The sequence below is a fragment of the Lepidochelys kempii genome, chromosome 14, assembly GCF_965140265.1.
Source record: "Lepidochelys kempii isolate rLepKem1 chromosome 14, rLepKem1.hap2, whole genome shotgun sequence".
In the NCBI taxonomy this organism is placed as follows: Eukaryota; Metazoa; Chordata; order Testudines; family Cheloniidae; genus Lepidochelys; species Lepidochelys kempii.
The window spans coordinates 3,993,271-4,095,246 of record NC_133269.1 but is presented as its reverse complement, the minus strand read 5'-3'; the positions used below and the strand labels follow the sequence as shown (position 1 = coordinate 4,095,246).

General features: G+C 51.8%; 6 protein-coding genes across 17 annotated transcripts; 3 read left to right on the top strand and 3 right to left on the bottom strand.

Moving 5' to 3' along the window:
* Positions 1-2,294: 2,294 nt before the first annotated feature.
* On the top strand, positions 2,295-18,193 carry SSTR2 (somatostatin receptor 2). Of its 4 annotated transcripts, XR_012154744.1 has the most exons (3): positions 2,295-2,589; positions 4,238-7,027; positions 18,083-18,193. XR_012154744.1 is itself a non-coding variant. In XM_073310325.1 (2 exons), the coding sequence occupies exon 2, from the start codon at positions 4,321-4,323 to the stop codon at positions 5,440-5,442; it is 1,122 nt and encodes a 373-aa protein (XP_073166426.1). In that variant the 5' UTR covers positions 2,295-2,589; positions 4,238-4,320; the 3' UTR covers positions 5,443-7,044. The 4 variants fall into 4 exon arrangements, 3 of the variants coding, with proteins under 3 accessions (XP_073166426.1, XP_073166427.1, XP_073166428.1); XM_073310325.1 differs by lacking the exon at positions 18,083-18,193 and having other exon boundaries at positions 4,238-7,044; XM_073310326.1 differs by lacking the exons at positions 2,295-2,589; positions 18,083-18,193 and adding an exon at positions 2,771-2,825 and having other exon boundaries at positions 4,238-7,044.
* Positions 18,194-25,097: 6,904 nt separating this feature from the next.
* Positions 25,098-39,963, top strand: COG1 (component of oligomeric golgi complex 1). Of its 3 annotated transcripts, XM_073310966.1 has the most exons (15): positions 25,098-25,541; positions 26,183-26,469; positions 27,587-27,768; positions 28,257-28,427; positions 28,565-28,721; positions 29,950-30,160; positions 30,617-31,405; positions 31,782-31,928; positions 34,051-34,212; positions 35,116-35,243; positions 36,618-36,726; positions 37,855-37,964; positions 38,059-38,137; positions 38,676-38,714; positions 39,798-39,963. In XM_073310966.1, exons 1-14 carry the CDS (start codon positions 25,113-25,115, stop codon positions 38,697-38,699), a joined length of 2,985 nt encoding a protein of 994 aa, XP_073167067.1. In that variant the 5' UTR covers positions 25,098-25,112; the 3' UTR covers positions 38,700-38,714; positions 39,798-39,963. The 3 variants fall into 3 exon arrangements, with proteins under 3 accessions (XP_073167067.1, XP_073167066.1, XP_073167065.1); XM_073310965.1 differs by lacking the exon at positions 38,676-38,714 and having other exon boundaries at positions 26,225-26,469; XM_073310964.1 differs by lacking the exon at positions 38,676-38,714.
* A 651-nt stretch (positions 39,964-40,614) lies between these two features.
* Positions 40,615-53,138, bottom strand: VCF1 (VCP nuclear cofactor family member 1). 3 transcript variants are annotated; one of them, XM_073310969.1, is made up of 4 exons: positions 52,879-53,138; positions 49,751-49,847; positions 43,378-43,437; positions 40,615-41,258 (listed from the first exon to the last, which is right to left on the bottom strand). In XM_073310969.1, the coding sequence occupies exons 1-4, from the start codon at positions 52,923-52,925 to the stop codon at positions 41,022-41,024; spliced, it is 441 nt and encodes a 146-aa protein (XP_073167070.1). In that variant the 5' UTR covers positions 52,926-53,138; the 3' UTR covers positions 40,615-41,021. The 3 variants fall into 3 exon arrangements, with proteins under 3 accessions (XP_073167070.1, XP_073167069.1, XP_073167071.1); XM_073310968.1 differs by having other exon boundaries at positions 43,378-43,440; positions 52,879-53,136; XM_073310970.1 differs by lacking the exon at positions 43,378-43,437 and having other exon boundaries at positions 52,879-53,137.
* Positions 53,139-53,303: 165 nt separating this feature from the next.
* On the top strand, positions 53,304-63,613 carry MTNAP1 (mitochondrial nucleoid associated protein 1). Of its 4 annotated transcripts, none has more exons than XM_073310651.1 (5): positions 53,304-53,409; positions 58,327-59,908; positions 60,368-60,475; positions 60,708-60,824; positions 62,103-63,613. In XM_073310651.1, exons 2-5 carry the CDS (start codon positions 58,333-58,335, stop codon positions 62,129-62,131), a joined length of 1,830 nt encoding a protein of 609 aa, XP_073166752.1. In that variant the 5' UTR covers positions 53,304-53,409; positions 58,327-58,332; the 3' UTR covers positions 62,132-63,613. The 4 variants fall into 4 exon arrangements, with proteins under 4 accessions (XP_073166752.1, XP_073166750.1, XP_073166753.1 ...); XM_073310649.1 differs by lacking the exon at positions 53,304-53,409 and adding an exon at positions 53,451-53,513; XM_073310652.1 differs by lacking the exon at positions 53,304-53,409 and adding an exon at positions 54,636-54,763.
* Positions 63,614-64,247: 634 nt separating this feature from the next.
* Positions 64,248-71,501, bottom strand: CPSF4L (cleavage and polyadenylation specific factor 4 like). Its single transcript, XM_073310723.1, has 8 exons — positions 71,057-71,501; positions 70,444-70,494; positions 69,272-69,424; positions 67,975-68,070; positions 67,755-67,848; positions 66,922-66,964; positions 65,905-66,081; positions 64,248-64,388 (listed from the first exon to the last, which is right to left on the bottom strand). The coding sequence occupies exons 1-8, from the start codon at positions 71,499-71,501 to the stop codon at positions 64,320-64,322; spliced, it is 1,128 nt and encodes a 375-aa protein (XP_073166824.1). The 3' UTR covers positions 64,248-64,319.
* Positions 71,502-80,511: 9,010 nt separating this feature from the next.
* Positions 80,512-98,973, bottom strand: CDC42EP4 (CDC42 effector protein 4). Of its 2 annotated transcripts, none has more exons than XM_073310794.1 (2): positions 98,756-98,973; positions 80,512-83,453 (listed from the first exon to the last, which is right to left on the bottom strand). In XM_073310794.1, the coding sequence occupies exons 1-2, from the start codon at positions 98,918-98,920 to the stop codon at positions 82,377-82,379; spliced, it is 1,242 nt and encodes a 413-aa protein (XP_073166895.1). In that variant the 5' UTR covers positions 98,921-98,973; the 3' UTR covers positions 80,512-82,376. The 2 variants fall into 2 exon arrangements, with proteins under 2 accessions (XP_073166895.1, XP_073166896.1); XM_073310795.1 differs by lacking the exon at positions 98,756-98,973 and adding an exon at positions 97,830-98,024.
* Between the last annotated feature and the right edge of the window lie 3,003 nt (positions 98,974-101,976).

Here is a 101,976-nt window from a genome sequence, read left to right as displayed (position 1 = left end):
ATCGCCTTCTTTTAAGTCCAAGGAAACGTCAGCACCCGGCCTTGGCTTCCCCACAAGCCTGGATCAAGGACAGCATCTAAAGCGCCACACACAGGACTCAGCAAGGTTCAAATAACCCTCTCACTAGGATGCTGACAGCTGCACCATCTGCTCTCTCAGATCCCTGTTGCCCTGCGCTCCTTTATGAGCCTAACTGGGATATTTATTTCCCGGCTGTTTATTTCAGGGAATGGATTTTTCCATCCTCCTTGGCATTTATGAGACGGTTAATGATTTTTCTTTGCGCCCCAAGGTCTTCAGCTCTGCCTTGGGAAGTGAACTTCCAACCACAAATGGGAATTTCAGCCCCTCTCTGGGTTAATAGCCCAGCTCTTTGGTCCAAGCTGCTCTTCATTTCCTGCATTCTCTTGTCTCTTTGATAAGTGATGAAGGAGGGTGCAGGGAAATCGCTAATATTTCATTGCATCCAAGCTCTCCAACAAACCAGCGCAGTGGTTAACTCCCTCAACCCTGTCTTTTGGCTTTCCTGGTCAAGTCATTGTTACTTGGTAACTAACTCCTGGTGAAGGACAGGCTGCCCATCCATAGCGCTCTGCACTTCACACAGTCCAGGCAGAGATCTCAAAGCACTTTGCAAAGGTTGCATCCCAATCCCCACCTCTCCCTGTGCCCTTGCCAGGACAGCTGGGACCTGGAACCCCTTGTTAGCCCTAGGAGTTGAACTCCTGGCACCAGGGTGCTGTCTGTGCACTTTCCCAGCTGGGATTACTTCCCATTTCAGGGCCATCAGGACTTTTTACATGACATGTTGGTCTGATCGGTCCTGCTGCAGCAAGCGGTTCCGGCGGTAGCAGGAGCATCAGTGTGTGCTCCCCCGCACGTCTGGGTTTACTGTCTTAAACATGGGGCCAAGGAGAGTCATGGCGCCAGCCTCAAATAAATCTGGAGGCAATAATTAAAATAAATGAAGTCTCACAACACCCACTTCAAGAGAGAGAACTGGACAGAGGTGAAAGTCGAGGCACAAGGAGGGTAAGTGACTCAGAGCCAGCTCCTGCATCCTCTGCTCCCACAAAGCGTCTTGCCGAAGTCAGCATGTCTGCTGCAGAGAGCATGTGAGCATGTGTGCAAGGCTGGGCCCTTTCCTTGTGTCTCCTGGAAAAATCTTGCCCTCTGTCATTCGTGGTTTTTCCACCGTCACCCAACCGCATTGCCTTGCTCCACACGCCAGCCTGGTGCTCACCTGTCTATGGGTTTTGCTAGTTCCAGTTTCCAGCGTGAAATTGATGCTAAATTCTCTTTTTTCACTCCCCGTTGACTCAGCTTTATTAATAAACCGTGTGTGCTGCAGGATGCTCCTGGGAACAGAAGTCCTTGAGAATGGGATACACACGACAGTGATGAGTTGGCAAGACGGGCCAGCTCTGCCGGGGGAGGTGAAGATAAATGGACAAACCCAATGGTGCCATCATCTGCTGCGCTCTGAACAGAGCCTGCTTGGGAAACCCAACCTGCGCTGGCTATAATCTTCTTTCCCATCCCCTGTTGCAGGGGAAACCTAGATCCCTACTTGGGTGTGCCTCTCGTTTGAGGCCCTCCCACCCCATCCTTCCCCTGTCTTTGGTGCATGTGTATCTCACTGCCTATCTTCCCTTTCTGCAGCTCTGAAACTCCCTTAGCCCCCTCACACACACACCCGCCCCCGATAAAACCAACCACGTCTGCTCCTCCACTGCTTGCCGGGTGCTCTTGTCTTTCAGCGATTGCTTGGAACAAATTCCTTCTTTGGGGACAAAACAATTGTGTAGATTAAACCATGGCCCAGAGGACGGCGTCTCATTCATTGCACGCTGGGCTTGCTGTGGGGGCGACAACGCTCTTGGAGAGAAAATCGGATTTCCCTTAGATTTTAAAAGAGGTTTGAATTTTAGACAAAGGAGCCAGAGCTGCATTTCCCTCCCCCTCTCTTTGTGTTATGGACACATGGGGAGGGGGGGCCAACCCTTTAGTTCCCCAGCTCCAGATCAACTCACCCTGCATCGATCCCCCCCCCTCCCCCTCAGTTGTGGTCCTCCTCCCACGAATGCAGCTGCGTCTGGGCACGAGCACACCGCCGGCTGTGAGATGCACACGCGGCACGGCAGCTGAATTAGCACCAATGCATGCCACTTTGGCATCACCCCCCCCACACACACACCCGTTGCAGCGACATGCCAGCCCTGCCTCTGTTAAATCCCTGTGCAGAGCCGAGGGATTTTCCCACGTCTTATTCCCTCTGCGTCCTGCAAGGCGAACTTGCCCCCTTCCCTTCTTGCATCGGGGGAGGGGGCTGCTTGCTTTAGCTCAGCCCCCTGATCAGAAAAGCTCCCCCCCCCCCGGCACAGAACCTGTCCACCGGTGCAAGGAGAGCCGCTGCTTTGCATGACGCAGCCGCTGTGCGTGGGGAAGGGGCAGGGGGAGGAGAGGGTCCCTCTTCGCCTCTGCTGCCGGAGGAGCACTTCGGAGATGCTCCTGCGGCGCTGAGCGAGCCTGAAGCCCGCGGCGGGCGCCTGCCTGGGACCGCACCCCAGCACGAGAGACTTGCAGCAGGTGAAAACTTCTGGAGGGGGAAGGCAGCTCTGGGAGAGGCTGCAAGGCAGGGCTGCCCGCGGGAGCGGAGATCTGGCCAGGCTGGGGCTCCTGCCCACTTGGCTGCTGCTTCTGGGGGGCTCCGAAGAAACAGCCCCCCCCCCCCGGCTTGTTTGGAGCCAGGGACAGCCTGGCTTGGTGCAAAGGGGGAGAGGGTGCCTTGCCGGCTGGGATGCTCTTTCCCTGCTCAGGAGCCTGTGAGTAGCTGCGGGAGGGGGGCTCAGGTTTGGGGGAATAGCCAGCTCAGGGAGAAGGGGGGGCTTTTTAGGGAATGGGTCTCAGTTTGCTACCAGGAGCTGGGGGAGTTTGCAGAGTCCTTCACTTGCTCCTGGTAGGGGTGGGGGTGGAGGGGAAACTGTGCCTGTGTGTATGGGGGGGGCTTTTGATTTTTTTCTGGGCCCTCTCCCACCTTTTCCATTCTTCTCCCTCCCCATCTTTACTGAATCCTTTGCGGCTTTTTGCACCCATTGAGGCTTTCCCCCTCCTCTGGTCTCAGCAGCGGCTCTGGCAAGGAGACTGCCCCCCCCCCGGGGAGGTGCTCGAGCTGCTAGCCCCCAGACCTCATTCCCTCTCATCCTGCCCCCGCCCCATGCTGGCTTTCCTTACCCTCTGCCTCTCCCCACTCATCCCGTGCCCAAGGCAAGATAGGAGCCAGCGCACAAGGCAGGGGGAAACCCCTCCCACACTGAGCCCAGCCCAGGGGGGGCTCGGCCCCCTACCCCTTGGGAGCCCTGTTCCCGGGGATCTGCACAAGAGAAGCCCAGCAGGTAAGATAAGAGGGGCTTCTCTGCCAGCAGTGGCCCTTCTGCTGAAGGTGCCCATTAAGACCTTCAGCAGAGTCGTCTTGCTCCTGCCACCGCGCAGCCGGAGCTCCGGCGAGGCCAGAGCAAACGCACGCTCGCCTCGCGCAGGGCTGGTGCTTGGACCGAGGGGCAGGCAGCTGTCGCTGGACTGTGCTGAAGTTGCTGCTGGAGAGGACTGTGGGAGTTAGATGGGATGGGGTGGGGCAGGGGGAGGGGAGAGGACGTGCAATTGGAAAATGTGCAAGAGTGTTCAGGGTACTTATCTAAAAAAACCTAAAGATTTGCCTGGGTGCCTGTGTTTTCCTGAGCACTGGGAAGGGCGTGGAACAGGTTTCCCACAGAAACTGGCTGCAGCAACAGTTCCTTCTTAGCTCCTGGGTCGTCATAAAACCTGCGGGCACATTTTAATTGGTCTTATCGAAATAAAGTTCGTCCGTGCTACTATTGTATTTGATTTGCCAGGCTAACGTCATTCTTGGGATAACTCTACTGCCGTCAGTGGGCTTTCCTCAGGACGGGGTTTGGCCAGTAATATTTTAGATATTGCGAAAACAACAGGAAGGAACCTGCCTAGCAGTGGTCTAGCTAGGTCAGCCTCCTGAATAGGGCACAGACTTCAGAGGAAGGTACAGAAAAACTGCAAGAGGTGGTCGTGGGAGAAACTGTCTCCAGGGAACATTCCCTCCTGACCACGCCCCAGCCCCCAACCCCATCAGCAAGAAGTTGTCTTAAGACCTGAAGCAGGAGGGTTAAGCAATAAAGAGGGGGCTTCTTTACACTTGTTTTGTTCTCTGTTTGATTTTTAGATCTCTCTGCCCCACTCCTGTAAACAAACAAAGGTGAGAACTCATTTCATCTGAATTTTACCTGCCCTGTGAACAACGGCACCATGGATCTGGCGTACGAGTTGCCCAATGTCACTGAGTTCTGGTTCTCTTCGGCCTCCCAGTTAGACAACTTCTCCACGGAGATGTCTGCCAACGCCTCCCAGAACACTACGGGCCAGCATTTTGACCTGACTAGCAATGCCATCCTTACCTTCATCTACTTTGGGGTGTGCATCATAGGCCTGTGCGGCAACACACTGGTGATCTATGTCATCCTCCGCTATGCCAAGATGAAGACCATCACCAACATCTACATCCTGAACCTTGCCATCGCAGATGAGCTCTTCATGCTGGGGCTGCCATTCCTGGCCATGCAGGTGGCTCTGGTCCACTGGCCCTTCGGCAGAGCCATCTGCCGGATCGTCATGACTGTGGATGGGATCAACCAGTTCACTAGTATCTTCTGCCTGACCGTCATGAGCATCGACAGGTACCTGGCTGTGGTCCACCCCATCAAATCTGCCAAGTGGAGAAGGCCAAGAACGGCCAAGATGATCAATGTTGCCGTGTGGGGTGTTTCCCTTCTGGTCATTATGCCCATCATGATTTATGCTGGGATCCAAAACAACCATGGAAGGAGTAGCTGCACCATCATCTGGCCAGGCGAGTCTGGCGCATGGTACACAGGGTTCATCATATATGCCTTCATTCTGGGCTTCCTGGTGCCCCTCACCATTATCTGCCTTTGCTACTTGTTCATCATTATCAAAGTCAAGTCCTCTGGGATCAGAGTGGGCTCCTCCAAGAGGAAAAAGTCGGAGAAGAAAGTCACCAGGATGGTCTCCACCGTAGTGGCAGTCTTCATCTTCTGCTGGCTTCCCTTCTACATATTTAACGTCTCCTCCGTCTCCGTCTCCGAATCCATCACCCCCACGCCCTTCCTCAAGGGTATGTTTGATTTCGTTGTGGTCCTCACCTATGCCAACAGCTGCGCCAACCCCATCCTCTACGCCTTTTTGTCCGACAACTTCAAGAAGAGCTTTCAGAACGTTCTCTGCCTGGTGAAGGTCAGTGGCATGGATGATGCCGACAGGAGCGACAGCAAGCAGGACAAATCCAGGCTAAATGAGACCACGGAAACTCAAAGGACTCTGCTTAATGGTGACCTTCAGACAAGCATCTGAGAGGACTCCAGGATTGCCCTTTTCAGCTGTCCTCTTTCCTCCTCCTCCCCACTCCTTTATATGGCAGTAGCACACAGCAAGTCAGGTCAAGAGTACTTGGTCGTTGTTTGCTTGTCTTAGGGGATGGTAATGCAGGGAGGGGGGCCTGTGCCAAGAGTAGCCTCTTAGCGGAAGGCAGGTTGGTTTTGAATATTCAGACAGATGCTGCTCAAATGCAACTTCATACATGGAAAGACACATACACACACACGAGGGCAGCACTTGGAGGCATTTCTGCTAGACTTGGTTACACATACCAACATGCTCCATACAGCATGGGTCACGTATGTCTAGACAGAGCTATTCATGGCTGTTTCTTTGCAAAGCAGTCGACCCAGCTGGAAATGGGAGAGAGCAGTCTTAAGAATCAGAGCACACACAGTGAGATCCTCCACTAGGACATGAAGAATATTTCATTTTATTACCCAACTAGTAAAATTTTATTTTTTTAAGACTGAATCTCCCGAAGCTCCCCTAGTTTTACGAGAATATTACTGTATTTATTTACAAGGTGCTTTTCCTGCCACCGGAGAAGCAACAGGTCAGAATGAAAGAAATCACATCGGAAGGAAAATATCCCGGCCCCAGTACAGTGTGTGTATGTGTGTGAGGGTGGACAAATAGGACTCAGACCTCCTAAGAGATCTGGAACCCAATTTCCATTAAAATTGATGCCTCAGGGCAGCCTGGAAAATCTCCGTTGATATACACACCTGTGCAGTCAGATACACGGTGCTGGTATATATGTGAGCAGTTATATTTGTGGTGGACTCACCTGACCTGGACTCTGCCCACCGGCCCATCTAGCCAGTGCTACCTCTCACATCCCAGACCTTCGAGCAGCTTCAAATACAGCCACCTTCCCGCTTAAATCAACTTGCCATAAAAAAGCCTTTCTCCTCTCCCTCATATGTATAATGTTTCCCTTCTTTCACCTGAAATGAACTAGAAACACTGCTCCAAAGGGCGGCATGGGCCATCTTCAGTCCTGAGCTAGCGGTGGCTTTCCCGTCGTCCCCCAGCCACTGCTTTTCTGTTGTTTTCCTCCAGGGGAATGTGGCAGGGACTTTTAGCGAGTGCGTTGTCTGAGAGGCATCAGAGACGAGCAGCAGCATCCTTCCCATGGAAAGCACCTGCACGTGTTCAATCTGCAGCCACACAAGCACAGATTCGGCGTGCCGTTCAATCCTAGCATTCGTGATGCTGTGGCGGAAACAGTACCGGAACATTGTCGAGCTGTATGTTTGGTGTTGTTGCATGCACACACAAAGGCTCTAGGGAAGCCACTGGCTCTCTCGCTGGCTGCTCAGCGAGGCCTTTTCCGCCCTCGTGCGTGTTCTGTTGATGTTCCTGGGCTAGCAAGACTCCTGGGGTTGTCAATTACAAGCCGCTGGCCATCAGTTATTACAAGGTGGATGCTTTACTTTGCCGTTGGTCTGAGCGTGGACGTTTCTGACGCTGCAGACGTGGTCTAAAGAAGGTACCAAGGGAGAGGCTGAGGGACATTTGACGACTCTGTCTAAAATGTTGACAGATGCCAGGCCTGGTGGGTGTGTGCTTGGCTTGGTTCTAAAATGTAAACGCTCGGGGGGTGGGGGGGAGTTGGGATTCTGGGGGAAATGAGCTGCGATACTGCTGGGCGAAATTTTCTTCTCAGTTACAGTGGTGTAAATCTGGACTAACTCTCTTCAGAAAGCAGAGCACGGCTTCTCCACACCTGTGAAGGCTGCTGAGTTGTAGGCAGCTGTAAAGTGCTTGGGGGAGTCGAGAGCCGTGGTGCCAAGATACTATGGTGATAAATGTAAATACGTCAGCTGGGTCAGGGAGGGTCGCATGCTGGAGGCTAGAGCAAACGTTAATTGCTGGGTTCATCTGTAGAGAAATCTACTGCTGCTAATCAGATCTGCTCCTTACCCCCAATCCACCCTGTCAGAGTGACTGTAGGGAATAGAAAAGGAGGACTTGCGGCACCTTAGAGACTAACACATTTATTTGAGCATGAGCTTTCGTGAGCTACAGCTCACTGCATCGGATGCATACCGTGGAAAATACAGTGGGGAGATTTATATACATAGAGAACATGAAACAATGGGTGTTACCATCCACACTGTATTTTCCACTGAATGCATCCGATGAAGTGAGCTGCAGCTCACGAAAGCTTATGCTCAAATAAATTGGTTAGTCTCTAAGGTGCCACAAGTCCTCCTGTTCTTTTTGCGGATACAGACTAACCCGGCTGCTACTCTGAAACCTCTCATTACGTAGGGAATAGGGAAACCCTGTGGCTTAAGGGGTCTGAATGGGGGGAAAAGAGAACAGACCTTTTTTCCCTTTCAACCGCCAGTAGGTCTCCAATTGCACCAGTATAACCAGCAACCGAGACCTGCTCTCTTGTGACACGGTGCTTTCGGGAGAAGAGAAAGCCATGGGGAGTGGGAGTGACCTCTTTAGAAGCAGGGAGGGGAGCTGAATGTTTGTTCTCCAGTGCTGTGGCCTGCTAGAGAAACCACACCTGTATTACGGCCTTGTAGATTTCAGAGGGGAAGTACATAAATCACAGTTTCTGGAGGGAGAAAGCTCACCGGGTACACAGCCAGGCCTCTCTCCAGCTCTCACCTTGTTCTCTAGTCAGTCCGAGGCATTTTGGCAGCGCTTGTCACCCTAGTGTCTGAAAGCTTTACAAGTAATTCCCCTCCTCCCCCATTTTACAGGTGAGGAAACCAAGCCTTGCAGAAGTAAAGCCTCCAGTGTTTTTCAACGTGGTTTCTCACTGGGCTGACTCCATTCCCTGGGTGCTGACGTGCCTCAGGCCGGGCACCCAAAAGTGGAAGCAGCCCAAGCTGGGTGGGAGTTGTTTGAAAACTTTGGCTCCGGCCGTGCCCAAGCTCCCACTGGGAGCCTCCCCACTCCCAGTCCTGTGCCTCAAATACAAGATTTCTCCCCCTTCCCTTTGTAACCAGCCCTGATCCTTCCACCTAGCACCACGCCTCCAAAGCCCACAAGTGGCATTCAGTGCTACAGTCCATATTCCCTAGAACCCCCCCCCCCCGGTACCCCTGGGCACGGTTGTTTACAACAGCGCAAAATACGTGCAAGGGGGTAGACAGAGCACTTCAGTCAGACTAGGAACCATTTACACCGGGGTCAAGAGCTACCCAAGGTGCATGGCCATGGAGGAGCTGGCCCCTGGGTTTTAGCTAGCATAAGCTAGTGTCCTGGTGGTGCAAAGCAGAGTTTTGCACAGTCGCTTCCATCCAATGAATGTGCCCTTCATTTGTTTTGAACCAGAATCTTGATATGTTCCCCTCTCCCCTCTGAGAAATTTTCATTTACATTTAACACCTGCTCAGGGGTGAAATTCTGCCCGCAGTTACCGACATGCAACCCCATTGCCTTCAAAGGGGGTAACTGACATCCCGGCTCACGCACATAAGCAATTTCCTCCCCCCCCCCACAGCTGTCTTTTCAAACACAGGCCGGAGAACAAGAAGTTTCACACACACACACACAGAGCCACAGCCCTTTCGCTTGCTGCTGGCCAGGCGGCAGGGACTCCGTTTTATCTCGGGGCTGTCTGAGGTATGTTGCTATATGCCATTTTTATAAGGAGGAAGTAAATATTAACCAAGACTTTGCAACAACAAAAATAAAATATACTAGTGATGAGCTGGGGATTAAAAACAAGAGGAACGTGTCACATTAAAATGAAATATGGTGTCATGATTGCTAGGCTTGATGCAGCTGGGAGCCCTTTGTTAGGCACAGGTTTAGTGTTACAGTATTGGCAATGCACCAACTGGGTTGGAAGTGCTGAATATCTCGTGGGTAGCGTGGGAGTTATTTGTACGGCAGGAAGGTAGCGGGGGGGAGAGAGAGAGAGAGAGAGAGATCGATCTGCTTCAGCATCTCTCTCCTGATGAAAGGAGCTGCTATTTGCAGGACTTCTCCCACAGAAACCCGGAGCACGGCTTTACCCGGAGCCTGCTAGTGAGTTGCGTTGTGTAGCAACACGGAGCCCTGTCTACACGCAGAAATGGCACCTCTTTGACTTAAGTCGTTTTTTTTTAAAAAATCAGTGGAACCGGTGGGAACTCGCTTCTTTCAGTGTAAGCGGGACTTACAGCGGTTTAGGTTACACCTGTTCCCGGTTGAATGAGACCAATCCAAAATAAGCCTCCTGGTTTTAAATGAAGTAGGAGTGTACCCGTGGCCGTTGGTTTAAATCGCACCTGAGGGTTAAACCAATGCAGCTCGCTGGTGTGGACGTGCTCTGAGTGGCAGAAAAGGGAAGGAGATGAACAGAGTTGGCTAGCTGTAAAGTGTGCCCAGAAGTCTAGTCTAAGAGCAAAACCTTTTGGAAAGTTAAATGCTTGGCTACTTCACACCGTACAAACCATGGGGCTGAGCTTCTGGTCCTGGGAACAACTGTGCAGTTAAGGCCAACTTTTTCCAGAAGAGGCTGCTGATGTGGGGTGCCTCATTTTTCTGGGGTCCCCCCTTGCTCCTGGCTTTCAGAAGGGCTGAGCACCCACAGCTGCAGCTGACGTCATTGGGTGCGGAAGGTCAGCCTGGCCCCAAGAACTGAGGTCCCACTTTTTAAAAGCTTGGGCCTCCGTGAGGATGAATTAACGAAGCACCATTTGGCCCCCAGACACGCTCGAGGCAAGAGCAACTGTCCATGAAACGGTTTGGGCCTGATCCGGGACCCGACTCAGCCCAAACCCCTATGATATGAAACGAGTGGGATGTCCGGCCGCCCCTGGGGTGAGAATCTTCAGCCTTGGGGAACGTGCAGCCTCCACCTGGGTGGGGGGGCAGGGTTCCAGCAAAACCTCCCACTGAGCGGTGGGTGCAGCCTCCAAAGGCTATTTGGAGTAAGTGGGAGCATCTTGGGAGCCGGTAGGAATTTCCTGGGTGCCTATGGCCATTGTGCAGCAGGGTTTGCTCAGGGACAGGCGTATGCCCCGCAAACACCCGTGCACAGTGGCCCCACCCCGAAGCAGGGAACCACGCCCCGGCTGCAGGGTGTGGGTGCGTAAGGAGGGGCTGGTGGCTGCTGCTGCTGCTGGCCATCCTCCTCTACCACCAATGCACAGTAACCACTTTGCGCAGGGGCGCATGCTGCCTGCCTGTGCTCCACATGCAGGTCCGGCGGCCAGGCTTCTCCCTAGAGTAAGGGCTGCAGCGCCAGCAGGAGTAGCCCACTCTGGGAAAGCTGAGGGGTTCTGCGCACCGGCCTTTCGCCCACCTACCCTGCCCCTGGCCTGGGCTCAGATCAGAACTCAGGTCACAAAACACGACAGGGGCGTCTCATCTTCTTCCCTCAGCTCAGGCAGATCATAAAACCCACTCCGGGCTGCGTCCCAGACAGCGCCTGCTGGGGGCGGGCCCCTGGCCGGAGACGCAGGGACTGCTGCAGGTCTGGGCTGTGATGCACGGGGGAGCAGTGCGGAGGTACAGAACATGGATGGGTGGTGGCAGCACTAAGCGGTCTAAGCCCTAAAGTCACCCGTTTATTCTATCCCGATGGCATTTTAACTGCCTGGGAAGAGAGCTGTTTTGGCTTCCTTCAGATTCTTCTGAAAACAATTCTGCCGCGTTGCATGCTTGTTCCATCGCGGAGGTGTCTTACGCGCTTGATTTTCAAGGGAATTTGTCCTGACAAATGGTACATTCGGAAACGCCTGGTGTGCCCCCAGCAAGTGAAATTAACCAGGAGATTTACAGCAGGCGTGTGGATTTTGGAGGTCTTGTGGTGGTGTGCAGGAGGGGGTGTATTGTTGTTTCACACATTAACGAGCCCTGGGGGAAGTCCAAAGAGGTTAATTAAAACTCCTCTCAGTCCTAGTTGGGGCTGCAGTAGCAGAGCACAATAAACCTCAAGGATATTGGGACGCAGAGAGAGCACCATTAAAGCCATCCTTTCCAAAGGTGGTTTCCTTCTGCTAGCCAGCATGGGCCTGATCCTGCACTCCTATTTGGTTATAGGTGCTTTGTTTATTGTAGGGTTGCTTGTGAGTGATGTGTTGCTTTGTTTATTGTAGGGCTGCTGCTCGGAATGCTGGTTTGGTTACTGGGATTGCTGACGAGTGCCAGTTGGTTATTGTAGGACTGTTGCTCGGGAGTGCTTGGCTGAGCATGCTGGTCCAGTCCCGGGCACACTCTGGGATTAGCTGTTATGCCAGGCTGCATAGTGGTTTTGCGACATGGACAAATATCCTGTAAGAACTCAGTCCTGCAGGGTGCTGAGCGCGTCAGCTCAACGCCCTTTGATTTGGAATCAGAGGAAGGATAAGCCAGATCTAGAGATGAAAAGTAGGAACCCTCTATCTTGTCATTGTGCAGCTGGTGTATCTGTCCTGATCTGCCTCTGAGTTCAGTGTGGCTGCCTAGCCATGGCTGAGGGACCTGAACATGTCAAACAGTGATACTTTGCATGCCTCCTTAGTGTGGCTCTTAAAGCATGTTAGCAACAGGAATTCATTTATCCTCACAACCCATCTGGGAGTGAAGAGACGAGTGCCACCCCCGCGTTACAGATCAGGAAACCAAAGTGGAGAAAGAGAGAAAGTTACTTGCTCAAAACACACAGCGAGCCAGTCGTAGAACCAGGAAGAGAACCCAGGAGTCCGGACTCCCAGTCTTTTGCATTAACCACTAACCCCTGCTGCCTCTCACCGGCCCATGCCACCAGTGTATGTGGGGGAGCTATAAGCAAAACTGGAAGGAAGTGGGAGAAAATCTTGCCAAAGGCCCCCAGGCAGCAGTCTCCAGCTGGCAATAACCAGACAGCTTTGGAATCCATCTCAGGTCAGGGAAATTGAGTGCACTGGGAAAAATTATCCCCTAAATCTCAGACAAAGATGGGGAGAGGGGGCAAGCACAGGCAGGCTGGGCTTTTCCGCCAGCTCAGTGACAGCAGCAGAGACTGGTAATGCAGGCAGCTGCTTCTCGCTCAGTCTCTGAATAAGGAGTGATGCTGGAGCGGCGGCCAGCGAGTCAATCTCTGTTCAGCCTCATTGCAGGGCAAAGGCATCACGGCAGGGCAAAGGCACATGGAGGATAGGTTCACCAATGGCTATTAGCCAAGACGGTCAGGGACGCAACCCCGTGCTCTGGGTGTCTCTAAACCTCTAACTGCCAGAAGCTGGGACTGGACGGCAGGATGGTCACTCGACAATTGCCCTGTTCTGTTCATTCCCTCTGAAGCATCGGGCACTGGCCCATCAGAAGACAGGATACCAGGCTAGATGATCATTGGGCTGACCTGGTATGGCCATTCTTATTTGTGACTCCTTCCAGTGTCCAGTGCCTGAATCTCCCCACACCTGCCCATAGATTTGGCAATGCTCAGGGCACCCTGGAGGCCATCTGTGCAAGACAGGGCAGCTCATGGCAAGCTTGTTCTGCCATCTGTGTTGTACCTATCCTGAGCATACACTCCACAGTTCTCCAGTCCTGCCCCTCCCACCAGCATGACAACGAAATGGGGGCAGTGCAGTGTAGTGGTCAGGGCAGGAGCGTGGGAGTCAGTGCTCCTGGGTTCTAGTCCCCTTTCTCCCACGCAGCTGCTGTATGACACTGAGCCAGGCACTTTTCTGCACCTCTGGTTCCACAGCTTTGCAAAGCCCTGGAGGAGCTGTAGCTGGAAGGCGCCAGGGAAATGCAAAGCATTATCAGGGAGTACATGCTAAAAGGATGAAGGAGGCCGGTGCCTCAAGCAGCCATTGCAAAGGGAGCACAACTGGCTCCCGCTCTGAGGTAGTCGCATTTTACACCAGTGTAAACACTGGTACAAGGTGCAGGGCCATGGCAAATCTACATCATTAGCTTCAGCTGGCCCCATGACCGCTGACTTAGTAACGTCTCTCTCAGCTGGGCAGAGAGGGGAGAATGGAACTGCTGGGCATTCTGCCTCAGCACCCGCACGCTGGTCCGACTGCAGCATTGGGCTCCAGGAGCTGCCCAGCCCATCTCGCAGGGTCTTGGGGGGCACTGCAGGATTCTTTTTAAAAAGAGGGATTTATGATCGGGCAACGGGAGCACGGTTTTGCTTTTCAGGGCAAGGCCCCTCCATTTGTGCTGTGTGCATACGTACAGCGCCCGGCGCGCTCACGGCCCCTGAGGCTCTCACGGTACCAATGAATCACGGTTAGAAAAAGCCACAGACTTTCCCCCTTCGCCCTGGGATTAGCAAATCCACCCTGGTTTTGCAGGGAAGATACAGAGATGCCAAAGCCAGAAGGGACCATTGTGATCCTCTAGGCTGACCTCCTGCATAGGACAGGCTGTGGGTCTTCCCAGAATTAATTCATAGCCACTGGGAGAGACCTCTCCCCCTCACCCCTCCCTGCAGGAGCCAAAGACTCAGAAAATCCTCCTGGCCGTTCTCATCGGTCTACTGGCCCTTCCTTCAAGGTCTGACCCCCTGAACTGCTGGGAAGTACCTCAGAGCCTCTCCCAGGATCAGGCCCATTGGCATCACAGGCCTCAGGCATGTTCAGCTCCCAGCAGGATCGGGCCCCTGAGCCAGCACTGCCTTAGTGACTTCTCTGGCTTCCCAGCCTCGGCATCCCTCGCTAAGCGGAGAGGGAGCCGGAGCTTTGTTTGAGCAAAAGCCTTGCTGCCCTTCTCCATGGCGATGTCACGGCTGAGCCGTGATTTCATGAACGTTTCAGAGCAGCGAGAATAGACTAGGCCCGTCCTGTCCGCCAGGGGCGGACCAGTCTCATCCCCCAGGCACCGCTGGGCGCTCTGCTCCCTGCAGTCCCACGACTGGGGCCGGTTGTGTTTTGGACCACGGACGCGTAACCCTCGCATGGCGTGCTGCTGCTCCAAAGCGCTGTCTGAACATTAACCAGGAGGTAACGCTCATTGGCCTCGGGTTTCAGAGGGGGGGAAACCGAGGCAGAGCTGTTGCGTGACATGGTAGCACGGGTCCCTGAAACACCCTGGGGGTTGACACAATCACAGTTAAGCAGGGAGGATCTTCACGCGGGCGAGCGTGTTACGAGAGGTGCAGCGTTTTCGGTTCGAGGAGGACAGAGGGACAGACAGCCGTCCAGCAGGTGCTAGAGTAGCTGAGCTTGGCGTTTATTTGGAACTGAGCCCTGCAAGGTGCTGAGTGCCGCTGATTGGTGGTCGAGGGCACTCAGCACCTGGCAGGATAAAGCCTTGGGGAGTAAGAGAGAAACTGCATGCACCCTCCTTCGTTAGTCAAAGTGCAAGGTCTCCTTCTCACTTAGCCAGGCGGGTGCTAATAATCCCACAGGGGGAGAAGGGACACTTGGCATCTTCAGCCAGGTTAGTGTCACCTTCCTGAAGCCTTGCCCTGGTTCTCCAGGCCCTACCTGTCTGCTCTGGTCTTTCTGAGTTCCCTACCATTGATGGGGGGACCCGTCACCCCCACAGCTCGCTCCCATGTACAATATCGGCCCTGCCTTCAAAACTAGCCTTCACATTTGCCTGTTTGGTTATTGGCTTATCTGGGTGGGACCCTGTGGCATCCCAGACCCCACATTGGGAGCACTTGGCCTGGTTAAGGATGAGCCCGCTGAGCCCCACCTACACCACTCCCTCACCCCAAGGGCTCAGCGTGCTGGCTGCATAGTCCCTAAGCCCAGCAGTGACGCACTCGGATGCAGAACCTGGACTGAGGTCCCTTGTGCTGACACCAGACCAGCGTAGCAGGGCTTTCCCTTGATTACACCCTGCTCTGTTGCCTGGTTACCTCCTTTTCTGGAAGGTTTTCCTAGAGATTTGCCCAAAGGGTGCAAATTGGAAGAGACTGATTTCCAACACCAGTCAGCGGAATCCTCTTGCTATATCAGTGTCCTCTCCTCTACCCTGTGGTGGTAAAAATCTCGTCCAGACGGTTGCAGAGAACAAATTCCCCGTCCCCTCAAATTCCCCGTCCCCTCATTTTAAGCTTGTTCTCTACCAAGATTAGCTCATGCAGGAGCAAGAGATCCATGCCTACGGAAGCCCGTGCTGTGATCTCGCGGGAGTTGTCCATTCACGTCTCACAACATAGCTGTGGTTTATTTGAAGGATCCTCCATATAATGATTCAACTGGGGAAAAATATCCATGTATGTATCCAGTTAGAGTCAGGAAGGCCTAGGTCTCAAAGCGATCAGTTTTATAACAAGGCAGTAAAATAAGGAAACAGAAGCAGTTGCAGCAGACCTCTCAGCCTGAGATCCAGGCCAGTCCTCTGGTAGCGAATGTGAGGTGTGACTTCCCAAATTCCCTTCTGTGTCTGCCAAGGACCCAGCCTTTGCCCTCTGCAAGAGGGGGTGGAGCTAACCCCTCGATTCCTGGTACAGCCCTTTTGCAATCACCTTGAATATAGTAGCTTCACACAGGTTAATAATCTGGGAACAAAATGGCTCCCAAAAGAAGGCGATACCTGGCCTACCTCTCACTCAGCAATTTCCCTTGGAGAATGTTAGAAATACTTTGTGTGGTTCATTACAGAAAGGGTCACTGCAGGCGGTAGCAAAGCAACCCAGTGGCCCTAGGAGCTCTGGAATGGTGGAGAATTCCGCTCTACCTCGGGGCTGCAGCCCCCTGGGACTACAGCATAATTGAGAAATCAGGGCCGTCCGTGGCAAGAGGGGCAAGTTCAGGTGGATGTGTGATCTCCTGCGTGTACCATTTCCAAAAGCCTGTGCCCTTGCTTTGGCACTTCCCCTGCCCCTCCATATACTTAGTACGTGTTTTATCTGAGCCCTTCTGGGACTTCTCTGTCCCATTGAAGCATAACCCGAGTCAGTCTCAAGGAGTAAAGTCCCTGGCTCTCCTCTCTTTTAGTCCAGTGTAAATCAGGGGTAACTATGAAATCATGCGGGTTATACCTGTTTGTCACCGTGTTCAAGGGGCTTTAGATCAGGCCCTTAAGTCAGTGGGAAGGCTCTAAATCCAGAGCTTCTACCCTATTATTTTAACTTGAGCTGTCATTTTCTACCCAAAGGACAGCCGATGACAGTAACCAATCCTCTTGCTTCATTCCTATAGTTCTTTGATTCCCTGGGCCCAAATTCCCATTGACTGCCCATTCACTCCAGTGTCATGGAGAGCAGGAGAAAGTCCGCTGGGTTTACACTGGCGTGAGGACATGCACCCCACCTTCCAAAGGGGGAAAAGCTCTGACAAAGTCTTGGAAAGCCCTGACTGCTGCAGTGATTCTTCCCCATCCTCGCTAGGGCGCTGGTTGAGAGGAGAGAAGGGGTGTATATACAGTACCTAGCAACACATTTTAATTGTTATTATTGTAGCGACGAGACACTTGGGCATTTTGTACCCACAATTTTGCTGTTATTCCGAGTGTATGAGTCCACCCCTGCATGTGCAGTGTTTGTGTGCGACAGTCAGCCCCTCTTTGTGTGGTTCCAATTAACCTGTGTTGCCTCTGGACCCGATCCTGGCTGGGAGGAACAGGCCCACTGGACTACACGCTGGAGTAAGAAGCACTCAGGCAGTAAGGGATGCAGCATCCGCTCTGCTGTGTGCCAGTTACACAGTGGAATAACAGCCGAGTAAGGGCAGGGAACCTTCTTTCACTCAGAACGAAACCTGTATTCCTCAGCCCGCACCGGCTATCTCTGTATGTTCTCTAAGCGATGTATGTGTGTGTCAGTTGTGATACCAGCGGTGACTTCTAGGACTGTAACACCAGAAGTAAAGTGATTTTACTGGCTAATCATTTCTCTTTGGAAGTGTATTGTGTATAGGTGTCTGACTGTGAAACCAACTCCTCTCCAAAGAGAGAGGGCGTCCCGTGGCCTGGCTGTACACATGGAAGCTGAAAGCTGGTTGGGGTGTGTGTGTGTCACTACAGTTTCTGGTCCCTCCCGCAAAAAACAAAAAAAAAAAAAAAAAAAGTTATTTTCTTGATTATAAGAAGGGATCAAATTTTACCTCGGGGGGAAGATTGTGATGGTAGGCCCAGCCCTGAGCACAGGATGGGGCATACAGTGCACTAATCTGGAGTAGCACCAGGAGGCGCTGTGACTCGAACACCCGCCTGAGTCAATTCCTCCTGGATTGCTCCTTGTTCCCAGGGGCAGCTATATATACTGCTCACCTTAGCCACCAGCAATCCTACTATATCCCCCCCGCCCCCTGCCTGTTGGCTGGGTTACTTTAGCCAGTAGGGGGCTGGAGCAGAAGCTCTACCCACCTGCCCCCTGGAGGGAGTAAGTGGGCTGCACCCAGATCCAAACTCCATGTAGCTTGTGCAGGGGTGCAAGGATGTATAGGCATCAGTTACATATTGTAAACTCCTTGCAAAGTCTGAGTCTGGCCCTACATGATTAACTGAAAGGTCAGGGAAAGCAGTGGCAGGGGGTGAAAATAACCGCTCTGGAACAGCCCCTCCAGCTGCAGACATCTCTCCACCTCCTACCCCCTGGCCAATGCACCAGAACAGAGACTAGATATACACCATAGATTCAAGACAAACCTAAGATGATGTATTTGGGGGCGGAGATTGAGCTCGTGTCACCTCCCAGCTTTCCTCCCTCCAATATTCTCCCCTCCACGCTTAAATAAAAATCCCCATTGCTGACAGTTTTTCCCCCACTTCTGTTCCCCTAAAGACTGGGACACCATCTCCTGGGAGCTGGATCCTGCTTCCCGTCCTGCTAGGTCACTCCTCAAGCAGCCCTATGGAAATCCACCCCTGGGATGGAATACAGAGCAAGCTATTAAGTAAGGTGAGTGACAGTGGCAGGCTCTAGCTCGTAACTACAGGGATGAAGAGAGAAGGAAAATTCCCCTTGTGAAACATTTACCATGGAGTACAGCCTCTGCCCCAGTTCAGCTCCTCAGCGAAGATTCCATTGCAACAAGACTCAGAGTGTGAACGGCTCGGAGAATGCTTCGAGCTATAGGTGAACTTGTGCATTGAAATGAACTGAGGAGACAAAGAGTTGCGTGCCTCACTCCCATAAAAGTGATTTGGGCACCTAACACCCTTAAGCTCTTGGGAAGATACCAGGCTGAACTGTTATCTAGATGACAGGTACCGGACCACTCACTGATGTTCGTGAAGAATGGTGTGTGTATGAGAGGTAGGGGAAAACTGGAATTTTGTTCCTCTCTCTCCCCTCAACCCCTATCAAAAGCTAAATTTCCAGCCTGCCCAAAACTAGACTCCCATCCATTTTATTGTTGCTGAATTAGTCAGGGAGATAAACCACCACTCACCCATCAGTTTAATAGCTACAGAATGCTGGGTGTCACAACCCTGGAGAATAAGAATGTCCAGTTATAATAATTAGGGCTGGAAGTTTGTCGCAGCATTGTTTAAATCGAAAATCAGGGAGCAATCGCGGTAAATGTAGTAAGAGTCCTGGGCTTAGTGACTGCTCTGTGATTTCCGATAAAAAAGTGCCTTGATAAATGAGAGGGCACTGAGCACCCACAGCAGCACCTTCTGGCCTGGTACTGCCACTCTCATCCTGGCTGGGTGAAGCAGGGGCGTGCCTGGAGGGTGAGCCTGCCCCTCACTCACCCCAGACATGGATAGAATGTCATGTTTGGTGAGAGGAAGGAAGGCGTCTGTGCCAAATTTGAGTGAGCGGTGCTGCGACTCCATGCGCCAGGTCGCAACACCCGGAGCAATGAGTCAGGCCCAGCCCTGGGGGACACAGGAGCCAACACTGTTGGATGGACTCTCTCCAGCCCCGCCATCCACCCAGGACCTCCCCTCCACACTGGGCTGGTGACCCACCTAAAGCCTTCCTGCAGGAAGTCACAGACAAATGGAGAAATCATGGTATCTATGACTTTTCTGCACTGTGACAAACCTGCTGCCCTAATAATGATGCCCCCCAAAAAAGGAAGGGAGATAAAATCTCAGGCTTCAACCACTCTATTAGGATGAGACCTTCATGGGGCGTGGTATGGTTATTATCCCCCAGGTGCCTCATGTGGGGCTTCTTGCACCTTCTCCCGAAGCATCTGGCACTGGCAACTGTCAGTGGCAGGTTTCAGGGCTAGATAGACCTTGGATCTGAGCCAGTCTGCCAGTTCCTAGGGTAGCTCCCAAAAAAGTATTGCATGAAACAAGAAAAATACAAATTCAACCAGTTTTGCTATAGATTAAAACTGCAGGAAATTCTGGCTTTTCAAAATAAACACATTTTTGGGCTGTTTTGGAGCAGCAGAGTGCACCTGAGATTTAAAAAAAAAAAAATCCAACAAAAAACTCTGAGAACGTTTTTTTCCTATTAAACATTTTTCAACCAGCTCTAATCATTAGAGAGATTATTGCAATTGGACTGATTTAGCACTGGGAATGCCATGACATTTCCCAAGGCTCACCAGCAAGCAAATGCTCAGAGAGTTACTGGTTCTGGAAGCCTGGATGACCCAAACACACAGAGCACAGACTGGTTTGAAATCTTTTCCTAAGAAGTTTTGAGCCTTGAGAACAAAAAGTTACTGGCCTTCAAGGAGAGAGATGTCCAAGAGGCCAGTTCTCTGCATCCTCGTTTACCAGCCTTCAAGTGCTCCCGACAGGGGAAGGGTTCAGCTGGCACACAGCATGGTAAATGGGTATGTTAATCTCTGAGTGAAGCAAGGTATAGTGTAACGAGAGCACATTTATGAAGATTAAGCAGGCCCACGCATGTCACTTGCAAGCAAGTGGTGCTAAGACTGCTTTTTGTCTACAAACTATTGTAACATTACAGTCATGGGGAAGCTCATCTGTTGGAAAAAGAGAGTGTGTGCCCCTGTGTGAAAGAGAGACATATTGTATTACCAGGGAAATGAATAGAGATATTTACTGCAATTGTAAATACATTGGCCTTCCTAGGACTTATTGAAGAACAGCTAGTTCTGCAATCAGAGAGTGCTGATAATAGAGTCGTGCTCTGCCCCAATGCCTGTAAGAAGCCTTGGAGAGACTAAAGCCAGCGAAGTGAACCGACTGTCAAAATCAGTCTAAGTTACAAAGTCTGGATCAGAGCCAGATCTGAATGTCCACAAGGTTCAGGAGAAGGTTGGTTTGTTCCATTACAAGCCAGCTATGAAATTTTGATCTGTCTTGACACTGCACCGAACTTTGGGGACTCTTTGGACCCTAATATCATAGCAGGGGCATCTCTCCAGAGGTCCTGTTCTCTCACCACACAACAAGCATGGCCCATTGGGTTCAAGTGGAGTTTGCTCTTTTCCCATGGTGAGGGGGGGGGGAGGGAAAAAGCATTAGGAAACAGAGTGTTTCTACAGCATGCTTCCTTCCTATTCCCACTCCCTTACTCCACAAAATCGGCTTCTTTCAGACCATCACCCTAAAAACAAACAGGTAATCTGTGAGCACGCAGCTGTGGGAAAGCACTTTGCATACACATTGTTACATCAGGTAATATTCCTGGGGCAGACAGTATTACCTGCTAACGGGATGCATTCATTTAACTAGAACAGGGGTAGGCAACCTATGGCACGCGCGCCAAGGGCGGCGCACAAGGTGATTTTCAGTGGCACTCACACGGCCTGGGTCCTGGCCACCGGTCCGGGGGGCTCTGCCTTTTAATTTTAAATGAAGCTTCTTAAACATTTTTAAAAACCTTATTGACTTGACATACAACAATAGTTTAGTTATATATTATAGACTTCTAGAAAGACCTTCTAAAAACGTTACAATGTATTAGAGGCACACGAAAGCTTAAATTAGGGTGAATCAATGAAGACTCAGTACACCGCTTCTGAAAGGCTGCTGATCCCTGAACTAGAATATATGTGCATTAGCTCGAGAGGTTCCTTCCAGGCAGACTCATATATATGAAATCTGACACATCAGACACCTTTCTGCTTCAATCAGGAGGTGTTAACCTTTTGTAACCAGGTATAATCCGATAACTGTCCTGGGAAGCTCTTGCAAACCGAGCAATTATTAGAGCAGGCTGGTTTCATTGTGTCTTTGCAGCATTTCAGATGTTCTCATCCTATTCAAATATTTCTGTGTTACAGTTCTTGAAAAACGTGGTTCGGGGGTGGGAAATTCTTGTTTGGGAAAAAAGGACAAAAATAAACTAACACACACCCAGGTACTTTATGCTCAAACAGGGCAATATTTGCTCATACCTGAGAGCAATATATTGTTGTAAAGCTGTTGCTTTAACAATTGTTCTGTTGAAAGCCTTTTTTAGCATGGCAAACTTTATCCTACTGTGCAAGTGCATATTTGGCAGCGTTCATAGTGTACATATTTACAGAGGATAGAGTTAAATCCAAAGTTGTAACTCTTGCTTTCCTTGATCAGATTGGTTATTTGAGATACAGAAAGGGCTACTTTGTATTTAGAGAGAGAAAAAAAAGAAAAAAAAAAAAAGACAGACAGAAAGAAAGAAACCCTGCTTCAGTTGTCCATTTTAGCATATCTTTTCCTTTTAATTCACTGTACAATTTTGGAAGTGACTGTGTTAGATACGGATTTGATACGTAACCATGTCTCCTTCTAGTGTTTAGCCCCAGCAGTTATAACAGCTGGTTACTTATTGCTAAAAGACATGTTCGTTCTTCTTGGTGCTCAAAGTACTGGGTTCCAGTCTCCATTAACTGCTGAAGTATCTGCATGTAATGAAACATACATGCAGTGTGCTATTGTTTTAATAGTGATGTGGATTTACTGGCCTGCATAAGTCAAAGTCCTTTAATTTATTAAATTTATAAACACCAGAAACAAATGGTCTAGAAACAGAGTAATACATGGAAATAATAAACAGACACCACCCAGAGGGTCCAAGTTCAGTTCTAAGCTTGCTGGCTGGCAAACCAGGCTTACCCCTGTATGATGGGCAACCTAGGTTTTCAGTTTCACTCTGTTTACAAAAGCACAGATGTTCCAGCTACTAAGCAAATAGTGCATAAATTGAGAATGAAGGAAGGAATACCAGGCCTAGTACCTGAGCCCAAATCATTTTGGAATGGTTTGATTATGGGCCACAGGTAACATATCTCCAAGCACATATAAGTAACTGGATAAATTCATGGAGGTTAAGTCCATTAATAGCTATTAGCCAGGATGGGTAAGGAACGGTGTCCCTAGTCTCTGTTTGTCAGAGGGTGGAAATGGATGGCAGGTGAGATATCACTTATGTTCTTATGTAGTCCCAGCCGTTTCATAGACTATTGGGGTTGGAAGGGACCTCAGGAGGTCATCTAGTCCAACCCCCTGCTCAAAGCAGGGCCAATCTCCAATTTTTGCCCCAGATCCCTAAATGGCCCCCCTCAAGGATTGAGCTCACAACCCTGGGTTTAGCAGGCCAATGCTCAAACCACTGAGTTATCCCTTCCGCTTTTGCCATGGGACAGGGGTCAGAGTCCGGAGGCTGCAGGATACTAGATACCATTGGTGTTAAACTTGTACCACTCAAGTTGCAAATTCATCCTGAAACCTTCCACTGGGGACACAAGGGAGGTTAATTGGCTTGCTGAGCATCCACAGGCTGCTAGGACTGTTTTGTACCTAGGGCAAATGGCCTTCAAGCAACAACTAACCAAAGACAGGAGGGGAAACACAGTGGAGTTCCAAAAAGAAAAGGAGTACTTGTGGCACCTTAGAGACTAACAGTGCCTCCTAACCTTCAGATACCTGTTTCTGGAACGGCGCCGAGTTAGAATACTGTACTTTGAGATGCCTTTCCCATTTTCCCCAGCCCATCACAGCTGGCTTAGCTTTAAGGGAGATTCTGTGCATTTCATATATGAAGGATTAGATCCAATCATCCAACCTTGCCCTAAACTGAGCAGAGCATTCAGAGCTCACTGCACTACCAGGAGGAATTTAAGGTGCCCATAAGTGGAGCAAGAGTGGCATCTTCAGGACAGTGAGATGAACTATCCAGGATGGGAAGTTAACAGCTGGAAGGGCTCCCCCCAGAGCAGATTTCACACGTTCACTTCCTGCAGGAGCAGAGGAGTACTGTTAATATCACCTGTTCCTTTAGCTGGTGCTTGGAACATGTATGATCACATACGGTCTCAATTAGAAAACAAAACTAACACCTTCAAAAGAGGAGCCTGGGAACTTCAATTCATAACTCTACTGGACACTAAAAACCACAGACATAACAAAGATGCTGGCTGTATGGCTTATTACAACAATTTGTAACACTCCCTGCCTCCTACCACCCCCTTTGTCGCATGAATGCAGAGGTGTTAATTACCCACTTCATTTTAAGTGGTCTCCTGCAACATGGGTGCATCTCTTATGCTTAATCTGGCCCACTTTGTATATAGCTGTGACACTAACTGGTTATCTTCTCAGGACCTGAAGAAGAGCTCTGTGAAGCTTGAAAGTTTGCCCCTTTCAGAAACAGAAGTTGGTCCAATAAAAGATATCACCTCGCCTACCCTGGGACCCCATCCACACTGCAAACAAATATACTCCACAAACTCTGTCACAGAGTCATTTTGAAAGGCTGAATGGAGCAAGACAAACTATCAATTCATTTCACATGTAGGGGCAGAGTGTGCAGCTGTTTTTTCTTATGCAACCATCATCTGACTCCGTATTTAGGGACTGATCCTGATGTTAGACACCCAAACACCTTCATAGAACTGAAGGCTAGTAGGGACCATTTAGTCTCACCTCCTGTATATCACAGGCCATTAAATTTCACCCGTTACCCCTATATTAAGCCCAATAACTTGGGTTTGACAAAAGCAGATCTTTCATATTTCTACCTTGATGCTGGCAGAAATATTTTAAAGATGCATACAAGTATATATGATCAGGCAGTACTAGGTGTTAATTAACTACAATTTAAAAACTCAATATAACCAGGTTTTAGATTGCATTTAGGCCTTCCCCTGCAAGGGGGAAATACATATGCTGTTTAAAAACCAAAGCAGACCAGTCGATTCGTATTGCGCAAGCTCCAAGCAGAACGGCAAAAAATGTCAACGAGCAGCATTTTAACTGGTCAATGTTAGGAGCTGTGCAAAAGGAAGAGGTGGACTCCAGGCTCTCAGAGAGGAATCTAAAGTCAAGGGAGACAGTGGACGAGGACTAAGCTTCGAGAACTCAGGGAGGGTGGTTTTTTATTGTGGCGGATTATTGCTTTGTGGGAATCGGTGTCGAGGTTCCACGACGATGGGTGCGTGAGAATTGCAGAAAAGGAGCGGAGGGAGGAAAACAAGGGAGTGGGGGCATCTCTGGTATGAACAGGAAATCGGAGGCGGTCTTCCAGGTTTAAAATCTCTCTGTGACTTGCTCCACCCCGGGGCCCGGGAAGCACCCCCACAGCGGCCCAGGGGGACGGGACAGGATAACATCAGCCTCTCTGAGGGGGCCAGGACAGCTGATCCCGCCCCTTGCTCTGGCAGGAAAGGCTCTGTGGGAAGGCAATGGGGCTGGGGAGGTGAGCACCCCATGGAAAGGGATGGTGATGTGAGGGAGCCCTAGGGAAAGGGATGGGGGGGAGGGGAAGTGAGGGTGCCCCTAACGAAGGGGTTGGGGGGAGGGGGAGCTCTATAGGGGGAATCACCTATGGCCTGTGGGGACCTTATGGAAGGGGGCGGGGCTCAATGGGGAGGTTGCCCTTGCCCCTCACAAAGATGGCGGCCCCTGAGGCAGACGAGCAATAACCGGAAGTCCCGCGAGCCCTCACAAAGATGGCGCCGAGCGATGCCCCCAGTGCCCGGAAGTGTCGCTGCCCCTCCCGCAGCTGGCGGCGGCACCCGTCGGACACGTCACGGGTAAAGGGACGCTCCCCCGCTTCGCGGGACGGACGGTGGCCGCCCAGGGTCGCGCCCAAGATGGCGGCGGCGGCGGGGCCCGGGCTGCCGCGGGGCCCGGAGGCGGCGGCGGGGCTCTTCGAGGCGCACACGACGGCCGAGCTGCGCGAGGTGGAGCGGCGGCTGCGGGCGGGCATCGAGCAGAAGCGGGAGGAGCTGCGGCAGATGGTGGGGGAGCGCTACCGGGACCTCATCGAGGCGGCCGACACCATCGCCGAGATGCGCCTCAGCGCCGAGCACCTGCTGGGGGCGGTGCGGGGCCTGCAGCGCGGGGCGCCGGGGCCGCGGGGCGCCCGGGGGGCCCAGGTGAGCGAGGGGGCGGGGCCTGCGGGGCGCCCGGGGGGCCCAGGTGAGCGAGGGGGCGGGGCCGGCGGGGCCCCTCCCCCCCGGGTGAGCGAGGGGGCGGGGCCGGCGGGGCCCCTCCCCCCCGGGTGAGCGAGGGGGCGGGGCCGGCGGGGCCCCTCCCCCCCGGGTGAGCGAGGGGGCCCCCCCGCAACAAGCCACGGTCAGTGCAGCCTTGGCCCAGGACAGGCCCCCAGCCTCTAGCCAGGCCGCAGGTGCCGGCCCCACCCTAGCGTCACTGCTGGAGCCCCGCTAGGGCTGGGGGGTGCCCCTGCCCCACAGCCCCCGTCCTCCTTGTCCAGAGTCGTCCTTGTGAGACCCTGCTGCATCGCAGCGCCACTCCCGCCTGGTGGCCCCCGCACCGTCTCGGCCTTTTCCTTCCTGCCAGGGTGGATAGGACATCCTGGGAGACGAGCCCCTGAGCTGGGCATGGCTGCGGGGGGGGCGCGCGTCGTCAGTTTACCCAAAGCCTGGGTTGCAGGACTGCGTTCTGTCCGGCTTTCGCCTGTTAGCGGTCACGGCACGGAAGCGTACAGGGACAAAGCTCGGGTAGCTTCTGAAGTTAGCAGAATTACGGCGGGTGACCATTGTTGTTCCCTTGGAAGCGTGATTGTACCCACAGTCACAGCCTCTCCTTTCGTGCCCAGACTACGCTGCACTCGCAGGAGAAGTTCTATGGCACCGCAGCGCAGATCAAGCTGCTGCTGGAGATTCCTGAGAAGATCTGGAGTGCCATGGAGGCCTCTCAGTGCTTACGTGCCACTCATCTCTACCTGCTCTGCTGCCATCTCCACAGCCTCCTGCAGCTGGATTCCTCCAGCTCCCGTTACAGTCCCATCCTTGCACGCTTCCCCATCCTTGTACGACAAGTGGCAGCAGCTAGCCACTTTAGGTAAGCAGCGTGGTGGTGGTTGCAGCCCTGCCAGAGCCAGTTTGCAAATGCTGTCAGAGCATTGCACTGCCGTAATATTTTAAACCTACCTGAAGGCCCGATACAAACAAAACCTCCTATCCTCTTTTTCCTAGGGGAAGTAGGGATTATTGTTCCACAGCCACAAAAGCTGAGAGACAGAGGTGAAGCAGTTTACCCAACATCATACTGACTGACGCTGGCAGAACTGACAGTAGAACCCAGGAGTTTGACTCCCAGTGCCCTGTTCTAGATCTCTCCTTCCTCATGGGAAGAAGTGTGGTGGTGGTGGAGAATATTTTTTTTCCTCCCCTACTTTCTCTCTATTAAGTCAAGGGCTCAACATAGCTCCCTCTATGCTTGTCAGGCATCACTCTTGAAGGGACTGCATAAAGTGAGCTGTTGTCTTCCCCCTAGCAGACAAGCGTTTCCATCCCCTGAGCAGCTCAAGATGTCAACATGAACCCTTTGTATGCAGGACAGTCCATTCCAATTGGATGGCTGAATTAGCTTGGACACCTTTGGGAGTTTCCTGGTGGAGGGTTATTACTTTGAAAGGTTCAAAATGCTGTGTACTAGAGTAAGAATGTAAGCAGTGTTAGTTTACCAAGCTGGCAGGATCATGGAATTTAAACCACCCTTTTAAGATTACACTGTTCCACCTTATACTTTACAGCCACTGGGGTAGGAAGGGTTGATGCGGTCAGGTTCCAGGACTGGGCCAGACGATCGGCTGCCCTAGGTGCCTCGTAGGTGACTCCTGTTGATTCCACCCATGGATATGAAAGGAAGCTTTGGTTTCCCATATGTTCGATTTAGTCTCTTGCTCCGCCAGGGCCACCTCCTACTTGCATCTCATGGGCAGGCAGGCGCCGCATCAGGCTGCAGCCCCAGAGTAAAGAGAGCGCAGCTGGCGGTGGAGGGAGGGACGTGGAGAGGATCCAGCTCCGGGGGACAGGGAGAGCAGCGAGTGACGACAGGGTATCTGTGGAGAGGTGCGAGCAGGAGACAGGGCCTCGGGGGTCTGGTTGTCAGCAGTTAGAAAGCTGGCAACCCTGTTCAACACCTGGTGACTGCATCTGACTTGTTTCCTTATTAGATCCACCATACTGCATGAAAGCAAATCGCTGCTAAAATGCCAGGCCGTTTCTGACCAAGCAGTGGCAGAGGCCTTATGCTCCATCATGCTTTTGGAGGACAGCTCTCCACGCCAAGCCCTGACAGACTTCCTGCTGGCCAGGAAGTCAGCTGTTCAGCAGCTTCTGAACCAGCCACATCACGGTCAGTACAACTGGCTTCGCTCCTGAACTGATGTTAAAGGAAGCTCTAAGGTCTCTTTCCCATCTCGAGGAAAGAGCAGAAACTGAGTGGAACGGAGTTTGTCCTATTTTGTAGCCTCCATGGGAACTTTGTTGCATTGAATCAGGGTTAACACACAGCTAATTATTTCCCTTGGTCCTTTAAAAACAGTAGTGGCCAAACAGGATAGCTTGCAGGAGACTCCTTTATCACAAGATGGGGGTGATTGGTTCAGAGGTACTTGTGTAGCTAACTGATCCATCACAATAACTCTGCTTTGCTGTATCTATAAGTTACTCCATGCTCTGCCCATCTCCATTATCTATAGAAACAGCTGGTATCTTCACTGTAAATACACATCTGGCCTGGAAAAATGTTTGTCCTTTCTGACCAGCATTGTTCTTATTATGGGACTGCTTTAATGAGGAAGGTTAGGGCTGCTGCCTCTATTAAGAAATTTTTCTTTTTAGGTGCGGGAATAAAAGCTCAGGTGTGTTCGTTGATGGAGTTGCTAACCACCACCTTGTACCAGGCTCATGTCCTGTTTTACACTCTGCCTGAAGGGGTGCCCTCAGATCCAACCCTGCCCTGCAGCTTGCTCTTCTCAATGCTGGAGACCACAACAGGCCAGGATCCAGCAGGTGAGTAGCTTGCTCAGGCAATGAGACTTGGGATTGGTTTCACTATCTCATGGTCATTTGTGCGTGTTCCTCATACAACTAGGGCTTAGTCAAGACCCCATTGAACCCACCCCACTCATGCGGCACAATTCTTCTAGGTAAAGGCATCAAAGTTTTGAAAGAGGAGATGCAGCTGAGCAGCTGGTTCAAATATCTACCACTGTCCATTGTAGAGTTCCAGCCAACCCTCCGAACCCTGGTACATCCAATCAGCCAGGACTACCTGAGAGAGACTCTTCAGAAGTGGATTAACATGTGAGTGTATAGAGGGAGCTTCTTCTAAGGGATGGATTAGGACAGTACTTGTTCTGTCACTGTATTCCTCCTCTAGTGAAAGGGAGTGAGGCGCCATCAGACACCACTAGATCTGTCTAGCAGCATAGAGTGCTTCTGCAGCACCTAAGCAGCTCAACAGCAATCCTTGGCTGGGGGGTCGTAAAATGGAGCCAAGTCTACTCACCTGCCTGTTATCCCCATAGAAGCGTATCGGGACGCCCGTGTCTGCCACAGAGATGCTGAGATAAGGGATTATACAGACTAAATGCTTTCTCGAAAGCCAGGTTGTTCAATACATCAGTAAGGCAGCAGATTATAACCAGAGCACTTCCCTGCAACGCTGAGTGATCTGTGTCTAGCGTCCCTGCAGTATTACCGAAAATAAAGTCCCCCAAACTCTTATCCAAATAGAAAAATGCCTCTAAGTGCTTACCTATACTCTTCGGTTTTTCCTTCCTGGGGTTGTTCTCATTCTAGCATCTCTTTTCTTCCTGCTGTCCTCCTGAGCACCATGCAAGAGAGCTGGCAGAGCCTACATTATAAAGGTCCCAGGCTCCTCCCCTTTCCCAGCATGCCTTGCTAAGAGGAGAGTAACAGTCAGGCCTCCCTTTCCTTATGTAGTGGCTCAGTCAGCCCCATGTGACTCTGCCCTCTACCTATGAAATGCATGAAAGTGTAAGCAAACGGTAGCTCTTAGCTGCAGTCAGACTGAAGTTTGAAGCCTTCTTTGGTTGAGAGGAATTCTTACCCCCAAACTTCTCCCTGCCCGGCTGCCCCATTTTATCCTCCAAAGAGCACCTCCGTCAGGGGCCCATATGTGCTAGGTTGGCTAGCGGGGAGTTGTTACAGAGTAAGATGATGGTCTTTGCCCACCCCTGGTACAGTGCCCCTTGCCTGTGGTCCAGGGCGCTGAGATACATGGGCTGGGACCCTGTAGGGGAGCATGATGTGCGTCTAGTAGTTCCTGGGGATGACGCAACATGTGGGTCAACATGGCCAGGAATGCAAGTGGCTGGATCACTGTGAGGTGGCAGGTAAACTTCCTAGGTCATTTTCAGTCCTGCCACGGGTCTCCTTGCTGGATCCTTTCACAAAGCAATAAGAATCCCTTTGTAGTCCAGCCTAGAACAGTAAAGTAAAAGTTCTCTGCTGCATTGCCTGGAGCTGTGATATGAGGGAATGGGACTGAAGTGAATATTGCTTTCAGGTGTAATGAAGATATCAAATCTGGGCTTATCACTCTGCTGGGCTACGTGAAGAGCCTGAAAGGCCTAGCCGGCATCCGTGACGCTGTGTGGGAGCTGCTCACTGGTGAGTCTATGAGCCAGAACTGGGACACAGTGTGTCATCGACTCTTGGACAAGCCCATCTCCTTCTGGGAGGACTTGCTGCGTCAGCTTTTCTTGGACAGGTTACAGGTGAGATGCTGTCGGGGCTTAACCAGGCTGACTTTGGCAATGTTTAAGTGCTGTCTGCTTCCCTAGCCTGGCAGTCTCAGCAGAGAACAGGTCATGAGGGGCATACGTTAGCTGGGTGGGGGACAATGTTCCCTCTAATTTTTTGACAGGCCATGTGCGCAAAAAATTTCTTCTGTGTAAATTTTTGTGCGCGCGGTGCTTCACCGTGTGTGCAGGGTTTAGGATCTGTGTGTACGCACACATGCACAGCTTAGAGGGAACAGTGTGGCGGGGGAGGGGAAGGCTGGTGCTGCATGGGGAAGCTTGCACAGCTGCTCTCCTTGCGGTACTGTCTGGGGAGAGAGGTCTTCACTCTCCAGGGCCGCCCACAGTACCTTTCAGCAGCCATAGAGGCACTCTTAAAATGGGTGATGTGGCAGCCACTGAGACCTGAGAAGGGAAAGTTCTCTTTTCCAGACCCTGACGAAGGAAGGATTTGACTCCATCTCCAGCAGTTCGAAACAGCTTCTTATCTTAGCTCTACAGGAGCTTGAAGTCAAGTCCAGTACCTCCACCCCCAGCAAGCACATCCAATTTGAACACAACATGGTTTTGTTTCTGTGGTCAGAGAGCCCCAGCGACATGCCTTCTGATGCTGCCTGGGTCAACGTGGCAAACCGCAGCCAATTTGCAAAGAGTGGCCTGTCTATGAAGGCCCAGGCTCTCACTCCCTGCGTGCAGAGCTTCTGTTCTGCCTTGGATACCAAACTGAAGGCCAAACTGGATGACCTTCTGTCCTACCTGCCCTCTGACTCTTCCACACCCAAAGAGATATTGGGCGTGCAGTCCAGGAACTCTGCTTTTGATAGATATGCTGATGCTGGCACCGTAGAAGAGCTGCTCCGTGATCACTGCATTACCTGCATTCAGTATGTCTTGGGCTGTGTTAGAGAAGAGCTGCAGAGTGCTGAGGACAAGCTGAAAGGAGACACAGACGCTCTGAACGATGCCAAACTTAATACCGTCCTCTTCATGGCTAGACTTTGTCAGTCACTAGGTGAACTGTGTCCTCACCTGAAGCAGTGCATTCTGGGTAAATCAGGCAGCACAGAGAATGTAATGAGGGAGACCCGGTCTTTTAAAAAGCTGGGGAAAGGGAAAGTCCAGGAGGTGAATCCCATGCAGGCCAAGTGGCAGGAAGTGAAAGAACAACTCCTGCAACAGAGCCTGTTTGCATATCAGATTTGGAGCTCAACTGTTGTAAAAGTAAGTAGCCAGTTTTCTTTGGGCGCACTCCTTTCCTACTTAAGTTTCTCTTTCACAGCTGCCCACAGCCACCACTGTGCTTGTCGTTCTAGTTCTTCAGAGACTTTCCATTCATTAGAACACTGCTACTACTAGAATTAGGGTACCTAATCAGTTTCCAATGACTGTGGCTGAGCTATGGCTCTGAAATAGTCACACTCTGAGGTGCCAGATCCCCTTGGTGTGACGCTCTTAAAGACAAATGGAAAATACTTTGCCCACCTCAGTCTCCTCAGCAGATTCACTAAGTGAAAAACACAAGGGAGCCATAAATAGACTGCCTGACCCCAGTACCTGCATTGGCCTGTTACTGAATATTTGTATTTTTCCCTTCTAGGTCCTGGTTCACAGTTTCACCAAAACTTTGCTGCTAGATGCAGCTGGCTCTATCTTAGCTACAGCCACCAACTGGGATGAAATTGAAATTCAGGAGGAGACAGAAACAGGAAGCAGCATAACGTCAAAGATCCGACTCCCTGTACAGGTGTGAGCAATGTCCTCTGTGTGAATGGAGGGAAATAATCTTTCAGGAGGCCAAAAGCTGCTTGTAAAATAGTCAGTAAACCTGCATTTCACTCTAGGAGGTTTCACTGAATTCACTCCTATCTTATGAAATCTTCCTGCACTCACGGTCACATATCCAAGTCCTAGGGGGCAACTTGAAGATCTTAGGACTTCTGCCAAAGAATACGCATGCAGTGTTGTAGCTCTCTGTCTCAAGATAGGAGAGAGAGGGAGCTTTTATTGAACCAACTTCTGTTGGTTAGAGACTTTTGCACTTCCACAGAGCTCTTCTTCAGGTCTGTCCTATAGGAGAATGTGAATGTAAATACGCTGTGAGGGATAAGCCCCAGCCATCCCCTGGCCAACATTCCCCCTCTCACTAAAAGCGGTCCCTAAAGTCCATGTTGCTGACTTGGTGCTGTACCCAGAATGGCTGGTGTTTGTATAACACTGTCACTACATCACCTGTAGCCCAACTTTTTGGCTTTATTCCTAATTATTTGCAGTACTTTTCATTGTGTGCTGGGTAATACTTAAGGAGAACAGTCCCTGCCCTGAGATGCTCCCGCTGTAGAGATAGTCAGGGAAAGGGGAATTAAAAGAGGCAGCTTATAATGTACAAATCAATAAGATTCCTTAAACTCACTTCTGCTGCACTGCCTTTAAGACAAACTCAAAGGTGGACAAGGATGAGCTGTAGGAAAGAAGGCAAGGTGGTGATTGTATAAATCTGACAAACAAGTGGATGAGATTGGGCAGCAATAGTGGAGCAGCAGGGGTAGGAAAGTTGAGAAGAGACAAAGCTATGTAGACTTTTGAAGGTGGTGACAAGCAGCAGATATTGGCTGGGAAGCCAACTGAGGGACTGAAGAAAGGGAGGAGTTACATGTCAGACAGGCAAGAAAGAGGAGTTTAGCAGCAGCATTTTATACAGACTGAAGGGAGTGGATGTGTGAGAGAGACATTAGGGTGAAGAGGGAAGATACTGCAGGCAGCAAGGCAGGCTATAATGAGGCCTGAACAAGAGACGTGGTTGGGTGGCGGAAAGCAAAGGACAGAATGAAGGAAGTAGCATCCAGATTTGGAATGTCTTGTAAGTGTGGGGTAAGGGAAAAGGAGGAGTAAAAACATACCCCTCAGATTGTAAGCCTGAGTGACTAGGAGGATGGTGTTGTGAACCGTGATAGGAAAAGTGGGAAGACAAGTTCAGTTTTTGTCTATATTCAGTTTAAGATCTGTCTTAATACAGTGATGGAAGCCAGACAAGTACTTATCTGAGCACCTTATAACCTTTAATGTATTTAACGTCTTGATGCCTATGAGGACATCAGACAATTGAAATGTGGGATTGGATAGGAGACAGGCCAGTGATAGAAAGAGATTTGTGAGTTATCAGCAACACAGATGATGGCTAAAACTAATGGAAAGAGCAAAGAGAAAGCCCTGGGGAACCCCCACCAAAGCCAGGGGAAGAGCTGGCCCCACCAAAAAACACAGAGGAGAAAAGATAGTATCTCAAAACCCTGCTGAGGATAAGATGTCAGGAAGGAGGGGTTGAGCTGCAGCTCTAGGATGAGGATAGAATAGAAGCCCAGAGGTTTGGCCAGGAAGAGGTAACTGAAGACCAAAATGAAACCAGTTTCAGTAGAGTGGAAAAAAGTTAAAGCCCATCTGGAAGGAAGATAACAGACCTAGAGGAGGGAAAATCAGTACTTTGGTTGTAGACTACATATTTCCTGATTTTCGAGTGGAAGGGATGATAGCTGGAAAGGCAGATGGGGCTAACAGATGGTTCTGAAGATAGTGGAGACCAGGACATGCTTCATGAGGGGAAAGATCCAGAGGATGATGAGAGGGAAAGGGTATGTACGGAGTCAGTAAGAGTAAGGAGGTAGGACAGGATGTTAGCATTGAGGCAGCCTTCTGTGAGGGGAGAAGGCAAGAGACCAAGGTTGGTGATGAGGAAGGAGAAGATACCAGGAGAAACCCAGAATTCACATAACCTCTCTCATTCACCTTGATAATGCCAACAACCCATACAGAAAGGTCAGGAACATATCCGCTTTTACTGGTGTCCTGTGTGTGTTTTTTCCCCCCAACAGCCATCCTGGTATGTTCAGTGCCTCCTCTTCAGCTTGTGTCAAGAAGTCAATCGGGTTGGAGGTCACGCTCTACCAAAGCGTACCTTGCAGCTGCTGCTGAAGACCTGCCTGGCGGAAGTGCTGGCTGGCTATGAGAAGCTTGTTGAAGAGAAGCAGGAGAAGGTATTCAGCTAGGATTTTGTTCTACACCCTGGATTTTTGGTTGTACTGAAAGGGAATCTGCAAGTGCAGTCACAATTATAGTCAATCTTTCCTACTGATCAGGGAACCCCAAAAATTCATCCCTGAGAAGCCCCCAGAAATTTAAGCTTGTTTTATGGGACATAACCTGGGACTGGGATCCAGCTTAATGCAAAATCTCTACACTCCAGTGCCGCAGTTATCATCCAAGCCTTCCTTTCATGGGTTTTGAGACTGTAAAGTGCTGTAAGCCCTTGAGAGCCTGTGCAGGAAAGGGAAGTAGCCGCTTGCATGCTCCCATGACAATGCTCTAGTTCTTCCACCTGTCTGCTTGCATGGCCAGCAAAGGCCTCTGAAAGGGAAACAGCTTTGTTAAGGCCCTACTTTTCCATTAGCATGATGCTAAGAGAGATGGCTGCAGTTCCAGGAGAGCTATGGTGTTACTTCAGTAATAGACTAGACAGATCTTCTGCATATTCCATTTCTTAGAAACTGAAGTGAATGCTTTCTTTGTCCAATACATGTGTCAGAACATACTTAAGTCTTTTCTTCTGCTTCGGGAGCTACTTGGCGTGACTGGTTTGGTCATTTCTTTTCAATGTGGCTTTGCTAATATGTCCAGAAGCCTTTGGAACGGTTAGGGCTAAGACATTCATGGCACTTCACAAATGAGACCATGTCTGCCCTGAGGAGCATACAATATGAGTCAACATACAAAGAGGATGTGACAAGAGTGGATGTGGCATAGGATAGCTAACTGAACTGTTGGACTTAAGCCTGCTGCTGATTGTTCTGAGTATTTTGTTTGTTCTGTCTTGAAAAAAACATTTGGAAACCATTATTATAAAGAGAATGTTGAAACATACCCTTCTGCCTTCCTTACAGAAAGAACGCACGTTCCCAATGACTCAGAACAGGGCGTTGCAGTTGCTCTATGATCTGCGTTATTTGAATATAGTCCTAACAGCTAAGAGTGAGGAAGCAAAAACCAGCAGGAGCAAGCAGGACTCCAGGTACAGTGTACTGCCAGTGTTCTAAGCCAAGCATCAGAGAGGCTGTTCAGGGTCTGAAGCAAGTTCTCAGTCCAGTTCTGACATCCTACTTCCTCGCACACAATCACAACTTAAAGGCAGTCTAAACAGAAAGTGGCTCATTCAGCCTTGCTCTATGACAGAAGCCACCTACAGAGAAGTTCTTCAGGGAAAGCTAGAAGCCCTACAGGGCAGCATATGGGACATTGGTATGTCTGCCACTACCCATCATCTTTTCACCAATTCTTAAGCATAGTCTAAAAATCTCAGAGTGGGATGAGGGTGGAGTATTGGAGCTGAGCCAGGCCAACCAGTCTCCTCAATGGGGGTAGACCTGGTATCACTAACTGATGCCTCCAGAGAACTCTTCTGCCTGGTCATGGAACTAGTCTTGAAGAACCTTACTTTTAGAAATCACACCTGTTTAGCAACAGGTTTGTGAAGCAGAAGAATAGGGAGCACAAATCCCACTCAGACACTTGGCTTCCACTCTAAGGGTATGTCTACACTACGAAATTAGGTCGAATTTATAGAAGTTGGTTTTTTAGAAATCGGTTTTATATATTCGAGTGTGTGTCCCCACAGAAAATGCTCTAAGTGCATTAACTCGGCAGAGTGCTTCCACAGTACCGAGGTAAGAGTCAACTTCCGGAGTGTCGTACTGTGGGTAGCTATCCCACAGTTCCCGCAGTCTCCGGAAATGAGATGCAAAAGTTCGCGGTTCTTTTCCTGTCTACCTGGCCAGTGCATCTGAGTTGAGAGCGCTGTCCAGAGCAGTCACAATGGAGCACTCTGGGATAGCTCCCGGAGGCCAATATCGTCAAATTGTGTCCACAGTACCCCCAAATTCGACTCGGCAAGGCCAATTTAAGTGCTAATCCACTTGTCAGGGGTGGAGTAAGGAAGTTGATTTTAAAAGCCCTTTAAGTCGAAAAAAAGGGCTTCATTGTGTGGACGGGTGCAGGTTTACATCGATTTAACGCTGTTAAATTCGACCTAAAGTCCTAGTGTAGACCAGGGCTAAGAGTGTTCTGTAAATAGGAACAGAAAAGCCTTCAAAATTACATTAAAGTACTTTCACCTCTTCCCTGCTGCAGGTAGAGGCTTATTGAATGGAAGTTTTTCCTCTGTCACAAGTCTGCAGAAGCCTTGTGAAACTGAAAACTGCTGCTCCTCTGATGTGTGCCTCCTACTTGTACTCAGACAGAGGTCAGCTGAGAGGGGAGCAGCTCAGTTTCATGAGGGACCACTGCAATACCAATTTCCACTTGCCCCATCATAAGCATCTGTCCACCTTGTAATCTACTTTTATTTAATATGAAGATCTGTAATGGCATCTTTTTGGTCTCGTTGCAGGATTGAGAAGGTGACAGACTTCTTAGAAGCCAACATTGATCCGTTTGACTTGGATGTTTTTACTCCACATTTGAATAGCAGCCTTAACCGCCTGGTGCAACGAACCTCTGTAAGTTCAGGGGAAAGGAATTCCCTGCAATAGAAGTAAATGTTGCAAAACCTGTTTACTGCTTTATTCTACTGCAGAGTTATCAAGCAAGCTGATCATTTCCTCACATTATGCAGTTCAACTGCAGCTAACTATTGGCCTGCACTCAACATTGCAGATGGGATATTTAAAGCCAGCTGGAGCTAGGCATAGCTTGCTGAGCGAGTTCTCTATAGCATGATAGATACACACTCACTCAGCTCTCTTCCTTCTGTAACCAAAAGGGAGAGTCATTAGAATCTGTGAAATGCAAACTGCCACATAGTCAGCCCCAGATTCTACTACCATAGTAGCAGGCAGTTAGCTGAGGCATGGTCTACACTAGGAATTTGTCAGTATAACTACATCACTCAGGGGTGTTGAGCGATGTAGTTAGTGCTATTTTTCACAGGAGGTCTTCTCCCATCACCCTGGCTACTGCCTCTAGGGAAGATGGAGTACCTACACAGACAGAAGCAGCTCTCCTTTTGCTAGAAGCTGGGAATAGGTGACAAGGGATGGATCCCTTGATTCCTTGTTCTGTTCATTCCCTTTGGGGCACCTGGCACTGGCAACTGTCGGAAGACAGGATACTGGGCTCGATGGACCTTTGGTCTGACCCAGTATGGCTGTTCTTAGTGAAAATACCACCTAGAAGCACCACTGCACCTCTGTAAGTTAGAGAAGCTCTGATGAAAGGAAACAAGTTTGAGAGTGAGGGGAGACAAGTCAGCTGCCTTGAAATGGAAAAATTAACATTTTGGGGAAAGGATTCAGCCTTAAAGACAATTCTCTGTGTATTTGAGAGCTTCTGTATACAGGCAAAAAGAAAAGGAGTACTAGTGGCACCTTAGAGACTAACATTTATTTGAGCATAAGCTTTCGTGAGCTACAGCTCACTTCATCTGTAGCTCACGAAAGCTTATGCTCAAATAAATGTTAGTCTCTAAGGTGCCACTAGTACTCCTTTTCTTTTTGCGAATACAGACTAACACGGCTGTTACTCTGAAACCTGTATACAGGCACAGGCTTCTTGTTACTTGAGCAGTTTGGGTTACAGAATCCTCAGCCACCTGAAAAACAAAATGACACTTATTTCCTGTCTTCTAGGTCCTGTTTGGCCTACTCACTGGGGCGGAGAATCAGTATACCAATAGAAGCAATAATTTGAGCTCCCAGGAGCCTTACAATATCTTGCCATTAGCATCTAGTCAAATAAGGTAAGTTGCTCAGTGATGCAGATATCACTTTTTAGAAAGCAAGTGTCTTGAACTGAATGGTATGACTGAATACATTTCCTTATTTCTCTCTAAGATTTGGACTTCTACCGCTTAGTATGTCAAGCTCTCGAAAGACTAAATCTGCTGTTAAAAACCCAGAAAATCAGACTCAGGTTGGTGACTTTGTTATAAACCATCCTAATCTTACCACATATCCCTACTGTGTTACCAGAGCAGGGAAGCAGCATTGTAAATAAGGGTTCCAGGCTTGCTGAGGAGACTTAAAAAAAAAAAAGCAAGAACTTGGTTCGGGGTGCTTAAGAAGGGAGAACGGGTTGAGTAAATATTTAAGTCAGCAGCCCCTAGTAAGAGACAAGTACTTTTCAAACAGTCCCAAGCAGGGTTGCTTTTAAAAATACTGTACAAATCCTAATCCTCACATTAGTTTTGCAAGTAATCATACCCTCCCCCACCCCTTTAAAAAAAAAGCCAACAGGAAACCTGATTAGCTCATTTTCCTTAAGCGATTTGCTAAAGGCCAAAAGCAAGTCCGGAAGCACAGAATTCCAGACCTCTAGCCCCCAGCTGACAGACCATGTAAGTTTATGCAGTGATGACTTAAAATTTTGCTTCTTCATCTGTATTTAAGGGAAGTAGCAAGGAATGTTAAGCTGTTAAAGGATGCTAACTATTTTATAAACTTCCTTCCAGTATGATGGTGACCCGTACTCCTGAAGAAATCTTGCTTGGGTATTTAAGCTTGTGTGCATTCTGAGTGGCTTGCTTCACCTACAATGGCATTTAGTATTGTCCAGTTGCTCTGTATTAAATTTTATATTAACCTAAATTGTACACAGATACTCATTCCCCATCATTTAAATGTCTGTTTAGGCAGGGCTCCTGTGTGGAGGACTGGGAGAGCCAAGGAAGACCTAGCTGCTTCAGGAAGTGGTATTCCTAAACGCACTCATCCCTCCAAGTCATCACTGAACCCATACCCCACTATGGTGCAGTAGGGCAGTCCTGACTGATTTCATTCAATAAAGATCCACTTCTCTATTTAAGAGTAGAGACATTTACCTAAATGGGGGCCAACCTATCACAATCTGCTAATTCAAGTTCTTCATGTAATTCAGTGGGAGAACTTCTTGGCTTTAATTGTTCTAAAGAGCACACTTGTTTCAAAACAATTCAATTTTAGAAAAATTATCTAGTATAGTTTAGAAACAGTGACATTTCTTCCATACCTGCCTGTGTGTTTACTAGTTGTAGCTGCAGTGATGTGTATATGTAGTTTAATAGAAAGCCCCTTTTCTGAATTACTAGCAGATATGCGCTCTCTGCCTTTTCTCAGATCCCACCATCTAATGAATCATGTAAGATTGTGTAGAGTACTTAATCAAAAACTATTGTCTAGGTATAGGGACAGTTGCATTTTATCATTTTTAAAGCACAGGAGAAAATAGAGTAAGCCCCTTTCCTGGGCTAGTCAGTAAAAACAATCACATTAAGTGATTCTTACAAGTCTTAAGTAGTTAACAGCATACTGATCTAGTTTAAAAAGTTGCACAGGGGGAAGCTCTGATACCAGAACCTAGAAACCCCTCTCTAGTACTAGAAATCTAGTGTAGACAAGGCTTTTTAGGCTGAGTAATCCTGTATATGTAGCTGGAGAGGCAGGGGTTCAGGTTGGACTTAGTACCTACTCAGTTATACAGTTCTTGATTCTCTTACCTTACTGTGCCTCCCTGCAGCTGCTAACCACTGGCTGTGTGTGGAATCAATGTAAGAGGCAGTATAGCAGTCACTGATTCTCTTTTAAAAAACACACAGGTTCCACCTCCTTCAGTCATAAGAGCAGAAGAGGAAACATTCCGCCCCGGTTCCTTGTTCAGACAGCTTGCAACAGAGGAGGAGGACACAGCTGCACCATCCCTGTTCAAACTGGGTTGGCTCTCTAGCATGACCAAGTGATCTAATAAAAAGATGAAACACTTAAGTTTGCCTGCACCATTCATTTCCACTTGGAACGCACTCTCCCAGGCCTGTACTGGCTAAACTGTTCAGCATTAGTCACTAAGAAAATAAGACAGCATGCTCTTATCCCTTTCCCTAGCCACAGTATATTTGTTATACTATTATTTAAATAAGAATTTAGTTAAGATATTGCAGTGTGACTGCTGAAGCAAAAAATTAACAAAATGCTCTTACCCTTCCCTCTCAGTTTTATCATGTAAAGCTGGGTAAGGGAAGAAGAAAAGTTAATTCATATAACCTCAACACCTTCTGAAGTGTTGAAATCAGCTTTCCTTTTTACTGTGCATCTCAGAGTGGCATGGTAGAGCATGCTTTCTGAACATATCCAATGCTACCTGTCTCTCAAGTGGTCATACTGCTGAAGTTCTTTTCATAGCTTGAATTTCAGCTGTTTTAAGTTTTCTTCCTAGTTCTAGAGAAGGATTTTCTTGTTTGTCTTACTGCTGTGTGAAAGACTAAACAAGGTAAAGTTTAGCATGCCCACTAAGCTATATGAGATGTTCTCCAATCTTCCAGTTACAGTAATAGTCAGTGATGCTTGTAACACTAAACATTTTCAGCAAATATCCCTTTAACTACTCTCAACCTTTACAAATAATACTTGATCATGGAAACTTGTTCACTAGTTTATTGAAATTAAAAAAGATTTATAAAACTGAAGATGAACGTTTGAAAGGACTTTACATAAAGCAACACTTGCTAACAAACAGATTAGGCAGTCAATCTGAATTGGACTCATTATGCACGCCTATAATACAGATGTGGGTTCCTCAGACTCATCGTACATGTATTTGATACCAACCCCAAAAAATAATCCTATAAAAATTGCTTCAAAGCCCCTTTTGCATTGCAATAGTGCAGCAAACCACAAGTAAACAATTTCCTGTTAACCTGTTATTTCAAATATAGACTGAAAAGGCAACAGGCGTTTTGTGCAATTTCATTTTAACAAACTTTAAGTTGAAATATCAAATCTACACAGTGCTGTCCCTTCACAGAAGGCAAGGAACTGCTGGTTCATCATGTAGGAGGGCGGCCACGGTTCTGTAAGCTGTGGAAGTGTGCCTCCTTCAGGATCTGGTTGATGTGGAAGTAAGGACCTTGACTTAGTGCAGACTGCTCGTGGAAGGAGGGGGGGGTGATGGGACTGGATGCTGCAATTATCTGGTTTAAGCTGGTTTCGGGACCACTTCCTCTGTCAGGGCTGTTGATGCTGCTGCTACTGCAGCTGCTGCTGCTGCTATCGCTGCTGGAGGACTGTGGAACAAAGAAAAGGTTAACCGGCAGGGAACATTTACATTTTTCTCCTATGCATATTTATACAGCTTGATTAAGAAGCATTTTTCTCCAGTTCTCCCTCCCACAGAGTTTCATGGTTCACAGGTAGTCCAGTGGACAATTCAGGAAGTAAATCCACTGAATGCCAAGAAGGCCCATTCAGTTGCTTTAGTGACTGTCAGACTAATGAGAAATTTCAGGAAGCCCAGGTGATGTGCAATTGCATCTACTAACCACTAGGGCTATTTGACCCAACTTAGTGGAAAACCACAGGTTAACAGTTCTTTGTAACCAAGTGCTCAGACTTCACAAGTGAATTTTAATAAAATTTTGGTCTGCTAAGAACTAGAAAACAGGATTTTAGTAATTTCATACTTCTCTAGAGCTAGGTGAAAAGTTGCATAAAATTCCCCCTTTTCCCATGTGTCAAAATTTGGTTTGAAACAAGTTCAGAACAGCTATGCATAGCACACGAAGCGAAACACCCAGAGTGACAGGAGACTTGGGAAAAAAAATGCAACAGGGTACTCAGTATACTTGTAGCACATTTCCACTATGTATTTGCAAGTTAGATTTCAGTCCTGGTTCTTAGTTTTCTGCAACATAATGCACTTTACACTGCAATACTGCAGTGAGAAAGTTACCCAGATATCTATGTTAGCCTCAAGGCTACTAAGCAGCAAGCCACTAAATCACTTTCACATGCAGAAAGTAAGACAGAACTCATGATTTAGCTTGCATAAGACGACAGTGTTTTTCTTTAACCAGATTAAAATGTGTATACGTTTTTAATGGTCATGACACCAATAAAGTGTTGTCAGTATTCCACACACAAAGCGTATTTTCTGTGTTTCAAGAGACATCAAGTGGCTTAGGCTAAACAAGTTTAAAGGATAGCTAATATTTTCATGGATTTGCTTTAGTTGCAATTAAACAGTTTCCTGTTTTGTTATTCTCATGTACTGTTCACAATATTGCAGCATTGTGCTAAGTGCTTAAGAATCAAAGTGAAAATGTCTAATTTATCATCCACTCAATTAAATTTAAGAAGTGAGCATTATAAACAGAGTAGACTTTAAACATTCTTTAATTGAAAGGTATGGTTAGTAAATTAAAAAAAAATTTTACATTTTAAAGAGTTTTTCCACCTGAAAATGTCCCTTGATCTTGGCATACATTACTTTGATGAAAAGGAAAAGAAATGTTGGCAAATATATACGTATGCCCGTAACAAGTCCATATTGTCCCCAACCCTTGGTTTGATTACAAGGCCACTTCAGATTTTTGTATGAGGTACCATCATACAACTAATGTTTGTACTGTACAAATCAAGATTTGGTAGCCATTATGTAATTTTTTTTTTTTGGTGGAATACCGTTTCTTTAGAACAGAAAGCAGCAATTTCAATGATCAGAGTCAAGCCCAATAAGATACATCTAGTGTGTGTTCGTACTCAAGGAGGCAAACCCACATTGCATAACCTTGAAAGAGAGTTTACTACTGAAGAACAGTACACACTGGGGTTTACTCCAAGATCTGGAGCAATGCTTGCTCACAAATCTCAGACTGCAACTTACATCATCAGCCAGAATTATCCAGGCTCCTCAGGTCACTATGTAAATAAGTGTTTGACATGGACTATGACACTAAACTATAAAGGCAGAGTGCATAACATTGATTTATACAATAAGTTATATTGATTCCACCAGAACAGCAATGAATTCCACTTTGTTTTTGAGCCCAACTGTAACAGAAAAGCAAGAAAACACAGCTGAGGCTGACAGAATTGTTGAGGCTGAATTATGGGCATTTGAAATCAGTGCAAGAGCACTGAGTGTCGGAATTAACCAGGTCAACTAAAGAGAAAGATTTCAAACATACTCTGTTAAGAATGCAATGATCAGTCAATGCTGTATGAGTGACTGGTTATTTTTTCTACAGGTATTATACAAAGTTAGAGTTTACACAAGAAGGGTGTGTAGTGGTCACTAATCCACATTTACTAAATCACCTTATTTTTCATAAACTACTTAATGCATAAAAAACAAACTGCACTTTTACACTCAGCAAGTTACGGCAGCCTTGGAGAAAAACCCACCGCACAGGACACTTTGTTTTCTTTTAGTCTGCTTTCCTTACAGTTTTTCGTTACAGGCACCTTCTGAAAATCAAGGTAAAAACTATGATCAGTACTTAGTAATAATCAATATTTAAATTTCAAGTCATAACAGAATACAATTTTTAGGGCCACTAGTACTGACTAAAGACGGTTTCCAGTATCTAAAAGCACTCTAATTTTAACTGTTAGGCGAAAATACAGCAGAACTTGTGTCCTGGGACGTGTTTCCTACTTCTAAGGCTGTTGACAGGTCTCTCCAGTCATCATACTGTTCTCCATTTTTTTAAAACCAGACACAAAAGTCACTAGAACGTGAAGCTCTTTACTGCCCAAATCATATTGAAGACATACCTTGTGATCAGGTTGTTGTAAATCAACAATTCCTTTATATATAGGACCATAATGAAGCAAATAATGTCCCTTATAAGATCACTGCTGAAATCATGATATTATCTACACAACAATAGATGGCTATCAAATGCAAGATCAAGGAGAAGTATCTGGAGAAGGGTTACAAACATCTTCAAAATTAAAGGGCATCTTCAAAATTCCTCTGTTATATCTACCCCATTTTATATATCAATACATATACCAAGTAGTTGTAATGCTTCAGTTTAGCCACAATTATAAAACAGAACTCAAACACAAATGATCAGTTAAGTGTTTTGGCTTTCTTTGCTGTTCTGTAAAGGAGCACCAAGCAATGCCTGAATCACAGAAACAAGCATACAGCCATTTAGACCAGCGTTTCTCAAATGTGGACAACGTGGCCGCATGTGGCCACCAGGAGCTTTTTGTGTGGCCACAGCCTCCTGGATGAGGAGGAGCATGGCCCTCACCTGAGGTTACTAGCAGGGGTTGGGCCCAGCCCTCACACGGGGCCACAAACGTCACAGGAGCAAGCAGCTGGTGTGAGCTCCCCACCTTCCCAGGGGCAGTGGGGCTTGACCTTCAGCTCAGGGGGTGGCAGGCTCTGGCCCTAGGCTCACACCTCCCCTGCCCACCCACCCACCGCCTCCAGCCGCAGGGCCCAGGTGCCCCCATTGCCCCTTGCCCACGCTGCATTCTCTGGCCCCAGGTTTCAGACGCACACTCCGTCCCCCAGCTGTGCAGTGGCAGGTCCTGGCCCTGGGCTCACCCCACTGCCCCACCCCAGCCCCCCCCTGCGTCCTCTGGCCCCAGTCCCCAGGATCACACCCCATCTCCTGCTGCCTCCCCTAGTCCTGCCCCATCCAACCCCCCAGACCCCTGCTGCCTCCCTACCCATCTCCCCATCCAGGGCTTAATTTGTCCCCTGGGGCTGAATAAGTCTGTTACGAAAAGTGATATTTGTTCCGTTTGTTACAGAAACAGACTTACTAGCTAGCTAGTCTACAAAATGCAAAAGAAATAAGAAAGAAAGACAAGAACATGTAAAGCACCTTATTTGTTTCTATTCGGTTTAAGTCCAGTAAAGCAGGGGTTCTCAACCCAGGGTACGTGTACCCCTGGGGGTATGCAGAGGTCATCCAGGAGGTACATCTACATATTTGCCTAGTTTTACAACAGGCTACATAAAAAGCACTAGCAAAGTCAGTACAAACTAAAATTTCATACAGACCATGACTTGTTTATACTGCTCTATAAACTATACACCGAAAGCATAATATTTATATTCCAATTTATTTTATAATTCTATGGTAAAAATGAGAAAGCAAGCAATTTTTCCAGTAATAGCGTGCTGTGACACTTGTATTTTACGTCTGATTTTGTAAGCAAGTAGTTTAAGTGAGGTGAAACTTGGGAATATGCAAGACAAAAATCAGACTTCTGAAAGGGGTACAGTAGTCTGGAAAGGTTGAGAGCTAATGCAGTAAAGAAGAGAGACAACTGTACATTATTTTTATTGGCTCTGCAAAAAACCCCAACATAAATAAATTACAATGATTTGGACAGGTATATGTGCATACTTATTTGTTTTTCCTAAAGTATTTTAGGAAAAATTGTCGGGGGAGCTAGGTCTGATTTAGACCATCATTCTCAGAGTCTTCTGAGACAAGTTTGGAAGTAGGACTAAGTAAATCATTTTGGGATCAGAATTAATAGCTGCAGATACCACAGTAGCATTTGTGGGAGCTAGCCTAGCTGCAGTGCTTGGCAGAACCATGTTCAGATTCTCAGAGCAAGTACCAAAAATAAAATAATTAAATAAATAAATAAATAAATGATTAAAAAAAATCACATAACAGTAACCCACTCAGTTGATGGAGCAATATTTCTGAAATCCAGGGTGCCCTGTCCTCAGCCTGACTAACCAATGATAGGAGCACCATTAGGAAATGGGGTTAACGAAGAAAAAGATTATTCAGGAAGGAAAAGCGTAAGTCAGACAAAATAATGAAGATCCCCATTCTTCCTCAGGAGTGAAAAAGTTCTTCGTGCTCCTCACTGATGATTCTGTTCCTCATTAAGGGTTCCATCCAACACCCCTATAAACCACTGAATTGGCCACTTGACACCAGGCAACTTATAAGATCAGCTACAGTACAGTGCAAATCCATATATAACAGACTATACAAGAGGTAAAAATACACGCATGTGCATCTGAAGGCAGGACCGACATTTCTAATTTATAAACGGATATTTTTAATCAAGACTAAGGGTACAGAGCTAACCTTTTAGCAAATGCAAAACCACAATCCTGAGCAGGACAGAAAACACGACGTCAAAGCATTCAGAATGCCAGTGCAACAGCCAAGATTTAACATTTGCAATATGCCCTAATATAGCTATTTTCTAAGGTGCATCTGTGGACTGAACTGTACTATAGAAACTTCAGCTCATCCTCTGGGTTAGCAGAGTCTAGGAGTGTTGTGCAAGTAGCATGCTCAGTGCTAGGAAAGAGGAAAAACCCCACATCACTACTTAAATTTGCCAAACAGCCGCGCTGACAGATTGAAGAGACTCTTCCAACTTCTTCTGATGGAGGATTTAGCGTAGCTGGAGTCAACAGCATTGTTTATGTGAAAGGATAGTCCAACAGGGTGGACCAGCAAAGATCCTTTGGACTGGATCTAGCTCACCTAGACAACTGAAGACAAATCTACTGGCCAAACATGAGGGCTACTTAAAGTCAGAAAAATCAACACCCTGTTTGAACGGCCACTAACAACATCAAGTGATTTCTCTTCAGCTACAGCAGCTGTTTTCAACCTGTGGTCCGCATACCCTTTGGGGTCAGCAGACTATGTCTAGGATTTCCAAAGGGGTCCACACCTCCATTTGAAAGTTTGTAGGAGTCTGCAAATGAAAAAATGTTGAAAACCACTGATCTACAGGAACCACCACCTTGATTTTTAAAAAACAGTATATAAATTGCTGTCAAGTGACCCAAGTAAACAAACGGGGCGGGGGGGTGTGTGTGTGAATATCCTGCCAAAATTACTTTTCAGTTTTACTAATCTCTGATAATAGTAGGTATAGTCAAATAGATTTTCAAATTGAAAACATCCCTTTAAGTAAATCAAGCTCTGTATGAGGATTGGAAGACAGAAGTTAGATACATCTTCAAACTGAAGGCAGGGAAGAAGTCAGAATTAGTTACAATTTCACTTAAATACTTTGAGCGCATGCACTCAAAGGAAAAGCACTCCCCTCCCCTCCATTCTTACCAAGTTTAGAGTTACAACTCCCCTCTGCCCCAAATTCAGTAGCCTGGAACTGTTCTGAAATTCTATCAAGCAGAGGTTGCCTTGTTTTCATGGTGATTTGTCAGTTACAAAGCAGAGATGTTACATATGGTCAGCACCCTCAAAGTGATATAAATTAGAAGTATGTTCATGCACCATAAGCACAAGATTCAATTTCACAACTTGGCATGGGAAGTTCTTAGAGATACTGGAATAGTATGAATCTAATTTCATTGCATGCTTGATTCAGTGATCTAAAAATCTTGGTAAGAACAGGAGAAAGGGACAGAAAAGCCTGAAAATTAGGCTCTTGCATAAATTGCATGCATCAGAAGTAGAAATTGTGAAGTTTAGTTCATATGGGCAGATGTATTTTTAACTCTACTGCCAAAGCTGCAAAGACTTGCAATGCATGTGTATGTGTGAAATGGCAACTTCAATATTAGATTCAACAGTTTGACTTCACTGCTGGAATGGCATGTAGAGAATCCACTCAAAGCTCATGTCTACGCTGTCTGTGTGCAGACAATTCTTAGAATCATAGCAGTTACCAATAGCAAAGCTTTATTACATCGTCTACTCTCTCTCTCTGCATGCTTACTACAAAATTATTCCCATCTATGTTTTTACTGCTTTGCCCCGTCTAATGTTAAGTATTCGTACGACAAGCAAAGGTTCTTCAGCCACTCAATTATTCCCTGCCCCTGATATTTTTAAATTTAATTGTTCCTAGTTCAAACCCTTGCTACACACTAAATTCTTCCTCCTCCCTCCACAAAGTTTGGCTCGTCCGTAGCTGCTTGACACCCCTGGAGAGATGTTTCTGTTGGGTAAGTGATTCCATGTCAAATGGAAAGCAGATGTTTTGTGGACTGCTGTTATACCAGAGGGCAACCTCATCCCAGAAAGTCTTACTTCCAGAGAAAGAATAATCAAGAAAGCCCATGGCTTCTATGATGAACAGCTTGATTGTTAAACTTTTTCTACACAAAGTCATGGTCTGCCACACCAGCCACTCCTTTAAGCAGCAAGACTTGTCTGTTTAAAATTAAATAGTTTAGAACTATGACAATAAAATAAAGAACATTTTGCTTAAAATAATGTAGCACACAACTTTTTGTATGGCCAAAATACAGCACCAAGGCTAACAGCTTATACCTATTGAAATATGTGAACCAAAGCTTTTTTTTTTTTTGCCATGACAAACAGCCAGGCTTAACAATAAGTGGTCTACACACACACACACACCATTGAACACATTTAGAAAACCATCTCATTACCATCCCAAACATGAAGGAGTCTCCTTTCTTTGCACACCTTTCCCAGTCCATTTACAGTAGAAAGTTACTGCAATTCAGAAATAGACACACTAACTTCTCAGTAAAAAGAAAAGGAGGACTTGTGGCGCCTTAGAGACTACCAAATTTATTTGAGCATAAGCTTTCGTGAGCTACAGCTCACTTCATTGGATGCATCCACTGAATGCATCCAATGAAGTGAGCTGTAGCTCACGAAAGCTTATGCTCTAATAAATTTGTTAGTCTCTAAGGTGCCACAAGTCCTCCTTTTCTTTTTGCGGATACAGACTAACACGGCTGCTACTCTGTAACTTCTCAGTGTCCACATGTACAAAGATTTAGGCAGCACTGGTCACTAGTAGCACAGTTTAGGAATAAGCAGTGGAAATAAGTCTCAAAGCTAGAAAGACAGTACTTTGCCCTTGCCTAGCACCTTCCTTGTGCGGATCTCAAAGTGCTATGAAAGCAACTAATTCAGGATGCGATCCAATGCCCAATGAAGCCAATGGAAGCCTTTCCACTGACTTCAGTGGGCATTGGGACCTCAATTTTCAAACTACCCCTGTGAGTTAGGCAACTATAAACAATGTTTTACTGATGGGGGAAACTGAGGTACAGAAAGGTTAAGAGGTTACCCAATGTCACACAGAAGACACATGGCAGAGGTAGGAGGAGAATCCAGCAAGCTAAAGTTCAAGTCCTATGTTAACCACAAAACTCTCTCAAAAAACTGAAATACTTGGCATCAATAAAGTACTTTGCACACATTAAATGAGTGCTATTGCTTACTAAGAGCACTGTGTAACACTTACCAGGCCAATAGAACCATTAGTATAGGGAAGAGTGCTCATTAGTTCGATCACTTTTCGATCATTTGTTACTAACAAGTATTAAAAAAAACAACGGAATTCGTAAGTAATGTGTACAGCCAGACAAAGCAACCACATGTTCTTGTTACTGAATCCTTCGATTTGTTGTCTTCCCGATTACGTTACATCTAATTTCAGACTGTAAACTCTCTAGGGGCAGAAAATGTTTCTTTTCTAGCTGTAAAGTACTTAGCTTACTTTGACAATATATTTTTGCACAGCATCCAACAAAGTAAATTAGTAGTTATAAAACAATACATACACACAAAACCATTTAAGTGGAAAATAACCAACTGCAATGAGAAACAGGCTGGATTTCCAAATTGTGTTAACAGAATCCAATACCTGAAGTGCAATTTTGTGCCAAGCCTCAGAATTTTATATACAAAATATGTAATGAAAAAAACTACCAAGTTTTACTTAGCTGTTTTCTATAAATGTGATTATACACATCACAGCAATTATTCCAGCTTAGAAAATTAAGTGAAATGTGGAATCTAATCGGAAAACATTTCACCTCAGTATCCCAAGATTCCTGAACGACTGCATTTCTGGTACTACGCTTTGTCTGTGGGATGTGGCCATCTTCTTCACTGCCATTCCGTCTCCTCTTCCTAAAGAAATTTATGGGAAAAAAAGTTAAAAAAAAAAAAGTCAGCAGCTCATTCACAATTTATAGGACCTCATTTTGTAGTCAACCCCATGGACATGTGACTGAACAAACAGCAAAACCCACACACTGTAACTACTGATTGGATTCCTCAAGAAACCAACAACTGCTTATGACTTTTCATATTTTTCTTCAACTGCTCACCACAGAGTACTAGGAAATACATCTCCCTCTCTGTGTGCCCAGCTGGAGGCTTTCAAGGCAGTCCAGGGGATTTGGACTCATCTTCCATTAAAATGAGAGAAAAATATGTTTAAATTCTTTAGACTGCTTTTAAGCCTTAGCCATGCATGTAAGACGCTTATCTAATACTCAGACATTTCTAAAAATGAGCCTGGTGTTTCTGAATGACATCCGACTAGAAGGAAAGCAGCAGGGAAAAGGATGGGGGTGCCTAAGTTTTCAGTAGCTACCCAATTAAATTCATCTTGCTTATATGGATCCTGCAGTTAGACACCCAGGACAACTTGCTTTATTCTCTCAAATCTGACAGCATTTGAAGTTAAATAATGTTCCTGGTCAACATTTCTTTAAACACTGAATGAAAGCATCCCAACTGAGACTTTGAAAAACATAATACTAAAGGCCAGTCCTGTTAGTCTCTCACTGTTTGGGATGGTTTTGCCATCCTCTTATGACATCACTGTTGCTTCATGATATTATGAAGACAAAACATAACAGCAACCAAGAGGTATTTAACATTCTAAGATGCTGCCATCCCTTTATAAATTGGCAAAACCTTAATACTAGCGGCACATAACCTTTTCCCATCATTTATACAATGATGATAGTACCCAGCAGGTAGTCAGAATCAGAGCCCCAACATGCTGGGTGTTGTACAAAATCTAGACAAAGCTTTTCTAGCTTCTGGAAAACAATACACACCACATGATGGGCTTAAACACAGCACTTATATTGGAATTTGTCTATAAGGACAGAATCTATACAAAAGCCAAGTTGTTATTTGGTCTGTGCCTTCTGGATCACAAATAATAGTGCAGCTTTATTTGTATTATTGTGGCACCTACGAGCCCCCAGTCATGGAGCAGGAAGCCGCTGTGCAAACAGCACAGAGCTAGTCCCTGCCCCAAACAGCTTATGTTCTGAGTATCAGACAAGAGATAGATACAGATGAACTGGCAGGGGTGTAAAAGGAAGCCATGGGAAAAGACTGATCAGCAGGATATGATGTGATCTCAGCACACCAGCAGCCTAGCCCTTGTCAAGTTTTCTGTAGCATTGTGGCAAAGGAAAGTTTTGAGAAGGGATCTGGAGGAGGATAATGAGGTTGCTTTATGGATGTTTATGGGGAACTCCCCATAACTATGAGAGGCAGCATGGGAGAAAGATGCTAACACATGGGTGATACAGGCTGGCATTGTGAGCCATCAGAGGTGGGAGTCAACGTTATTACACTGAGAGAGGATAGGTAGAGTGGGACTGTGTAGTGAAGGGCCTTGGAAAGTAAAGACAAGTAGCTTTTTTGATATAATCAAGAAGAGGGAGCCAGTTGAGGGATGAGAGAGGAATGACATGATCAAGGTGATGGGCTAGGAAAGTAATCTTTGCAGCACCATTCTGAAAGGATACAAGCACAGGGAAGATTGAATTTGTCAAGGCCAGAGGAAAGGATGTTGCAGTAACTGAGATGCGAGAGGCGCTGGGAGCCTGGACAAGATTTTTAGCTGTTTAGATGGATACAAAAGACTGTATCCTAGAGATGTTACGTGGAAGGAATCCGCAAGATTTATACGTAGTCTGGATGTGAGGACCTAGAGAGAGAGGTCAGGGGTGAGGACAACCACCAGGTTATCGGCAGGATGGTTTTGTTGTGCACAGCGAGCAAGCAAGCAAAGACATAGTGGAAAGGGCTTGGAGAAGTGGGAATGATTAAGAGTTGTTTCAGCCATGTTGAGCTGATCACTAGACATTCACTAGCTGTCAGAGAGAGGCTGTGTAAGGGTACACTGCCCCCAGGCCCTGCTGTGAACTCCTCCACCCTTATGCTGCCCACCTAGGGTATGTCTACATTGCAATCAGACACCTGCGGCTGGCCTGTGTTAGCTGATTCAGGCTCCTGGGGCTAAAAGGCTGTTTAATTGCTGGGTAGACATCTCCCATGAGGCTCAGGCTGGACCAAGTGAGGGGGGAGGGTCCCAGAGCTCAGGATGTAGGTTGAGCCCCAGCACCTACACAGCAGTTAAACAGCTCCTTCATCTGAGCCCTCAAGCCTGAGTCAGCTGCAGGCATCCGACTGCAATACAGACATGCCTGGGGGTGGGGGAGATCACAGCAGGGCTTAGGGGCAGTGTAAGTGGGGGACCAAAGCCAAGTGAAGGGGCAGGGGCCGAGAGCAATGTGCCCCCTCCCCACTGCCGCAATATCATCAGCTCTCCCCTCCCCCATGCGGTCCCCTCCCCCCTCGCGCTGCCCAGGGACCCCCCATGCGGTCCCCTCCCCCCTCGCGCTGCCCAGGGACCGGTCCCCTCCCCCCTCGCGCTGCCCAGGGACCCCTCCCCTCCCCCCTCGCGCTGCCCAGGGACCCCTCCCCTCCCCCATGCGGTCCCCTCCCCCCTCGCGCTGCCCAGGGACCCCTCCCCTCCCCCATGCGGTCCCCTCCCCCCTCGCGCTGCCCAGGGACCCCTCCCCTCCCCCATGCGGTCCCCTCCCCCCTCGCGCTGCCCAGGGACCCCTCCCCTCCCCCATGCGGTCCCCTCCCCCCTCGCGCTGCCCAGGGACCCCTCCCCTCCCCCATGCGGTCCCCTCCCCCCTCGCGCTGCCCAGGGACCCCTCCCCTCCCCCATGCGGTCCCCTCCCCCCTCGCGCTGCCCAGGGACCCCTCCCCTCCCCCATGCGGTCCCCTCCCCCCTCGCGCTGCCCAGGGACCCCTCCCCTCCCCCATGCGGTCCCCTCCCCCCTCGCGCTGCCCAGGGACCCCTCCCCGCAGCCCGAGGCCGGCCGCCCCCCCCACTCACCTCTGTCGCGCTCCCCGCTCGCTCGGCAGCGGCTGCCGGCAGCTCATGGCGGGGCTCCGGGGGGCAGGGCTCAGAGGCGGGGGGTGTCTCCGGCCGGAGCCCAAGCCACGGCCCCGCTGCCAAACCTAAGCCCCCGGCCCTGCTCAGCTCTCTCAGCCGCTTCCGGCGTCTCCGCCTCCTACGCAGGCGCATTGGCCATACTCAGCCCCCCGCCCGCGCCCAGCTTTCATCTGCGCAGGCGCAGTGCCCACAGTCGGGCCTCTTGAGTCCTCCCCGCAGGCGCACTGTCCCGTCCTCTCGGCACTGCCCTTCCTGCGCAGGCGCGAGCACCAGACCTCTCTAGTCCTGCGTAGATGCACCGACCACGCCCCCACTGCCCTACGCAGCATTTCCGTGTTGCGCATGCGCGTTGACTACGTGCCGCTTTTATGCGTGTGTCTACAGGCCAGACTACCGACCTGGTGCTCATGCGTATTCACCACAGCTGGTCCCCGAGGCTTCCGCGCATGCGCTTCACATCCACCTAGATGGGTAGGTGACTAGTGTCTTGCCTGTCCGGAAATGTAATTTTTATTGAATCGTAGACGGGAATTCCAGGCAGGAATCTGACTCCTCGCAGCGCCTCAGCCAGGCTGGTACAGTAGCATAGTGTCAGAAAACGGCATTTAGTATCAGGCAGGATTGACGTCACCCCGCTGAGGGCGAGGGGAGGCCCCCTAATGCTTGCGTTGAAGGGGTCAGCACAGCGGCAGAATGGGGAGGGAGGTTAATGTGTGTGGGGCCCCCCCCGCAGGGCCTGTGCTGAGTCCCCCTTCAACAACAGCTTTATCGACACCCTCAGGCAAACAGCCCCCTATGGGTCCCCTTCAACAACAGCTTTATTGACACCCTCAGTGCAAACAGCCCCCTCATGGACCCCTTCAACAACAGCTTTATCGACACCCTCAGGCAAACAGCCCCCTCATGGACCCCCTTCAACAACAGCTTTATTGACACCCTCAGTGCAAACAGCCCCCTCATGGAGCCCCTTCAACAACAGCTTTATTGACACCCTCAGTGCAAATAGCCCCCTATGGGTCCCCTTCAACAACAGCTTTCTTGACACCCTCAGTGCAAACAGCCCCCTCATGGACCCCCTTCAACAACAGCTTTATTGACACCCTCAGACAAACAGCCCCCCTCAGGGGTCCCCTTCAACAGTAGCTTTATCAACACCCTGAGGCAAACAGCCCCCCATGGGCCCCCTTCAACAACAGCTTTATTGACACCCTCAGTGCAAACAGCCCCCCCCCATGGGCCCCCTTCAACAGCTTTATTGACACCCTCAAACCGCCCCCCCCATGGACCCCCTTCAACAGTAGCTTTATTAACACCCTAAGGCAAACAACCCCCCCATGGGCTCCCTCTAACAACAGCTTTATTGACACTCTCAGTGCAAACACCCCCCATGGGCCCCCTTCAACAACAGCTTTATTGACACCCTCAGTGCAAACAGCCCCCCCCCATGGGCCCCCTTCAACAGCTTTATTGACACCCTCAAACCGCCCCCCCATGGACCCCCTTCAACAGTAGCTTTATTAACACCCTAAGGCAAACAACCCCCCCATGGGCTCCCTCTAACAACAGCTTTATTGACACTCTCAGTGCAAACACCCCCCATGGGCCCCCTTCAACAACAGCTTTATTGACACCCTCAGGCATAGAGCCCCCCCATGGGCCCCCTCTAATATCAGCTTTATTAACACCCCTAAGGGTCACCTGTAACCAATGGCTTTATTCTGTTTCTTTTAGAGGCTCCTACTGGTGTCCATCACCCTAGCCTCTGAGCATCTCCCATGCGAGATTTGAGACTGGCAAATGAGATAACAACAAGGAGACTGCAGGGGTAGATATTGTCACTGCTCTCCCCTGGGGAGCAACTTAAATCATCAGAAAAAAGAAAAGGAGTACTTGTGGCACCTTAGAGACTAACCAATTTATTTGAGCATGAGCTTTCGTGAGCTACAGCTCACTTCATCAGATGTTTACCGTGGAAACTGCAGCAGACTTTATATACACACAGAAATCATGAAACAATACCTCCTCCCACCCCACTGTCCTGCTGGTAATAGCTTATCTAAAGTGATCAACAGGTGGGCCATTTCCAGCACAAATCCAGGTTTTCTCACCCTCCACCCCCCCACACAAATTCACTCTCCTGCTGGTGCTAGCCCATCCAAAGTGACAACTCTTTACATAATCAAGTCGGGCTATTTCCTGCATAGATCAAGGTTTTCTCACATCCCCCCCACCCCCATACACACACAAACTCACTCTCCTGCTGGTAATAGCTCATCTAAACTGACCATTCTCCAAGTTTAAATCCAAGTTAAACCAGAACATCTGGGGGGGGGGGGTAGGAAAAAACAAGAGGAAACAGGCTACCTTGCATAATGACTTAGCCACTCCCAGTCTCTATTTAAGCCTAAATTAATAGTATCCAATTTGCAAATGAATTCCAATTCAGCAGTTTCTCGCTGGAGTCTGGATTTGAAGTTTTTTTGTTTTAAGATAGCGACCTTCATTGGGAGACAGGCCAGTCCTTGCCTACAGACAGCCCCGCAACCTGAAGCAAATACTCACCAACAACCACATACCACACAACAGAACCACTAACCCAGGAACTTATCCTTGCAACAAAGCCCGTTGCCAATTGTGCCCACATATCTATTCAGGGGACACCATCACAGGGCCTAATAACATCAGCCACACTATCAGAGGCTCGTTCACCTGCACATCCACCAATGTGATCTATGCCATCATGTGCCAGCAATGCCCCTCTGCCATGTACATTGGTCAAACTGGACAGTCTCTACGTAAAAGAATAAATGGACACAAATCAGATGTCAAGAATTATAACATTCATAAACCAGTCGGAGAACACTTCAATCTCTCTGGTCACGCAATCACAGACATGAAGGTCGCTATCTTAAAACAAAAAAACTTCAAATCCAGACTCCAGCGAGAAACTGCTGAATTGGAATTCATTTGCAAATTGGATACTATTAATTTAGGCTTAAATAGAGACTGGGAGTGGCTAAGTCATTATGCAAGGTAGCCTGTTTCCTCTTGTTTTTTCCTACCCCCCCCCCCAGATGTTCTGGTTTAACTTGGATTTAAACTTGGAGAATGGTCAGTTTAGATGAGCTATTACCAGCAGGAGAGTGAGTTTGTGTGTGTATGGGGGTGGGGGGGATGTGAGAAAACCTTGATCTATGCAGGAAATAGCCCGACTTGATTATGTAAAGAGTTGTCACTTTGGATGGGCTAGCACCAGCAGGAGAGTGAATTTGTGTGGGGGGGTGGAGGGTGAGAAAACCTGGATTTGTGCTGGAAATGGCCCACCTGTTGATCACTTTAGATAAGCTATTACCAGCAGGACAGTGGGGTGGGAGGAGGTATTGTTTCATGATTTCTGTGTGTATATAAAGTCTGCTGCAGTTTCCACGGTAAACATCTGATGAAGTGAGCTGTAGCTCACGAAAGCTCATGCTCAAATAAATTGGTTAGTCTCTAAGGTGCCACAAGTACTCCTTTTCTTTTTGCGAATACAGACTAACACGGCTGTTCCTCTGAAACCTGAATTAAATCATCAGGATACCGTCCTGCCTCCCCTTCTTGTCCTATTTTTTCATATTGAGAAGCTGGTCGCTAGCAGAACGCCTAGGTTCAGCAGCTGCTTTCAGCGTTACCCAACTCATGATTGTATCACACTTGTCACGGTATTTTGCTTAAAGCCCCAGCTCCTGAAGTCATGATACTCTCAGCCTTCGTTTACAAACAAAGATATGTTTCTAGCTCTCGCTGTTGCCAAGGAAAGCTGGAAACGGTGATTCCCCCCCTGCCCAGCTCAAAACCCAGAAGGCAAATTAAAAAAAAATAAATAACCACCCCAACCCCCAAAATATATTCTTTTTAAAATCTCATGCTTTTTAGGCCAATCTCATAACGTGGGAGGGCTCTGGAGGGGCTCAAGATTTTTGAACTCTTGTGGTTTCCTTTGTAACACTGATGCTGCAAGCATCACAACACAGTGGGAACTAGCCCCTTGTTTCTGTCATGTGACAGGGTCAGGCAAGCTTCAACAAGAGCTTTATTAACGACCCCACGTGAGACAGCAGAGCACCTCTCAGAGCAGGGGGAAGAGGATGGATGGAGCAGCTAGCCACCAGGATAGAAGGGCTCGTGGTTCCCCGGGGAACTGCTGTTGATGCAGCCTAAAGGCTGCTGGAGCACAGGGCGGGAACTAAAGCTGCCCCGAAATGCCACATCCCCCTGCGTCCCCACTGAGCAGGTAGGCATGAGAGCAGCTGTTCCTGCTGCAGGAGGAGGAGGGATATTTTTGGAGCAGGGAGCTGCTTTCCCAGTCATGGAAGGGGAGGGAAGAGAGCTCAGCCAGGAAGTTGTTGCTCTCAGAGCGACTGTCACTGTGACAGAAGGCTGGAGTAGGGAGGTGTACTTTTTATTTTCACATCTGGCTCACAGACAGATCAGGCAGCACTCAGCCCTGCTTTCTTCTCCCCACTGCCCCCAGTGCATTTATCGTTGCAGGGGGCTTAGGAGTCAGGCAAACACTGCTGCTTTTTTACTTTGAGGTTTTGTGCCTCTAACTGCTCGAGGAGGGGGAAGGGACACCAACACTTCAGCAGGAGCCCTCGGTCATTGCAAAACTCAATCTCCTTCCCCTAGGGCTGAGGTTTTTTTTTGTTTTTTTTAAAGAAGGTGCAGAAATGGCAGCATGAATGAGTTATCCTGCTCAGGGACCCCTGCCGTCACAAGTGCAAAGCTCACATGTGGCTGAGGCAAGGATCAATCATTCAAGGTTTAATGCAGGACATAGGCAAGTGCCATGCTTAATTAAGGACATGTTTTATGCATGTGACCCTGGCAAGTTGCATTCCTGTGTAAGTCTTGCAATTTTGGCCAGTCTAAGGCTTTCTCTACCTTTGTACCTCAATCTCACTCAGCCACTGTCCTATTTTTTACTTGGGAGTGTTTTTTTCTCTTCAAGGGTGTGTGCTTTCCTTTGTTTACCTTAAAAAGAAAAGGAGTACTTGTGGCACCTTAGAGACTAACCAATTTATTTGAGCATGAGCTTTCATGAGCTACAGCTGTAGCTCACGAAAGCTCATGCTCAAATAAATTGGTTTGTCTCTAAGGTGCCACAAGTACTCCTTTTCTTTTTGCGAATACAGACTAACACGGCTGTTACTCTGAAACCTTTGTTTACCTTGTCATACTAGACAACAGGATAAAATGTAACTTCCTTGTGCTAACTAGTCCCTGTAGTGGGCTCATTTCCACTCCTACCTACCTTTCCTGAGCAGCATCTCACCCTAATTCCTATCACAGGGTCTATTCTTGCTATGACACATGCTAGTAGATAATGCTTTTTATTTTTCTTTCCAGACAAAGATGGCAGGTGTCCCCCCAGGAATGGAACTGTGTCCCTATTGTAGGAAGCCATTTAAGCGACTGAAGTCCCACTTGCCACACTGTAAGATGGCAGGAGACACGAAAACTGCTTTTGACTTAGGCAAGGTGGCCTCTCCTGACTTGAAAGTATCTCATTCCAAGCCAGTTAGACTCTTGGCTACTGAGAAAAAAAGGGGACAAAGTAAAGAGAAGATCACAACCCCAGACAATAGCTCAGAAAGAGAAAGTAAGAAAAAATCCTTTGACACAATAGGGAACAAAGCAGAAAGGAAATTAAACCCCTTACAAATAGGGGGTACTGCTGGATCAGAAATAGCTAGCAACTTGCCTGCAGAAAAGCCAGGTAAAAATACAAAGCGGCAAATTAAACTGACTTCTGAAAAGACACACAGAGATGAAGGAATGACAGTAGTTCAAGAAGAGGCCAGAATGCACATGAATGCAGCAGAGAAGAGGACTTCAAAAGCAAAGCAATTACCCACCAAACAGAAAAGCAGAAGTAAAAATACTTCTCACAATGAAAATTCAGCACCTGGTGGCATTTTGGAGCTTTCTTCTTTGAATAAGGATGGAAAATCTGCTTCAGAGTTTCCTAATGACCCAATAAGATCTTCTGCAAAACAGAAACAAAGGAAGGTAGGGTCTCCAACACAGGAGGTGGCTGGTTCTCTGGATTTACCCACTTGTGATCTTGAAAGTACTCCCAGGTCAGCTCTTGAGGGAGTGAAAGTAGTTATTGAGAAACATCGTGTCAAAGTGATAAGAGGTAAGAATGAATCCAAAATTCAGGGCACTCTGGCAGACAGTGCTACCACACGTAATTGTACGACCCACGGATGGTATCTGGAAATGCTGGCTCCAGACTGCTCTGAAAGCCATGCAGACACAGTCCAGTCTGACCATTGGAAGAACATGAACGGTACGGGGGCCATGAACACAAATGCTTTTAGTCTGGAGGTTGCAGAAAGTAATACCTTGCGTGGAGAGAGAGAAAAAGGCAATTGTTTAACTGCAACTGAAATGCACGAACTCAGCGATCCTGGAAAAGCTGACTGCAGAAAGAGCCCTCATGGCCTCGTTCTGCTGGACAGAGTGGCTAAAAGTGAGACAGAAGAGAAGCAGTTTTACTTAAATGGTGATGTGGATTCTAAGGCCTCTTTCTCTGCTTCCCTCACCAAGAAGTCCCACCTGTCAGTGAGAGAGACTCTCAGAGGAGCCAGTGAAGGAATAGCCAGCAACTACCTAGCCTGTGTGCAACAGTTTCTGGTGGATGAAAAGCAGATTGCCTTACTTTCCAAGTCTGTTCTGAATACAGGGAGAAGAGACAGCAAGCTGGCTTTGAAACAACACTTGTGCGACACCTCTGAAAACCAACCTACTTGCCTGTTCCAATCATCTGGCAGGAACATACAGGCAAGATCTATTGGACTGGAGTGGTTTCCAGAATTGTATCCTAGTTATCAGAGGCTGAGCATGTTTCCAGGGAGACCTCTCCAGGGGGACGCAGAGATCAAGATCAAGAAGATAGAGCCTGGTTTCTTGGAAGAACCGCAAGGTAAAAGGAGGCTTTCAGTCACCACTTTTGAGATGTACTGCATAGTGACCACTGATGGGCTACATCCATTATATAGAATCAGGATTCGGTGGGGGAAACTTACTGGGTGACTGCTCTTTAAGTGAGCACTCATTTACAAGCTTTTCCTGGGGGACCATAACTGCATTCACTAGGAATAGCATGGCTTTCCATGGAAAAGCAAGGTTGCTTCCCTCAATGTGGGCATTGTTTTTCCTAGGCAGGACACACATCTCAGTGCAGCATAAGATCTCTCCAGTCCAGGGGGAAGGGTTGTATGTTTTTCCTCCCCGAAAGTAGCAGGGAAAGCCGCATTATTGGAATCATTTTGAACTATGCTAGAGAACAGTCTGTGCGTAGAGTACAGTCTGCAGACCGTGGTGTGTGTGGGCAAAATACCTAGCCCTCTTTTCCCACCTGACTCTTGTGACTGTTTTGTAGCTCCCCTCATAGAAAGACGTCTGATGGACGTAAAGCTCAGGGAGCTGCCTGCCTGGCTGGCAGCTTGCGACTTCTCTCCAAAGGGACTGCTCGGAGCAATGCAGAAAGGTGAGCCTGGATCACTTGCTTCTTCTCTGTATGTTAACTTGTCTGGAGCCTAGTCTAAAAAAAACCAGCAGTATGTTGATATGAGAGACAAGAGGAGTTATTTGGCATGAGTTATCTTCATGTAAAAGGAAGTGGCTTGATTGATCCAACCGTTTGGCTTTTAAAGTTACAGTAGTCTATCAGCCCTAATTTGAGATGAATAACCCAGCTGGCCCTGTTTCTATTTCAACAGCCTGGAGCAGTTACAACAACAAATACATCAACGTAAAGAAGGGTGGAGCTGCTGGGATCTCCATGCTGTTGGCTGGATATTGCATCCTCAGCTATGGCTGGAGATATGAGCATCTGAGTAAGGTTTTCTTTTTGGCGTGTGTCTCTTCCAAGCAAATCCTCCTTCCATTTTAGAGGGGGGAAAAATCTCTTTATTAGCCAAGTGATTTCAGGGTTATGAACACTAATACTGGAGCTCTCTGTCAGGGAACTGACAAGAGCTATCCATTATTTATGGATTTTAAAGCCTTCTGGGGGAAAGCAAAAGCTGACATGGTGGTGAACATTAGCCTAGGCTGGTTGGTGGCTTCATGCCCTGTGATTAATACTCTGCACAGTAGGAACCGGGCATGTTACAGAGGCAGTGGTCTCATTCCCCAGCTGGTAGAAGGGAATACCCTACTTTAGTCAACTCTGAGTCAGCTGGTCTATGAAAGGAGTGATGGGCTCTGAAGAAAGTGATAACTATTCCTACCTGTCCAGAAGGCTGGTGACGATGGTGCTGGCTTCGAGGGATTGAGAACATACTGCATTCCCTTCCCCCTTGGGAAATACATAGTTTATCCTGCATACTTTCCTGTTTCATGTAGTTTCTAGGACAGGGCTTTCCTCACACTGCTGAATTTAAGCAACTTCCCGTCTTGCAACTGTTTTTGCAAGAGCTGCTGTAGGACTCGGAGTTAAAGGTTAACGTTTGTAAAACGCTTTGAAGACGAAAAGCCTTAAGTTATTTAAAAACGTAATTTCCAGCCGCCGTCCCCTTTCAGTCATACAGCTCTTGTCAAAAAGGCCAGTGCCTGCTGCACACATGTCAATCTCAGCACCTTCCCGTACTGCATTGAGCAACGTGACTACACAGCGGTGTCGTGTTTGTTCACTCATCCTCTCCCCTGGGGGAGAAGCATGTGCAGTGAAGTATCTTGGTTTGGTAGGATAATGGGGGGGTGGGTTTGTGTTTATGTTGGGGAAAGCCCAAAGAAGCGTGCCTTGTACTTGGGCCGGGCACATGCACAGATACATGGAAACATCTAACCACTTGAGCTTGATGTGTAGCAATATTCTTATTGCTACTAGCTGGGTGTAATTAGGATTTAAACTCTTCATTCCTGCCACTGTGTTCTCCTCCCTTCCTCCTTGAACTATCATGCTTCAGCTGTCTGGCATAGCAGAGTCAACCTGCAGGAGAGAATTAAGGTAAACCAAAAAGATCAATTAAACCCCACTCCAATAAAGCAGCTTAGACACTTATGGTCATTTGAATAGCTAGGAGGACTTTAAACACTACCAGAGAAACATTACTATTCTACACTGGGGTAACATATTGTGGCGTTAACTTTGTATTTCTCACTCTGTAAAGAACAAGATCGCTGGCGCAGGTATCACTAAGGAAGGCACGAGGGCATTCAAGGACCAGAGACAGAAAATACCAGACTGCTGTGTGAGAATCAGGCATGGATCGTACGATCTGCATTCGAATACAACACAAGGGATTGCAGGACAGCTCTCTCGTCTGTTGTAATCAACGACATTAATTTATTGCTAAAGGAAATGCTTTTTATTTACCCTCGTGCACCATGTACTATTAGCCAGAGGGGGTAGGGGCACATTCTGCCTAGACTGACAGTTTCCTTAGAGCACTAACAGGAAATTTGAGTTGATGTTTAGTATCTAAGCAGCAAGAGCTGGATTATAGGACAGAAACTGGAGGATCAAAACCCAATAGCTACTGCTTTTAGCCCATATCAAATCTGAATCTGGTTCTGTATGTTCTAGGCCCATGAGAATGACTCTGGGAAGGGGGAGAACTACAGGCTCTTGCTTCCCAGCTGTTTTAAATTTGAATTGCAGGTTCCAGTGTGAATATTTGGCAGAGGGTCCCAGCCAATAAGAGGAAGAGCAATAGTTTGGAGGGACTAGCTGCTCCCATCCCCCAATTCAATTGTAAAACTAAGGTGGTACAAGAGGCCTGTTATGGGTGCTTGGAGGGGGGAAGTATTTTAACCCCTGGTCCCATTCCAAGTCCCACATCGCATTGATGCAGATCAGTGTTAAGCAAGGCATGCTGTTTGACACTGGGCTGCGTGAAAGTGTAAAGAAATAGGATTAGGCCCAGACTTCATGCTCTGCAAACCCTGGCTTGTTTAAGGATAATGATGTTGGCAAGTCAAGCACTGTACAAGCTAAGACAGATCTGGTCTGGAGAGTTACAAACCGGTGGTTTGACTGCATAGAAATCAGGGTAGGAAAGAGCCATTCTCCCCCACACTTCGCACACCCAGTGCGATGGAAAAATGGCATCCACACGGCCCGGTCTCTCCTTTGTACACAACATGCTGGCCTGTCAAGGGCTGCTTCAGTAATGACCTGTAAAGAGGCACTAAAGCAAAGCAGAAGGAACATTAGCACTGCAGCATCCTATTGCTGGCAGAGGACAAGCCATAGTATTCAGTATTCAGGCTGCCCTTTGGATAGAACATCACCCTTCTAGAACAAACAAGAGTGAGTGATTGGAATAGTGTTGATTCTAGCCTCCTCGAGCTGGCTAAGATTTTGTTTCCTCTCCAGGACAGAGGGGTTGTAAAAGTGTAATGCAATCATGAGAGGTAGAAGAATGGTTGGCAAAAAGCTTTATTACAAATAAGTTACAGAAGCATTCAAAAAACTCCTCCTCTTTGGAAGAAGAACAAGAGTAAAACCACATTTCACCAAGAAATGACTCTCCCCTGCAATAAATCTCCGCTGTATTTTCTTAACTCTGACTTTGTACTGTGTTCTCTTAAAATGCAATACTTATCACGTCTTCCACTGGAGGCTTAATTTGCAAAGCAGCTAACAAGCCTTAACACCCCTCTGAGGTAGTGTTAGCCCCATTTTACAGAAGGGGAAACTGAGGCGCACAGCTATTAAGTGACTTGCCCAAGGTCACATGTCAAGTCGGAGTCAGTGATGAAGCCCAGTTCTGGTACCCAGCCCGTACTCTAGCCACTCCAAACTACAGAAAAGTCAGCTTCCTTCTTAATTTCTTAGAAAAGCCTTTAACAGAAAGTTGCATGAGATTTTCAAGAGAAACCATCTCAGGTACACGGAGAGGGAATAACTTTGATTTTGCCTTGAGTACAAGGCATCCTGCTAAGTGTGATGAACTGTAGTTTAGAAGCCACCAGCTACCCTTTCAACTTCACTCCTGCTGAAACACTTTCTTGTCGCTGCATGCACCAGCGTCCTGAATATTAACCAGAATCCAGACTGACTGTTCTACTGTGCCTTTTAAAAACCGTGTTGTAGTATTGACATGATTATCAGTGTCTGACACACCAGGCTGAGAGCTGAGCCCCCTGCCAACGCAGCAGCATGGGGTCAGAAAATAAATATCCAATTTACAGTTACATTAGAGCAACTGCGTTTCCCTCTTCCTCTTCTCTTAAGCAAAGAGCTGCAAAAAAACTGCATGGAGCAGGATGGCTCTGACTGGGCTCTACAGTGAAAGAAATCAGCTACCCTGATTGGCCTCCTGTTGATACTATATCACAACACAGCATCTTCCTCTGGAATTTCTTCCTGGAACACTCGCAAATCATTTCCCCAGTTGGATTCCCAGCCGACTCTTGCTGCATTTGTTGGCATAGTGACCCTTATCTCCACACTGCAAGGGAAACAAATAGGAGGACATTGACTTTGTGTAGCCCCTATGAGCAAGATCAACCCAGTACAGCAGACAGCAGTCGTCCATGATGGAGATTTAAAACAAGAACCACCACCCCCCACAACTTGTCCTGGTGTAAGAGATGGAGATAGTGGGTTGGTATGATCTGGCATAGCTCTTCTTATGCAGGAATGCTGACAGCTGAACCACTCTTGCATAATTAATTCCTGCTCCCTGGCGATAGGATTGATAGTCTGTCCCACGTGTGCCACGAGTGGGTCACCGAGGCACTCAATGTACTGATCAAAAGAACGTACACACTATTGACGAAAATCCCCTCAGTGGCATTAGTGTCCCATCCTGCCTCCTCACTCCTATAGCACTGCAGTCTAAGAATATTTTGGCTTTAAGACAACTGTCCCCTTCCTGCCAATCCAGATCCCCCCAGTCCTGTGGGCTGCATGAGAAAACAGTTGAGAAACCCAGGAGAACAGAGAGGTCTGAGGAGCATGTGATGACAAGGGGCTAGTGGGCTGAGAACTGCTGCAAATCAGTAAACCCAAGTGATTTTTAAGTTGAAGTAGAACATTGTTCCAGCCACTGAGGAACAGCAGTGGGGTGGGAACACCTTAGAATTCACTGGTCCCTCAACGACAGTAGCCTAAGGAATAAGGTGTCACGGAGTCCCTGGGCGATGCTCTGGAACTGCTCCCCATGAAGCCAGGCGGGACTCTGCGGAAGTCTCCTTTCTGTGAGCAGCCTGTCTGCAGGATACACAGCTCACACAGCTTCCACCTTCCTGGGTCTGACCTCGGAGCATTCAGCATCCTCTGCCCCTCCGTGCGCTTCCCACAGCGAGTCCGCTCAGGCGGGGCTCCCGGGGAAGCCAGAGGGTCCTGCCCCCCAACTTCGCAGTCAGACGGGACTCTCAGCCAGCCAGTAAAACAGAAGGTTTATTAGACGACAGGAACATGGTCTAAAACAGAGCTTGTAGGTGCAGAGAACCGGACCCCTCAGCTGGGTCCATTTTGGGGGGCAGTGAGCCAGACAACCACATCTGCCCTTCACTCCATGTCTCCAGTCAGCCTCCAAACTGAAACTCCCTCCAGCCCCTCCTCCTCTGGGCTTTGTTCCTTTCCCGGCCCAAGAGGTCACCTGATTCCTTTGTTCTCCAACCCTTTAGCTCTCACCTTGCAGGGGGGAAGGGCCCAGGCCATCAGTTGCCAGGAAACAGGATGTTGGCCATTCTCTGTGTCCAGACCCCTGCGCACACCTGCCCTCTAGGGCTCTGCAATGATCATACACCTTTACCCCACCACTTAGATACTTAAGAACTGCATAGGGGAAACTGAGGCACCCCCACACTATTCAGAGGAAACATTAAGAACAGTCCCACTTCGTCACATAAGGTCACATGAGCCTTGCTCCCAGTACTGACGTCTCTGTTTGGAAGGGGGGGGGAAATCATTAGTTGCAATATGAAGAGTTTCCCAGCCAACCAGCTCCAGACACTAACCTTGAAGCATGTGACCTGCCCAAGGGGCCGGAGCATTCCATAGGGGTAGCCACCAGCCTCCTCCCTCTGGCATTGGGCAGCCCTAGCCCCAGGCTGATAAGAAAGCAACAGGACTTGCGGGGCCTGCTGCTCGTGAACGCTCTTGCTGTCAGCAGCCTGGGATGGTGGCGGCAGCCCCTGAAGAACACAAGAGGACTCAGTCAAGCGAGGTGGAATCAAGGCAGGACCGGGACCACCTGGAGCACAGATACAGGGCAGGAGCATTCAGGGGGTCAAAGCAGGATTTCCAGCCTTGGCAACTGGTGATTTTGTCAATGTTTTCCCCCTCTTAAAGACCCAGCTGCTGGAGTCATGTTATTACCCAAGGTCTCAAATTTCTTGGTCAGGAATGGCGGTGAGTTGCCACTCTGGATGACAATGGATAGTCGCTGGGCCAGAGAGAGCGCAAATGACTCGATAGCTGGGTCGCGAGAGCACGCACATCCCTGTTCCGAGGACTGACTATCTGTAAGAAGCACCACAGCTTCAACAAGGGAGATTGAGAAAGACCCTTCTCCAGAATATCCCCGAGCCCAGTGGCTGTGACACTGGCCTGTGACATGGGAGACCCAGTTCAAATCCCAGCCCCACATCAGATAGAGGGAGGTATTGAACACAGGTCTCCCATATCTGAGAGAGCGCCCTACCCTCCAGGCTAAAGGTTACAAGGGGTCGGCACCACCTTCCATCCCCGCAGTGTTTTGGGAATCTAGTCATTGGGCTTCTGCAAAAATTCCCAACATTTAAGTGACAAATTTGGGTTCAGTTTCACCCTTACCGAAACATTTTAATTTTTTTGGTTCAGCCCAAACTTTTCAGGAAACTTGACATGAATTTGTGAATGGTTTCGGTTCGACAGAAACAGGGTTTTGGGGGAGAACAAGCCAGTTGCCGGGGAAAAAAAAAAATATATATATATATATATTCCACCCAGCTCTCTTTGGGAGAAGAGCGTGTTGGCGCCTTTCCATGCCTTACCTGGGAGACATCTGAGTTACACGGCATCAGGTCTGCCTTGGGGCTATTGCAGGCACAGAAGGAAAAGAAAGGCAGTTAGCTCCTTTGAAATACTAATCTATCCTAACCTGAACTGCAGGCCTCTGCTCCCTTTCAAGGGAAGAGACGGTCTCAGGGCTAAGGTTGACAGAGGCCTCTAGTTGAAAAACTGGCGCTTTCCAGTTATATCAAGCAATAGATTTGATAAAGGCTGGCACAGGGCCGGCAGGTACTATGCTAACCTCTGCCATTTGCAGCTCTGCTGGGCTTGGCCAGGATGTGTTGTGAATACCTGGGTTTGAGTTTCAGAGGGGGTGAATGCTGGCGGGAGGCGAAGGGCAGAAAGGATGCCAACCACAGAGGCTTGGCGTTTCCAGAAGCTAGATTTCTAGGTTTCAGAGTAACAGCCGTGTTAGTCTGTATTCGCAAAAAGAGAAGGAGGACTTGTGGCACCTTAGAGACTAACCAATTTATTTGAGCATGAGCTTTCGTGAGCTACAGCTCACTTCATAGGATGCATGCTCCTTTCTGCAGTCACTTGCCCTGTCCAGCAGATGGCACCGTGGTCACAGAACAGAATTGGCAGGGGGCGCCTGGGGAATCACCAAGTTTTAAGAAGCCACAAATCGAGTTGCTTTGCAGGGAGGAAGGTTGCGCCCCGGCTGGGGCTCAGCTCATCCATCTCACAGTCAGAGACAGACTGACAGCCCACTCTCTGGGCTTTGGTAGAGAGCTGTCCATGGCCATGCAGGCCAGAGACCCCCACAAGGCCTTGCCAAGGTCCCGTCCACTCTCCTACCCCTCCAGATACGTACTGCATGAATTTGCATTTGGGTCCTTCGGGGCAGAAGCCAGCTAAGTAGTTGACACACATCACCCTCCTGGTGTGTTTGTATTTACACAGAGGACCTGCCACATACGCACATCCAAAGAGGGAGAGATTTCAGTCAGCCTAGAAATCTACGCAAGGCTACCAATTGGGCTGGGTCAGTGGTGGGCACCCGTTCACTCAGTTCCCGAGCACGAGGTATTCACCCTGTTTGCAGAACCCTCTGTCATACCAGGGACAGTCTTTAATTCTGGACGCTGGATCAAGGTGCAGAAAGGGGCACTCTCTATTGCTGCACTCGCCTGGAGAGAATATTGATGGAGACGAAAGATTTTTAGCAACCCTGTTGTACGCTTGCCCCTTGAGATGAGAGCAGGCAAAGATTCCCCCCCCCCCGCCCCCAGGCACTCCCCGCTTGCAAAGTACCACAACGGCCGCAGTTTATACAGCACTAAAGTTCTTCAGTGCTGTGGACACAGTGCCACTGAGAGGCGGCCACTTCTGGGCTGGAACGCAGCCCCCAGCTAGCGGAGACCATGCTGCACAATAAGAAGGGGAGAGGAGGTTTTTGGCCAGAGACACTGGGCCGAACCCCAGCTCTTTGGAAAACGGGCACGTGTTCACACAAAGCAAACAGGGCTTTGGTCCTTAAAGTCCCAAGGCAGAGACACCCTCCTTCCCGCCCCCCAGCAAAAGCATGAAGGGTCAAGTCAGCACTGACACAGCGTCGAACTTGAGGTGACCGGGGGGGGGGGGGAGAAGAGGGTCCAGGTGCTCCCTACCTGATGCTCAGAACACTTCCCTCCTTCTCGGGCTCCTTTCTGGAGCTCATACCCTGCAAGAACAGGTCCCTCCGGGGTGCAGCACTTTGCTCTGCTAGAGGGGCCTCCACCTGCACGGGTGCATTGACATCAGGGCCAAGCCCCCTGAACCTGGCCCACGGAGCCGTCGTTAACATTAAACGCCTGCCTGAGAAACGCACCTCGCAAAGGGACTGGCTCTGCTGCGTTGGGGGCAGCTGGCTCAGGGCAGGGTGTGGCCGGCAGGGAATTCCCATACCTCCTGGCGAAATGGGAACCCGCTGCAGAACAGGGGCTGGGGGGCTGGCTCCCCAGCAGAGACAAGCGAGGAGTCCAGAGGGCAGTTCCCCTAAAGACAGCAGGAGCCACTAGCTTACCATTCTCAAGCATACCTAGAAATCGGGCAGCGGGGGTGGGTTAGAACGCAGTAAGGTCAGCCAGGGCCGGAAGGTGCCTTCACCAGGGCAGTTCACCCACTACCACTGCCCTAGAGAGGCCCCGTTATCCACCCCTGCTGGCAGAGCTAACATGGGCCCCAGACAGGACAAGAATTGGCTCAGATGGAGTCGGGAGCATCTGAACATCTGCAGGCAGCTGCACCCCCCCCCCCCCACCGCCTTGTCCCAGACAAACCTGGATCTGCTAGAGCTCTCCTAACCCCACCCCGAAACTGCCAGGCCCCCGCCCGGCTCCCAGCACCTACCAAACTTGGAGTAGAAATAACACTCCGGCATCTTGGTCATGTCGTACTCGTGCAAGAACTCGCACTGGTCTCCCCGCTTGCACAGCCCCCGCAGCCAGTGTTTACACACCACCGTCTTCTCACCGTGGATGTGCCGGAAAGGACACATCAGGCCTAGACGCAGAGGAGAGCAGACACCTTGGTCCCTGCCTTGCCCAGAAGAACCCACTCCCCACACCTCCCGCAGAGTCACCCTATCCTGCTCCCAGGACAGCCAGGCTATATTCCCCCTCTGAAGCCTGGTGCTACTGCTTCTTACTCAGCCCGAGCTCTCATCATGACTCCTTGGGAGAGGATCCCCCTGCCCGCTCCGGCATCCCAGCAGCGAGCAGCCAGGGCTGTCACTGGCATAGCTGACAGCACGAGAATCCTGTTCTTCGCAGGGTTTCACCAACTTCGCTGGCATCTCCAGACACAGGATAGAGAGACGCTCCCTCGCCCTTCAACTCCTGGGGGTGGAGCACAAGGCTCTGGTGGAACCCAGGAATCGCACTCCGCTGAGCTCACTTCTCTGATGCTCCGAACTGCCTGCCTAGGGGCTTCTGTACCACCCCCATCAGCGTGGTACCTGGGCATCCTCCCAGCGTCCTTGGGAGGCCAGGGAAGGGCATTAGCTCCAGGCACAGATTGTGGGTGGGGGGGACGACACAGGCACGAAGAGCGGGAGTGACAGAAACAGAACCCAGGCCTCTGGAGCAGCAGCCAGTGCCTTGGTCCCAAGGCCAACCTCCCCTTCCTCCTCGCCAGCACCCGTGGAGAGGGAGTGTCCTGCCTGTGCACTCTGTCAGGGCCAACCCCGGTCTGGAGGGGCCCCTCTCAGTCAGGGGGAGGTGGTGTCGGGCTCCGAGCAGCCCCTTCACTCTGGGCCATCGCTGCCAAGACGGCTGGCAAGGGGCCAGCTAATGCCAGATGTGATGGCTGTTTTCATGGTGATGGCACTCGCCCGCTGGCGGTCGGGCTGAGATCCACCAACCCCCAGGACGCTGGCCATTGAGCAGGGGGCAAGTCCCAAGGGCTAGTACTGGAATCTCTAGGGATCTGGAGAGGAAAGGCTCCCTGTCAGGCTACCAATCCCCAAAATAACAGCATCCCTGCTCCCCCTGGATGGACGCTCCCAGGCCCCCATTACTCACCCTTCGCGCACAGTCCTCGGAGGAAGAACTCACACACGGACGCCCCCGACTCTGGAAGGGGAGAGGCAGGTATGGGGAGGGGGGGGTGTTTTCGCCCACTTGTAACCACCCACAGGATACCACAATCCCAGGCATTGCCTGCTGCTCTGCAGAGATGGGACCCCTGGGCTGGGCCAAACACATCAACTAGGATGGGGAACTCCTCCATCTACCCCCATCTGAGTCTCTCTGGGATCTTGGGGTGGGCCCATCACCATGGTACCTGCGTGCCAGTCACTGCTAGTGTCCCCACCTGCAGAGAGGCTGGAGGTCAGGGGGCTCCTCTCTCTGCTCACCACACCCCACGCAGCCCTCGTCTCCGTACTCCGAGCCCCATGGCCCTGCCAACGCCAGCACTCCTCCCTGAGCCCCTCGCCAGTCCTAGGCTGGGCAAATCCTACCAAGCCGCCCTGCATCGTGAGCCAGAGCCCTCTCTGGGCCTAGCAAAGGGGGCTGGCTGGAGGGGAGCGAGATGCTCCAGGAAGCTGGGAGCATGAACACAGAACTGGAGCAGAACTTGGGGTAGGGCTATCAGGCCCCACAGCTGGGAAGCAGCAGGTCCCCCCCAACTTACTGTCCATGCCTGGAAAGGGCAGGAGCAGGGCCCCTCGCTGGTGCTCCACATCCCGCTCTAAATTGAACATGAGCTTCTCCACCCCAGCAATGAGCTCCTGCATGTCCTCCCAGTCAGCGGGACTCGGGAGATACCCCCAGCCAAGCCCCAGACCCAGAGTGGAGCCCGGCCAGCCTTCCCCGTGTGCCTCAGGCAGGCTGAAGAGCCCCAGCTGAGGAATGGGATTGAAGAAGGGGCCAGCTACAAATTCCCTCCCTCTCATATTCACCCTTCCCCTCCTTCCTGCTGCTTGCTCAGAGTTAACAGCCTGGGTGCTGCAACCCCTCTGCGGCCTTCCTCCCCAGCACGTCCCATCACCCCTCTTCTCCGATCCGGCTAGGAAACCGGGCTGAGCCCCCAGCTGCTCCCAGCTCCCTGTTCCTGCTGAGCCCCCAGGAATCTGCATCCCCTTCTCCAGCACCAAACAGAGGGAACTGGTGAAGGAGGCCACAGCTTGGAGGGAGCAACTCCCAGCATCTGGTCTCAATTTGCAGCTGTGATTGAGTGGAACTGCGCCCCAGCTGTAGGGAAATCATCCCTGGGCCCCAAGCAGCCCTGCCGTATTAACCCCCCCCACATCGCTCTCTGCATAACCATCTGCTTTTACTGCGTTAGCCTCCAGCCCTGGCTATGCCTGGAGACCAGCTGGCCAGCATCTCCCCCAAGAAACCGCAGGGTCCCCCTGAGTGCTTTGCATTAACTCTTTCACTGCTAGGGCTCCGTGCTGCACAGAGCTTAGCTGTGGGGCATTAAGAGATTCCCAAGCTCAGTCGTTGGGTGGGGTCTTGGCTGCCAGATCCTCTCAGGGGCCAGTTCCTGCAGAGCCCGTCTGCGGAGCCGCCTGGGTCCAGGTCCAGGGAGCAAGGAACAGGCCTACCTGGTTACTATCGCATCACCTGATAGCAGCTTTTGTGGTGAGCTGGTGACTTGTTACTGAACCCCCCCAATCTGGAGCTGGCACCGAACTTTCTGGGGCGGAGCCACCTCTGCTTCTGGCATGTGTTATAAAAGCCAACAGCCAAACACTCTCATCTCGCCAGAACTTGTGTTAGTTATTATTTGGGTCACGTGCGAGCCCAGGAGCTGCGGTCGTGGCCGGTGCCCCGTTGTGCTTGGTGCTGTCCAAACACCCCACTGCAAGATGGCCCCTTCCTACTGACACTTATAAAAGAGCCTGTGTCACTACTGTGCCCCCGCGCGCCCAAGCTGCAAGGTGGCACGGCTGCCTCTCCTGCCCCAAAACTCAGGAGGGCAGCGACCTGCCACCCAGCACTGCGTGCATTGAGGGCTTCTCGGTGCAGCCTGGCTAGACCCAGCTCGAGCACTGCTGAGCCCTGGGAAGCTCGTGCCTGGCTTCTGAGCAGGCCTGGGCACCACCTCACTAATATGGGCATCATCCAAGTGATACCAAGGCCAGAGGCAGAATCCAGCTGTCAGCTCTAGGCAGGGATGGAGGTACCAGCGTCTCCCCAGCCCAATACCAGCCCTGCCCATGTCGCCTCTTCTGTACGGAGCCTGACATCCATGGCCTATGCCACGTGGCACCTGCTCCCTCTTTGTCCTGTGCCAGACGAGTGGCTGAATGACCCTCCCACCGTGCCCGGTCAGCTGTGTGGGCATCTCAGCCTCCACCGCCATATTCCCGGCACTCCCGCTGGCTCCGGGCACGGCAGCCCCGTGTGCTCATGCCAGTGCCTCCCCCTCCGGCCTGCTCACTCAGCTGTGGTGCGCGTTCTGCCCTGTCAGCGCGAGGCAAGCGGGTGCTCTCGAACGGGCCGCTGAAGGTGACAGGTGTCGGAACGATCGCGGGCGGCCGCTTGATGTTTGAAGGGGGTCGCGTGACGGGCGCCTTGGTGCTGCTCCCGCTCCATCCCCAAAGCGAGGGGCGTCCGGCTTCCCGTGCTCGGGCTCAAGGCAATGCAGCAGCTCTGGGGCGGGCTAGCCACAGGAACGGAGGGCGGAGCGGCTGGGTTCCCCTATCCTGATCCCGCATGCGGTGAGAGCCTCATTAAGATACAGGAGGAGACAGAGCGAGCCCAGCCGGGTGGCAGGAGAGCAAAGGGAGACATTCGCTTCAGAAACGCACGGCACTCTTTGGCTGGGATACCTGGGCCCTGATGCTGCAAGTGGCACCAGTCCACAAGGTGGATTAGGGGGAGCAGACCCCGCTTCCTAGAGCCCTCAAAGCCAGACAGCATGGTCCCTGGGGAATAGATCCCCCCTCCCATCCCACTAGGAGCCCAACATAAAAACCACCGGGAGCCTGTTTTTGAGAGGCACGCCCCTCCCACCCCTGCAGCTACTCACTGACTTGGCCAGAGTTGTGGCCTCCCCACGCTTGTGGAAATCACGCTTTGGCTAGGTGACCGGGCCCAGTGGCTACAGGCCAGGGGCGGAAGGGCTGAGATTTTGCTTCTCTCCAAAGAGTAATTGTGAGTGATGTGGGCATGAACCTGGCACACGTGGCACCATTCGGGGAGTGGGCAGAGCACAGGAGACAGGGCCAAAGGAATCTATTCCGTAGTTATTGGGATGGCCAGGTCTCCAGTATGCAGTGGTGGTAGGGCTTACAACCACTGTAGGCTGAAGCCCCTGGAGGGCTGCGATGAAGTGGGAATTTGCTGTAAGAGTTTTAGGATGCCTATGTGTGCCTCAGTTTCCCCTATATTTCACCTGGCTACTCAGTGTTTGCTCTCTGGGCAGGCCTAGCTGCCTGAGGCAGGATGGGTCATTAAAGGCCAAGGCCAGCCCCACATCAGTGGAGAGTCCGAAAATGGCAACTCCCACCACTGGGACATTGACACCTCGCAGCCAGCACCCTAGAGGGAGCTGGATTTCCCCACATCTCAGCAGGGAAGCTGGGCAAAATCCCCCAGCTCACAGACAAAAGGAGGGAGAGGTGTGAGTGTAAGAGCTGGCACCTGGTAGCAGTCCGGGCTCTCACCTGATTAAGGAGATCAGATTAAGCAGATTAAGGAGGTCAGACTGAGACCCACAGAGTCTGAACAATGGGGCTAGGCTTTAACCTTCAGTCCTCTGGGCTGACCTAAGGACCTCCTAGGCTGCGTGCCAACTGACTAATAAACCCCACCCTGCAAGACCTTGGTGAGGTGCGTTGATCCCTGCAGCACGGCCACGTCGCTGCTAAACAGAGCTCACATGGTGTGAACCAGGAGAGCTGAAGCCTCACGGGAGGCAGGTCGAGCCTGAAGGAGGAGTGAGACCCCTTGGGGGTCCTCCAAGAGACTGTTCCAAAGCCGGAGGTGTAGCCCCATGTGACGAAGTGGGACTCTTCTTAATGTTTCCTCTGAGTGGTGTGGGGGTGCCTCAGTTTCCCCTAGGCAGTTCTTAAGTATCTAGGTGGTGGGATAAGGGTGTATGATCGTTGCAGAGCCCTAGAGGGCCGGTGTGTGCAGGAGTCTGGACACAGAGAATGGCCGACACCCTGTTTCCTGGCAACTGATGGCCTGGGCCCTTCCCCCCTGCGAGGTGAGAGCTGAGGGGTTGGAGAGCAAAGGAATCAGGTGACCACCTGGCCCAGGAAAGGGACAAAGCCCAGAGGAGGAGGGGCTGGAGGGAGTTTCAGTTTGGGGCTGGCTGGGACATGGAGTGAAGTGCAGACGTGGTTGTCTGGCTCACTGCCCCCCAGAATGGACCCAGCTGAGGGGTCCTGTTCTCTGCACCTGCAAGCTCTGTTTTAGACCATGTTCCTGTCGTCTAATAAACCTTCTGTTTTACTGGCTGGCTGAGAGTCCCGTCTGACTGCGAAGTTGGGGTGCAGGACCCTCTGGCTTCCCCAGGAGCCCCACCTGAGTGGACTCACTGGGGGGAAGCGCACGGAGGGGCAGAGGATGCTGAATGCTCCGAGGTCAGACGCAGGAAGGTGGAAGCTGTGTGAGCTGTGTGTCCTGAAGACAGGCTGCTCACAGAAAGGCGACTGCCCCAGAGTCCTGCCTGGCTTCATGGGGAGCAGTTCCAGAGCATCGCCCAGGGACTCCGTGACAACTGGTGGAAGCGGTGGGATGTACTGCACCCCGTGGATGGCACTTCCTGCAGTAAGTGACTGGGGAGCAGTAACACGAAGGGGGATTGCCGAGGACCAGGCCTGCTGAAGGCTCAGAGAGGAGCGGTTTCGGGGGGCGGTTAACCCCTGGGAGTGTGTGACTAGCGAGAAGGACTTTTGCAGTAACAGGGTTCCCCTGGGGATTGCAGTGAGCAGTCCAAGGGGCGGAGGAGTCTGCAGCTCGACCCTGGCAAAGAGGTGGTGACCTCGAGAAGGGCTGGCACACTAGGGGTTCTCTCTGGAAACCGTGGGGAGCTGAGAACACACGGGCCTGTGAGTCCACAACAACTTGGGAGGAGCGGAGTGATGGTCTGTCACCGTCTCCTTAAGAAGGACATTGTAACCCTGTGCAAAAAGAGAGGGTTGAGCGTTGGAAAGTTCACCAAAGCAGAGTTAATCGTGCAGCTGGAGGAGGATGACCGCTCGAAGGAACAGATTCCTGACCCCCAATGGGGCTATAGCAGGATCTGGGAGCAGCTGGAGTGGTAGCCAGGCATCCCCAAGACTCCTGTCCCCGACCAGACGGGGGTCTTCACGATCGGGTTCCCCATCGGGGGATCGGAGATGGACGGGATTGGAGCTGAGTCCGAGGGAGCAAGAGGACTGTGAGAGACAGCGAGAGCCCGAGAAAGAGCTGCAGAAGCAGCAGCAGCATGAACTGGCGGTGGGGGAGCGGAGAGGCCTAGGGGACCTCCCCGGGGTGAGTGGGGATAGACCCCGGGGGGCCAGTTCCGCAGGGAACCTCGAGACTAAATTGCTGCCCCTGGTTAAGGAGGGGGGGATGTGGATGCCACCTCACTGCCTTTGAGCAGGCTGGCGATTTGAACCAAGGGGACCCTGCGGAAAAGCCCCGGTGTCTAGCTCCCTTGCTGGGTCCCAAGGCCATAGACTCCATCATCCAGATGGTTGGGGATGTAGACAGGCTCCCACTCCTGGTCCCAACCTATATGTCTGTGTGGAGTTTCCTGGGGCCAGGCCCCTCGGATCTCCAGTGGGAGCAGAAGGTGATGGTCAATGGGGAGACATTCTTGGGGTGGCCAAAGGGCATGGGCTGCATAAACCTTCCCACATGCGGCCTGCGAGTGCTATCGACCACCCCTGACCTAAGGGAGGGCGTGAAACTGGAAGGGCCTGGTGTAACTCCTACCAAGGAAGGCTGGGGCATCCATGGGAACGTTGGTGGCTTCGAACTTCCCCAGGTCACCGGCTAAAGTGACCCCGCTCAGTTCGATCTCGAAGGGGGGAGAGATGTGACGAAGTGGGACTCTTCTTAATGTTTCCTCTGAGTGGTGTGGGGGTGCCTCAGTTTCCCCTAGGCAGTTCTTAAGTGTCTAGGTGGTGGGGTAAGGGTGTATGATCGTTGCAGAGCCCTAGAGGGCCGGTGTGTGCAGGAGTCTGGACACAGAGAATGACCGACACCCTGTTTCCTGGCAACTGATGGCCTGGGCCCTTCCCCCCTGCGAGGTGAGAGCTGAGGGGTTGGAGAGCAAAGGAATCAGGTGACCACCTGGCCCGGGAAAGGGACAAAGCCCAGAGGAGGAGGGGCTGGAGGGAGTTTCAGTTTGGGGCTGGCTGGGACATGGAGTGAAGTGCAGACGTGGTTGTCTGGCTCACTGCCCCCCAGAATGGACCCAGCTGAGGGGTCCCGTTCTCTGCACCTGCAAGCTCTGTTTTAGACCATGTTCCTGTCGTCTAATAAACCTTCTGTTTTACTGGCTGGCTGAGAGTCCCGTCTGACTGCGAAGTTGGGGTGCAGGACCCTCTGGCTTCCCCAGGAGCCCCACCTGAGTGGACTCGCTGGGGGGAAGCGCACGGAGGGGCAGAGGATGCTGAATGCGCCGAGGTCAGACGCAGGAAGGTGGAAGCTGTGTGAGCTGTGTGTCCTGCAGACAGGCTGCTCACAGAAAGGCGACTACCCCAGAGTCCTGCCTGGCTTCATGGGGAGCAGTTCCAGAGCATCGCCCAGGGACTCCGTGACACCCCACTCCTGTGGATCTGTGACAAGAGCGACGTGATCACCTATGCACACCCTTACCCTGTGCTGGGGCGTTTAGCTCCTGGAAAGTGAAAGGCAGCCTCGAGGAAGGTCTGAGGGAGACACTGCACCCACAAACTCAGAGCCTGCCCCTAGGGTGCTGAGATTTTAGAAGACGTTGTCTGGCTCTGGCAGGGAACCGAGCTGCCACGCTGCCAGGGACCATCAGGCTGGGGCAGAGACGTTGGCAAAGGGGTCAGGACCTGAGGTCATAGGAGGAAGCTATGAGTGAGGAGGGCTTCCTCACCTGCACGGAGCGGAGCTCCGGGGAAAGGGACTGCAGCATCGCCTGGGGATTTAAGGGAGGCTGGGATGGGAGTGTGGAGCAGGGAGGCAGTTTCATGGGGGTGGGGCAGCCTCTTTTTGTCCTGACTAGCTCCTTGGTGCTAAGCAGGGAGAGACCTGAACCAACCCCCTGGATCCAGAGCCACCCCGCTGGCGGCTGCTCCAGATTCTGCAGCTTTGCCCCAGCTCCATTCACGCCGGCTAGGGCAGCAAGGGGGCCTGGGCTGGTTAGGAGCAGCGTCCCCTTTTCATACACGCCACTCATGAATACATAACAGGCTCCCCCTGCCCTGGGAGACGTGTAACCCAAGGTGACATGAAACCTCCGCAGTGAGGTACACTGAGACCCTGGGCCTTTAAGAAACAACAGAGGGCTAACCCGGGCCAGCTGCTGCTGTTCTTTCCTCCCCAGAACAATAGGCCAATGTCCCAGCCCAGTGCTCCCATTGTATGGGCTGCTGCCTTGTGCAGAGATCCCGCATTGTGCTTGAGTGCATTTCCCTCACACTAGCCCCTTACCCGCCCTAGCTTCTTGGAGGGTTGGGTCCAGGCCTCTGATCCTGCCACCCCCGCTTTTCACGCTCACCCATTGCACACCGCCCCTTGTGGTTCGGTCTTTCTCTGGCCTCCCTCCTGCTTTATAAAGTGACGCTCGTACAGAACAGGCTGAGTTTCTACGTCGGGACAGACCAACAGCCCGGCTGCGCCCCCGGAGCAGCCATGCCCCCCCATCTCAGGCCTAGTATCTCCCCCCCCCACCCCCAATCAGCCTTGCCACTGCCCCTCAGTCCTGAGCCACAGTCCCCTGCTACTCCTCCCCCAGGCTTCCCACACACACACCGCTCTGCCAGTGCCCCTCACCCCCCCCCCGGCTCCGGTCGGGCACCTCAGTCAGCACCAGCCCCAGCTCCCGCCTCTAGCTTTGCCTGATCTCGCAAAGCCACCAGGTGATCTATCTCCCTGACCAACTCTGCTGAGGCCAGACTGCTTTCCCCCACACGTGGACCTCAGCCCATGCATCAAAGGGCCCATTCTCAGCTCCCGCCTCTCGCTTTGCCTGATCTCGCAAAGCCACCAGGTGATCTATCTCCCTGACCAACTCTGCTGAGGCCAGACTGCTTTCCCCCACACGTGGACCTCAGCCCATGCATCAAAGGGCCCATTCTCAGCTCCCGCCTCTCGCTTTGCCTGATCTCGCAAAGCCACCAGGTGATCTATCTCCCTGACCAACTCTGCTGAGGCCAGACTGCTTTCCCCCACACGTGGACCTCAGCCCATGCATCAAAGGGCCCATTCTCCCCCGTAGGCTGTTGGGGAGTGAGCCTGGCCAGCTGCCATGGTGGGGTCCAGCTCTGGGGCTCGGCTCCATGGCTGGGGCCAGGGCAGGAACTCCATGCTGGGAGAGGCGCGGGAAGCAGATAAACAGCCTTGTGGGGTGGAAGGTTATGAAATCAGCAGCTGACGTCCAAACACTGGCTGCGTTGTGCCCAGGCCCAGCTTCCCTGAAAGAGTTTCTTTATGCGCCGAGGCCAAGCGCGCCTCGGGGAGGGACAACGAGGCCGGAGCCTGCGAAGCAGTATCTGCAGCTAGAGCCACCCTGGCCCAGTTTCCCCTTTGGCTGGTCTCCGGTGCTCTGGAGCAGCCCCAGGCTCGGACGCGCTCGAGGTGCGCTCACAGCAGGGCTGCTTGCAGCAGACATGCCGGGCACTGGGCTGGAGGGGGCGGGGTAGGTGGCAGAGGCTAGCAGACAGCACAACTGGAAAGGCCGAGAGATACATGCCGCAGGGGCAGGAGTGCCACTGGCACAGAGTCACTGCACAGCACTTGCATCTGAGCAAGCTGGTGTTTCTTTCCTGGAGCCCCACAGCCCTTGCCCCGCCAGCTGCAGGCTCCAGGTTCTGCTTGGCAGCCTCATGCCTCAGCTGGGCAGGGATGGGGAAGGAACACGCCCAACCCTCAGGAGCCAGCACCTCATTCCCTCTCCCGATCCTCCCAGGACAGGCCCCGTTGCTGCACCCAGACTTGGCACCCCCCCCTCCCACTCCATGGCAGAGAGGAGCACAGCGGGAGACTACCCCCATGGGCACAGGAGAGCCCTGGCAGCGGTCCCAAGCATAAGAGTTTCTGGGGGGGTCTCAGATAAGCCCCGCAGAGGCGGAGGGACCTTTACCTGGCTGCAGGCGGTGCCAAGACCTGCTAGAGTCCCATGTTAAAAAAAAAAAGGCAACCTGGACCCACCACTGGGCACAGGGCAGCGCTTGAAGTAGGCCACTTGGAGGTGGCCCCTGGCAGCACCCTGGAGGACCATGGTTCAGAGGCCGGCACCTGGCAGAGGGGTGGTTAAGAGCAAGGCTAGGCTCACCGTGTGATGCCAGAGGGAAGTGCCATGGCTTGTCGTCTGCTGGCTAGTCGGGTATTTGCTTCCCCAGGTCCATTCTTCCGTCAGCCAGCTGATTTCTCCCACCTGTACCTGCCCCATAGCAGCACTGCTGATCCACTTTCCCCTTCACACATGTGGCCGCTACCCCTTGGAAAGGGGGTACGAGCCAGAGGCCGAGGCAGGGTTCAATTGGCTGGGCTGATCTCTGCCAGGAGGAGAAATCCCCAGAAGAAGCAATTAGCCTGGTTGATTTCCCGCACCTCTCCTTCCACAGGGCAAGAGGCCTCTGCACTCCAGCAGAGGGAGGTGCAATGCCTCGAGCAGGGTGGGTGGATTTGCTGGGCAGCCCTGGGGATATTACCAGTAGGCATGGGAGCAGCTCCTGGTTGCTCACCCTCGGTCTCTGCCCTCTGTGCTAACCCCACCCTCCCCTGCCAGACAGAGGTTATGGAGGCACCAGAGATCTCTGCCGCTTGATCGGGGGAGAGCCCCTGCAGCTAGGCCAAGTAGGGGTAGGGCCCAGGCTAAGAGAAGACATTTTCACCAGCATCGCAGAGGCGAGGCCTCAGAAATCAGGACAGGGAAGAGTCTCTGGGAGTGAGAGAGACAACATGCCCCCAGCCGGCATAAAAGACCCCCGAGGAGGCAGGCACTGCTTTCACTACCGTTTAATTCTGTTCTGCATTTTACATACATCATCATAAAAAAAACCCCTCCTCCATTCACCTGCACCATACAGCTCCGAGCACATGGGACAGAGCCCCGGTCACAAGGCAAGGCCACGCCACGCCCCAGGGCGCCCTGCCACTGCTTTCAACCGGGGGGGGGGGGGAAGAAATCTAGCGCAAAACAACATTTAAAAAGAAAATAACTTAGAAAAGGTCCAAGTTAGTGTTTTATTGCTACCCGCGAGCGTGCGATGTGTGGAAGGCAGGGCAGGGGGCGAGGACACATCTCTTCAGCGTGGTGCTGACAGCCCTGCGTCCTGGATAGGATGGTTCCCCACCCCTAGTCAGGCTGCACCTGGCAGCTCTTGGGCACAGGAGCGTCTGCCCAGGGGCCGTCTCCCTGGGGAGGAGACTGGGCAGAGGAGAGCGAGTCTGCGTTTCCTGCACACGCTGCCCATTCCAGACTGCTGGGCTTCAGGACGCTGTGCCAGTGCTCCAAACCCATTGTGCCCACGTGTGCAGACTGGCGAGGGGCCAGACATTATCCCCCTAAGCTTTCCCCCTGCCCCCTCTGTTCCATTCCTGCCACCAACACTGGGCTGCAGCTGCCTCCGGGCATCCCCTCCGCTCATGCGGCGGAGGAAGGGCACTGAGGGCTTGGGGTTGAGGGCAGGCCAGGGGCCATCATCTCTGCCCCAGCCCTGTTCATCCGGATAGCAGGGGCTAAGAGGATTCCCAGCTCCTTCCACCGTAACCCTCCACACACCTAACCCTCCACACACCCCGGGTAACAGCACCATAGTCATTGGGTCCCGCTAGCAGCGTGCCAGCCTCCGTTCCACCTCTGCGTCACACCGTGGCCAGGGGAGCAGGGGGCATGGCTGGCATCGCAGTGCCACAGACATGCTGCTGCTGCAGGGGCAGGAGAGGGTTTCTCAAGAGGAACCCACCAGAGAGGAGGTCTGGGTCCAATCTGTGGGAGCAGCTGTGGCAGGCTGCAGGGAGCCCATGTCCCTGAAGGTGCCGCAACATTGGACACTTAAAAAAAGAAAAAGAAAAAAAAAGATACAAGAGTAAAAAAATCCCTTCCCCTGCCCCTGGAGCTGCAGGCCTCCCAGCGCTCTGCCCAAAGAGAAGTACCATCAATTGCAGGCTCAGAAACCGCTGGGTTTCCAATGCCATTTCACTCTACAATATGCAGAAGTCTAAACTCTTGAACCAAGTACTTTCAGACTGGAATTTCCCCTCATCCGCAGTTAAAAAGAGTTACAAGTACAAATCAGAGACCAATGAAAACACAAGGGGGAAAATATATATTACTAAGGGCACTGGGGCTGTAAGCCTTGTCCTTGTAACTGGACTCTGTATTGCTTGATGTGGGTAGTAGATCAAGTTAATATCCAAAGTCCAATAGAAATGAAAGAATGTTTCCCCCTTGCAGTACACACTGGAGTTTTCTTCTGGGAAAGGAATAGTCTCCAGACTGGCTAGCGGGCTCTTCCCCTCTCCCGACTGCTGTTCTTCCCCGGCTCGCAGAGATCGACAGCCTTACAGGAAGAGGTTCTTCGACGTAATACTATGACTTTAAACCCAAGTTTCTCCCTCTCCCACAGCGACCTCAAAATAGCAAAAACTAACCCCACAACATCTATCTTCCCATTTCACGGATTCACCCAGTCCCTGGAGAGACGTCAAAGAGGAGCTGAGGGGAATCTGGCCACAGCCCGGGGGGAAAAGGGAAAGGATTTAAGAGTTAAGTGTCTCCCGGAGCCATTGTCAGTTTCAGGTTATCCCTTCTTGTGCCCAAGCTCCCGCAAGTTAACACCAGACCCGTCGGATCAGCCACCTGCCTACACTCTGATTTCGTCGTCCTCCTCATCCGCGAAGGAGAACTCTCTGTTATGCTGTTTGGGGGGGCCGTGCCGAGCGCCATCTGGGATCCCGTAGCTCTGCCTTTCGGGAGATGGGCGGTGCTCTTCCTGCCCCTGTGCTATGCAGCTAGAAACCGAACTGCTGTCCCTGCTGCCCTGGCTCCGGGCAGAGTCCAGGCTGTAGGCCACAGCCCTGCTCTCATCCTGGCAGGCTGGCGCCATCAGGAGGGAATCTGGCAGGGGCTTCCTTTCCTGGCTGAGCCGGTGGGCTGCAGGTATCCGGGTAGGGCCTCCATCCCGTTGGGGCTCCTCAGGTACCATGGCGCCAAAGTCTTCGTCCTGGTCCCACTGGTCTTTGTCCATGATGCTCAGGACGTCCCCCAGCATTGAGGGCCCCAGGTCGATGTGGAAGGACATGATGGACTCGGCATGCTTCATGCCGTAGCTGCTCTTCGGCACCACGACAGGCAAGTCCGCCAGGTCCCCAAAATCGCGCTCATCCAGGCTGGGGCTCTGAGGGCGGGTGGCTGCACCGTTGGGGCGCGGCTTCTCCTCCGGGGCAGCCGCCTCCTCCGGGGCCTTCTTGACAGGGCTCGAGGAAAGGCTCTTGGGCAGCTTCCCGGCGCTTTTGTCGGCCTCCTTCTCGGTGAGCTGAGGCAGGGAGACAGCGTTCTTCACGAAGATGGCCGAGTCCCGCAGGGAGCCCAGCATGTCCCGCCGGTCGCCGCGCGTCACCGACTGCGACCGCTTGCTGCTGCGGAACTTGCGGGACAGCAGGCCGGGCTTGGAGGAGCCCAGCTCCTCGGGGGACTCCGGCTCGCCGGCCTTGCTGTTGAGGAAGGAGGTGTCCCCGAAGGCGTCCCCGGCTCTGCCCACGTGCATGGTGTGGCGGAAGTCGCCCAGCGGGGCGCTGATCATCTCAGCCGTCAGATCCGCCCGTGAGCGCCGCTTGGAGTGGGCCGAGTTGGAGACGAGCTGCTTCAGGATCGGCATTGTCCCGGCAAGGGGGGCCGGGCTGGGCAGCGAGGTCTCGCTGTCCTCCCCCGCAGCACTCACCTAGAGCACGGAGAGAAGAGAGGGCGCAGGTTAGTCTGGGGGAGCCAGACAGCTGGTCATGCCGCCCCACTGGCGCCATACAGTCAGCGGGGAGAGCCGCCCCTTGGGGCGCTCCCCACAGGAGCCATGGCTACCGTGTCCTACTCCCTGCGCCACTGAAAGTATTGGCCGCTCTACAGAGTACTTCTCCCCCGCCCCCACAACCCAGAGCAGCTTCTCCCTTGTCGGGCCAGCCCCCAGCCCTGTTTCCTGCTCAGCCCCCTGGGGCCGGGAAACGTGCATTCGCTGCTGGAATGCGCTGGCCCCGAGCCGCTCAGCTCAGCTCCTGCATCAGTGAATTCGAGAGTCTCTCCCCTGCCCCCTCCCTGCAAACAGGCCTCCCTTACCTCCAGAATCTCACCCCCCCCCCCCGACTGATACAGGAGAGCCTGGCTCAGTCCAGGCTGCAGTCCCTCGCCACCAGGCCCCCTTCCTTTCCATCCCGGTGTCGGAGGACAGAGACCGAGAGGGTATGGGAGGGGGAACTGCACCCACCAACAAAGTTAGCCTCAAGCAGCTGATTGCGCAGGGCAGGTCAGCTGGGCCACAGGAACCGGAGGCTTAGGGGGACAATGTTATCACCAGCAGTGGGCGCTGCTTTGGAGAGGCTGTCCCTGCCCCTGGGAGCAGTCAGCAAAATGGGTTTTATCCACCAGTTTTCCAGCCTGGCAGATTCCCCCAGCGTTGGAGCTGGCAGCAGCTGCCGTTAATCACGTTCCAGCTCGTTCTCGGACCCTGCCCTGCAGCGTCACTTGGATACAGGGTTTGTCTCTATTTCCTGGGCTAAACAGCCATGGACTGATGTGGCCTGCTGAGAAGCCACCACGCCCCACCCCCAAGCAGTTGGCTCCCTGCCTCTGTCAGTTCACTGAGGGTGCTGGGATTGTGGTAAAGTTTCCATCATAATTATTGGGGGTAGGGTGAAAGACAGTCATGCTGCACCCCACGGCACAAGAGGGGCTGCCCACAATACAGGAAAGTCACAGCAACCCGGAGCTAGAGGCAGTTAACATTCAGCAGCCGTGTGGGAACAATCCTTGCCCTGCTCCAGAGAGGAACGTGAGCACCAGAGAAACTGAGGCAGTGAACCCAAGGAGGGGTTTTGAGGAAGTCAGAAACAAGAGCCTGGCGTGCGCTGCAGAACTGGCTGGTCAGGATGGTTCACCCTATTGCGGCCCTGCGCCTCTTACTGCGGGCAGGTGGCGGCTTTGTTCGAAGCCACATGGAGAAAATGCTTTGGATTTTTCTCACGTAAAGCAAGCAGCGAGCAGCGGACGCTGGGAGGAATTGGAAACAGACGGCAGGAAGTGCATGAGGAGGGCTGGAAAATGGTGAGAGGCCCCGAGAGCTCAGGGCTGCGCCACGCAGCTAGGAGAAAGCCAGTTGCCTTCAATCGGAGGGAAAGGGGCTCAGAGTTTCTGGGACCCAGGGAGAACTGGTAGAAAGGATCCCTCCAGCTCCCCACGCTGCTATCTTGGGGCTTGTCACACCAGGGCTGGAAGGCCGCGTGCAGCCACCACATCGAATGGGAATTATCCAGAACACAGTTCTTACCCTTTTCCATCCCCGCCCCCGCAACGAGCTGGGAGCTAGCCCAGAACCCCGCTTCCTGCTATACATGGAGGGGGCTGTGGCTGGCTGGCTGGGAAAGACAGACTGCTCAGGAACAGAGACTGACCGGCACGGGCGTGTCTACCCTAGGAAGTCTCCCCACTGCACTAGCATGGGTTCAGCTCCACCAGGGAGAGCACTTAGTGCAGACAGGGTTTAACCCCCAGGATCTAGGTTTGCTCTGAGCCCCACCAGCCAAGGCTTCCCCTGGTTGAGCTGCCGTGGCAGGAGCGTTCCCAGCAGAGACTGGTGCAGACCCAGGCCGAGATTCTCAGCCCTGGGCTAGCTGCAGCCCCACACGGGCGGAGGCTGGGGAGCAGGATGATGGTGGAGCAGCGTTTGCAGCGTTCCAGGAGAGAAGATGGCCCCGCAGGAGGCCAGAGCTCCCTGCTGGTTCGGAGCAGCATGACCCGGGCCCTATCTCCCCAGGTGCCTTGGTAGCAAGGGACAAAGGACACATTTCCTTTCCACCCAGCCCCAGGGGTCCCTAGAGCCGCTGAAGGAGCTGGGCGGCCAGCGACAGGCCAATCACTGCCCCCCGTCCCCAGTATTCAGCATGACGAGCCATGCGGAGTAGGGCAGAAAGAGACCGTCCAAGCTGCCCCGGCATCTGCGATGCAGGGGGAGCTATCCTGGCTCCGGCTCCCAGCTGAGCGGGCTTCCATCCACCGACCTCCCCCATCCCGCTGCATTTGGCTGCGTGAACTGGATTCCTTGGCGCTCGGACACAGAACTGCTTAGCAGCCAGCGTCGGTGGAAGGGGGATCCCCTGGGTCAGAGCTGGCTTTGCTGGGCTCCGTGTGGGGCTGTGCCGGCTTCCACAGCCCTATTGAGAGACCGAACCACCCCCAGCAGTGACATGGCTCCACGCCAGCTCCTCATTTCAGGGCCCCTGCACTATGCTGCATCCTCACAGCCAGATTATCTAGGCAGATGCTGGTGGCGGAGGTTGGCTGGGAGCACAGGGGCTCGGACAATGTTCTGCCCTGGGCAGTCTGTGCACGAAGCAGCCAGGACTGGAAAGGCTGAAGGCGGGATCGAGGGGCGCTGGCAGAACTGCAGATGGGGGCAGACTGCCCAGTTCTCCCTTCTGCCCCCTCACTGCCTGAGTCATGCTGCCTAGTGACTGTTTAAGCACATCCCAGGGGCTTGGGGCGATTCCCTGGCCAGGGAGCTGGGACTTTCCCGAGAGGGGTTGGCGATGAGGCCTCCGGGGGGGGGCGCCTGCATCAGCAGAACTGGAAGCTTTCCCCACTGCGGGCTAGCGGGCTGAGGTCACACGCCGCCCCACGACTGGTGCGGAGGTAGCAGTTTTGGCTCGGGAGGGGAGGGGAGGCAGATGCTGCTGCGGTGCAGAGAGAAGCAGGTCGTGACTCGAACACAGATGGGCCTCAGAGAGAAAGGGAGACACACACATGCATATACACAAGGCAGCCCTATGTCCTTCTGTTCCGCTTCGATTCAACCATTCTGTAGCGGATTTGAAACCCCCCCTCCCTATCTTAGGGGCACCCAGCAACACCCGTCCCCAGTTAGAGGGACAGGCTCTCTGTCCCCATCACCCCTAGCTCACCAGGGTGTCGAGATGGTCTCCTGGTGATTCTGGCTTTCCACATGCCAATACCACGCTCACAGCCATGGCACCAGCCTGCCCTTTGTACCCTCCAAGCGCCTCCTCGAACGCTTCGCAAGAGCCGCGGCTCAGGATGCAACGCGAGGTCGCCAGAAGCCAGAAAGTGGCACATGGGAGCTAGACTGAAGGACTAGGCCAGAAGTCTAAGCAGCTGGGTTCTCCCGCCCCCATACTCTCCCTCCAGGGACCCGTCTGTTAGAGCAGCGCGGGAATCGAGCTGTAGACGTCCCAGAGGCTGCGGCCGCTGGGACTCCGGCTAGAAAGGTGCAGCAAGAAGCTTTGGCAGACCCCCCCCACCCGCTGTTTTGGTTGCTACGGGACAAAGGCTCCTTTCTCTCTATTCCCTGGGGGTGGGGAATTAAGGGCACAAGCTGCCCTGGCCCCACATGAGAGGGCACAGGATGCACCAGAGGCTTGTTTCCGCTCGCTGATCGGCTGTCCTGGTAGCCTTTAGCACACATCCCCCCCGTTGGAACAGACTCGCAGACTCTGAATGTTTCATTTAGGAGCAATAACTAGCCCAGAGACACCAACCCCGCTCTGCAGGAAGCAAACGCAGGGCGTCTGGCTCCACGGGGAGGGGAGAGGAGAGCAGGAAGGGTGCGAACATGCGTCCTCCACGCCCCACAACCCCGGCTCACGCGAAGCCACTGTACCATTTCTACGAGTGGCGCCTCCTTAGAGCCCCACTGGCCTGCCGAAGGCTGTGGGGCTGCCCGCCCCACGGGGAAGGGAGCCACGCTCCAGGCACCAGAGGGTCACCAGCACTCAGCAAGAGGTGGCCGCCTTGCGTGCCCATCTCGGTGCCCCTTCACGCGAGGCAGTTCTCCTCCCTGCTCTCGGCAGTGCTCTGCCTTCCTTCCCCACCTCTACAGCATTAACTCTGCCCCCTTACCAGCCTCGGATTCCCAGCCCCACGGCATCCCAGCCTGCCACTCTGCAAACACAGTCCAGACCCCAAACTTTCCCCTCCAGACCCCTGGGGCAGAATCGGCCCTGCCCAGCTCAGCCGCAGGGAATGGACAGAGCTGCCTTATGTTCACCCCCAGAGCAGGGGCTTGGCAGAGCAGTGCAGGGACTCTGGTTAGGAAGATGGGGTGGGTCTGCCCCCCAGCCAGCCCAGCCCGCTGTGCAGCAGCTCTTCCAACAGCCGGAGTTCAGGACCCCTTTGGCCTCCCGGTACGCAGTGGCTCCAGCTCTCACGTGCTCCAAGCAGCGCTAAGGAACGGGGAGATCAGCAATGGGGTACGGAGCCTTTTGCTGCCAGGCAGCCGGTTCAGATCTGGCCCAGCTCGGCCGTGCCCCCGGGAAGAGACAAGATGACTCTGCAGAGGCTGATGGGATACAAGTCGGGAGCTTCAGAACAGCTCTCTGCGGCGAAGTAGTGACACCACCTGCCCAAGGGCCCTCTCAAAGCTGGCGGTGATCGGCCCTCTGCTTGTGAGTCTCAGCAGAAGACGAAGGACTGGCCGTGACACAGGAATGCCACTGCCCTCTGGCTAATACGCAGGGTCTCTCCAGGCCAGGTCTCACCCACAGGCGCAGGGCATGGGATACCGGGGGTCATGGGGAAGCCGCTCCCCGTGCTGCGCTGGAGAACTTCAGCAACCAGAAACATGCTCTTGTGGTTGAGGCACCAGGTGAGGATGAGTTGGGTTCAATTCCTGACTCCGCTACTGACTCCCTGTGTACCTTGGGCAGGTCACTTCACCTCTCTGGGCCTCCCGCCCCACCCAGGAAACGGGGAAAATGAGACCACCTGTCTCCAATCCTTTGTCTAGACAGCAGCAAAGCCTTGTCTAAACAGACAACTGGAAAATCTCCTTGGGACCTGGATGGTCTCTCACTTGTGCAGCACCCAGCACAACGGATCTGTGATTTCAGTTGTTGCCTCCATGGTAGGAATCAATCTTCCGGGCTTTCAATCCAACACATGTTCTCCACACACTGAATAACGGGATATACAAGAACTGGCCTGAGCTTGGAAGGTCCTCAGAAGCCTGTTCTCCTTGCACTTTGTCACAGAGTCCCTGGGCGATGCTCTGGAACTGCTCCCCATGAAGCCAGTCAGGACTCTGGGGCAGTCGCCTTTCTGTGAGCAGCCTGTCTTCAGGACACACAGCTCATACGGCTTCCACCTTCCTGGGTCTGACCTCGGAGCATTCAGCATCCTCTGCCCCTCCGTGCGCTTCCCCCAGCGAGTCCGCTCAGGCGGGGCTCCTGGGGAAGCCAGAGGGTCCTGCACCCCAACTTCGCAGTCAGACGTGACTCTCAGCCAGCCAGTAAAACAGAGGTTTATTAGACAACAGGACCATGGTCTAAAACAGAGCTTGTAGGTACAGAGAACAGGACCCCTCAGCTGGGTCCATTTTGGGGGGGCCATGAGCCAGACAACCACGTCTGCCCTTCACTCCATGTCCCAGCCAGCTCCAAACTGAAACTCCCTCCAGCCCCTCCTCCTCTGGGCTTTGTCCCTTTCCTGGGCCAGGAGGGCACCTGATTCCTTTGTTCTCCAACCCTTTAGCTCTCACCTCGCAGGGGGGAAGGGCCCAGGCCATCAGTTGCCAGGAAACAGGGTGTTGGCCATTCTCTGTGTCCAGACCCCTGCCCACACCTGCCCTCCAGGGCTCTGCAATGATCATACACCCTTACCCCACCCCCTAGATACTTAAGAACTGCCTAGGGGAAACTGAGGCACCCCCACACTATTCAGAGGAAACATTAAGAACAGTCCCACTTCGTCACACGCTTGCTCTGGGGAGCTGAGCCACCCAGAGATCTTAGCCCAGGGGCACCGCTCACTGACAGAGTGGGCTGTTCCACGGCGGGCACCATCCTACTCCTCTTCCATTTGTTTTACTGCCACTGCCGGACAAGCTGGAGGCCCCGCTCAGAGCTCGCGCTGGGCTTCGGAGGGTGGGAAGCGTTCCCCAGACTGTCCGGCCTCGCTTGGCCACGGAGCGCCCGTGACGGGCATGAGAGAGCCGCCAGTTCCTGAGAGGCGGAGACTCCAGTGGCTGTGCTCCACGTGCCTTCCCTTGGGCAGCCAACAGCGACCAGAGTCTCCCTCTCTTCCAGGTTTCTATGGGACAGTCCAGTTTTGGACCCAGCTGCTCAGCCAGCTGGACGCTCCAAGGTGCCGACATCTGCCAGACCCAGAGAGACGCTGTCACAATGCAGGGGGCCCCACCAAGGCTGGGGCATCAAGACCTCGCCTTCAGAGTCTGCCCTGCTGGACTAAGTGAGAGAGGCAGCATCTGTGTAATGGGTTCATCCACCCGTTCTACAGAGACAGAGCCCCGCAACAGGCCGCAGCCAGCGCGTGCTCATGAGCCGACCTGGCATCCACTGAAGTCTGCTCCGTTTGCCCTGCTGGAGCAAAGTCCTGATGCTTTCTCTGTTACCACTTCCCCAGCCCTGCAGCTTTCTAGCTGGCTCCACTCCCCACTGCTCTGCGTCCCAGCCTGCCCCACCCTGCACCATTGCAAGTTCCCTTGCTTTCCCCCACAGATACAGGGTATGTCTACACTGCAATCAAACACCCGCAACTGGCCTGGAACTCAGGCTGCGGGGCTATCAAATTGTAGTGTAGATATTTGCGCTCTGTGGGGCTCTGGGATCCTCCCCAGCCCGAGCCCAAGTCAGCTGACAGGCCCATGGAGGGTGTTTTATAGCAGTGTAGACATCCCCACAGACACACCCTGCATGCTCCTCCATTGCTCAGTCGGAGCAGGGCAGACTTCCTGCTTTGCAATCACTTCCATCTCACTGCTCTTGCTTCAGAGAGGGTACAAGGCTCAAACTGTTCTCCGGCTTCCACCCCAATTAAACAATAACCTGTTAGACAATCTCTCCCCACAGTGCCAAGTACTTGGGCGCACAGCTCTTCTGAGCAAGGCTGCAACTCCCCCCGCTCCCCAGCGTCCTTTGAAAGGTTACAGAAAATTAGCTACACAGAACATGCCAACTGCCTGCCCCTCCCAGGCTGTGCAGAGGAATCAATCTATCAGCCACTTTTAGTACTTGTGTGTCCCCCGTTGGTACAGTGTCTGAGCACCACACAAACTGACCTATCGATCCTTACAACACAGGCTCAGGTTCCTCATCTGAGCCTGCGTAACACGGGCCAGGGACCTGCCCCGTAATCCTTCCTAGAGCACACCTTTTAGGAAAAGCACCACCCTCGTGAGAGAGGCCAGTGCTATATTATCTTCATTTTACAAATGGGGAGCCGAGACATGGACGTTCCCTTCGTCCCTTCGAGCAAGCGAGTCTCAGAGCCCGGATCAAATGACTCAGGCTGGTGGGGCCCACCCCACAGGGCTAAAAATATCCATGTCGATGCTCTGGCTAGAGCCTGGGCTCTGAGACCTTCCCCTCTTGCTGGGGTTCAGAACCCAGGCTGCAACCTGAACCCAAAACATTGACACTGCTCTTTTGAGCCCTGTTTTTCAGTCAGCTGACCCAGGCTCTGAGACTCACGTCTGGGTTTTAGGCACCGTGTAGACAGACCCAAAGTGACTTGCCACAGGAGGCTTGTGATAGAGCAGAGATTTGAACACCAGGCTCTCAAGGTGCTGTGCGTGGTATCGGAGAAGATACTCCATCTTCTGATTTCAGTTTCTTGGTTCCTATGCCTCACTGTACAGATTCAAATACTACAGAGTCTGTTACTGGACACTGGAGTGTGAGCATTTAGTGGCCGAGGAAGGGAATGGGAGCCAGGACTCCTGGGTTCCACACAGTTGGCGGCTGGGTTGAAGTGCAAGTTGGCACTTCACTTTAATTTCTCTCTCACACACACACACACAATTAGCTTACACACTTCTCCTTTTGGTGTCAGTTTCCTACCCATAAACTAGGTTTAATGCACTCATGCAGGGTAAAGTCTAACCAATTCCCCCCTTGCCGGTGTGTCTGATTTCCTTATCTGTCACTAACATCCCCTCGGATTGAAAACAAAGCCTGCTTTTTTCGGTCCTTCTCCAGCCAGGAGTTACAAGTAATGGAAAAATCGTCTCGTCAGTTTCTAATCAGTTTCTCTGCCAGGTTCTCATGCCCTAGCTCATTGCTCCATGCAGGGAGAGGATTATGCACTGGCCCACACAGCTTTTCCCTGATTTCATTTCTATTGACCTTCAGTTTCATAGAAGACATAGAAACCCCCCCAGGCCAGCTCCCCAGCTGGTATACGTCAATGAAAATCCACTGATTTAAGCCAGCTGGGGACCTGGCCCAAACAGCTAACTGTGGGGGCAAGTTCGCTTCTTTAGCATTCTTATGAGACTTTGAAAGCCTTGGCTAAGAGGCAGCAGGAGACTCAAGTGTTACTGACGTTACTGAGTAGCTTTGCCCTCCTCCAGAGGCCTCCACGCTGCTAGGGGCCCAGAACAAGCCATTGCCTTCCTCCTCCTAGCTAGCAGGAAAGGGGCGAATTCTTAGGGCCTTCTCTCTCCCTCAGCAAGCTTCACTCTACAGACCATTGTGTAAGATGGGGGGGAGAGGGGATGATTTCACAGAGTGGGTGACTGTAGGGAGCTCTTCTGCATGCTTCCACAGCTCTCTGTCTGCAGCCGAGGCGCTGGGCTTGCCTATGCCGGGAAGTGGCGGGGGAAGAGCCCCTTTCTCTGCTTCTTATTCAGCGAGGAAGAGACAAGATCCCATTACATTCCTGCTGCCGCTTTTATAAAAGCGGAAAACCAGCCCAGAGAAGCTTAACAGCCGCCAACTAATAATCTGCTGAGAAAGCGCAAGTGTAACCCGAGACAAAGTTAAAGACGCAGCACCTGCATCCAGGGGCAGGCGGCTCCAGCTGCCCTCCCAGAGCACAGCTTCGCGCCTAGTGCCAAAAACCCACTTCAGAGGGTAGGTGGCTTGTCTGCACTGGAGGAACAAGTGGAGGCCAGAGGGGAGCAGAGATCAGTCACCTGGTCAGTCAATTACACCCCTTTTCCTCCCCCAACGCGGGCCTGCTAAATTTGCTGTCTAGGCCAGGGGGCCTCTCTTCTTTCTGAGGGTCCCCCCCCACAACACGCTATAAAAACTCCCCGGCCCAGCTTTGCCACAACACCAGATTTCCTGCTGATAAAAGCCAGGGCCGGTGTTAGGAGGTAACAAGCAGGGCAATTGCCCAGGGCCCCACGCCAAGGGGGCCCCACGAAGCTAAACTGCTCAGGCTTGATTCAACCCTGGGTGGTGGGGCTCGGGCTTTCTGCCCTGAACCTCAGTGAGTCTAACGTGGATCCTGCTTGGTGGACCTCCTGAAACCTGATCAAAGCCCCCCAGGGGGCCTCAGACCCCTGGCTGAGAACTGCTGCTCTAGGTGGTTTACGGACTTGGATTGCAAGCTCCTGGGGGCAGGAACCATCTGTTCATTACGAATCCATTCTCCATTACACATACCTTGTGGCCTTTCACACCAGTGCAGCACTTCACACCGGTGCCAGCAGCTACAGGAGGTGCTGGGTGGGAGACTGTTCAGCCAACAAGTCTGTACAGTGCCTGGCACAATCGGTCAGAGTCTGCAGAAGAGCAAGGATTGGAACCCAGGAGCTCTGAAATCCCAACCCCTGGTCCATGCCATGTTGCCTTGCTTCCGCCCCATACAGCCGCACGGATGGCAGGCTGTCACACGGTGGCATGCAGGAGTGACAAGCTGGAAGTCAATAGCAAACAAGGGCATTGACTCTGGGCTTTCCTGACGCACTAACTTAAGCTGGCTCTGACTCGCCCCGTCACCATGACTCGCGCTCTTTTGCCATCCCTACCAAGGCTGGCTGGCTTGAAACGAGAGCCGCCAGCTTTGCTGCGTGTTTTGGTTCACTAGGCAGCGCCCTGAAGCTGGGAGACGGCAGGAGGTTCAACCCCACCCCCCTGCTTCCGTCAGACTCACTGGAGCATGGGCTGGGCTGCACAGTGAGTCCCATCTGAAACCTGGCGGAGGGAAAGAGAGAGTCCAGGAGATGATCGGCCTTCTACTAGCCAACAAGAATCTCTGCTCACCCCCGCCTAACCCCTTTACAGCGCCTGTCTGCACACCTGACCTTAACACCCAAACAAAGAGCCACCTCCGACCCACAGAGCTACCAACACAGAATAGCTGCAGGTGGAGAGTTGCATAATCATCTTATCTCACTGCAGACAGAAGCTGCAATCCTGGACTACCCTTTGCCAAGCAGACCCCATCCCTGAAGACAGAGGCTCATCCTCCAGCCATCAGTGCAAAGACATGGGCGAAGCCCAAGACACCCATGCAGAAGAGCGAAAGGAGACAGTTTTGCCCCCTCCCTTGGAGGTGCCGGTGTAGGACTGACAGACTAGACTTTCAAACAGCTGATATGCCGAACCGTCTATCCATTTATCAGAAGCATCTGCAGCACCTATTGCAAAGCAGGTGGAAAAATATCAGGCAGAGAAAATTAGATCCCTATCCAGAGTGTTTGACCAGAGGGAGTCAGGGATCTTGGGCTCTTGCCAGCATAATTTTCCACACAGACAGACACAATTAGCCTGTAGAACTCACTGCCACAAGATGTCACCAACCTGAAGAGCTTAGCAGGATTTCCAAAAGGAGTGGGCAGTTCTTTGGATGACAAGGATATCCAGAGTTGTATTAAGTACTAACAAAGACAATAGGAGATGGGAAAGGCTATAAACATTCATGCTTCAGGGGATGAACCAACCTCTAATTAGTGCGGGGAGGGGGTCAGGAGGAAACATTCCCTGGGGCAAGGTTATCCCTTAACTGTCTTGAGTTCCTCTGAAATATCAGATACTGGCCAGTGTCTTTCACAAGATACTGGACTAGACAGACCGCTGCTCTGCTCCAGCCTTGCCATTCCTGCGTCCCCATATTGTGGCTGGGCGGGGGGTGAGGAGCGAGCAGCCAGATTTCTCACAGCCCGTTCAAGACCAAGACAAGACAATTTATGTGTTGGGAGACTGAAGGCAGTTCAGGGATATCTCACCAGGGCCCAGAACAAACGCACAGAACAATGGGACCTGGAATGCAGCAATCAGCAGAAATCACTCACATCAGCTGAAGCCCTTTTAAACGACTCTCACCCTGGATACAATACAGTCAGGAGGGTCATTAGAGGATTCACCTGAGTTACAGAACCGCCCTGCTCCAGCCCCTTAGCAGAGGGCATGCAGCTTGCACGTACTGCCTAGCAGCAGGGAAGGCAGGTCATCGCTCCCCTTCACAGACATCAGCTGATGGGAGCTGCTGTGGCCAAAAGGTGGCAAACCCCAGCTCTGCTCCCAAGTAGAATCCAGCTTGGATTCCATCAAGACCCAGACTGGTTTGCCAATTGCTCGCCACATAAAGCATGGTCTGGGCACTGCTCGCTGAGAGCCATCCCAGGGCAAGGGCTCTGCTGGGGGTAGAGGGAGGCACACACCTTCCGACTGGGGGCCCAAGAGGGAGGCACTGAATCATTTTCACCCTGGATGTCACCTGGAGTCAAGCCATGGTGCTAGCAAGAACAAAGATCTAGCACCAAACTTGGCCCCGCCTCATGGCCTAGTGGGCTGGGCACTAGGCTAGAACTCAGGAGACCTGGGTGCAGGTCCCAGCTCTGCCCCTCCTTTGCTGGCAGACCTAGGGCAAGTCACAGCCCTCCCTGTGCCTCTGTTTCCCTACCTGTAAAACAGGGAGAACATGGGCTTGGAGATTTAGGGATGAAGCAGGCTATCAAAGAGCTAGGGATCATCATCAGACACAGCTACATCCACGTTTTCACATGGGGGCAGAGGTCTAACCCAGACAGGGGCGAAGCTGCCGTTCATTCCCATCTCTCATGCTGCTGGCAGCTAAGCCCCTGCGCTGGATTGAGCTGATGAGCGCAGAGCAGATACTGCCCCAGAGCTCTCCGCAGCTTGGCAGAGCGCCAGGTTCAGAGTCCGCCCCCACGGAAGTCCGTGCACTCACTATGTCCCCTGGAGAGACATGGAGCCAGAGAGGAGCCCGAGCCTGGAAGCTCAGCTCCAGCCCCCTGAACTCAAGAGTGCTCAGACTGAAGTCTCGATCTGGCGCAGCTCTAATGAAGACAATAGCCTGCAGACACCTTCAACTAGCCCCCTTCTCGCCCTGCATCAGTGCGGAGCACAGCCAAGGCCAGGGATGTTGCCACACAACCCAACATCATCAGTCCCAAGCATTCCCAGAAGGGGCCAATATGTCACAGGGTGCAAGGTATCTCAAAGGCGCCTTTAACCAGACACTGCAGCCAATTCTTAGCATTGTCGCACTCTGGCCCCTCACTCAGTTATTCACAACTGATCCCGCAAAGATGCTCCCCAGAATCCCTTGCACTGGTTCCCACCTCCCTTTCCATGGCAAGGTGCTCCTGGCACCCCAGCTGGCAAGCAAGCTGAGCTGTGACTTCTCTGTCTAGCTTGAGGCAGGCTCACACCCATGCACGGGGGCAGAGGTCAAAGCCTGCTTCTCACAGCAGGAGAAAGCAGAGAGGGCAGGTGGGGTGGAGAGAGGGCGTGATTCCTTGGCCTCCTATTAGTCAGTTACACCCACCCAGAGCACATTTAAACACATCAGACATTCCTGGAGGATAGGTCCATCAATGGCTATTAGCCACGATGGGCAGGGATGCAACCCTATGCTCTGGGTGTCCCTCGCCTCTGTTTGCCAGAAGCTGGGAAGAGGGCAACAGGAGACGGATCACTTGATGATTACCTGTTCTGTTCATTCCCTCTGGAGCACCTGGCACTGGCTGCTGCTGGAAGACAGGATACTGGGCTAGACGGGCCATTGGTCCAACCCAGGATGGCCACCCTTACCCCTCTGCACAGCTCTAAGGGATGGTACTCCTGGCATAGCCGTGGAAAAATCAAACCCAGACTAGGAGCAAGCTGGTCACCCACCTCCCTCTGCCAGCTGCGGGGTCCCCACCAATTAAGAGCTGCTGTGGGCCCCAGGGTGACAGAGGCCTGAGTGGTAGCTAGACAGACCAGGCCCTGACACCGCAAAGGCCGTGTTCTCCCAGCATCTATTTTGAACCTTCTGGCATCCCAAGAAGGGCCAGCTAAATAATGCATGGTGGCCGGGAGCTGCCCCAGCTGACAGGCCGCAGAGCAGTTAAAGAAACCCAGGCTAAGAGGTGGAAGCCAAACGCCCAGCGCTGCAAAGATCAGATGTATTCTCAGAAGTGTTCACCGCTCAAGGCAAAGCCTGGCTACACCACAACCAGCCAGCGTGTGTTAAAATACAGCTCGCCCCGTCCACACGAGGAGGAGTTAGCCCATTTGCTAGAATGACACCTGGTTAGCCTAGCGCCAACAGGCCCTGGGAGTTAGCGGGCACCTGGGGTTACAGTCTCACAGCTCAGCGACCACAGGAGCAGCAAACCCCGGGCCCAGCGGTTTGTCTTGCACGAGCCTGGGGAACTCGAAGCCACTCCAGAGTTAGCCAGAACAAAGTTAGCCAGAATCACTCAGAGTCAGGGAAACCAACCGATCTCACTGCCCACCTCCCCAAGTCTGGCAAAATCCACAGCCTCTCTCCTCCAGAGCTTGGCAGGGCTGCTGGAAGAGGTAACCCTGCAGGGCCTTTGTTCCATCATCTTCCACTCCGCCAGCTGGGCAAGTCGCCCAGGGCCCCCAGTGAGGAGCGACCCCTTCTCACGGGCACCTCTGGGCACCGGTGTGGGGGAGGGGAGGGTGCAGGGGGCTGCACACTGGCCATTGTTTGGCCAGTGAGACAAGGGGGGGAGATAAGAAGAGAAGAGGAATCAAGGCTGATCTGGCAAGGCTGGGCACAGGGCTGGCACAGCCTGCAAGAGGCCCCTGGCACCTTTCTCTCCCCCTAGCCCAGGAAATCCCTTCCTGCAGCCCGTCTCTGCCACAGCCCCTCCTGGGCATCCCGGGGCGTTGGGGCAGGGCGCGCACAGACCCATCGGGGCGGCGTGCATTTCGGTGCCTGCCCCCCGTGAAAGCCCGGGCCCAAACAAACAGCGCCCCCCCCCCACCCAGGGAAAGCCCCTCCCCGAGCGCAGCGCTTGGGTCTCAGCCACCGCCTGCCCCAGCGCCGGTTCCACGGAGCCGCCCCTCCCGTCTCCAGCGATCAAGACACCTACTTTCGCCCCCCGCAGCCCTCTCCTCTGCGCGAGTTTCTCAGGGGAGCAAAGTTCCGCTGCGCCGCGGGCCCCTTGCTCGGCCGGGGGCTCGCCCCTCTCCAGGCGCACGGACAGCCGGGGCGCGCCCCTCGCTCCCCTGCACGGTGCCCGGCGCGCACGCCAGAAGAGCCGCAGTCCATCGCCCGGCCAGCCCCCCCCCGCTCCCGGCTCGCGTTAAAGAGACAGGGCGATCCGGACAAAAGAGCCCAGCTCTGGAAATTACCTGGGACACCCCGCGCGCTCCCGGATTGCCCCGCCCGCTGGCTCAGGCCCAAACCCGGCAGCGGCGGGCCAATGGCTCCCGGGGGGCGGAGGGGACCTGCGTGGGCCGTGGGCCGGGGGGGGGGGGGAACGGGTGCATCCTTTGCCGATGCATGGAAAGAAAGAGACGAGCCGCCACGGTTTGCAACCGCTGCTCTTCGCAGGCCAGGCTCCGGGAAGCACGTTCGGCCTGGCGCGGCGTTCCCTGGTTCTGGGCAAGGGCCAGCGGCTCTTAGTTTGTCAGCATTGACTTTGGAGGGGGGGGGGGGCAAGGTCTCTTTCATTACAACCGGGGGGGGGGCGGCGACTCCGCACGGGTTCCCGAGGAGAACCGGCTTGGACCATCTCCCAGCCCTCCCCAAGGCGAGCCCCGCTCTGCAGGGGCCGCCTGGAAGCTCGACAGGGACACCTCTGACCCGCAAAAGGCCGCCCCCCCCCCCCCCGCCGCCGCCGCCAAAAAAAATTTTCCTTGAAGCTGCTGAGCACAGAGCAGCACCGGGGAAAAACTCCCCCGGCACTAGCCCCCCTGCAGCCAGCGCCCCTCCCGCCCCCCGCGCCGGTGGCTCCTCTCCAGCCCCCAAGCCTGGGGATCCCCCCCCCCACTCGGTGTGAGAGCCGGGACCCACCTCCTCAGCAGCCGCGGCCCGGCTTTGTTCCCGCGGCCCCCGCTCCCTCAGTGCTGCGCGCTGCGCTCCCGAGGCTCCATCCCATGGCCCTTCCCAGGCTTGTTCCTCCCTCCGGCTTGAGACGGATCCTCCCAGCGCCCCCCATGCGGCCGGGGATGATGTCATGGCTCGGCCAGGGCCAATGGGGCGCGGCGGCGCCGCTGGGGCAGCCCCAGCGCTCGGTTCCCCGTGGCGGGCAGGCGGGGCCAGCGGGAGGCCGCCCCGCCCCGTGGGAGCCGGGTTGCCCAACGCCGGAGCGTCCCGACTCATGATCCGCCGGCTCTGAACCGGGACGGAGAGCGGGGCAGACAGGGCGGCGCGTGCCGGTTGGCCAGGGCTTTCCCAGGGGCAGGGTGAGGCCAGCCTGTCTAGCCCCCCAGAGAACAAAGAGACGCGGTTACTGATGCAAAGAGAACAGGAGGACTTGTGGCATCTTAGAGACGAACCAGTTCATTGGAGCGTGAGCTTCCCTGAGCTGCAGCCCACTTCGGGTCCCAAGCAGGGGGCCGCCTGCAGCCCCCTGGGGAGCCACCAGCAGGTTTCAGGGGGTCCACTAAGCATGGCTGGCTAGGGCCCCCGGGGCAGAAAGACCTGCCAGGGGGGGACTACGGCCCGGGGCCTCACCTGGGGCTGAAGGCAAAGCAGCTTGGCCCTGGCCCATGCAGCAGTGTGGGCCCCTGGGCAATAGCCCTGCTTGCTCCCCCTTAACAGGGGCCCTGGCTTTTATATGCAGAATATATGCGCCTGGGGGGCAGGGATAGCTCAGTGGTTTGAGCATTGGCCTGCTAAACCCAGGGTTGTGCGTTCAATCCTCAAGGGGGCCATTTAGGGATCTGGGGCAAAAATTGGGGCTTGGTCCTGCTTTGAGCAGGGGGTGGGACTAGATGACCTCCTGAGGTCCCTTCCAACCCTGAGATTCTATGAAAATCAGATGTTGTGGCACAGTTGGACAGAGGAGTTTTTAGAGCATGTTGGGGGGGGCCTCAGAAAGAAGAAGGTTGAGAACCTCTGCACTAATGGATTCGTGGGTTCCCCTCTCTGTTAACCCCATGGCTGTCTCGGGGCTGGCAGTGAGTGTCTTCGGCTATGACGTAGAGTTTGTGAGTGTGTATACACACACACACAACTCTACTGTAGCATATGTCCCTATCTTTATTGCCCCAGTGCTCATGGCCTTGTGGCTCCAGCACAGCACTGGGAGACAGGACTCCTGGGTGTTCTTCTTTGCTCACCTGCAGCAGAGTTGGTGTGTGACTGCGGGCACATCCCGTCCCCTCTCTGTGCTGGGGAGGTGGGGGGATGCAGTATTGTCAGGCTCACCGAAAATCACAAGATTGGCTTTAAAATCATGAGATTATGTAAAAACAATAGATGTGAAGTTCTTTTTTTATTGGCCTTCTTTCTGAGCCTTTCGGGTGCACTGGGGGTCACATCTGGAAGCTTTCTCCACAGCCATGAGGGCTAGAAACTTACTTTTCCTTTAAGAATGAAGGCTGGAATCATCACGTCTCCACTTGCTCCAGGAGCTGGGGCTTCAAGGAAACAATAATTATCATGAGGCTCATGACACATTACAGCTCGGAGCAAGCCCCCCAACCTGGGTGACAGAAACTTGCTGGTTCTGCTGGACCTAGTGCTCTAAAAACAGTGGCGTGGGATGTGGCATGGGCTGGCCGCCCGAGGACTGACCCAGGAGGTCGGACGAGCTTGTACTCGTCCGGCCTGCAACATTCACATCACTGTGTTTGAGCTAGCGCGTCTGTCTGCTTCTGCTGGGAAGCAAGCTGCCAGCTGTACTGTAGAAACCCCCTCAGTTTCTCTGTCTGTAAAATGGGCCTAAAGATATTAATTGCGCTCTTTGCTGCGGGGCGTTGTGAGCTGTTATTCACTTGCCAGGCACATTGGGAACTTCAAGTGGAAGGAGCTATGAGAAAATACTGTCACTGCAAAGCTGCGTGTGACTGGGGAAGTTCTGAGTCATGTTTCAGGGTTTTAGCAAAGCTCTTAGGGATTAGGATGAGACCTTCATGAGGGGCACGTGATTGCACATCTGCCTACTGTGGGGTTTCCTGCCCTTCCTCTGAGGCCTCTGGTGGTGGTGACTGAGATGGGTGGCCCACGGGTCTGCTCCAGTCTGGAAGGTCCTTGGTTTTGAAGTGTCCGTGCAGGCAAATGCAGCAAAAGCTGATTTGCACCCCGCAGGAGCTCACGTGTAGCCTTGGATGCGGACTGCAGTGCTGTAGTGTAGACACTTTCTACATCAGTGGCAAGGGTTTTTTCTGTCGCTATTGTTAGCCCACCTCTCTGCGAGGCAGTAGCTAGGTGGACAGAGGAATTCTTCCACCAACCGAGCTGAGTCTACACCGGGGCTTAGGTTGATCTAACTAGTGCTCAGGGCCTGAGCAGCAGAGCTAGTTCCATCTAACTTGTAAGTGTAGCCCAGGTCCGGGCGCAGAGAAGTTAAGTGGCTTGCCTGTGGCCATACAGCAAGTCACTGGCGGGGATCAGAACGCTCTCAGACCTGTGCTCTGTCCTTTAAGTCAGTTGCCTCTCAGACATTAGCATTGTCCCCTGAGACGGCAAAAGGAATTCTTTCATTTTCACCCAGACGGCAGCCACTGGAGGTTTGCAAAAGCAAACTCAGTTTAATGTAAAAAGAAAAGCAGGACTTGTGGCACCTTAGAGACTAACCAATTTATCTGAGCATGAGCTTTCGTGAGCTACAGCTCACTTCATCGGATGCATACCGTGGAAACTGCAGAAGACATTATATACACAGAGACCATGAAACAATACCTCCTCCCACCCCACTCTCCTGCTGGTAATAGCTTATCTAAAGTGATCACTCTCCTTACAATGTGCATGATAATCAAGGTGGGCCATTTCCAGCACAAATCCAGGTTTTCTCACTCCTCCACCCCCGTACACACACAAACTCACTCTCCTGCTGGTAACAGCCCATCCAAAGTGACCACTCTCCCGATGAAGTGAGCTGTCGCTCACGAAAGCTTCTGCTCAAATAAATTGGTTAGTCTCTAAGGTGCCACAAGTCCTCCTTTTCTTTTTGCGAATACAGACTAACACGGCTGCTACTCTGAAATCAGTTTAATGTCTCATCTACTAGATCCATGTATTACTGATGGTGGCTCCTCTGCCTCTGGGGAACCAGCTCGTTATTACTG

Coding starts and splice junctions, on each gene's coding strand:
- SSTR2 (XM_073310325.1), top strand. CDS start 4,321: ATGGATCTGGCGTACGAGTTGCCCAATGTCACTGAGTTCTGGTTCTCT.
- MTNAP1 (XM_073310648.1), top strand. CDS start 57,128: ATGCAGCCTAAAGGCTGCTGGAGCACAGGGCGGGAACTAAAGCTGCCC. Junction 60,476..60,707: donor GCTCGGAGCAATGCAGAAAG/GTGAGCCTGGAT, acceptor CTATTTCAACAG/CCTGGAGCAGTTACAACAAC. Junction 60,825..62,102: donor CTGGAGATATGAGCATCTGA/GTAAGGTTTTCT, acceptor CACTCTGTAAAG/AACAAGATCGCTGGCGCAGG.
- CPSF4L (XM_073310723.1), bottom strand. CDS start 71,501: ATGCAGATTCCTGGGGGCTCAGCAGGAACAGGGAGCTGGGAGCAGCTG. Junction 70,495..71,056: donor GCCCTTTCCAGGCATGGACA/GTAAGTTGGGGG, acceptor CTCCCCTTCCAG/AGTCGGGGGCGTCCGTGTGT. Junction 69,425..70,443: donor CCGAGGACTGTGCGCGAAGG/GTGAGTAATGGG, acceptor CTCTGCGTCTAG/GCCTGATGTGTCCTTTCCGG.
- COG1 (XM_073310964.1), top strand. CDS start 25,113: ATGGCGCCGAGCGATGCCCCCAGTGCCCGGAAGTGTCGCTGCCCCTCC. Junction 26,470..27,586: donor GCAGCAGCTAGCCACTTTAG/GTAAGCAGCGTG, acceptor TTTCCTTATTAG/ATCCACCATACTGCATGAAA. Junction 34,213..35,115: donor TTGAAGAGAAGCAGGAGAAG/GTATTCAGCTAG, acceptor CCTTCCTTACAG/AAAGAACGCACGTTCCCAAT.
- CDC42EP4 (XM_073310794.1), bottom strand. CDS start 98,920: ATGACATCATCCCCGGCCGCATGGGGGGCGCTGGGAGGATCCGTCTCA. Junction 83,454..98,755: donor GGGCCGCGGCTGCTGAGGAG/GTGGGTCCCGGC, acceptor TCCGTGCTCTAG/GTGAGTGCTGCGGGGGAGGA.
- VCF1 (XM_073310968.1), bottom strand. CDS start 52,925: ATGAGCTGCCGGCAGCCGCTGCCGAGCGAGCGGGGAGCGCGACAGAG. Junction 49,848..52,878: donor GAGCGGGGAGCGCGACAGAG/GTGAGTGGGGGG, acceptor AAATTTCTTTAG/GAAGAGGAGACGGAATGGCA. Junction 43,441..49,750: donor AGGAATCTTGGGATACTGAG/GTGAAATGTTTT, acceptor CTTGATTTTCAG/AAGGTGCCTGTAACGAAAAA.